Here is a 116,016-nt window from a genome sequence, read left to right as displayed (position 1 = left end):
CATATTAGGCCTATGGTAAATCGCGACGTTCATATCTTTGGTGGCGCTTTTACTCCAGGTGATACAATGAGGTGATAATATGAGCGCTGAATTGTTTACACTAACTTATCAGTGACAAGAGATTTGGCTGAATTCTTAATTAGTGTTGGATGGGGGGGGGGGTGCGCCTTTATCTTTTTATTAAATAAAAGAAAAAACGAAAGGGGGAGGGCTTGCGCCCCCCTTTAATATATTGCACAATAAAAATTGCGCTTAAAGGGATGGTAGAGTATTGGTGGAGATGAGAATTGGGCATTTAACTTTTTGCTAGATACCAAGAAAACACTTATAATATAGTACAGAGCATACCATTTTAAGAGGAATTCAAAGTTTATTTGATGAAAATCGGGTTTGGAATGACTGGAACATCCAAAAACAAAGTAAAACAAAGAGATCGTAATAAAGTGTGGGTCCCACACTTATTAGAATCGCTCTGTTTTGGATATCTCAGCCATTTCAAAACCAAGTTTCATCGAATAAACGTTGAATTCGTCATGGAATTTATTACATGATCTTTCATATTTCATAAAAGCTTTCTCATTATCTCACCAAGAATGTTAGAAAACTAAAATTAGGTCTCAACCAAAGCTAAACGATCCCTTTAAAACCCTTTTTTCCTTTTGCTTGTCAGCCGATGAGACAAGGAAGCAGCGAAAACGGGAGCCTTTTGTACGTGTCAGCTGATTAAACCCGAAAGTGGCACCAGAAAAAAAAAATAGAGCTCCCCCCCCCCCTTTACGTAAACCTGGATCCGCCACAGAAAACACTAACGTACACTTATGTCCAGAAGTCTCCGCTTTAGAAATTGAGTTTAATACTCCTTACCTTCATCACGTTTTGATATTTCTATACAGACACAATCCATCACGAAAATTCCATCATAAATGAAAAGTCTGCTTGATTTTTATTGAATTATTAAAATAACATAAGAAGTAACCCATTAAGTGGCAGGATCCGAGTAACCAAGTAAGCGACTGGATACACGCACTCGCACGCGAGAACACGCACACACACACTTTTTTTTATCATCAATGATTTTCATTTCTTATTTGATTGTATAGCACACTTGAAATTAAAATGTGTTAAATAATAAAAAACACAATTATCTGCAGATTTTTTCTTCAAAGCACACACCATTTACAATAAAATCGTAAAAGAATGATGTTTCGTATTTTCAATACGAAATAACCATGATCTGCTGTAATGGCGTCTGATCAAACAAAGTGAACGCGTTACTTTGATGAATCTTTAATATAAGAACAAAGGGAAAAAAAACCCTCCCTGCTCACCTGTACCAAAAACTATACCTGTATACCTATTATTACATTCACATATTATTACAGGCGCCTGCTATCTCTGAAATCTCCTATTCTCTATTTATACTATATTTATTCTATATTTCCCTTGAAAAAAAAGAAGAAGATATCATTAATGAAATATCTGTGACTGCGTATTACCGATTCCCCTCCTTATCTAAACAGTAACTCTCATACTTCTGGTACAAAGTGTTTACAATACAAGGATAATTTAAGCCTACATCTGAAACAGAACAATTCAAAATGGCTGATCAAACTCAAACGATGGAACGCATAATCCAGCATGCAGAGCCGGCCGGGAGCCGGTCACACACAACCAGCAATCCGCATGGGTATTGCCTTGTGCGGGTAAAAACGATCATACGCGCGATTACAAAGTGTATTTGGTATGATGCAGGAAGTGTTTAACAAATTTGATATAATGAACATCATAACATTTACTTAAATATTACAAAATATTGCAAATAAAGCATGCTATAGAATTTAAAGTATAATACCTTAGTCACTGATAATGACCATTATAATTATGCATGAGATGATAGCTCTAAATAAGTTTTGGAATTGGGAAACATGAGTTTTACCAAATGTTCATGCAGCCCAGAAATAAACGCCTAAACAGAACCTAGACGCCTGAACGTACTATAGAAGGCTTAGTACCGCATCAGTTAACACAATGCCGTATAGGCCTAAACACCCCAGCGGCATGATTAACACATGACCACTGGATTGCCGAACACATGACGTAGGCTTACTAGTATTTTTTTACAATGATGTCACTGGAATGTTTAGGTTTCCACCCAATCCAGGGGTTTCAGAGGCCACGCGCTGTTCTGACGTCACAATGATACTTATTGATATTCTAAGTCACTTACAGAAATGTACTCTGATAATATGTTTCAACTTTTCAAAGACGCCATTGTGAACCCAATTCTACAATCACTAATGAAATCATTGTCATAAATATGATATGATATGATATGATATGATATGATATGATATGAAATGATATGATATAATATGATATGATAATTATGATATATTATGAGATGTGATGTGATAGTGATGTGATGTGATGTGATGTGATGTGATGTGATGTGATATGAAATGATATATGATATGATATGATATGATATGATATGATATGATATGATATGATATGGTATGATATGATATGATATGAAATGCCTATAGAAAAATCGCTCAGTTATCAATTCGTCACTCGCTCACTTCAAAAATGTATAGGCCCTACATACCAATACTACTACTCGATACGAATGCGTGTCTGCCTAGCGTACGCATGTCATCTAGTGAAACTAACAGCCAGCCATTTCGATGGAAAGGGTGGATGCATCTAACGCTCCTGGTCCCCGTTGCTAACTCGAAACATCAAACGCAAGTTCCCCCAAATCATAGGCGAACTTTGCGTTTAACGCAATCTTTGGTGTAAGGACTTGCGTTTGATTTCGAACGCAAATAGCAAAAGCAACATTTTGTTTGATTCAGATCAAATGCAACGTTGCTTTAATTGAATTGAATTGAGTTGAATTGAATTGAATTGAATTGAAATAAATTTAATGGAATTAAACTGAATTGAAATGAATAGAATAGAATTGAATTGAAATGAATTGAAGAGGTATTTATTGAAGAACATCCATGGCAAAATTGCGGACATTTTTACATAAAACCAATTTGAATACATTGAAATATGTCTAAAACAGCAAAAGATATACATATAGAGTCAAAAATATATGAAATGTTTATCTTGAATATTGCACAATAAACATGATAAAATTGGACTTTACGACTGAACAAAAGCAAATATTGGGGTTGGGATCTCGACTTTTGTATTATTATTCATTGTATAACAAGGAAAAACCTATCATAACAAGTGTTATACTATGGATTACACTTGAAAATTAAAAACACAAATATATATAATACTTTCTTCAACGCAACTGTTCTCATTATGATCTAAATTATATAATCATTATTCATACTTATGCATAAAAATTCACCTGTAAATTTGACTTCTTTCTCATCTTCTGCTTCTTTACTCTCTTTTCCCCTCCTCAGCCTTTACCCTCTTCTTCCACTTCTCCTCCTTCCACCTCATTTTATTCCATACAACAATATTTAGATTAGCATTATCTTTAATAATACATATTTTGCCATTATTATGATAAAGATTACCATTTACACTATAACAATATTCGATATGAACCACTAACAATCAATGTTGCCTGCGATACTTGGGTTTGATGTAAATCTTTAATTGCGAGACGATTTTTTAGCCACGGAGTCCATCACGGAAGCCAGCATAAGCTGACAATTTACCATCCACATTAAACAGGGTAATTTCAGCTGAACGTGAGCCGACAGGCATCATGCGGGTGTACGTTAAGTGTAGAGCGAATCTCGAACGGGTACATTTCTTCAATAATTGCATTACTTAACGACAAAGCTGCTGCATCTTAGTGATATAGGAGAAAAGCTGAAACATGTTAAAACATGATTCTGTAGCAAAAAGATATTATATATATCAATTATAGAGTAATCTTGAAGTCAAACTTAGTATGAGTGGACCCTAAACCCCTGGATTGCCACGTGTTCTGTCATTTTATACTAAACAGTAAAGCAAAATATTGTCCCTGATAAATGTCTCGGAGACGCAATGTAACTGAGAAGGTAGTATCCACTATCCATAATAATTCTTTTCTTGAAGGATCAGAACAAATAATCATTACAATTTGGGGGCAAGACATGCTCACACAAATATTTTTTTAAAAAGTAGCTTTCAAAGGAGATAAGTTTAATAGACTTACCATTTTTTATGCTACCTGGCCGTTTGATACTGGACTCTACTTCCTCATGGCAGTAGTCATGTCACAGTAAGTACTCTTAGAAGGCTTGTGTTCACAAAGAGCAATGTACTGGTGTCATATAAGTCTTGGGGAAAGTGTGTATACTATTGTCCTTTTCAGGCTACAGTGCAGATTAAGATATAATGGCGCAAACATTCTTCGCCAGACTGATCAATGGAATATGATAAGTAACTCTATGGCAAAATGAGCTGCATTGTAAGAGTATACACCTTATGCAGCGAACCAAGGTTAGATCAGGGAGGTGACACTAAAAAAGGAACCTTTACATTTTACTACGCATAAGAACACGTCAAAAGGCACCAAGTCGATCGATCCAGGGTCCCAATTCATAAAAGATGATAGGATAACAACTCTTGCTAAAATAGCAACTTCTCAAAATAACAGTCTATCAGGAAGCTGTATTCCTGATGTTACCATGACAAATGCTATTCCAGCAAGAGATGCTATTATTGCACTCTTTTTTTTTTTCTTGAAACGGGGCCCAGGTTTATGTGTTCTCATTTTTGTAATTGCAAATTCAGTCTACTTTCTTTTTATGCGAAAGTTTGCTTTTATTCTCTATAAATTCCGAAATTATTTTTACCATTCATTCATTTCATTCCATTCATTTATTTTTCATTTGCAACAAACACATATAAATATATTACAAAAATTGAATACAGTACATAAATTTCATTATACAAAGTAAAGGATAAGTTTACAGAAAACTTGTAAGTATACGAAAATGTTGGAAATGGGGAGGAATGCTAAAAGCTGAGCTTGTAGGGTGCATTCCCCCCACACGTAATACAAGAAATTATGATCGATTGACTGATAAACATTGAAAATGGATGAAACAAAGAAACTAAGACAAAAAGACCTACAACCTAACTTATCCGAAACAAAAACTCTGCACAAATCCCTACACCAAGTCGCTGTCATGCCGGAAGAGAGAGGAAAGAAAGAGAGACAGAGAGGGAGGGAGAAATAGAGAGAGAGAGAGAGTGTGTGTGTGTGTGTGTGTGTGTGTATGAGAGAGAGAGAGAGAGAGAGGGAAAGAAAGCAACTTATTGCGTGGAGTGAAGATAAAATACCAAAAAAAAAAATAAAAGGACACGAGAGGTAGTGGATGGATGGAACCGCTTAGCTGTGATTTCAACAGAATATAAGGTTGGATTTTACACTTCTTTGCAACCAATAAAGAATCAACACAATTTTTCAATTTCATAAAATCATGTCAACCATCTTTCTCTATAGTTGACAAGTTATTTTCGGCCCTGAATTAAAAAAAGTATATTTCATCAAAATCATTAAACTATAACTTATCAAAATTATTATAATTATCAAATAATAAAAATTACCCTTAATACCCAAAGAGATTTTGTGCCAATTCACAATTTTCAATTTAAAGATATCAAAATATTCAATCACAAATTCCCATACCTCTTTAACCCTATCACAATGTAAAAATGAATACAAAAAAAAACCAAACAACGTCCCTGGTTTCTGCCTTCAACTCCCCCCCCCCCCCAAAAAAAAAAAACAAAACAAAACAAAACAAAACAAAACAAAACAAAACACACCAGGTCTAAGTCTTGCTGCAAAACTTTATTTCATAGTGCTCCTTGATATCCATGTAATAACATAAACTGAAATTTTCTGCATTCTGAAAGCAGGATTTTCCTTCTCGATATGATAAAAATCATCTCGTCAATTCCTGCCGTGATATCAAAGTTTTCATGACACACAAAGACACACACACAAGTTTCTCATCATAACGCTGTGTAACTGGCGTTTGTAGAATGTGACCGAAATTCCCCACCTCTTTTCCTTGAAAATTTCGGGATTGAAGTGAGACAAAATGCTTTATTTAGAAACCAAACACGTATCCGTTCATTTTTTATTCAGCCTTCTCTCTCTGTCTTTTTCATTTTTAGACACAATAGTGAAATGTCCACGTGTGAACTTTACCAAGGAGTTCAAGAGCTGACGTTCCAACTCGCTGTTATTTAAACAGCTGTCAGTTGTTGAAAGATGGGGAAAAAAATCCACAGGTCTGTTTGTACCTTTGCTGATTAGGTTTTGATGCCACCTAACAGTCTGAGCAACCATCTAAAAAGATTTATTTCAATTGAACTCTTTACATACAGATTTTTTTTTTCTAGTTTACTCATTGAATGAAATGAAATGTCGGCTTTTGGTTAAGCATACAAACCAAAGTCAATCCGGTCCAGAGATATGTGCAAAGAAAGTGTAATGTTCCAACTGCATATTTTATTGGATATATAGGATTGAATCAATTTCCTGATCAATTCCGAGGAATGAAACTGATAATAACATAATTATGGTATAATCTTCAAGTACAAAAGTATAGTTCTTTTTAAATCAATAAGTCAGATTAAGTGTCGAGTCGTGCCCTGTCAGTGATCTTAATCAATCATTAAAAAAAAAAATGCATTTACATGGAATACAGAAATTCGATGAAAACATGCCTCGAGAAGTTACACTAACAGGTAACTTGTGTTGGGATGCCCTGCTACAATATAACAGTTTGAATACAATGATACAAGAATTATGCACATACACATACACACACACCCACAGACAAACAAACAAACACACACACAAATACACAAAAGAATATTGCCGCATTCATAAAAAAAAAATCGCTTTGTTTTTCTTTGAGTTCGCTATATAGTAACATTTGTCTTCATCTATGTTGGAGAATACGTACATTCACTGCCGTTTATTTCATCGTTAGTATACAACGCCCATACGAAGAACGCCCTTTTCAAATGCATATTGATTTGTGTTGAATTATGATACCCTCAACATCACTTTTTAAGTTTCAAATTTCAAGTTTATTCAAAGTTTCCACAATACAATAATTACATAAGAACAATGTTGTCAATATGTGTTTATGAATGTGTGACAAAATCAAATTTCCATGCCATGTTTTTATACATAATTTGGACAATAAAGAAATGAAATGAAATGAAATGAAATGTAACAAGGAATACATTGTTGAATATATGCGATTAAAACAATTTGCAGAATATTTGAATATAAATTGACAATGCATGTAGATGCATTATAGATGTAAAGTGGAGGGGTCTTAGAAAAGCAAGCTTGTATAATAAGACCCCTGAAAAGGCAAGTTAAGACATGTAATATAACAACTCACTAATATATATACAAACATATTAAAGCCATAGAATAATTCTAGTGGAATCCCTCAAGAAGCGCAGCAACCACACCCCAGAGACCAAAAAAATTGACACCAAATTTATTGCCCCCCCCCCCGAGTCAATTTAAAATTTATTATATCGGCTAGTGATATATGACCACAAGAGGGAGCAGCAATCTTTTTTTTTTTTTTTTTAACTTTGTGGTATCTAGAAACATTCCATATATTTTCAACTACTGTAATTTTTCTTCTATTTTCCTCAGATTACTTGGATACACCCACAAAACATTCTTCCAAACCAATATTCTGTTGTGACCTCATCTAACTGGCTAAAGTACTGATATGTTTACCAAAATACATTGGAATGCACCTTCCCCTCGACTCAGCATAACTTGCATGTTTCTGTGATATCAATGTGACTAACAAAAGACATGGCGAGGGAACATGCAAGTTATGCTGAGTACAGGGGAACGAGCATTTCAATGTCTTTTGTTAAAGGAGACCTCCGGATGATTTTCAGATTTTTACATTTGAACAACTAAAAATTAGTTATACAGAGGACATAGTTTCAGAATTTGTGATAATTGGGATGAAGAATAAGAATATTTTCAAAATTTAGAACAAATTGCAATGAGCAAGGATGATGACATGGCAGAGTCACCGTAAGAATGCATGATTTGGGGCTCAAGGAAACAGAACAAAAGAAGGCATGCATAGATTATACACAGGTGAACTTGCAAGCAAGCGGTATTGTAATGGAATTACACTGCTACATTTCTAATATGTGAACCTCCTATGTCATCATCCTTGTTCGGTGTAATTTCTTTAAGGTTTTTCAAAGTATTGTTTCTGTGATCAAGAACCACAATACATTCCACAAATCTATACATGGAGTTGTCGATTTATGTACTACATGATGTGAAATTATGAAAATCGTCTGGAATGTCCCCTTAAACATTTTAGTACTTTAGCAATGATGACAGATGAGGTCACAACAGGAATATTAGCATGGTTTGGATTTTTTTTTTTTTTGTGGGTGTATCCAAGTAATCTGAAGAAAAATAGAAGAAAAAAATCGTTAAAAATATATGGAATATTTCTTTAGATATTCATTTCACCGTGAAGTTGAAACTCAATATGCATTTGTCAGGGAACATTTACACGGTCTTTAGATAAGAAAAATCACTTAATTCAAAGTGCATCCAAAAGACACGTATGTAATAATGGAGGTGTAATCATGAATAAATAAATACTAACATACACATACTCAATTTTCACAAATTGAACGTGTTTATATACTCTCATCTTAGGCTTGAGTCCCGTGAGTATCGTAAACGTATTCGAGCTGTAGGTCAATAACGTGGCTTAGCCACTCGTGATTCCACTTCTATCTACTGGTTTGTCTATAATGTGAGACTCTTGGTCAGCTTACACTTGTCATTCATCTCCGTCAGTTTACACTCAGAGACCGTTTCAGGGGCGGATCCAGGAATTCTGTAGGGGGGGGGGGGGCGCAACTGATATTTCTGGTGCCACTTCCGGGTTTCATTTAATTTTCCTTTTTATTTCTTTTGTTTTTAAGGAAAAATAAAGGGGGAGGCTTGCGCCGGTTGCGCCCCCCTTTGGATCCGCCTTTAGAGTCTCTTCGTCTGGCGTGAACACAGCACAACCTCTAAAGGTTGTGCTAGACTACTGCTAGGCTGTCTAGTCAAGGGCCTCGTTCCCCAACTGGTCGCTTCTATAACCCACGACTGCACGGTGTATAAAAATCCATCACTATCAGACCCCGTTTACAGCGCAAGGCTGGGCCGAGCACTGCCTCAATTGCGGTACTCGGCCCCGCAATTCTGTGCGTTCACAGTGGAGGGCTCGGCCCGGGCTTATAATTTAAAACTCTCAATATTTTGTCGTAGTGGCGCTCTGCTTGTAAACAAACGATTTATTGGGAGCGCACCAGTCGCAATTTGGTACCGCATTTGGCCCAGTGTGCGTTTACAGTGAGAAAAAGCCAGGCCGAGCCCGGGCTAAGCCCGGGCCCCGAGACTACCTCCAGAGTTTGGCCAAATGCGCGGCCGTTTTGGGTACTATACCGCATTTGGCCTTTTGAGCGTTTACAGTGAAAGGAAGGCCGGTCTCAGCCCGCCCTTTTCACTCACTGTAAACGGGGTACATTTATTTGGCCCACAAACAGGGCGTTTTGTGCATTCCAATCCTGTACCGATGTCTGAGGTGCACAGCACACGCTCTCTACTCAGAAGTGCATGTATGTAGTTAGTTGTATGTAGTTGTGAAATATGGTTATGAAATCAAGTATTATTACAATACATTTCAGCGTAACAAAGAGAAACCGAGAACGATACAAAGAGCACTTTAATCGACATCCGTTTTCTTACCGACATCTCAATTTATTGCACTTCATAACGGAATGGGATAGTTAGAATATTAAGAATATTTTTTAAAAATATATATTCTTAAATACTGATGTAACGCATTATTCTATAAATCATCTGCTCACGTCATACTTGATATAGAACACTGTTTTCTCAACAACCTTACAAAAAGAAAGATACCTTACCTTAATTTGACATCGCTTGAATGCCGTGTGAAATACTATACATAGTGAGGAAAAAACGACAATTATCATCAAGAAACAAGAGCTTGCTGGCACCCTCTGTCCCGAACCAGCTTTTTATGTGGCTCCTGTGGATTTTCGACGACGTAAAATTTCTTTACGTCGATTCCACTAGTGGGTCACCAAAATCGAACGAAGAAACACAAACTTATACGAACGCGGCTGATCGTTAAAAGGGAAAAAACACAAACAAAAACGTGATCACGACAGGTGTTTCCAATATCACATGGTGTTAAATGATTCAACGCCGGTCATACTGTAGAAATCCCCTTACCGCCTGACCGATACACCTGAAACTTTGGCTAAAACATCGCCGTCCGCTTTCAAAATGTTTTAAATAGAAAACGGTGTCCCTATGGAGCCGTGCCTTGATACACCTACATTGTACTTACGTCTCACTTCATTTTATTTATATCTGCGAAAAAGAAAGCTCAGGAAACCGAGAGCAATCAATATCTTACGACGTCAATGTCAATCAATGTTACCATGTAACAAAATTATGATTACCAAAAGACATTTCAAGGAAACATGCAAGTTATGCTCAGTCTAGGGGAAGGTGCATTCCAATGTTTTTTATTAATCATATTAAAGGCCTGCTTGGTTTTAAGGTTGGGTTTTTTTTTTTGTGGGCGTATCCAAGTAATCTGAAGAAAAATAGTTATAGACACATTGGTGTGTATTTAGATATACATTTGGCCATATACGATATGGCCATGCTATTATGAATCGATACAAGTCAACGAGCATTTGCAATGCATAAGTCCTTTTTTTTTTTTTTTTTTTTTTTTTTTTTTTTTACATTACCATACAGGGATGGATTCGGCAATATCAACTCTTGCCTAATCCTCTGTGTGGTTTGAGTGTCGACCGGAACAGACATCCACCAAGCCTTGTACTCACTGTCTAAATTCCCTGGCACAGAGAGGATTAATGATAGTTAAACTGAATAATGAATAATTGATTGTCAACACAATTACACAAGCATCTAAACTCAATTTTGATGGAATCAGAAAGTAAGTTATCAAGCCTCTTTGAAAGTTAAGTTCTAGAAGGTTAGGAGGTATCCTGACATGCAGTTGAATACTACAGAAGTATACATACAAATAAGAGTAGAGTAATATACTGTGTGGTAAATGAAATTAGAAGAATCCTACAGTACCTAGGTCACACTCGTTCATCGAAACTTAATCGTTCATGATAAAAATGATAAATAAAGTATAGATTATGATACACCAGTACATTGCATATCAAATACAACTAGTATATCAAATACAGCGACTGAGGTAATCTAATTTTAGGTTTTTGATCGTCTACACAGCACCCTAAATATCAAGTCCCGAGTTGCGTCACTTGACTGCTTAACGTAATTTTCATAAATACAGTATACCCACAACCTTCGTCATTCTATAAAAACTTCTTAGAATGAAAAAGTACCACTTCAAGGGAAACAAGAAGACAGCGCATTCACACGTGCAGCACCAAAAGTGGGGAATTGCCACTACAAATACATGTAAGGAAAAACCCTTTAAAAATCATTGTACAAAGGATACTTGTCATTTATAGAGAGGCACTGTCAAAGAGGGCGTCAAGAGGGCTGAAGTTGCGAGGCACATACAGCAGACCGACAAGAGAGCCAGGAGGAAGGCAAGGGCAGCCTCATTCTCAGCCTCAGTCTCAGCCCCAACGGACTTCATCTGCTGCATGTGCTTCAAAGATTGTCACTCAAGAGTGGGACTATACAGCCACTCAAGGCGGTGCACACTTCTTGCTTAGTGATACGCCAACATCTCTCGAAACGAATGGATGCCGACAAAGGATATTCTTAGGAATATCCATATTTTATAATAAAAAAGTGCTTTATGAGCTCTTGCAGAGAAGAATATATCTCTTTACTTTCTGCACCGCCGATATTGTGTAATAATTTTAATCATCATAATCACTATCATTGTTATGATTATCAAATCATAAAATCAGTTCTATTACTATTACAACAACAACAACAACAACAACAACAACAACAACAACAACAACAACAACAACAACAAGAACAACAACTACTACTACTACTACTACTACTACTACAATGCATGTACTGCTACTACTACTACTACTACTACTACTACTACTACAATTACTAATAATAATAATTATAGAATTATATGCTACACACTCATGGCGGATCAATGATAACCAATAAATAAGAGTCAGAGTAGAGACTGAATAAAATTCAAGGAAGCAGCGTTGGAATGTGATGGAATTATCCTTTAGCTTCATATCATATGTTTAGAGAAATTTTTTCAAATCAAAGTAGTACAAAATCACAAATTACGAGTCTGAAGAAGTACGTGTGATGCGAGACGGGATATGTCAAGTTTAACGGAGATGTTTACAATCAACTCAAGGCAAATTCTGATGCCCATTTAAACTGAATTGGGTTTCACTATTTATAAATAATTTCCAGCATGCATTGTAGGTAAGATTGCTTGTAAAAACATCTCAGAACATTGAAAAAAATGCGAGTATAAATGTGGATGTTGGACAGTTCGACAGCAGATGGTGAAAAATAAAAACAATCTAATTTGGTACTAGCAAAATCAATGACACACCAAAATTTCTATTTTTGAAGACTGGTCCTCATCAAGCAGAATCGTCACAAATATAGGATGCATGCACAAATGATATTTTTCGTCAACTTTTTTGTTCACCTCAGCAAAATAATCTGTAATCTCCGTCATATGGACGCTTACATGTACATGTATTTGAATTACTTTGGTATCAGCAAAACAACACAATATAACCCCATAGCACACTGTACGTACAAGATATCAGTCATGAGATTGTCAACTGGTGTGGTCGCACCTTCAGTGCGGCAAATCAATTACAAAAGGGTGGAAGTAGTTCGCGAGTGAACCATAATGTAAAGATATGTTACATCGACACTTGTTCGCAATAAACGCACTACAATGTGATGTGGTTGCGGTTACCTGAAACTTTACTGTGCAAAGTGAATTGCCATACCGAAAACTATCTACGAGTGTGAAAGGCAAATGATAACTCAAAGACATTGAATAAGCCCATATTCTCGCTTGAGATATTATGCTTGATGTTTTTGTCATGTCCGCTTTGACTGAAACTGCATATGGCACAATTTTACCGAAAGCTGCGGAGTGTCATTGAGATAAGCATGCAATACATGACCAACGCAGATGGCGTTTTAACCCAGCTGACAGGTAGTTTGTTTCGAGTATTAGATTAATAATAATCATAATCTCCACGACATCCAAAATTCCCAAAGATGTTTTCTTTGAATAAATATTCTTTGGCGCACTTACGACATGGTATATGTCATCACCCCAGTAATAATAATAATAATAATAATAATAATAATAATAATAATAATAATAATAACAACAATAATATTATTATTAAATTTTATATATATATATATATATATATATGAAAGTAAACCCCCCAAAACCCAGAAAAATAATGTAGATCATATCAAGTTATATCTATACCTTTGATGTCAAAATATTGATGTCAAAATATATTCTTTGGCGCACTTACGACATGGTATATGTCATCACCCCAGTAATAATAATAATAATAATAATAATGATAAATTATATGTATATATATATATATATATATATATGAAAGTAAACCCCCCAAAACCCCAGAAAAATAATGTAGATCATATCAAGTTATATCTATACCTTTGATGTCAAATATTGGTCACATTTAGATTTGTAAAATCACTGTTTTACTATTCTAACTTCATCTCTATCATTGTTTTACTTCAATTGATTGAAAACATCAGGCCTACTCTGAGCTGTAAACTGGACCTCTTTTTCCATATTTATAACTTCATTATACTGTTCATAAGTGCGTTAATGACTGTTTACTATAATTGGCTCTTGATAAATGACCACTGTCCTACCAAGCAAGTGCAGATCATGATACCAAAAACATCTGTATGACAACGGTCACAAATGGACGTACAACCTCTTCAAACAAATATATCTGAACAAAGGATGTTATGCTATAACGAAAGAGCAAGTAAAATGCCTCTTTCGCCATGTATATTGTAACATTAAAACTGGAACGTTTGATGAACATTGAAATGTGAGACTGTTACGGTAAAGAGCTCTGCATTACAGTTTTCTTCTGACAAAAATAGTACAAGCATTAAACTAATGAAGTCAACCTAGATCAAAAGCAGATTCCTGGAAGATCTTGCTATTGACAGCCAAGTAGCACACTGTCAAGATTTGCGAGTACAATCGTAAGATTCGCAGAGACATGCGTTTGCGAATGCGACCTGCAATCAATCGAACTGCAACCCACAGGGTCATAGACGGCCTCGCAAGTTATGCCTACGGTTTCTTTTTGGGACGTCTTACCACGCGCCTAACCACCACACGTAACCGTTTGCCGTCTCTGATGATATAGCGTGGTCCTTGTAGCTCCTTAAGATTTCCATTGACGAGCGCCTCCCTGTACTTTCGAAGGAATTCAGTGTCAAGTTGCTCCGTCATGTTCTGTATAGTGGCCGTCCATGATGGATAGTGGAACTTGATGTCGTACACCATTGACCATCTAGCGAACATCGCGCGTTCCGTTGAGAACTTGTGGCCCTCGGAAAAACGCATCTCATGCGATCGTTGAAACTCGCACTCTGTCTTACCATGGGGCTCGTAATAGTGGTAAGGTATAGTAGAATTCTGGTGTAATCTGGAGAAAAGAAACGAGACATAAACTATGAAAAAGGAACTTTTTTTCCTCTTTTTTTTGTATGCTTCTTCGGATCGTCACTCCCTGCATGAAGCGATTTGCACACACACTATTCTTGACATGGCATCTTAACATATTGTATTAGAGACATATTTACTTCATTCCATTTCATTTCAATTACTAGATTTTCTACAAATTAAAATCATAACTGCATCTACACATCAAAGTCAAACAATAGAAACAAAAACTCTCACAGAGAATGAAATTTACGGAATAATTCAATTTACAGAATACACTTAACCCTAAAAAGGCTGGGCTATTTTGGTAGCTCGAAAGACTGGGGGGGGGGCCTAAAGGGCCCCCCCCCCCCCCCTTAAGATCTCGGCCGTGGATCGCGTGATTGCCGCGGAAATTTGCACAATAGTAGTGTGCGATGTAATCTACAAGATCGTATATTTAAATTTTCCAAAATAGTCTTCTTTTATTTTATCTTGATTAATTATGCTAATTTATGCAAGAAATCAGACTCTCTGATCTAAATCAGTAAATAAAGCTCCAAAAGTGCTCATTTTTGGTCTAATTATTCTTTGTGGCATTTTTAGCAAATGTACTTGAAAAAATTGGGTATCAAAATCAATTTCTTATTTATTTTATTGTTTTATGAATTTCTTATGTATTTCTTTGTTTTTTCGACCATTTTTTGGTTTTTTATTTACAAAATTTGTGGCAGACACTTTTTGAAGCATAATACTCCTGAAACAAATTAATTTTAGCCATTGAGAGTAAAAATAAGCATATTTATATAAACCATGTGAAAAAAATCAATTTGCATTGACTTTGTACACAAAATCACATTTTTTAGCCATTTTCGGCCTCACGTGCATGTACAAAAAGTTATGTAACTTCAGAACCGTACCCCCGGGCGTCACAAATTTGGTGTCAAAATGTGCGGGAAAATCGAAAGAAAAAAGTCATGGAGCATCGCGGCGAGAGCATTGCATGTTGCAGAGTAATCGCGCGAAATGTCCAGTCTTTTTAGGGTTAAAGGATTGTATAGAGTACGGCATGAATTGAAAATTAAGATAATGTGAGGGATAACCTACAGAAAGGCATCATGCTTCCGGGAGTTTTTTTTTTTTTGTGTGTGGATAATTCTTTATTTGAATTTCATTCAATTTCATATCACAGAAATAAAAACGTTCACAGAAACAAAAACAAAACATCACACAAAGACATACTGCATTATACACAAACATTGTACAAAATAACGTCAATCTTACACTATATAAGGACAAAATGCAGTAACACCAACATTGTGCAAACTAATGTCAAACTTACATTGTAACTCTTTTAACCAAGGAAAACGAATTTTAACACACATATACTCCTCAGAAAAGAAAGTCACATACACACACACACACACACACTATATGCTAATCATGTCGACTGTGATTTTATCTCCGCCTTTCAAGATAACGGCTGAGTTGAGCTGATTAAAGTTTTGTAATTTATGCACGGTAATATTTTCATGTTTTCTCTTGGCGGTGATGTAGACAGAACTTTTAGCCGAAACAGAATGACACCCCGCTCGCAGATTACGTGTATGGATTGTAACCACACCCCACGCGGTCCAGATTACATAAAAAACAAAAATTATAAAAAAAAAAAATTAGAGCTGAAAGTGACGGATGTCTATATTTCTTTCCAAATAACAAGGGCCCACATACCTTATCACACAATTTCACGAAAAACGATTGTAGAAAAACTGGAGACATTTCCAGTTCGTTTTATGATCCCAAACTTCAGAATTATGTACACAGCTGTAGAAGAAAAATTGCTCTTTCAGAAAATGTAAAAAGCTAAAGATTGAGTAGGTTGACCCTTCACACCTATTTTGACTCCTGACAAAAGTCAGGCGGTGCGGCTTTTTGTTGGTTTTGTGATGCATGATCACATCCTGTTTTGTGATGCATGGTCACATCCTATCGGCCTAGCACAACATGAACAGAGCTGTTACATTGTGTGTATGTCTGCTTCAGAAACGGATTCTAAAGTTGAAAATCAATATCAGGTCGCTGATGAAGGATGCGATGATTAACCTGTTTGCTGCTTGAAGCGTTTTTATGCATTTTTTTTTATTACCAGAGAGGTGGACCAGCGACACGGATGGCGGCTGCTCCGCTTGGATTGCAGGCTGATAATGTCCGTGGTGTTTGTTCGTTTACAACTGAGTGTTTGTTTTTGTGATGGTGGACATTGAATGTGATGTTTTTTACTGTTATTTGAGGGAGTGTGGGTGTGTTGTGGGATGTGTGGAAGAGTTACTGAAATGCGACTGATATTAATTAAGTTTTGGGATCTTATGATATTTTTTTTCCATTATCACTATTGTGTCATTCATTTTCATATGCATATTTGCGTAAGGATTTTTGTATTTCATAAGTTATTTCTTCTACTGCGCCTTGAGCACGTTAGCTATCTGGAATTGGCGCATTATAAGTACCCTGCATTATTATTATTATTATTATTATTATTATCATTATTATTATTATTATTATTATTATTATTATTATTATTATCATCATCATTATTATTAAAATTTTATGTAGGCCTTCTCGGTTGCTAGTGTTTTTATTTTGTTTTCCTTTGGTTGGATTGATGCACCCTAATCAAATCTAAGTAAGAATTTTTAGAGTTAAATTTGTATTTATTGTATACATGTTTGAATGTGATGATTTTTGTACCTATGGTTTAAGATGAAATTATTCCTTTTATGTCAATGTATAACGTTGTATGTACATCTGCGCAATTCGACTGTTGGTGGCAAAATCAGACGTTTTAATAAAGACCTTTCAATCAAAATTTTAGGTTTTATCACACACACATGTATATATATATATATATATATATATATATATATATATATATATACATAATGAATGAAGATTTCAATAATCAAATAATAATCAAATAAATATCCCCCCAAAAAGAAAAAAAAAAAATAATGATACTCACTTGCAGAAGTCGATGTTTGGTAGCCCGTAAACGTGTACGCTGTCACACACATCAAGAGCGAAAACCATCGAAACGAACCCAGTGCTGAACCACGAGTTGAGATCCGCCCTGTCACGATGGTTGGAATGGAATCAAAGAGAAAGATGATGATAAAGCCTGCCATTCAGGTCACACCCTCGCGCTACGTTGACAGTAATTTCATTGCATGGAAAATATAACTTGAATTCTGTTGTGCGTTAGTTCCATCTAGCGCTAATTTGGTATACATTAAGAGCTACGATTTGTCTGTTAGCTTGTTTGCTTGTACGGTTTTAGCTTTGTTTGTTGGTTTGTTTATTTTTTACTTTTCTCAGCAGCAGTGAACCATTTGATTGGCCTAATTTAAAACTCTCCTACACATAATATGCATATGTAGACACCTGAATAAGCTCAATCTGTTTACTTTTGCAAAATGTATACAACAAAAAGTACGCTATATGGGGCGAATTATATTTGAAGGGAAGTTAAACATCAGGAACTTCAAGTTGTTGTGAGATGAAGAAATCATTCCAGTTGAATTGAAAGGCAGGGTATGATCTATGGGGGGAAATCATTTGGTATCGTAGATTCCTTCTTGTTATTGTGTCATAATTCTCCTGGAAACTACGTGGACTCATTTCTTCATGACAAACTTGGAGCGTTAAATGGAAGGGAATGTTGCAAGTGGCAATTAAAGATTTTAAGAAGTGATTGACTCTTCACTTTTACAGTTGCATTTCGATTTCTCCAATCGAGAATAATTTTTATGCTTGAGTTATCCTTGGGGGAAAACTCACAGGAACAAAATGACAATCTGTCAGGGAGTGGGTAAAAGGAAATCAAATCTCACCTGCGAAATCCAGTATCCAGTCGGAATCTTGTCTCCGACTCGCTGTGCTTCTCTGGTGTTAAAAAGACAAAATTGTCGTAGGAAAAATTTTGCTTTAATTGTCTGGCAACATTGATTATAAAGTCAGTAGTCATGTTGATCTTCTCCTCAAACAACCAAGGCACTACAATGTACTTAGCGCGGGTTGCCTGGTCTGTCAGAATTTCCTTCTGCAATTCGGCTTCGCGAAGGAGACCGCGCGGAAGATTACGGTGGCCGATGATCCGGATGTCGGTTCGGGAGCCAACGTCCTCGGTCCAGCCGGTGACGGGGGCGGTGTTCATCCGGAGCACGCAGTCGGCACTGTCGATGTCGGCCCCAGCGCCCGATTGATAGAGATGGCCCGAGCTCGATACCAGAGCGCATCGTCCACATCGGCGTGTGAAAGGCTGGAAAAATGTCAAGGTGTACATTGAATTGAATTGCATTGAATTGAATTGAATTGAATTGAATGTTTTATTGTTCACAAATAAGAATAAGAAAATGTATCTTCCACCAGTGTTACACTTGTACGTACAAGGAATATACAATTTAAATAATAATTCTTCATGAACAGTATACAGTTGTATTCAAAACCCATTGAAAAACACGTCTTGTACTATGATTGTTACAGAAAATTAATGATCATTTGTTCATAATACATTTACATATATCTTACTTGATTAGTTTACATAAACTATATAAACTATATATATCATCAAAGACTACACGTTCCGAAAAAAAAAAACTCTTGAAAATAACATCTTCCGCATCAATTCCTCCTTCATCTTCATTTTCTCTGTACATCTAAATCAAAACATTATAACATTCTAAAGAGTACATGATAACGACGTTACAATACAACAAACAAACAAACAAACAAACAAACAAACCATCATTATTTATTCGTGAAAATGGAATTCCCCAATGGCGTTGCGCGTGAACAAACTGGCTTTATAGTCGTCCTTGCTTTACAATGATTCCGAAGACTGCTATCGACCTCTATAATCTGTATAACTGACGCCGTCGGGGCGCTGTTTATTTTGTGACGGCAACTGCAGGTCCTCATTTCCTTTCAGCCCCCCTCCCCCCCCCCCTCACTTTTTTTGTTGTTGAGGGCATCCCTTTTTTTGATGATAATGAAAGGAAAAAATAGCAAGCTGAATAAAGTAAGAAGGTTAGGTACAATCAATCTCTGCAAATAATTCAGAGTATCAAAACTTTAAAAAATCATGAAAATGAAAGTAAAATACAAACTGATGACTATCAAATTTACTGACATTGATTTCCTCCCAGTGGTCATAATAAGCAACATAGGTATCAGCACTGGTTAATCTAATACTGTATGATGGGTGGAGAGTACAAATATCATCTTCAAACGAATTTCAAAAGAGTTCCCGGTAGTTACTGACTTTGTACTACGTATTCTGCATTATGATGTATTCAGGATTTTTCAGTCATTGAAATCAACAGGAAAACTACCAAGATCAGCGATCGTCGGTTCATGATCTCGATGTACACGCCTCAAAAGACGGCATGCTATAATCTATATAATGGTAATGAAAAGACCAACGTATAAATGTATTTGTGTTTTGTTAATCTTGTTCTTGAAAATCAGCAAGCTCAAGACTTCCCCCAAGAAAGCAACAACTCATTCATGCAAACTGGGTTCCAAGGATTGAAATGCAAAAAGTACCAGTATGTACAGGTCGATAGAATAGCTTGTACATTATGTATATGCCTCCCCAGTGAAAATTATCAATAGATCTGTATTATGTTAGGAAATCAAAGACTTTCAGAAAGAATTTCAGACGTTTACATTTGACCAGCTATATTGGTTATACTGGGTACACAGTTACAGAACAGAATCTATAATAATTAAAGGATGAAGAATGATTTTTGATTTTTCAGAGAATTGGCTTATCCGCTCTAGGACCACAGTGGATTCCACAGATCAATACATGTACTTCATGATGTGATATGCAAATTGTCTGGACTTCCCCTTTAAAATACTCTGTCATCACGACACATGTTAGATGTACGCCCTTCGAATGTCACCCCATGCATCTCCTGCCTATACATCTTGTTGACACTCCTTATGGTTGGAAGTCGATTGCCATCTGGAGCGATTATGTCAACTTGTTTGATAAAGCAGGCTGTACTTTGACTTTTACTATAACATCTGTTTCAAACTAATCGATAGTCGTTTGCCCAGAATGAATTAAGGTGGGGGGAGGGGAATATATTTCTTACTCGTGAGGTGATTTAAGCAGCAGCAACAGGCGACTTAAGTCTTGATCATAATAATTAGGAAAAAAAAAAACATTCTAATCCGCTCTCTCCCCTCTTTCTCTTCTTTTTTCTCTTTTTTGATTGCAGCAAGAACTCTATTCTTTCAGGTCGGGATATTCATTTTCAAGTTAAGTGAATAAAGTATCCAATACTTCCACCGTTGAATAAGGTAATAGATGAGAAAGCCCCTTTTTTTCAATAAACGTACATAGATAATATCAAAATCAAACAGGTAAATAGAACAAAATTTCTTGATGTGACAATCATTGATAATGCCCTGATTTGGAAGTAGTCTACTAGTGATACTTGTATTAAAATAAGTAGAATTGTAAGTGTCATTAATTATTTGAAGCATTAAAATTCATTTTGAAATTCCTTTGACAATGTACCACACTATGATTTACAAACATTTGGGCAGTAATATGGGGCCAGACAATAGCTTATCATATACTCATTGAATTGTATGTTACTATTTCAAAAATGTGTCATACAATGTAAGAATACTAATATTACTATGTAATGTGCACAGTTTTGCACACACTGTATTTAATTGATTAAATGGTGCAATCGTAAGTGATGGTTAAATTTACGTTCTCGTACTTGAAAGATACCTTACCTTTGGCAAACCATGATCTATTTACTTCAATGCCAAATAGTGCAGTCCATTCTTATAACTCTAGGTGCGTCAATATGTTTACCTTTGTACATATAAAAGTTTTCAAAGACTACGATTAGATACAATGGAGCCAAATGTTGGAATAAGTCACCATCGGTATCAAAGAATGTCAAATTACACTCTCATTATCTAAACGTAAGTTTAAAAACATTTGAATCATAGTGCAACTGAATAATCTTTTTAAGAATTTACCGTTTTTGTTCTTACTTAACTGTTGTTTAGTATCTATTTTTTTTTAATCTATAGTAGTATACAACGTTGTACTACAATGTATGTAATCATGTATCTTTGATTAGATTGCAATCTGCATCCTTTTAATTTTTTAATTGATTCGGCCTCGATTGGTTCTCATTCATTATGACATTTGCTGATTCCATTACGTGTTGAATAATTTTTCTCTTTTACCTGTCTTCCCTTTAATTGTGATGTGTAATATGCGAACGTGAATCCATATGAATAACATCCATTGCTACGTGAAACATTGTAAGAAAATTTTGTGTGAAAAAGAACATGTGATGATCGTGAGTCAATGCAGATATAGTAATAGCAATGGATGGTATAAGGCACATTACTCTGTCTATTGTTCAGGTCAAGTGTTACAGAAGGATGATATCACAGTTGGAATATTATGAATAAACATGGTCTGGAGGATTTTTAAGGCGGAGCTTCACAGGATGCGGGGAAAAATTACAAAAAAAAAAAAAGTTTATAGGTATATGATGCATATTTTCAAGAGGCATTTAGTGGTTTGGTTATGTATCTAGACCAAAGGGCACTGTCAACATACATTTTGTATGGCAGGGGCCCTTTAAAGACTGTGTGTAATGGCAGCGTAAGAGTAACCAGGAAATCAGTGCAGAGCACTATTTCTATTTCCGGATTGTTGTTCAGTTTGAAACCATACACCAGGGAGGTGGCCACCTCCCTGCATACACTGAACATAGCCATGCGTGACCCAGAACCTATATTAAAAACGCTGGATTAACAACCAGACAATACCCAGTACACGTTCAACATAATGTATTGACGTCATGAATGCAAGAGCAATATATGGTATATTTGAAAAATAGGTCTGAAAAAATTTGCTAACATTGTAAATAAGTGTCCATGGATAAATCCATTTCTTCCTTTATAGCGAGCATGTTATTCACGTTTTATAATCTAGATGAAATAATCTAGATGAAATGCAGAATGATCTCAGTTTGGTAAAATTCTGTGTTTGTGCAGCTTTGTGAAGCTTTATCAAGTGAAGATAATATTGAACGATCAGGGAACGATGAAAAGGTAAATACACAAAATATAATATTACTAATTATGACAACGGCTATTTTAATAATAATGATAATATTAATAATAAGAATCATTAAATAGCAACAGCAACAGCAATAATAATAAACAATAAACGATAAGAAATGTTCTAGAGATGCGTGAAAATGCTGTCTCCATGACAATGACAGAAGACGTTCTTCCTTGTTGGAAATGGCCCAATTTTTCTTGGCTAAAATACTCAAAATACCGACGTATGAAAAAAAAAGCTCCGTCTTCTTGGTTTCCTTCTCATTTTTTTTTCCTGCCTCCCCCTGTGTAGGCCCTATACTGCAGGAGAGGTTAAAACGCTTTTCCAGCCAAGAGGAAACGCACAACATTCTGCCCATATTATTGCAGCTGTTACATCCCTTAAAGATTTGTAATATTATCATCTTCATTCTGCGAATTATACCCTCAAAACTTCCGTACTATTTCCCACTTGAAGTCACATACAATGTAGTGCAGAAGAAGACTGGTGACACAATATGGAAAGAATCAATGTTAATACATGGTGCTGGGAACAACCATTGTGCGTCATTCTTCTACTACATTATCGCTATATAGGCCTACTGCGAGCTTGGGAAAATATTGAAGTTACAGAAAACTCCATTGAGACTACTAATAACATCAATTATGTTCGGTGCTGGATGAGGTTGCTATGGTTACATACAGTCGATGACAATAGGAAGACAGAGCCGTTGTAGCAGTGGATAGTGCCCGCCAGAGCTGAGAGCCCACCCCTGCCCGTGAAGGGTGCCCTCTCTCGGAGAAAACTGTCTCCCTGCAGAACACTAACGACTTTTAATGTTGTGTAATGATACACAAAGTTATCACTACCCCCTCCCATTCTACATTGATGACTGGACATACACCACCAGTTCACCTCCACCAGTCAATGACCCCTACCAATACTCTCCACCTCATCCAGTGAGTCATCGACCTTCATCATCCCTTGAGTACTTCTAGCCCCATCTAATTTACGACCAGGCTAAGCCAAACCTAAACATCCTGCCCTTCCTCCATTGATTACTTAGAATTGTTGTTAAATCCAAATCCAAGAATACTACCTCCTCTTTAAAACTAGTCCCGCCTTTGTTCCTATACCAACCAAAGTTTTGCCCAATTAAAACCCCTCTTTAACACAAAGACTCCACCCCCATTCACCCATTAATAGTGTGTCACAACAGTGTAACCATAACCACCAGTGTAATCCTCGTGACTGAATGTATGATCAGAGAATTGGATCATGTCTTGAAGAAGACTTAAGGAGTTCGGATTCATCATCCACCATGGGAACATGCCACCTTCGGATTGCTCTCTGATATTATTGTAAAGGCGACTTGCACTTGTAAACTTTTGGAGTCTTGAGTTATAAACTTAAACTCAAGAAATAAATATACTCTGAAAGACAAATCCAGTCTCCGGAGCCTATGTTTCTCTTGCGTCTTCTTATGCATATCTGGACTTGGTACCTCTATATTAATCAATGAACATACCGATCCCGAGTAGCTAAACACCGCTACACAACATTAATACAGAAAGTACGTAAGAAATCTACCCTGTATACAGAAAGAACAGTCGTTGTTGGGTAGAGACCAGTAAATTCTATGTTGAGAAGATAGAAACTGATTATCAATAAAAATGTATACTGCGTACGAGGTTGATAATGACCAGACTAGTGCTCTTTCTATGGCGATCGTCGTTGTGATGAATAGACGCCACCCTGAGAGGATATGATAAAAACAACAACAACAACAACAAAACAAAGACGAGAACGAGGCTGGTGTTAATGGAACTCGCGTCGCATGCATTTTATCTCTGTTCAAAGAGCTTGTGATAAAAATCGCTTTATCTCTGTTACATAGAGTTCATTGTTCGCATAGTGTATATGAATTACTCATGTGGATATGAATAGAGCAACCCGTCGCCTGAATACGTACGATACGAGATATCGCGTGTTGCGAAAGAGTAAGATCGCTCGCAATTTGTACGCTTATTTACTACGACCAAGGAGGTTTTATACATGGATTTTCCAACTGGCTGTAATTATTCAAACAGTTGTCAGATTTCTATTGATGTACAAAAGAATTCCATAGGTGCACTTGTGCCTTTGAAGATCGATGTTCCAAGCCGCCGTCTTGCTGAGCAATCTGAAGATTCATTTTGAACATTATCATAATGTTGGCCATATTTTGCTTATTTATTTATTAAATGAAGTGAAATTTCACTTAATAATAAAGCATGTAAAACAAAAGTCAATTCCGTTCAGAAAATTGCGCAAAAGTGTAAATCAGAGCTGTATTATGTGAAAATGTTTAAAACTGTACCATCCTGGAAAGCTGGTTTTATCACTTTTCGACTGAATTAGCCCAAATGAAACTAATATGTAATAATCTTCAAGTATAATTCTTTATTGATAGATATATCAGATTAGTGCCCGCGTATGCCCAATCGAGTAATTTTCATCTTCATTTCCGCATTTTTCCCTCAATTTCTGTTCGCGCATCCTCGTGTCTGTACTACCTACCTTTTATAAGAAGGGATAGCGAAAAGTAATTACCATCACAAAGACATATCTTCTTTTGAAAGTGACTGGTGATTATGCAATGAGACACGAGTCAATTATCTTCGTATCGGCGCGGCAGATCCTGTTTGGCACATGCTTCAAATATTTTTGAGCGGCGGCTTCGAACATAGATCAAAGGGAATAACTCTGATGTTACTCCATCTCTTCAACCTCCTTGCTACGACGAACACGCCATGTAGAAGAAATACAATGCAAGAGGGGTGCGCAGTCCACACTATTAGGTAAACAGCATTGAAAAGGCGATCACTGGATCTTAGGTAAAGATAGTTGGATGATATCGGCATAGCGACCACTGATCTATATCAAATATAAATGACGCTTCACATTTTTTTCTTTTGGGGGGGGGGGGGAGCGCTCAAGACAAAGGAGGCACTCATTCCTAGCTGACTCGGTCTGATCGAGGGAGCAATTTCCCCTGGAAATTCAAGTGTTGTAGACAGTTAATAGCGCATGGCGATATTTTCGCGTGCATCTACTGTGATTCGTGAAATTAGCGAAAATAAAACCCTCTTGAAAATAACAGCTTATACAGTAGTGGATAGAGCGCACTGTTCTGGTCTATCGCAAACTGAACGTGGGATTGTTATGCGTTGTGTTTGCCCCTTGAAAATAGAGGGCGGTGCTGACGTCACAGCCTACGCTTTGTCTGACCTTTTGAAAGGTCAAAGTAAAGTTCCCTTTCCACCTGCCTCTGTCATTCAAATCAGGCCATTCGCTGGGAGCGCTAGGGCAACAGGTTGGATGAATCGACCCACGTTTCTTGGAGTCAATACAATGTCATGACACAATGGCAAGCATGTCATTGACGACACGCACCATCAACCCATCTTTCAACCCCATTCCAACATCATCTGACGGCTTTAACATCATTTGGTTGGAGTTTCACGTCATATTCCTGAAAAATCTTTAACAAAAGTGTAATAATAATCATGAGATACACATGACTCGTGAAACTGGAATCTCGATCTGTATCTATGTGTGCTGTTTATACAGAAAACAAAAAACCAAAAACAAATAAACAGATGGTGGCGAACCTTCAATACAAGAACCAGAGAGTGCTCCCGTGAATTGCAAACTGAAGCAAAGGTGTTCTGAACTTATCACTTGACAATAATGATAAATCACATTATGTAAACATCAAGGCAGTCAAATGCTTTTTATTTATTTGTTTATTCATTTATTCATGGTAATCACACATTCTTTACTATTTTTAATGATACTACAAGTTGGTAAAACTTTGTTTTATCTGTTTGGACAATACCCAGCGTATCTCTGGTATATGTGTTGTGTAGACAAGGTATGCCACCGTGTGGTATCAATGTACCTGTTATTCTGTAATGCTAGTGTGCCCGCATCCACCAAAAAATCGAGTGTTCAATTTCTCTTGATTCTTCTCCCATCACCTATTCTGTTATTTTTTGTTGTAATCATTTCCATAATTCAAGGCACCTAAGGATAAGCTGCCAAAAACTGATACAATAACAACACCAACTATCAACCAACAAATAAAGAAAAGCAAGAACAGTAAAAACAAACAAAACAAATGAAACACCTACCACCTCTATGATAGTGGACGAAGATATTCTGGGTGATATTCTTTGGTATAAATGCCCTTAGCAGGGACGGATCCAGGAACTTCGTAAAGGGGATCTGCCTGTACAAAATTAAAGGGGGCGCACTCCCATTTTTTCTTTTTATCTATTTTGTTTTCATACAAAATAAAGAGGGGTGGGCGCCCGTGCGCCCCCCGCCCACCGGATCTGCCACTGCTGAGTGATTAAGCACAGCAAAAACGGAAGTATCATTGTCTTTTTTTTTTCTTGAAATCCATGTCAATTGACATTTGTCAGTTCTAATGTCAACATCGTATGTATCAACGCGATTTCATATGAAAGCAGTAACTGATATTCAGTAGATGATGACATCACAATGCAATACTCAATGTAGTCCACTGCCTGGACGCGTGTTTTTTTTAGACGGCACAGATTGGGGACCCTAAAAATCTATTGGGGACCCTATCCCTAAACCTAACCCTAATCCTATAACCCTAACCCTAACCATCAAACCCTAACCCTAACCCTAACCCTAAAACCCCAACCCTAACCCTAACCCTAACCCTAACGATAACCATAACCCTAACCCTACGTTTTTCCCATAGGTTTAACACGCACCATGCCCCAATCTGTGCCGTCTTAAAAAAAAACGCTGCCTGGGTGTTCTCTACGAGCTACCCGTGCGCGCTTCTCGGCTCATACACAGATCAGTTACACCATTGACACAATACATGTACTATAAAGCACTAACTGTACGCACGGACACACAACCTGCTATCGGGCAGACAAATCAGAGGGGATACGCGATCGGTGGGGATCACGCAAAGAGGTTGAACCTCTTTGGGATCACGCGATGAGTGTGGTAGACATGTGATTTACGCTGGCGCACGATCGGAGGGATATAATACGATAAAAAAACGGCCAGTATCTGGTCTATACACAATGGTGTGGAAAAGTCTTTCTTTCGTCGTGGCCCCCTTGGCAATCAAAGTTCGATGAAAATGACAGAATATGATGGAATTCCATCCCTTCAGTCTTGTGAAACGAAACACAAAATGATTAACAACCAGAGGACAATGTGAAACGTTGTTTGATGAAGAACGGTTTGTGTTCACTTAGTGGACTAGTAAACTTGCATAGCGAACTGCCCATGTCTACCGTTTCTATAACAATTATTTCGTTTGAAATTGTTACGTTGTTGCAGATTACTGTATACTTATCATACTTTTTTTTTTCTTCTTCTTCTCAACATGTTATCCTTTTATTCTTCTCTAACAATCGCGAGTTAGGAAATGTTTTATTGTTTACATCGCAATGATTACTGATCCGGTACAGTCACAAGAATCGGAGATTTTCAAGGCCAGAAAATTGAATTTGGACCACAGGAGACCTACCACCACCCCCTCCTCCTCCCCTCCCCCCCCCCCCCCCAAGAGAGGAACCATGTCATGTTACCTTTACAGTGTTTTCTGTTGTTGACACATACCTTTGCATAAAGGAGGTATTCATGGTTTTTACCGGTTCAAAGAGGTGTAACTTAAGGCCTTTGTAACCTTCTAGAGCTATTGAATTCATTGCAATTTTGAGAAAGGGTGTGCCGTGGAAACTCGAGTATTGACTCACCAAGCCAATAGTATATTGACTTTACTAGTAATATCGCACAGCTAGGGCATCCGATATCGTCAGAGTTATTATAGAAGTATAAACTCACAGATGAATGTCTTTATATTTTGTTCCGTATATTATACATCATGAGAGGATGAAATAAAAATCATAGAGAAATGCGATTTTCCCTGATACTACTTTTTTTTTTATTATTAATTCTCTACGGGATTTGGGCTAACTGATTAACCATCGTATCATAACCGACCACGATGCACGAGTATGTACTCAGTATTTCTGTGTATACATATTTTATTTGTGCGCGTGCGTTCTTTTGCTGCTTCTTGCTGTTCTTTGTGAAATACAATGAGAATGAGAGCGGGAGAGTAAATGTCAATTACTTACAAAGTCTCGATAATGCGTTCTGTGAGATTCTCCAATTCAAACTAAGAACGATTTGGAACGTTTCACAGGCACATTTCTTAGTTTTGGCCACTATCAAGTGCACCCCAATAGTAATGGCTGTGATTAACGTTAAATCCGTGTACTTACCTCATTTGAATCAAGTAAAAAGTAGCCTGGTATGACGGGACTAGCCGTGACTTCCTCGTCGTCCTCCTCTTCGACATCGAGCTCCTCCTCCTTTTCGTCCTCGTCATTGTTGTCGGGGTCTTCGTGGACGACAGGACCTGGTCTGGGGTTGCCCTCCACTACTGCTGTCAATGCGTAGGCCTGCACACTAACATCCCGACTTGTCTTGTCCTTGTCGACGCGGACTTCGAACCTATCGTGGAGCAGGAGCAGAGAGACCACCAAGGAGTAGAGACAAATGACCACGAATGCGATCTCCTTCGTCTGTTTGGCATGCAAACGTGAAACGGGAAAACAAAGAAAAGACCAAGGAACAGAAAGAGTACGACAAAGTTAAGAATTCAATATGATTACGTGCTTATCAAATCAATATCCACTTTATCTTCTGGCAAAGCCATCTCGAATAACAACTGGACATCATCATTCATTTATTTTTCTGTTCCATGGATGTAGACAAAACCAAAAACACGGAAATGGAAATGGCATCGAATTTCAGCTTCAATAAATATGAGTTACCATTAAATCTCAGAATGGATGATCGTCAAAAAGTAACATACAAACACACACAAAAACATAATATACGCACAATGATAGCTGATCTATTTTTAGTCCAGCATACATGTCTCTCTGACATTTCATTTCTCACTATCGAAAGTATAAGTATGTCATAGATAAACATACTTGCATAGTTTAATGATTGATAGTATAATCCACGTCAGTATAAAGAGAAACAAAAACAGCAAGAAGAAGAAGAGAACTAAACCAGGATTGCACTCTTCAGTCTTATTTTTGTTTTTCTCGGAAAAAAAAAAAGTTTTCCCGATTGCATTCTAAAACTATGCAGACTTTTTAATACAAAAAAAAAAGAAAAAAATCTTAGTTCTTAGTACTTGGTGATATATATTGAGTAAGTTGTCCACGTGTTGGAGTGATAATACACGTGTATCATCAAAAACAAAACTGAAACCAAGTTCATGCTGTATTCACCAAAAATGTATTTCGGCACACACATTTTCCAGCGATTCGCTCTTTGAAAGAGCAAATCGCTCGAAAATTTGTGTGCCGCAATAAACTGTTGGTGAATACAGCATGAACTTGGTTTCAGTTTTGTTTTTGATGATATATACAGTATGTATATATATACTGTATATATATATATATATTATTTATCTTTTCTCGGTGATTTGGTTTGACTTTCCATCAAGGACGACAATTTAATATATCATTACATTATCCATACACATATGTTTGCCTTACAAGGGGGGGGGGGGTGGCGGGAAGTAATTAGAATGATCAGCGCGTTTTATATGAATAATATATGGACATGATATTATTTGCCTCTAATAAACTGAACGATTGTTATCTCTTTTCTGACCCCGCGGTTTTGTAATCCTTCAAGCATTCGTTGACACCGACTCAATATTGACAAGTAAACCATCTAATAAAAACATAGTATATATGTATCTATCATCTCATCGGCAACAAGTGATTAGTTACACCATGGAGCTACTCTCCATGGTTGCACCATACATTGTTATCCATCCATCTGCATCAAATAATCGACTTGTCTGTCAAACTTGCCATCCAACGAGAAGACATTACTCACAGTGTTCAAAGACAAATATCACTTCAACCCTCCATCTTCCCTTCCCAGCCCGATCCCCTCAGATATCCTTCGTCTTTTTTTTTTTTTTCTGGATGCATATACAGGAGTAGTGACTGGAATAACATACATGTACGTTGATGTCCACATAACGATTATGAGGCCATGATACAGATGGCAGACTATAATATTGGCGTGAATACTAACAGTCTATATAATGCCTGTTATCAAGATCTGTTATAAAGACTGTTTACTGTAAGACGTTGTATTTACAATGACCTTAAAATCAACTAACGAGAGAATGTTTGCATATAGATGACAGGATAACGGCGTTTAGGCTAAACACATACGGCCTTAGTGTTGACTGCTATTGCCTATATAACATGCCTACCTTTATCACACGCGCAGTATTTCCAAGCAAGCGTCATGTACGTTATCCATGAGACGTGCTACAAACATATGTCATTCGAACTCTATATCAACACAGCCCTGGTCCAAACAGATAATTTGACTCTCTGTCTCAATGTTGTTGTTGTTTTTTTTCAATATTTTATTATTGTTCATATTTCAATTTTCTTCATTTGATATTGTGAACTCATGGCGAAACATTCCCTGTGGGGTCAGGTCGAGGTTAATCCGTTCCACATTGAATCCTTAATTCCCTATAGAGTTAAAACATGAACCACCAGACTATGGTACGGGTTAAGTCATTTGGTAGTTTGTTATGCAGAGTCTATCTTCTAAAGACCCGATGTCTATGATGGAAATCGTTTGAATCGACTTGGTTGTGAGAGTGTGTAATACTTGCGGGAAGAGAAAAAGTGGGAAAGAGAAAGAGAGAGAGAGGGGGGGGGGGGGGAGAAGAGAGAGATAAAAGGTCGGGTTTACCTCAGGAAAGGATATAAAACCTACTAGTATACGCCATCAAAACACTCCTCCCCCACCTCCTAGCCTTTTGACAAGGCTTCGTGGCTGAGAAATGAGACTAACTCGCCACACCACACCGAGCATTGCGAGAAATTGGTGAACGCGAGACCGAGTGGTGCAGCACGTCGAGGCTACGCCTTTTCTCGCGTTAGGGTTACGGAAAAAATCGCCACCCGTTCTCCTCAAGTTAGTCTCTTTTTCAGCCACTAGGCCTTGTCAAAAGGCTACAACCTCCTGACCTTCAGCACAGATGATAATGAGCGAAACACCTTGTGGTAAATGTCAGCATGGAGGTAGCTTTTCTACCTCCATGATGTCAGCGTCTTTGTTGTGTTTTGTAACATGTACCCATACACTGTATACTACAAATTAATGGTTACAGTGTACTGTATATGGAACCTATATGTACGGACTCATGGTGAACACGGATGTTAATTCATTCTCAAAGGCAACGGGTTTATGGACATCATTAGTTATGCAAAGTATACGGGGTGCCAGAGAACAGCTGACATGACGTTCTAGGGCATCAGTAATCACTGTATTATTCTGTTAACAAGTTCTTTTCTTCTTTCTTTCTTTATTCCTTTCCTTCTTAATGATAATAATAAATGACATTTATATTGCGCAGCTACTGTAGTAATATACTCTACTGCGCATTACAAATCAATAACATACTGTACATACAAGAAATTCAAACAAAAATACATTACTTCAAGAGATGACATTTTAACCTCACCATAAACTCATTAATTGTAACTGCTTGTCTTATAAACAAAGGGAGATTCTTCTTTCTTTCCTTTCGTTCTATTTAGGTGATCCGAGTATCCTCTCGGATCACCTTCTGTATCTGTACTGATTCTTTGTTAGGTGATCCGAGTATCCTCTCGGATCACCTTCTGTATCTGTACGGATTCTTTGTTAGGTGATCCGAGTATCCTCTCGGATCACCTATTGTATCTGTACGGATTCTTTCTTCTTCTTCTTCTTCTTCTTTATTTCTTTCTCCTCAAATGTTGTGCAGCGGTTAACTCTAAAAGTCATTCACCTATCACTTCTAAACTGATACCATATATGTATCACGTCATAAGGACGACAGATCTAATGTATCACTGTGATCGGTCAACCATGACGTCACTATGACGTCATTATCTGAAAACACGTTCACATTCGTATCTCATTAATGGAATGGATTTTCTCAATGAAATTTACATATCATATAGTTCAAGTCAAGCTCTATTGATATATTTCATAAAATTTAGTCACGTTCATAGTAAACGAGCGCGTACGCGCGCGTTGAAATTTTAACATGCTCCAATCGAGCTCAAAATTGTTTTGCACACGTTTCAGGTCATTTGGAGTATTTCAGAAAAAAATCGACGGACGCGTACGCGCGCGCGCATATACGCACGCACAGCTCATATGCAATAGAAATTTCCCGTCTTTTCACACGTATCGGATTCGGAAATGTCAAAGAATGTTTCTACCAAGTTTCAAGTCAATCCGACTCAATATGACGTCATACGGGCCCGTCAAAGTTGAAATTCCGCGCGCGCGTCAATGGCGATATACAGTGCAACAATGCCAAAAAACCGCCATATTTAAATCCGATTTTACTCGTCAGGATGGACGGTGACCCCCCATTTTCTTTACATATTTTGAAAGCTGATGAGTTGTACATATCATTTCATGGGTTGGCGATACTGAAAAAATGATTAAAAGATATCAAATTTCTTAAAAAAGTAAAAAAAGTAAATTTTCAAAATGACGTCATCAAAATTCAAGTTCACTCGAGCGTATCTCACTTATCCTTTGCCGAGTTTCACCTAACTTTCAGTATGTTGTAGCTTATTTAATGTTCTTTCATATTTATAATTACAAGATTTTGATTGGATGACGTCATCACCTCGTAAGAATGGATTGAAAGTATCCTTGTAAAATTTGACCAGTTTACGTGTTATCTCTATGGGAGAGCAGTTTTTCTGGAAGTGAAAATTGACATGACTATCTTTTTCGAGCACTAGCTCACTTATGCTTCGGTGAATTTTTCCCAGATTTTAATATGTTGTAGCTGAGACTTTGGGCTATCGTAAATGTGCCCTTCGTTTTTTCATACGATGTCGGGATCACGTCAAAAAAGTTACTTGAATTTAAAGTTTATCTTCGATGTATTGAAATATTTCTTTCTTTTTGCAACGTTATGTGCAATAACTCAAGAAAAACATATCCTATCACCACCATATTTTGCACATGTTTAGTTCATGTCACGAACATTATTTCATAAAATAACAACGACTTGATCAGACGCCATCTTGGGTATGTAAATTAGGGTCAAAGGTCATAAATGTTTCATCCTGTATCTTGGTGAATACATGTTCTATCTTTCCCATATTTTGCACACGTAAAGACCATGTTACAGGGATCATTTCATAAAATAACCACTTTTTGCTCAGATGCCATCTTGTCTGTGCAAAGTGGGGTCAAAGGTCATATTTTCTATTTTCGCTATGACGTGTTATCTCTATGGGAGGGAATTTTTTAGATGTGAAAATTGACATGACTCTCTTTATCGAGCACTATCTTACTTAATATGCTTCGGTGAATTTCTCTCAGATTTTAGTATGTTGTAGCTGAGACTTTGCACTATCACGACTCGAATCATTGATTAAAAAAGAAATCGGATCACCTTAATTTGTCAGTGATGACAAATTACAATCTCTAGTTTTTCTTTTTGCAGTAATAAAAATTATGATGATATCGGCAGAAATAAATCTGTAACGATAATAAAAAAAGACATCATGTGGGCTCATACAGAGATATTGCACTGTAGGACTGAAAAAGATTTATGAATATGGGTTTTCATTTCTTCTTTATATCTAATCCTTTATATCTCATTTTTATATAATATATATATTACTTTAATTTTTCACATTCATATTAAATATATCATATATATATATATGAATGAATATAAAGAAATGAATATATATATATATATATATATGAAGGGTTTGTTTGCAAAAACCGATAAGTCCATTTTTGAAGATTCTGAAGTATGATCTCTGTCATAAAGTACAAAATAATACCTTTTAAATGATATATTGGTCACTACATATAAAAGTATATTTTTGAAGTTATGGTAAAAAAAGCAACAATTTTCTTATTATTCTCTTTATTTTTCTTGACCTTTAATCGCAAATATCTCCATTTGGCAAATATGGACTTATCGGTTTTTGCAAACAAACTCTTCATATATATATATATATATGAATATAAAGAAATGAATATATATATATATATATATATATAGAGAGAGAGAGAGAGAGAGAGAGAGAGAGAGAGAGTAAGTTGTCCACGTGTTGGTGTGATAATATCATCAAAAACAAAATTGAAACAAAGTTCACACTGTATGTATTCGGCACACAAATTTTCGAGCGATTCGCTCTATCTCAAGTGGACACTTGAGATTTTGTGTGCCGAAATCACTGTTGATACAGCGTGAACTTGGTTTCAGTTTATATACAATGTATATATATATATATATATATATATATATATATATATATATATAATATAATATACATGTAGCTATTAATTTTGTCTATTTATCCGTTATCTTTCTGGTCAATTAATTCTTTTGAAATGCACAAATTATGTGCCAAATCAGATGCATTTACATATTATTTTGACCTAACTGGAGTCAAAGCATTTTCCTATTGGTAAAGCTTTAAAGTTTATCAAAGCAGCATCATGCACTCGTTTTGTTTATTGCTATGCTCTTTTCAACCTTTAGTAATGTAGCAGCTTGTTTGCGACTGTTGTCTGCAAAACCAAATTTCTGAACACCTCCCGAACAGCCGTCCAAACAAAGAAACTTAAGTATCATTAAAATGGCATTTCATGTATTGTAAGGCAAACTATCTCTTACTCACTTTATCCCTGGTTCTCTTTATCAGCCACAGCAATATGAAACCGTGTCTTTAAAAGCAGATGAAACAATTTTAACACAAATACAATTGGCTCTAGATCATACAAAGGTTTCTAAGGTCATCAATTAAGCAAACAATAGGTCTCCCATGTTGTCAATTCCTACAGGACCACCTGACGTAGTAATGTAAACGTCTTCTATGGTATCACAATGGGTAAGGCACGTCGGTCACGTAAAACCTTTTCATTATGCGGTGTCACACTATATCCTTTGCACAGACATCGCATTGTCTACATCGTATTATCTTAAACAGGAGCTGAAGATTATTGCCGTATACATAATAGTTCTGATAGCCGGCCTTTCAACATCTGAAAGCAAATTTTAACGATGAGCGACGGAAAGTTATGACACGATCGTTCGTGCCAATTGAGGTAAACTGTCATCATGAAACATCTTGATTGCAGTCATATAGATCGAGAGATATCAAAAGACAAGTTGCAAGCAGGCTTCCAATAGATGTCATTAAAACTCTCTTAACCTTTATGCGACAAGTCGTTAACTCCACATTTCCCTATCAGTCACGTATTTAACCCCCATCCCCCCCCCCCGTTTACTCTTGCACATTTTTTGTTTGTTTTATGTTTCTTTTTTTCTGCACCATTTAAAGATGTGGCTGAAATGGAAACTGTTACATCTTTTATTCATCATTGGTACTTCCACGGTCAAGTTGTCTCTTGGGCATGTTGGGATATGTCTTGGATGGTGCTGGTTGTATACAGAACCTCACTGCATGGCACAAGCTCAGCTTCTGTCCAAAGTCATGTCTTGTTGAGGTTCAGGTGTGAGTTTCTTCAATTTGGCTCCCTCTACAAAAGAAACTTGTTAAGATCGCATGTGCTGATCTATAAATTAACAAACGAGACAAACTGAAGAAACTATTGAATTGCACGGAAACTCATGCGCGATGGATACTGCTGAGGCCCGATATACTGCAATCTTTGTAATAGAACATCAGAAAATAAATCCACGACCACGACCGGTTATGCTCCAGGTATGAGATTGTATTACTTCAGGCGAAGCGCATTGGCTAATATTTCGTATTATCGTCATTACTTTACTTACAATGTACAGCTTGGATATCGTGTTATGACAAAGTCATTTAACACATTTCTTACGCATGTTGTGTTTATTTTAGAACAAAAATCGACAGTTCTACATGACAAACGAAATCTATGACTTGGCTTTAATGTAATGGGTTCTAAATTTTCCACAGATACTTGAATCGAGCTGCCCCCCCCCCCCCCACAAACACATGAAGCTTTCAAACCAAGATATGAAGATGACATCATCTGTCAATCACTGCTTAACAAAAAGAAAATGAAATGAACCTTCTCCTAAACTGAGCATAACTAAGATTATCATTTCCATGCAATGTCCTATATGATGAACACACACAGACACAGACACACACAAACGCACACACACACACACACACACACACACATGAAATGTATATTGACCGTGTCGAAATGCATGTCTCATGGGTTGGTGGTGAGGAACGCTGAGTTTTACCGGAACCAAGGAGGTTCTCATACAACCTGCACCGGCCGGAACGCTGACTTTCACTGGAGCGCGTTTGTCTTGTCGCATTCCAAACTCCAGACGTACTGCACACCCGTAGCAATTCCCGGGGACAAGTCATATTTGCTCACCTGCTCCTTTCATTAGAAATCTATATCCATGCATGCCGTTTGGAACCCGTACCGCTGGGTTGCAAATTGCATTGATAGTATATTCCCATGATGTGTGGGAAAAAATTCAACTGTGAGAATGTAAAATTGTCGGTGTCATTCGATTCTAGTGAGAGATTACTGTTTGAATTACATGATTCTCTGATAGATTAAATTTCACTTATCCGCAATCGCTTTTTATTGGACATTTGCCAAGACACTTTTTAAAATCTTTCAAGAAGTGAAGTGTGATGGTACTGCACGCTCGCTTTAAATAGTACTTTCATGTTTTCTGTTCTGTGCGCGCAAGGCCATATATTATCATTTGATGGCCTGCTGAATTCATCTTACTGAGCTTACAGATGAATTGCAGGACAGAGCAGAATTTTCTAAATTATGTCACTTTGCAATAGTGGCATGTAGGCCTACTAAGTTATCACAAAGGTAAGAGACGGTTGAAACATCTCACTTGGTATTCAAAATAGAGTAAAATATGACAGAATTAGCATGGTTAGACTTTCAAAAAGCACAGAGACTTAAAAACAAGCACTGGTTTCCTCAACTTCAATATCAGTTGACGGTTCTACTTGCACGATAATATTGATTTGATTCGGATTTCTAAGAACACAGTCATTGCAATGATCAGAATACGCAATCTGTGACGTCACAGTAAATCAAGATTCAGTAAGAGTTGTAGAAAGGTTTGGTTGAAATAAATCAATGTAACAGGCATTACGATATGTGTCACACACAAGGGGATGTTGACACTTTGTGCTTGAATCTTGCACATGTCTCATTCTCGAAACTTCTCGCCGTCCTCAGAAAGCAAACTATATTATGTGAATTACATCAAATTAGTTTCAATTAAAAAACATATTATCATATTGTGTGAAACAGGTGACGGAATGCAGGCTGTGTTTGATTTTCATTACGATGTCGATATCGCGTACATTTCTCTGAACCCACCATCTGCCTTTTACGATTCAGGTGCCTAGTTTCATTTCCAATTTGCGTTTGTATAATTTCCGTCAAAAGTGGTAATTGAAGTGACAAAACCCCCTACAAATAATATACATTGTAAGTATACGCTCTACGGGAGATGTCTGTGATTCAAATTTACGATACGTATAATTTCAAAATGCTCTTTTCTAATCGTATATTTTGTCTCACGTCATTTTTTAGGTGATCCGAGTATCCTCTCGGATCACCTTCTGTATCTGTACGGATTCTTTGTTGGTTCTTCTTCTTTATTTCTGGACAAAAGTTGTGTATCTACGTACTCAGAAAGTACTCAGAGTATCAACTTCAAACTCATACCATATATGTATCATGTCCCAAAGACGACAAATTCTATAAAATCATAGTGATCAGTCGACCGTGACGTCACTATGACGTCATTATATGAAAACACATTTTCACTCCTATCTCATTAATGGAATGGAATTTTTCAATGAAATTTACGTCACATATAGTTCAAGTCAAGCGCATTCTACTCATATAATCAAAATTCATATTTTCTCTTAAAACGTGCGCGTACGCGCGCGTTGAAATATTTGTATGCTCAAATCGAGCTCAAATTTTTTTTGCACACGTTTCAGACCAATCGGAGCATTTTTTGAAAAATTGAAAAAATTGGACGGACGCGTACGCGCGCGCACATATACGCACGCACAGCTCTTATGCAATAGAAATTTCCCATTTTTTTACATTTATCGGATGCCTATAATGTCAAGGAATATTTCTACCAAGTTTCAAGTCAATCCGACTCAATATGACGTCACACGGGCCCGTCAAAGTTGAAATTCCGCGCGCGCGTCAATGGTGATATACAGTGCAACAATGCAAAAAAACCGCCAATTTTGAATCCGATTTTACTCGTCAGGATGGACGGTGACCCCCCATTTTTTTTACATATTCTGAAAGCTGATGAGTTTTACATGTCATTTCATGGGTTGGCGATGCTGGAAAAATGATGAAAAGATATCAAATTTCTTAATAAAATAAAAAAAGTAAATTTTCAAAATGACGTCATCGAATTTTAAGTTCACTCAAGCATATCTCACTTATTCTTTTGTTGATTTTCATCCAAATTTCAATATGTTGTAGCTTATTAAATGGTCTTTCAGTCATATAATAACAACATTTTGATTGGATGACGGCATCACCTCGTAAAAAGGGATTGAAATTAACATTGTCAAATTTGACCAGTTTACGTGTTATCTCTATGGGAGTGCAGTTTTTCTGGAAATGAAAACTGACATGACTATCTTTATCGAGCACTAGCTCACTTATGCTTTAATGAATTTCTCCCATATTTTAGTATGTTGTAGCTGAGACTTTGGGCTATCGTAAGTGTGCCCTTCGTTGTTTCATACGGAGTCGGCATTACGTCAAAAAACTTGGTTGAAATTAAAGCTTATCTTCGATGTATTGAAATATTTCTTCCTTTCTGCAACTTTCTTTGCAATAACTCAAGAAAAACATACCCTATCACCACCATATTTTGCACATGTTTAGTTCATGTCACGTACATTATTTCACAAAATGACAACTACTTGATCAGACACCATCTTGGGTATGTATATTAGGGTCAAAGGTCATAGATGTTTTATCCTGTATCTTGGTGAATACATGTCCTATCTTTCCCATATTTTGCACACGTAAAGACCATGTTACAAGAATCATTTTACAAAATAACCATTTTTGGCTTAGAGGTCATCTTGTCTGTGCAAAGTGGGGTCAAAGGTCATATGTACTTCTTCCTGTATCTTCGTTATGACGTGTTATCTTTATGGGAGGTAAATTTTTCTAGATGTGAAAATTGACCTGATTGTCTTTATCGACGACTAGCTCACTTACCCTTCGGTGAATTTCTCCCAGATTTTAGTATGTTGTAGCCAATTTAATACTCTTTAAGTTTTGTTCAATCAAAGTTTTAATCGGATGATGTCTTCACCTCGTGAAAATGGCTATAATGTAACCTTGTCAAATTTAACCAGTTTACGTGTTATCTCTATGGGAGGGAATTTTTCTGGAAATGAAAATTGACATGACGGTCTTTATCGAGCACTAGCTCACTTACTCTTCGGTGAATTTCTCCCAGATTTTAGTATGTTGTAGCTGAGACTTTGAGCTGTCGTCGAGGTTTCTCTATTTTTTCATACGACGCCGAGATTACGTCAAAAAACTTGGTTGAAATCAAACTTATCTTCGATGTATTGAGATATTTCTTTCTTTCTGCAACTTTCTCTGCAATAACTCAAGAAAAACACCCCCTATCATCCCCATATTTTGCACATGTTTAGTTCATGTCACGTACATTATTTCATAAAATAACAACTGCTTGATCAGACGTCATCTTGGGTATGTAAATTAGGGTCAAAGGTCATAAATGTATCATCTTGTATCTTGGTGAATACATGATTGTCTTATCTTTTCCATATTTTGCACACGTAAAGACCATGTTACACGGATCATTTCACAAAATAACCACTTTTTGCTCAGATGCCATCTTGGCTGTGCAAAGTGGGGTCAAAGGTCATATGTACTTCATTTTGTATCTTCGTTATAGTGTATACGGAATTTGGTACCAAAGATGGCAGACCTGACTCCCTTTTCTAAATGAGAATCCAAACATCACACGGCCAATGTTCCTAAACACAGATGAAACCTGTATGGTCATGCCTATATTGGGATCAGAACTCAAATCATTGATTTTCGAAAAGATCGGATCACCTAATTTGTCAGTGTTGACAAATTCCAAGTCTAGTTTTTTTCTTGTGCCTGCTATCACACCAAGGCACCAAAACTAATCTTACCAAAACTACTGATACTAAAGCTTTTATACGTGTGTCAAAAGCTGAACTGATGGTTAGAATGGATTTGATTCATGTGGCCGTTAGGCACAACCATAGAGATACAATACAGTTGTTCATTGTCTATTGTGGCTCTATGGAACAACTCACAAACTTCTGAAAAAAAAACTTCCTCGTATAGCACTAAAACCAACTAAAACAGAAAGAGTGAACTTTGGAAGCCCGAGACCTCTTATCTTTCTGTATTCTGCATGCATAAATCTAACGATTGCTGAGGACATCCACTCACTGAAGAATCTCTTTAGGGGTAGAAGACTACATCGACAAGCTAAACCAGACACGGGCGTTGTGTAGATTGCAAACAGATTTCTTCTTTCAGTTGGTCAGTCTTTCCTCCCCTTTGACTTTGTTTGTTTAACAAAAATCAAACTTATTGCAGCTATTTTTAGCTATATAAGGGTTGAGGCTATCACATCGACAATCATAAAAGCACGTAGGTGAGGTGTTCCCATGTCGTTGTCATGACAACGTCAATAAATGACAACTGGAGTACTTAGTAGCTAAAAGTCCATGTCTATTTTGTATGCGCTCCTTTCTCTATTGGCTGCCACTCTCTTCGAGGTTTAGACATACATATAGGCCTCCACTGTGTTCCAGAAGCCACGAAAATGGCCACCAAAAATCTTGAGTATTTAAAAACTCTCGTGGATGCAAGAATTGCGTCAACCAGATTCGGAATCAGCACCCTCGAAATAGGGTAAAATCATCATTTCATTTTCGATTTTGTGGCCATTCATAAGGAAATACTTAAATAGAATTTCAGTTTTGGCGGCCATCTATCTTGAATATCCCCAAATCCTCAAGGACGCAAGAGTTGTCTCATTCAGATTCCGATTCAGGAACCTCGAAATAGATTAAAACTACAATACAATTTTGTTTTCAATTCTTTTACCAAATGTTACTGAAATATACATGTATCACTATAATAGGAATTTTATATATCAGCAGTCATTCTGGAAGCCATTTTGAACGTCTTTAAAACCCTCAAGGATGAAAGAGTTGCATCATCCCTATTCGGATTCAGCACCTTCGAAATGGAGGTAAAACCATCCAAAAAACATTGGGCGGACGGCAAGACAAGGTTAGGACCAAAATCTGACTTTACTTTGGTTCAACCTAACAGTATTTGTCCGCCTGCAAATACACTGTAAATATACACGCACACAAAAGTAGGCCTACAGATTTTCTATACATGCGTGTTTGTGTGTCTATTTTTTGTTTCTTTTCCAAATAGAGCATGGTTGGCTATGTATGGACAAGTGACTAAAAGATAATCCCACTGGTATCAGATCCATGGCTATAGACTCATCTGGCTACGTGTAGAAGTGGATAAATTTGGATACTGTTTAACGTCTATATCTGTAATAATGACATAAAACAACCTTGGGTTGTTGTTTTTTTTCAGCCGCCAGTGGTCCCTTACTGTAGTCGTACAATGTATCAATAGAGGTCCTTCGGGTTAGAAGATACAGCAACGTACAAATGAAGGGGTCGGTGCATTATAGTGCTAACCCACACAATGTTCATTTTGAGATAATCGCTTTTGAAAGTTTGAAAAAATCCATAAATCAGGTTAATGACTCAAGAAGGCAAATTTTTTCGTACATGAACCTTTACATACTCAAGATTGAATAGTGTCTTGGGGAAATTTACTACACTGATATTTTGGTGGATTCAAGAGGATTTTTCAAGTCACATTTTGAATTTGTGGGTTAGCACTTTATTGCAGCCAAATCCGTCGTGTATACAAATACTCTTTATTGTTTGAAAACTCACAAAATATCAATATCTCTTCGCTAAGAATTGAAAATCAATGTAATATTTCAGTTTCCCTCCTTTGTGACGTGAAATTAAAATAAGATATACTTATTTTTAACTGTCTGTATTGCATAACCTGTGTGAATTACGAAGAAAATTTTGCATATATTTTCAGACGCACACACGCGCACAGAATCAATTATTTCATACGCATAAAGACATCTTGAAATGTGGATATTAAACAATTTCAACAATTCAAGTTTTAAAAGACAAAGCATTCAGTGTCATACAAAATAATAATATGATTTTTTTTTTTTTTTTTTGGGGGGGGAGGGGTTATATCTCATTGAGGATTTTACATCTTGCGTGTACCTAATAGGGAAAGAGTCCCTTCTTCAGCATTATGCATATAACGCATTTTAAATTTAGAGTATCTAGATCAGAGAAAATAAAGTAAAATGGTACATATCAACATTATTCCAGAGATTATCATGTCTTTTGTTAAAGGGAATAAAATACCATAAAGTAGACATTAAGGTCTTGTTTAGCTATATTGGTTTTCTTGTTTAGGGTATCAAAATCACCAATAGTACTCTAAAATCGTTCTTTGTATGACAACGAATTTACCAAAAAATAGTGTTGCATGAGAATTATGAATGTACATGCCTCAATTAATCCTCCTCTTCCTCCATGTTCGTTGGTAAATGCAGGTTGTGTGAAATTATGCAGAAAAGTTCTTATCACAAAATGAATGACTAACTCTTAATGGCCAAAAATCCATGAGAAGAACACTTTTAAAAATTTGGAAAAAATCTCTTTGGAAGTCTGAATATAGATTTCGTATATTCGGAAAGACCAAACATGCTGAAATACAATGTGCCGAATAAGACCAAAATAGTCTACGTATTATACCAACTTGGTGTGTTTATACACATGCATTTTACCCTAATTGCACGTTTCCAGACTACATTTGGATCATGAAGATCATTTAGGAACGAGAAAAAAATATTCTCATGTCAAAGCTGTTACGGTGACAAAAACATACACGAAAAAGTGAAAAATCTATATGCTTTCAATAGTTTTATCAATCACAAATCTCCAAATTAATTTGAAGGAAACTTTCTTTTTTTGTGAATTAATCTTCAAAACAACCCTGTGAAAAAAATAATAACTCTGAAATTTGTAACAGAATACAGCAAATACATTTTCTTTCCAACATAGAGACTTCTTTATAAAAATGCATGATAAATACCGAGTTTAAAGGGTAAATTCAGTAGTGGAAAACAGGGAGCTATTGACTCACAATGAAATTACGTTAAAAAACACTATACAATCAGCATTGATGCTTTTAATTCCGCTTTGATTGTTTTCAACGTTTATTGATTTAAATTGAGAAACCGGATAGAGGTATCAACAACGTGGAACTATGAATTCTATACGACAGCGTTAGATTTGAAAAATAATGTTTGCAGTTATATCATAATGTAACATCCTTTCAAAGGATGTTAAACATGTAAGTATCGTGTCTCGGTTATGTAAGAAACTACAGGGAAGCACAGCTGTATTGTCAGCGGCAGAAATTTTTATGAAAATTTGAGGTAAATCAATCGATATTAAAAATGCATTTTGTTTTAATCCATTTTGTACTGTCTATATAGCTCATCCCCCAAATATGGCTGTGAAAGCATAGCAAAATTGCATTTTATTCAAAAGAAGTTACAAATTAATCAATGACAATTTCAAATGTTGTTTCACTAGTGATCTAAGTGTGTAAGAATTACTAACAGACAAGGCACATGTCCAAACATCCAGCTATCCGTACATTTTTTTATACCCATATGAACGTTTTCAGATCACACTTGCATCGGGAAAAAATCATAAATTTAGAGATAATACACTTATTACAATAAGCCATTTCGATGAAAAACTCACATAACAAATGAAGATATATATTTTGAATATATTTCATCAGTTATTTAACTACTGATTCATTTTAAGGAAGCTTTCCTTTTGAAGCGAAATGTCAACATGAATAAAGTGCTAACCCACTAGTGAAACTTTAAGGTGCTGGGACAGACCATGAATGTTGATTAATTTTCTTGTAGGTCATAATGCACAATGCTAAAATACTCCTAAAACCAGTGATTGTGGTATTTTCCTGACAAGTTCAACAAAAATAAAAAACTGGCAAAAAATATCATGATCAGTAGAATTAGCATGAAAATAGTGCTAACCCCAACAGTACAAAAATTAACAAAAAATACTCATTAAATGCTTAAAATTTCATTAATGTTTATCTCATCTCCATTTTCATAACTGGCAGAATATTACAAGTTATGTTATGAATCAGAATCACACATTTTTGTAGATGAAAAAGTTTCCAGACTGTTCAGATTTACATATTTTTATGACACCCTTCTGTCTGCTACCATGGGGGTCGCCATCTTGAAAAGTGTGGCTTAGCATTATATTCCTGCCTATAAGATGTGATTAATTTTCGGGGCAAAAAGATGTTTGCATTAAAAACCTATTTATTGCTTAAATTTCAAGATGACATTTTTAGGGATTATAGAGCAGTGATTCAGGATGGTGTAAATGCATGTAACTCATTTTTCACCAAAGTGTGGGTTAACACTATAATGCACCGAGGTGTGCAAATGTACATCCGATGTATACATGCAGCTCCATGTCAACCTACCGATTATTTCACGAGAAATCTTAACAAAGAATTTCATAATTTGATATACAGGGTGTAAATTTACGTCGATATCCCCGGCTTATCATGGGACTTTATTCTTAATGTACATGTATCTGACGTAAGTTTGCGCCGGGGCTAGACCCAATTGAAAACACTATTCTATATACTGTAATTCTCTCTGAAAATCCCGTCACAATCCGTGAATATAGAGGATTGTCCAATTAACACGATCCTTGCTGGAATCTCTATATAGGTGTATTTGGGATTTACTAACTGTACATGCATATAATTAAAGTCTGCGGGATTTCCACAGACTAAATGTACATTAAATGAGGTAACTTTCAAGTTCTAAAATATCTTTACATTAATTGCGGCAAGATATACCACCACCAGGTTTCCCGGAAGCAGAATATTGAGGCGTCTTACTGCAAACGACTTCTGCACATCGCTCTTGTGTGCAGTGTAACCCGTGTGTAGTGTACATCTGTAAGGTATAAACTACCACCGTTTTCATCTTTTACTTTCATATTTAGGCACTTATAATTGTATGAGTATATGTCGCCTTCCTTCTACAAAGCCATCCTTGTCAAATCACGGTTTGTTTGATTTTCTCTAGATAATAAGATATCAAGTTCATAAAGTAAACTCAGGCATTGAAAGACTATATTTCTATAAGGGATGATGTACCACGTTACCAATTATAGAAACATGCCCTGACTTTCGAATATACAGCTCTGGATATGGATCTGGATCTGGATGAACACGCTAAAAAGACTCTGAATAGAGTATCACTCTGTATTGTACCAGCTAGACCTTCATTTGGTCGAAATTATAAGAAAAATTATAAAATGTACAGGGCCTACAAATTACCCTTGAAGTGATCCAACCTGACATGTAACCTACGATGAGCACCATTAGCTCAGATATCAGTACGAAGACTGACACCACAAAATTATGGAATCACTCATGATCACGATGATTCATCTATAGCGTCATAGAACTTGCGATCGCGTGGTATACTAATACATCCTGTAGTCCTGCACACGTACAACACTCATAGCCAATATGAGGTACTGTAGATGCCAGATGTGAACGAGAGAACGACATATTGTGCTAGATATTTTGACAATTGAGCCGAAAACAAAGCAGAGGAAAATCAATATTTGAAACTGAAACAAAGAGTAAAAACAAAAGAATAAAAATGGAAACAAAACAATAACAAGGAAAAGAAATATCATTACGGGAAAAACCGCTTATTTGTACTAATAGATGTTTAAAAAGAGGTGTACGCAAATTACGCCATCGCCAGAAAGCCTAATCATGCAATAATAATCTGAATATGGCAATGGTAGGAGCATGGGCATGATGAATCTATATCTTGTATACTGCATAATGTCCTCCCATAAGTGATAAAATACTGTAATACCATGAAATAAAGGGTATACGCACTTACAAGAACAGCCACGAAGTGTACTCATACTCTCAAAAGCTATGTAAATGTTTGCCATTTTGGCAATTGTGCACTTTTAGTGCACAATTGCCGTGATTTTATTCTTAGACTAAAAACAAATGGGTCTGCGCAAACAATGAAACGAAAAGTCGACACTATACTCACTATAGATTATAATCATTTCATCGAAAACGATATCGTGTCATGATGTACTTGGGACGGTGTCATAGAGTGACCGTTTATACATCCAATTAGAGCTGCTGCTTTCTAAACCGTGTCATCGTCACGGATGAAAGCTGATGGAACCAGGGCGGCTGTAATCAACCTTCTTGGCTGAACACCTACAAGCAATGAAAACAGCACACATTGAAATATTATTGGGATATTGGATACTATTACTATACCTTTGCCAACCACTTCATGACCCGTCTGCACGTTGTCCACAGCACCATTCTCACACGTCGTAAAACAGTCAAACGTTTGGTTTGAGGTAGTGCCGTTCAGCTTTGCCTTTAGTGGCTTTACAAATAATAAGGCACGTTCAGTGCAGGGAGATGAAAAGACGACGTTGCCATGTTTATTTGTCAACACGGGGATGGCGAGAGATCACGGAGCGTGGTCGCCCCCTTCTGGTTTCCCTCAACAGGGAAGAATGTGCCTCTGGTCAGTCAACGATCAGTTTTCATTGCATTCTACGTACCATGGCCATGGGAGTGAGTTGACACTAACAGTATCTTCTACAATGAGGCGCCTTAACAGCCGTTTGTCCACCAGTCAGCAATCAAGCGTCGTCAGTTACGGTTTACCTTGGTGCGAGCATGAAGCTACTTACGGTGCGAGCATACGGCCTCATGTTCACGCATCACGGGTTGACATTACGCATAGTCGCTGTGGTATATTAAAGCGCGGCTTTCTATAGTTGCAGTGAATGCCATTGTTGCTCAGCACTTCGGTGTAGCGTAGGGGGACAACAGAACTAAAGTGGTTGTTGTTCGTTGCCCCTTTTCTGCTGCACGGTACGTTGGTCACAAGTACCTCACCTGGAAGCATTCATGCGAAAGACCTAGACACCTTTTGTTTTACCAAAGAGGGGGTAACCTAGGGGGTCTCCCTTGGACCCTGTCATTGAGTGCAATGAAAACAAGGGTATATGTTCATTGTGCCTGGAATTTTAAATTCATGGCGAAATGAAAATAAAAGGCTTATCACTGGAAACGTACAACTAATCAAAAACTCACAGGAAGTAATTTACAACATTATGATGTGCTATCTCCGAATATTAGGATGGGGCCGTCCTGATCCCTCAATACGTTTATACATCTCTTTCGAGACATGAAACTCGGATGGTTGTGCGACGTGACAGTGCAAGCAACGGCGTAAATCCGTACTGAGGAGTGGGGGGGGGGGGGATGGTCACCATCACCACGATTACAAGCCCATAACCGGACCGGCGCAGCCTTGGGGGGGGGGGGGGAGGGAGGGAAGCTTGGTGAACCCCTCCTCCCCCCCCCCCCCCCCCAAAGCTGCGCCGGTCCGGTTATGGGCTTGTAATGGGCTAGTGTGTGTGTGTGTGGGGGGGGGGGGTACCAAGCTTCCCTCCCCCCCCCCACACACACACACACTTTACAGGGATCGGATGTCCCACTCTTTTGCATGGAATAAGTTATAGTGGGAGGAAAGTGGCAGCAAAAATGTGAAGACGTTTTGTTCTTGTTGCTTTTTTTTTTTGCTTGTCAGATGACTTTCGGCGGAAAATGAGACCTTAAAAGTATGAAAACATTTTTTCTTTTTGTTTTTGAAATATCTGTGAGAGGGAGCGGAACGACCGAACGGGGGGAGGGTGTGTATCCCTCTCCCACACGAGGAAGATTTTGCATTTTCAGACCTGAAATTCAGCGATCTGGTGCACACTTTTAGTGAAATTTTGTTTTCTTTTCTTTAAAAAACAATAAGAAAATGAAATATTCACAATATATTATTGAATGACTAAATCGTGGTATTTCAGCTCTTGCTCCGCCTGTGCGACATCACTGTGAAGGCCTACTAAATAATGGGGCCTATCACCGGCGTAGACAGGAATTGATCTTAGGAGGAGCGGTTATGTGCCACGGAGGGAGCGAAGCAAGCGAGGGGGGGGGGGGAGGGTATGGTAGGGAGGTTTCCCCCTCCCTCGATGAAATCTTTTTGCATTAATAATTTAGACATTTTACAGTCCCAAAACAGCCGTTTGTAGCTATATTTTTCGCTTTGGAAACGAAGGAGGGCCGCACCGGGCGCAACTGCTGTCAATCACTGGCAGCAACATCAGGAGAATGGCATAGCAATTAAATGCGAGCGAGCGGAGCGAGCGAGCTTGAAATTTTTGACATTTTACAGTCTAAAAACTGCCGTTTGTAGCTATATTTTCGCTTTGGAAATTAAGGGGGGCCGCACCGGGCGCAACTGCTGTCAATCACTGGCAGCAACATCAGGAGAATGACCTAGTGGTTAAATGCGAGCGAGCGGAGCGAGCGAGCTTGAAAATGTTTGACATTTTACAGTCCAAAGACTGCCGTTTGTGGCTGGCTGTATTTTTTCGCTTTGGAAATTAAGGGGGGGGGGGGCACACCGGGCGCAACTCCTGGCAATTACTGGCAGCAACATCAGGAAAATGGCATAACGATTAAATGCGAGCGAGCGAAGCGAGTGAGCTTGAAAATTTTGATATTTTACAGTCTAAAAAACTGTCCTTTGTGGCTGTATTTTTTTGCTTTGGAAATTAAGGGGGGCGCACCGGGCATAAACTGCTGGCAATTACTGGCAGCAACATCATGGGAATGGCATAATGATTAAATGCGAGGGAGCGAAGCGAGTAAGCTTGAAAATTTTGACATTTTACAGTCTAAAAAACTGTCGTTTGTGGCTGTATTTTTTCGTTTTGGAAATTAAGGGGGCGCACCGGGCGAAAACTACTGCCAATTACTGGCAGCTTCAAAATTTTGACATTTTACAGTCCCAAAACAGCCGCTTGTAGTTATATTTTTCGCTTTGGAAATTAAGGGGAGCGCACCGGGCGAAAACTGCTGGCAATTACTGGCAGCAACACAAGGAGAATGGAATAATGATTAGTAATGCGAGCGAGCGAAGCGAGAGAGCTTCAAAATTTTGACATTTTACAGTCCCAAAACTGCCGTTTGTAGCTATATTTTTCGCTTTGGCAATTAAGGGGGGCGCACCGGGCGCAACTGCTGTCAGTCACTGGTAGCAACATCAGGAGAATGGCATAGTGGTTAAATGCGAGCGAGCGGAGCGAGCGAGCTTTAAAATTTTGACATTTTACACTCCAAAAACTGCCGTTTGTAGCTATATTTTTCGCTTTTGTTTGTCCCACTTTTATGGGGGAAAAACCCCTTCCCCATCGACGCCTCTTCATAATATGAGGGTGCTTTTGTTAAAGGACAAGTTCACCTTCATAAACATAAGGATTGAGAGAATGCAGCAATATTAGTAGAACATATCAGTGAAAGTTTGAGGAAAATTGGCAATCGATGCAAAAGTTATGAATTTTTTAAAGTTTTGTGTTGGAACCGCTGGATGAGGAGACTAGTACAGCTTGTGAGTCATATGCGTACAACAGTATAAAGAAAATGTAAAGAAAATTGAACATATTTTCACTTTTTTCGCATAATAAAAGAGCACTTGACTTGCCTCTTTCTAAAGGCAGGGGGAATGATATTACCCCTAACATGTCGGTAACGAGTCAAGGGAATGTGTACTTTTTTCAAAAGATGAAATTTTGTGAAATTCTCTTTGTATTTTCCTTATATTGTTGTACGCATGTGACATCTAAGTTATTCATACAATGCAGTAGTCTTCTCATCCAGTGGTTACAGCATTAAAACTTCAAAAATTCATAACTTTTGAACGGATTGTCCGATTTTCCTCAAACTTTCAATGGTGTGTTCTGCTAATATTGCTACATTCTCTCAATCCTTATGTTTATGAAGGTGAACTTGTCCTTTAAGTGAAAGATCTGCTCCACACTCTTTGATAAATTACGGAAATATACTTCAATATCAAAAGTGTACAAAGTTTATCGAAAGGGATCCTGTATAGCAGAGCATTTGCATGTCTATGATTGCAATGCAACGATCTGGGGGGCGTTTCATCAACGAGTTCGTCGGAGGTTTTCACCGACAAATTTGCTATCAGCCAATCAGACGCAAGGATTTCAGTAGCTTTTAACAGTTGTTGGTGTAAATCACCGACAAAAAGTTTCTTGAAACACCCCCCTGGTGCATAATTCTGGCGATATTTGGACAATATTTTCCATTAAGAAAGTTCGAGATTTGTCCTCATCTCGTGAATTGCTCAGGGGATAAATGATTTGTCTGCCTAAACACATCCGTTTAGGGGCGGGGCAAATGCCCCTTTGCCCCCCCCCCCCCCCAATAGATTCGACACCCCTGATCTTCCCTGGGTATGCCCATAGATGTATCCTGACTGAGTCATCAGTCACTGTCGTTTCTCAATAATGATTCAGGAAATGGAGGGGGTTCGATTATGGCGATATATTTTTTGTTATTGTTTGTTTGTTTGTTTTCGTACATATTTTGCAGATGGTCCCCAGTTACTCTCGTCATAGGATGTTTACATGTAGGCCTATACTATTTGACGTTGTCAACGTCTGAGCCATACCTCGCAGTGTATGTCGATGTTACTCTCTTTGCGAGCGAGCGAAGCGAGCGAGCTCCTTAGAAAATTGTGTATACATTTTCCTACAAGATAGCATATCATTGTTCAGCTCTGTTACCTGTCTGAAGGCCGGCGTACAAACGTCATGCAATATGCCAAAATTGATACATATCACATTTCTGCTTCCTCCATTTTTTCCCTAAAAATTCAGGGGGGATGATTGTACAGGCCATCCCCCCTCCTCCATTTCAGGGGGGGATATATCCCCCCCCCATCCCCCCGGGATTTACGCCCATGAGTGCAAGGGTGGGTTTGTTGGACATACAATGAAATTGTACTGTTATACGCAAAGGTACGGTGAAAATTCATTGGCATTATGAATTACTTGAATTTACTTGCTTTTCAATTCAGTGAAAAAAAAAACAAACAAACAAAGACGAAACAGAATAGGGGGAAAGGTCGACTATACAGAAAGAAGGTTACAATGATAAGCAAGATAACGGTACACTACAAATAGAAGAAGAAGAAGAAGAAGAAGAAGAAGAAGAAGAAGAAGAAGAAGAAGAAACATTATTCCGTGAAGAATAATGATAAAAAAAAAAAGCAGCTAGCTCCCTCGCACATGGCAGTTTGGCATACCGTTTTAGTCATTCCTGCATGCTTTGTTAATAAAAGTTGCTCGTAACAGCCATAAGGCTTGCCCTACCTAGCAACAACTCAGTGAATTCCTGCCTATGGAACTTAATGGGAAGAAGGAGGTGACTGGACTCCTTCGTTACTTTTGTAAGAGTAAGTAATATCCATAAATTGTGAAACATTCCAGAAATGTTCTATATTTTCATTCACGTTTTCAGATTTCATCTTGTGGACGACAGTTGGGAGGAGGTCGAGAAACCATTAGAAAATTCGGTGACACGACATTTGCTCCTGCGGCAATTGCTCTGGTCTAATCTTCTGATCTCCCTGCTTAGAGTTAGCAGGGGCGGATCCAGGAATTCTGTAAAGGGGGCGCAACTAATAATAATTGATTTCTGATGCCACTTCCGGGTTTCATTTTATTTTTTTTATTTTTAGTTCTTTTGTTTTTAACGATAAATAAAGGGGGGGGGGGGCGTGCGCCTCTTGCGCCCCCTCTGGATCCGCCACTGGTTAGGGTTTAGGTTGTGATAGGGTTTTAGGTTTAGTTTGATGTGAGGACTAGGATTAGGGTTAGGGTTAGGTTTGTGTGTATTAGGTGTATGGCTGAGCGTGCAGATTTTTATGGAAGGAATTTTCGCAGGAGCAAGTGCCGTTGTAGTATGCGATTATGTCCCCCCTGGAGAAACACTCCGGGGGACCAAATCTCCGTGTCAGGTTTCAGGATTTAATGTCTTAGGATGTGATATCCTGATTTCAACCGGCGATATGGTCCTAGGTCTTTTCAACACTGACGGAAATAGTGTCCCTACTCCCACACACAGTAACTCTGCCAGCAGCGATAGCGCCAGTGGCCGATGTGTACTGCGACAGTGAGGACACTGGGTCGAAATTTAATCATTTTAAATCTACATTTCAAGTGGTGTCTGTTTGGTACCATGACCGTATCTATTAATAGTTGAGTGGAAGTTCTGATGTGATTTGGATAGCAAAATTGCACTTCATATCCGAATATTAGTGTTTGATTCCAGACTTACGTGGTGACTAAGTCGCTGCGTTCTACATAACACTCAGTCCCACACATTCCTATTTTTGCTGGGCAAGAAAATCGTCCTATTATTGGCATGTACACGTTGTATCACTTGAGTATGTTTCTGTTTTATTTAGTGGTGTTTGCACTGTTTTGGTGGGGGGGGGGGGGTTCAAAGTTAACCCCATCCCCATTACCATGCAACGTTTCACAAGTTCTACGTCTGCATTCTGAATGCCACCATGGGTACGACTTTCGTGAAATTCATTTTGGAAAAAATAATAATGATAATACACCTGCAGTCACTACGTGTATTCTGTATGGCGCACATATTCAATGTTGGTGCCAAAGGCGCTTTGAAAAGGAAGGAAGAAAGAAAAATATACACACATTATCTAGGCCTACAGTACATGTACAAAACATGACAACAGGGAAGTAAATGACAAAAAAAAAAAAAAGGAAACATAATCCCTGACAAGATTTTTTTTTTTTTAAATATATATATCATGGATTGCAGTTATATGTAATCCTCAACACGTAATACGTCCCTAGTTTAGATTTGAATGTTCCTGTAGATGGAAGTTGGCGCAGTGGAATATGTTACAGTTTGCATGATCCTATGACCGAGAGAGAGAGAGAGAGAGAGCGATCCCCATCCATGTTAATTTCTTGGTATTAGAATGGACAGTGCATCTCACATGAAGAACGTGTAGGCTTCGTCTCCGCTTCAATGTGTATTTGGGAATCGTACAGAGACTTGCAAGTATGCGGGGAAAGAGAGTGAACTGAATGATGTACTAATAACAGAATCTTGAAAATGATATTTTTTTTTTCAACGTAAAGAACGGAAGATTGGTGATATGTTATCAAACTTTTTTTGTGACAGGAGGGAGGAATAATTTTGGTATTGTTGAAGTTTTATAACATCTCCCTGTGGAGATTACATAGCAGCAAATTGGAAAAAAAAATCCAAATGAGAAAATATAAAAAGGAAAAAAAGAAATAGCATTCATTTTGCGGATTTAGAGAATATATTTTTTATGAAACTTAAATTATGCAACTGCATGATATCTAATACTCCGCTGAACTTGAATAATATGATTTGGAAAAGACATTTCCTGGACCCCTATAACACCTATAACGGACTGTTTTTGATGGAATTATGTAAAATTGCTAGCAATGTGAACATACTTACTTAGCATGTCATTTGAATCTAATAGTAAATAAGAAAAATTAAGCTTTACTATTAGTCAGCTTAAGGTCATTGGATGCAAACTAGATTTTCAGGTCTGGGAAACATTCTTCAAGACAGTTTTGCATTGGCGGATGACACGGTAAACGTAGTATAGGTTTTAAGACACAAAGAGTTTTATATCATCTGCATAACAATGATAACTACTACAATGTTAGCGAAATACACTTCACTGATTGTCAATTCTGAGAAAACAACAACTTTCAAGCAGTTTACTCAAAAATAATAAAAGTGAGATTAGACGGTAGTCTCAGAGAAACTCCAAACCTATTGTTATTTCTTAAATTTTGATAAATAGCAACTCTTTTACAATCCTGTGGGAATACACCTTATCTCAGGCTGGCATGTTTGTGATTCTTATAATAAAGGGTATAATACCAAAACTGTGCTACAATTCTTAACCAAATCAGTTGTCAGTGGCGTATCTAGGGAAAACGGCGCCCTGGGCAAGCGCGAAAATCTGCGCCCCTAATTTCTGAAAAAGTGTTCAACCTAAACCCCATCCCGATAGAGACTTTATGCTTTTTCATATCATATGCTTTTGAGGTCTTTTGAGGGTGATTTAAATGTAATAAATTTTGGCGATTGAACGCAACGAGCGAGCCGAAAATGTTTGTATTTCAGCTTATAAAACATGGAATTCTTGTCATTTCAGCTTATTTAATCTTACAAGAGACCAGTTCGTAATCACACTCTGCGCATGAGCAGAAAAAGGCCATTTTTACCAACAGGCATTTTGGTTTGTAAATTCATTGAGATAAGCATCCGTGATGCAATAATTATTCATGTGATCCTTATATAAATGAGGCTTGCCAGCACATCCACCTGACAACAAGACTGTTATTTCGCAATCATCGCTATAAGGAAATAGGCTGTTATGGCATTCAAATACAAAACATGAATTCCATAAATTGTTACGTCGGGCACGCTTATGCATTATGCCCCCTTTGAAAACGAGTGAAGTGCCTAACCAGCAGAGAAAAAAGAAAGGTCATTTCTACCAATGTGTAAATGAGGTAATTACGAACTGGCTTATTCTAATCAAGATATAGTGACGGCCTTATAGATAACGATTTATACCAATAAACTGAGGTCTTGAAAAAATACTCCATCTTAGTACGCGCGAGTGAGCTGAAATTTGCATAGGCCCTATTTCCGCGTCATCATCACGTTTTGTTCTTATATTTTTTATGACAGATATTAGGCGAGCGAGCCGAAAATTTTTGTTTTCCAGCTTACAAAACATGGAATTCTTGTCATTTTTGCTTATTAAATCTTACAATTCTAGTCAAAATAATAATAGTGACGGCGTTATAGATAACGATTTATACCAACAAACAGAGGACTTGAAAAAATCCTCCGAATTAGTACGAGCGAGTGAGCCGAAATTTGTATATTTCTGCGTCATCATTACGTTTTGTTCTTATTTTGTTTTGTTTTTTGCCCCTCCCCCCCCCCCATGTTCGAAACAGTTGGCGCCCTCCTTTGATCCAATCGGCGATCTCTTCAGAATAAAAGAAATTGCAGCCGCTGCTACGTGAAACATTTTGCCTGTTAAATATAAAATGACATGTGTGAACACAATATACATTGTCATTTTGTCCGCGTCATCATCATGTTTTGTTTTTATCTTATTTGATTTGGTTTACACTGCCCCCCCCCCCCCCCCCCCCGGGTCGGGTCGAGGTGTTTTTTTTTTCTTCTTCTTCTTCTTCGTTTTTTTTTTTTTTTTTTCGTTTTTTGGCGCCCCGAAGAAGTGGCGCCCGGGGCAAGTGCCCCCCTTGCCCCCCACACCGATACGCCACTGTCTGTTGGGATTGTATTTAGTTCACGTGATTTGTTTGGTGAGTTCTTGATTAATAAGTTAATGTTCTATACCATCTAGATTTATAGTGACATACTGTAACTCACTCAATTCTTACTTGGCCTCACAGACAATGTCATCTGACTGTACGATGGAAGTTTGGAAAGACTGTTGAATTGCCAGGATTCTACCAACAAAATTCTGATTAAAACAATTTTCAAGCTCAGTCTGATCACCATGAGTGAGGTATTTTGGTAAAAGTTAAAGCAATAACAGCTTTATACAGTTTCTTTGTGTCTTTCCCACAATCCGTAATACTTTTGAATGGTAATTTGATGAAGACTTAATGAAGGCATTTACATATTGCTTTTGAGTACAATATCTGCTTGTGAAATTCCCGTTTTATGGACCTTAAATTTCGTTTTATTTGTCAGCGAAGATTTGCTCGAGCTATTTCTTGGGTATGGTACCATAAAGCGTTGGGGTGAATAAACCTTGAGCCGTTTCTTATGTGCTAATATTTATCAACCTTCCGCTGCGCGCCTTGTTACACTTGCCAAGAAACGTGAACACATAATCCTTCAAGATCTGCACTGGCTTCCTATAAGATATTGTATTCAATACAAGATCCTCCTCATTACTTTCAAGGCACTACACGGAACAGCCCCGCACTACATTACAGAACTCATAACCCCATATAAGCCTACTAGATGTCTCCGATCCTCTGCTCGAAACTTGCTTGTTGTACCTACCATTCGAACGAAGTCTTATGGGGACAGGGTTTTTTCTTTTGTTGCACCTACTCTATGGAATTCTCTGCCAGACCCACTTATAGAAGTCAGATGCCAATAGACAATTTCAAACAAAAACTCAAAACTTATCTTTACGAAATAGCCTATGATTGTTAAACTTGAAGTCATTTTTCAGTAGTACTGGCAGCTCTGACCTTTAATGTACGTATATTTAAGAAATAGTGATTGTAGGGTTATATTATATTGTGCTTGGTAAATTGTAATTTTGTTGCTACATTTTCTATTATGGTATAATTTGTCTGTTTGTTTGTAAAGCGCATTGAAATTCTTTTCAAGTCTGAAATGCGCTATATAAGAGCTTGTTGTTATTATTATTATTATTATTATTATTATTATTATTATTATTATTATTATTATTATCATCATCATCATCAAGGGCAGAAGTGAAAAAGATGCATGTTGTAAATTCATGTACTCACTTATTGAATTCTTCATCAACACTATAATAGTTAGGTCAGGGAGGTGAGACACCTCCCTGGTTAAGTTCATATTCTTAGGGTCTTAGGTTAACAATATTTACAAGAACAATGAATTTTCTTAACCAATTCTCAATTTGGGTTTCGTCAGAAACACAGCACCGTTCATGTCCATTTGAAGTTTATTGACCACACACCGCGCATACTATTTATAATCATTCTTATCTTATTGGTATCTTCCTGAACTTCTCCAAGGCCTTCGATACAATTAATCATGATATTTTACTTCACAAAATATTGTCTTATTATTGAATACGGGAGAAGGCCTTGGAGTGATTCAGGAATTACCTACAACATCGAAAACAATACATAACTCTGAACGAGAACAACTCAAGTCTATTATAGGATTCATTGTGGCGTCCCACAGGGTAGCTTGTTAGAGGACCTTTACTTTTTGTTATTTACATGAATGGCTTTTGCAGATCATGTGACATACTCTCATTTATACTCTTTGCTGATGACTCAAATATTTTCTTTTCTCGCCAAAATCCAGATACTCTCGTTCGAATCGTTAATTCCGAATTGAAGAAAAAGTGTTTCAGTGGATAAGAGCTACTGAATTATCACTTAATCTCCAGAAAATCGAGTAATATGCTTTTTAGCAATTCCAGAAGCTTTACGCATAGGTTATTTCTGATGACTCTGCACGTATCACGATGGACGATAAACTTTAGTGGAGGCCGCATAATTTCGACTAATATTGATATCATTGATAGACTCAAGTTTCATATCAAATTACCCTGTTTGTTGCGGTTGTATTTTCTCTAATTTTGATTTATCTTGATTACGGACTCCTAGCATGGGGTAGTGCCCATCAAACTATACTAGATAAACTACTGTTACAAAAGAAAAAAAAAACGAGCACTTCGTATTATTTGTGGCATCCCGCCACGTTCTTATTCAGATCCATTATTCACTAAATGTAAGATTTTGAAAATCAAAGATTTGTACCTTTATTTTTTCATCTTGGCAAGTTTTGTGTTTAATTACAACACAAATGCACTTTCCAATATTTTCAATTCAATGTTCCCACGGAACCAGTTTTTTCATGAATATCCCACTAGGCAATCGATGAGTTTCATTTACCCCTCCTGAGAACTTTATTGGCTCAGAATACATTTTATTTACACCGGTCCCAGATTTTGGAATTCATTAAGCTGTGAAGCAAAAAAAAAAAAAAAAAAAAAAAATATTCATCTTTGTATTATTCTAAGTGCAAGTTGAAATTCTTTCTGTTAAATCCTCTCTGATATCTTTTTTCTTTATTAGCTAGGTCTCATCAACCTCAGGGTTCAATACACCATCAATCAGTCAGTCACTAAATTCATTATTTCGCAATGATTTAGCTATAATGATACTTCCACAGCTGTGAGCTGTGAGCTCTGAAGCACCCCAATTCCCTGTTCCATTTCCCTTGTTCAGCGTGTATAGGCATTCTCTTTTTTCTTTTTTTTTCCTTCCGTTCTTTCCATCTATTCTGTCAAGATGTCTTGTGTTTATCCTGTTTTGTTCCGTCCTGTCGTAAATTATATTTGTGATAAGTATTTGTAAATAAGTAATTCATAAGATTCTTTGAGCGGTTAACAGTATACAAGCTTGTTAGTGGACCTCTCAATTTGTTTTCTTAACTAAAACATAACTTTGCATTTTTGCCAGTATGCATTCTTATGTTAAACTGTATCATTTTATCTCTTGCAGAGGCGAATGTTTATGTTCATGATGTAATTCCTGATTTATTCTGTTTTATGTTTGTTGGAAAAAGAAGAATGAAAATAAATGAATTGAATCAAATTGAATTGAATAATCCTTTGTTCATGATCTGATTCGTCCAGATTATGCGGTAAAAGATATCATACCGTATATATGATCAGGAGCATGCAGAGAAGGGAAACCTATTTGCAAATACTTTACAAATTTCCTACTTCGTTGACTTCTACACCTGATAATCAGTTTGTTCCCTATACGATGAAGTGCAAAAAAAAATAATAAAAATAGTGAAAACATTCATGGACAATATGATATTTATACTGCCCTTAGAAGTAGGTCCCTACATGGCAGCTCCTTCTTTGCATATTTTGCCCATAATTTGTATGTCATTCAAAGTTCATTTCGTCTTTCGACAAAAACATAGTATGTACATTTCAATTTCTCAGGCAACAGAGAATGAGGTAAATATAACATTGTATATAGAATATAAGACAATATGATAACAGGCCTATATTGTGAGATGATTTCGACAAAGGATTGAATAGCATCAACTTCTTTTCTGCGGCCCCTGGTATTACCTTCTTGTTAGTGCAGGATGCTATTAGTGTTATTGGATTTGTCATTTCTGTTGAGAAACAGCTGATAGATTGCATGTATGGAGGAAAGGTGATGATTTCCCTTTTTTATGCCAATAATTGGTCTTGCACTGAGAATCATACTAGTTTGTGGGGGGGGGGGGTGTTGTTATTAAGCGTACCTAACCTTATGCCAAAAGAGCCCAATTCCCAACATTAACTGTAAAGTAGCCTACTGCTAGGAATCACATTTGTCAATAACCCCACCATGAAGGGACTATTATGGAACAGTTATATTATTATTTCTTGAATCCACTAAACAAATCAAATAACAACACCTCAGCGGCAAATCATCCTTCTGACCTGCTGATTTAAGTCCCTTGCACTTTGACGTTAGCGAATACTACAGTATAATAGTAGGCTTGTTCTTCTAAACCCACCGATCAAGTCCTTTCTCGGCGGCGATTTGGTCCCCCCGAATTTGCGTATAAATCCGCCCATTCGACCCCCTCAGCGGCGATTTGGTCCCCCGAATAGGCTTCTTCGTACAAACCCGGCGATTCGATCCCCCTCGGCGGCGATTAGGTCCTTGCGAAACGGATATTTGGTTCTAGGATACTATTTCCTAAATTCGAACCCGGAAATAAGGTCCCCCGGAGTCTTTTTCCGGACGGACATTACTTCCTACCACACCGTTATGGAACAAAAAACTCACACTCGCTGTTGTTTTGAGAATTAAGTAGTTGTTGACCCTTTGCTTGAGCAGTTATGTTGGCTGAGGGAAGAAGGCCACAAAGAACAAGAAAAGTCTGAATTGGGCTCACGAGATAAAGAGAGATAGGCCTAGCTATGATTCAGAGGTCGCTAGTATTGTAGAATGGAGATATGATTTTTGTGAATTCTATTTGAGTGAATCTTGTGGGCTAGTTTAGTATGATTGCCTAAATAAATAAATAAATGAATAAATGAATAAATAGATAAAAAATAGATAAAAAAATAAATAAAAGAATAAATAGAAAATAAATGAATAGAAATATATATACATGTACATACAAACATTAATCTATTCACTCTGTTGTTGTTGGCTATTGTTTCTGCAAGTTTTACGTAGGTTTCTACAAAAGTCAAATACATATCTCATTAGCTTTCCCAAAAATGCGTTAATGCAGATATCAGGGGAGCGTTTTGTTTTTATTTACAAAATCAAATTTCTAGTTTTCCACCATGAAATTTCAATTTCAAGTATTTTGAAACACCAGATTCATTTTTTGAATGATAGTGGCAGATTTCATGTGGATGATCCAATAATCTGGAGTCATCTCTATCGAAATGAGACCGGACAAAACACATAATAATGAAAGATAAATCAGATTATATTTATCATCACATATATGAATTGCTATACTCCTATACTATAATACATTGAATGAAATGGTTGATTTTGAGTTTTAGACGTTTCCACATGGTTAGTCGTATATTAACTTGAGCCTATCCGTCTTTTGATCAGGCACAGAAACTAAAGGTTGTATTGCCGTAGGGGGCGTGGTAGAGGATCGGTTGCAGGTTACAGGTGCGATGGTTGAACTACAAGACGGACGGAGGTGCCTCTTGAGTACCAAGAGTTCGATGGTATGGAGGGGCGTGGTGTAAAGTGGATCGTTTGCTTTGTAGGTAAGTGTAAATATTAAAAAGGAAAATCTGCATTCCATTCGATCAAAGACCAGAGACGAACAAGGGTGATCTATACCAAAACAAAACAAAACAAAACAAAACAAAACAAACAAAAATAGTGAATTCGCGTTTTGTTTTTGTTTTTTTTTTTTGTTTTTGTTTTTTTGTCGGATGGCCAGCGACTATCCTTTAATTCAATTCAATTCAATTTATTCAGAATTTTCTGCATTAAACATATATTTCAAATAAAAGAAAACAGTCCGGGTTTTTTAACATAAAAGATATATACATAACAGTTAGCACATTTGAACATAACTTAAATTTACGTATAAACGAAGCACGTTGATTTGGAGATATTCATGATAATTGAACAACAATGACGCTTCTTAACATGGTACAATGTATCGTGGGATTTGAATGCAGAAGGCTGTCGCCAAATAAGTAAATGGTTTGAAGATACAACAGCTTTGGAAAAATATCATGAATCCAACATTATGTGTACAGTGTACTTAACGAAAAAGAAGCCAGGTTATCCGCTATTCTGTGTCTCATAGAGGTAATAAACAAAGGATTATTTAGGTACAAGAGAGTATAAAAGATGAGTGAGGTGAATGCTGGTGGAAGTGAATGTGCTCACCAAACGAGGTGTTCTTTTCAATAACTCTATTGAATGGTTTATTGTGAAAAGACTCACGGAGAGTGACCAAAAGACATCAAAGGCAAAGAAAATTTCGTGGTTACAATAATCAGAAGTCGACTAATCGTAATAATTTGATATGGCATGCCTTTTCATGTTGGCTTTGAAAGGGAAAAAAAATGGCACATGTATTCATTATTCTATTTTATCGGGCAGGGAATTCTGGTCCGTGGTGTCGGATAGATTATATGGGTGAGGAGTAACTTCTGGTTATTCAGCTTCTCTCTTTTATTTCTTTGTTTTCTGTTATTAATTTTTCAAGCTTTAGGCTTGCTGCTGTGTTTTGGATGTGGAGTGGTGATAGATGACATTTCTTGAGGCTGTCTTCGGTTCTGCTGCATTGACCTGGGTGATAATCAAAATTTTTACGAGATGTTGAGTATATTGAGCACTTTATCGAGGAATCTACGTATAAACTCCATGAGTGCCATAAGATGCTACTCGACACTACAAGGCATCTAACACACATTATGTCTCACATGCCGTCTCGTGTTTACTAATTAATGCCTTGCCCATCTATAGAACCTGTCAAAACCAGTGAGGTTAATTAATATGTATTCTATTAGATCAGAATAGTAGACAATTTAAAACAATGAGCACGATATTTCATGTCAGTAAATCACCTAGTTAGTGCCTATAAACACGAATCATAATCATCAAAGAAAGTCGAAGTTATTTGACCATCAATGTTTTACTTGATTTAATACAATCATCAGCTTACTGGAGTATCTAAAATATCTATTGAATTGGTTTTGCTGTGTGTATGTCAAGCCAATAATTAACGGTTATTGCCTGGGACTTCTGTGTAGGATTCAGGAATTTTGTATTTTCTCACCTCCAGGTTAAATGAAGCCAATGTAAAAGAGCTCTCCTTTACTTTCTGCCCTTGCCCACAATAGTATCCTGGTACACGAAGGAGGTGTGTATGGGTGTGGGCGTGTGTTTTTTATACCAATTACTTATCGTTTCAAGGAGTCCAGAGAATATAAAAGATAACCAGGATATTAAAAGGAAGTGTTTAAATATCCGGAAGTAGTGTGAAGCAAGTCAATATTTGTTCAAAAAGTTTATTGTAAGCTTGATACGTGATAAAGAATTCTGTGGTAAAATATTTGCTGTCAACCATGCGGCCAGCTGAGCCATCTTTCCAGATTTTTGTTTGATTTTATTTATTTGATTTGATTCCTTGTATAGGATATTGCTTTACAATTCAATCAATTTTCACCAGTTTCGTAAAACGTTATTTATACATACGTGTACAAATTACGATATTACAAGTTTTGATTATTTTGTACAATTTCAACAATTTTCCCGATATTCACCATCTGTAATACACCAATATCCATACAGAACGGATGTCAAGAATAAGCAAAAAGTCTTGCTGTCTGGTAACCGATAATACATAACATCAAAACGATAAAACAAGTGTAGATCAATATGATGCTCGTCTTATGAAGAGAGTGATTACATTTATGTCGGTGCTTGAAATTACTTTCATACACGCATACGAGCTTGAGTAAGATAGGTACACGTATGTTTGTATGTTAGTGAGTGTTGCACCTATTGAGGAGAAACTGAGGCTGAAAATCGCTTAAAATCGAGAAAGGAACCTTAGCTGGCACCAATACTGCAAGTGATACCCAAGTAAAGCCTAAATGGAAATTAACAAGTTTAAAAGGAAAAAAAAAAAAACAACAACTTATAGTTAAATACACAGATGAGTCAGTTAGTGAAAATTTTAAGAACTCGCCCATCTTGGCTGTTATTGTTTGTTCAGCAAACAGGATGTTTATAGAATGATGAATAAAAAATTTACTTACGGCGCATAGTCTAGCAAAGAGGGCGCTTCACAAATCATGTGTTACGAGACATTCACTGTGTTAAAGAATAAGCACCAACTTGTTGCATAGGAATTAAAGGATTCCTGTACTACCTTCACTCCCGACCGGTGAGGCTACAATGATTCAAGCAGGAAAGTAATCAAAACCCCAGCTCGATATCCTCAAGCAACGGAAAGAATATTTGGAATATTTAACTGAATTTTTCTAGCCAAGTAAACTTTTCTCCGCTCCCAAAAGGTGACAGAAACAAAGAAACTCGCCTTTCGTGATGTCATCTTCAGTAAAATATACTTTAAGGAAAATAAACATCGAAATGTCCGAAGCTACTGCACGTCCTTCACACAAGCAAGTCGTGCTCACGGAATGAATACCCTTTTATACCTTGTAATAAGAGTGATAACCCCTGCCCGGTACATGCCACGTTATACTCACATTTTGGTTTATGGCATTTGAAACAAGATGCGGAATGATACTGCACTGCCTGTGATGTTATTGTAGGAATGCAATAATGATAATGATGATGATAATGATGATGATGATAACAGTGATAATAGTAATAGTAGTAGTAGTAGTAGTAATAATAATGATAATAATAATAATAATAATAATAATAATAATAATAATAATAATAATACATAATGCTAACAATAGTAACACCAATGACCATTATGAGGAATACTGACACTGATAAAGATAATGGTATCGATAATTACTACTTTAAATTATAATAAATTGCATCATGATTATTGTAATCCATTAATGAATATAAACGTGTATAAAGGATCTGATCAAAGAAAACCCGTAGTTACAAACCAAGCACGCCAAGAGAATGTTTAAGTCGTCTTGTTCTACATTATTCATATAACTATCTCCTCTTTGAGATTCTCACCCTTCATTTGAAAGCATATTCTAGGCCGTTCAAAACCGAAGCTATCTATTTCCTCTTTTTTCAAACGCATGTAAAAAACAAACAAACAACTACAACAACAACAATAACTTTGTACTTATACAGGACTAAGGGTTAGAGTAGGGTTGTGTTAGGGTTTTAGATTTATTTTTATGTGAAGTTTAGCAGTTTAGGGTAGGGTTATGTTGGTGTGTAGAATTTATACTTGGCTTTGCGTGAAGATATTTCACTGGAACAATTCGCAGGAGAAAATGTCGTGGAACAGCAAAAGCAAGCCCGTGGAGTAGATGGCACAAGATGAATGATCAGGACAAGTAGCAAATAAGTTTTATGTCAGACTCTATGGCTGCCTTATTTTTCATGTACCTCTACATTAAAGATGCTCATCACAGGTGCAGGAATCCTATCGTTATGTCACAGTACAGTGGGAAGATGCTTTATTTCCCTTATTCAACCACAGTTACATTATACATTATGAATTATAAAAAGATATTCCAATTGCGTAGACACTGGGACATGTTATGCAAAAAACATTTTCACATTTAGGAACGCTTACAATATTATTGTAAAGACAAATGAATTACTGCCTTTTATGTGTTTTTTTTTTCTGAAATCGACCTGTCTATTGAACCCGTCTTCTCACTATCTTTTTAGTTTCGATTCTTTTAACGTTGTTCTCCAACACTTTCTCCCGCCCATCAGGGCTATGTTTATCCTCAGCTCTACTTGACTTTGCTCCATCGTCTGGTTTTAGATTTGTTGTCCTGTTTTTTGGCGCAACGTGCTTGACTCGCTTCTTTATGATACGCTTGTGCATTATTAAAAATTTACGTCCGTTCTTTATCACAGTTCGCGGTGAGTGGTCCGCGCTTTTGTTTTTCAGCGCCGACTTGTAGTTGCTCAAAAACTCCGTGTTGACGAGCGCTGTGGTATTCTGAATGGTGGCTCTCCAAGATGGATAGTGAAAGGTCAGATTGTACACTAATGACCAACGCGCGAACATGACACGCTCTGTTATGAATCTATGCCCAGATTTCTTCATGTTCTCGTGCTGATTCAACATCGTACATTGTCTTTGCGTGGACGGCCCGTAGTAGTGGTAAAGCACACGTGATTTCGGATGTAATCTGCATGTGAAGTATGAAAACGTTTAACGTGAAGTTAGAAAGGGATCGTCAAGAGGAGAAACAACGTCAAATTGTAAAGAGACCTCATGACCTACTTATCTCAATTCGTCGGAAGTCATCCGAACCGTCACGTAAGAATGATATTTCGAGATAATCGGGTTTGAGGTTCCCCCATTTTTACAATCAAGATTGCTACACTTTTATGTCTGGCATTTCCAATTATTTTTTTGTAATAAGTCACACTTTAATTCTTACTGTAACGTGTGATGTTTTTTGTCGAGTCGTATTGTTAGGAATTATGCGAGAAATTGCAAGAGAGTTACATGTACGTTTGTTTGTTTGTTTGTTTGTTTCAGTTTGCAAAGACTGTTGTCATTTCCCATGTATTGGGTATACACGACGACGGTTTGGCTGACCGCGCGCACCGTGTTTGCGGTCATCCGAACCGTCGTATATAGAGGAGAGGACGGCACATCGTTTTTTGTTTTTGTTTTTGTTTTGTTTAACACGCGCACCTGTGGGGAAATGAACAAAATGAAATGGCAAGACTCATATAAAAGTGATAATCACAGAAAAATTACATCAAATTGCATCAAATTACATCAAATTAGAAACTGAAAATTTCATAATATGTCTATAAACGGAATGTCTACTATCGAAATGACTGAAACTCTCAAAATAAAGAATTGACCAAAAAAATCGGGATATACGACGATTCGGATCACCGCCGATGAATTGTTCAATGTATATTATATTATCATGATCATGGTTATTTGCATTGCAAGTCTAATACATACATATACAACCATTAGATTAACAGAATTGATTTTGGCCAAGACGGCTAACGATAAGGAGCAAAACATTAGATCACAATGTTAGATCAATTTGAATAGTTTCCAGTCTAATATGATATTTCCGTTTGAATTCCGATTGTTATCCTTGTAGATCATACAAATGAATATTTTGATAGCACATCAATTACGACGCTTTATGAGTACGAAAACACGTTATGAAATTTGAACAAGGGTAGGACTTTGCATTCAATAGGAATTACCTCTTCTCCTATTATTATTATTAATAATAATACAGGGTACTTATGCGCCAATTCCACATATCTAGCGTGCTCAAGGTGCAGTAGAAGAAGTGAGTTATGAAATACAAAATTCATATTGAAAGGATGATAAGATTAGAGGTATGAGTTTTCTTCAATCTATCTGCCCTCTGTACAAATGAAATTTGTAAGATCGCAACTGATGATCTATATTTTAACAAACATGTCGGGGGAAAAAAGGAACCAATGGGAATCGAACCTATCATACTGCCTGACGGGCAGCGACACTACCACCAGGCTGTCCCTGGTTGCCAGCAGTGACATGATGAACTTGGAACAAATCCCCTAAGCTCCAAAATTCCGACATTGTTATGTTAAGTAGTCCAAGGCAGACAAGGCACAGTAAATGAAAGCAATAGAGGGGTGAAGATCTGATGTTTAAAGGGGATGGCTGGTAACTGATTGTTAACGGCCCGTTAACGATCGCCCCGTCACTGTACAGGCATGCTAACCTGGAAACATTAAACTCACATTACTCGAATATGAGACTTCTGAAGCAAATAATTTTCACACAACAATAGATATATAATGTATACTCTTAAATGAACCCCACAGGGATTTGAACAATCATCCCCCATCATTCCCACTGAACAGTTACTAGCCATTCCCTTTGTCTTCTTCAATTTGTCAGCCCTCTGTAAAAATGAAATTTGTGAGATCGCAACTGCTGATTTTCCGAGACGTTAAGATTTGAATGTAGATCAGCAGTTGCAATCTTACAATTCCATTTGTACTCTTATCTTCTCTTCACCCCTCTGCTTAATGATCTCTTGCTTTCAGGACAAGGTTCTTGAAAATTATATAGGCCTGGGATGCTCACTTGCAGTAGTCGCTGTTGGACAATCCAAAGACTTCAACTTCGTCACACACATCGAGAGCGAACATCATTGAAACGAATCCTGTGCTGAACCACGTGTTCAGAGAGGCCCTGTAAGTGTTGACGACAGAAAAATGAAGTCTACAATATATATATATATATATATATATATATATATATATATATAATCATATATATGTATGTAGATATATATATACATATATATATATATATATATATTCAATTTCAATTTCGATTCATTTTCATACTTCTGATTTCAATATATATATATGTATATAGATATACATTATATATATATATATATATATATATATATATATATATATATATACATACATATTTGTCAAGTCTTGTCAAGACTCGAAAAGAAGGCTAGGACGCCGAAAATTCGAGTCGAATAAACTCATTCTTTATTGGCCAAAAATGCATTACCATGCAGTTTGTTTCTTCATTTCTACGTGGAGCCAAAACGTGAAATCTCAACATGTTTAAATATGTGTGTGTGTGTGTGTGTATTAGAATTAAAAATTGCTTATTAACGTATAAAACGGGATAATCTGAAACAATGTTCCGATTATAATTATTATAACGCGAAGAAAGAATAAAATAATACGGGAAATCAGTCATTTGGTTAATCTCTAAAAAGATTTCTGAACAGTCATAAGAGAGCGAAAAACGAGATAGTTTATTTTCTTTTCGCTTGTTGTTGTTACTTTACCTTTTAAATCCGGTTTCCATGAGGTATCTATTTTCCGACTCTTTGTGCTTCTCCTTGGTCAAAAAGACGAACTTTGGGTGACGATATCTCCTCTTGAAACTCCGTGCAAGCCGGACGATTTTGTTAGTCTTCATATTCACATTCTCTTCGTAGAGCCATGGTACAACGATGTACTTTGCCCTAGTCTTTTCTTGTGACAATATCTCTGCCCTGAGACTCCCACTCTTCACTAGACCACGCGGCAGGTTGACGTGGCCGATGATGCGTATGTCGGTTCGTGTCCCGACGTCTTCTTCGTAACCTTTGACCGTGGCCGTGTTCATCCGAAGAACACAGTCGGCTCTTTCGATGTCGGCTCCGGCTCCGGAGTTCCGGAGATGACCCGAACTCGAGACTAAAGCGCATTTGTGGCAGCGACCTAAAAATGGCTAAATGGTAAGCATAGGACAAATTGGGTAGAACGATTAACGGGATATACAGATAGGGAGCCGAATCGTGACAGTAATCTTTAGCCGTGTTCATCTTCGAGTCCGAAGGGTGAAAATCATCGATAATCATTATCATGATCATCGTCATCACCATCACAATCATTGTATACACATTGTACAAGCAAATTTATATTTAGTAAGAATTATAGCACGAAGAATGAAGAACTATACAGTGTGATTGTAATCAGTAAGAGAGCAGTTAAGACAAAGGTATGTAACTTATCTGTTCACATCGACCCTTTGCCTTCAGTAGCAGTCCTCAATATTGGGAGAATAGTTTCCTTTTTCTACTGAAATGCATTTTTATGTTTTCTTAAATTGTGGCTCTTGATATGAGAACAACTATATGACTTTATTATGCGTGTATGCGTGACTCAGAGTTGAAAACTTTACAAGAATATGATATTTTACTGTCCATTTCAAAGTAAATGGAATAAATGTTATCCTAAAATAAAGCAAAAATTGATCAGCTCGAAAATGCTCTTTAAGTATATAGAATACCTCATTTCAGCTTCAGACGATAACCTATTTGAACAAAACGAATAATCCTTTATCGTGTACAAACCTCACTTGAATCCAAAAGGAAATAGCCAGGCGCTATGGATGTGTTTATAGGTGGAGAACTAGGCCTGAGAACTGGTGCTGGTGGTGGTGTCTTTTGACGTAGCAGCGAGCTGTTTGACTTGCCGACAATGCGATTGACCGAGGCGACAGTAGGGACGTTTATGGCCGTATCATCGGAAAGGTATTGCTTGGCTATAATATTATGAGCAATAGAGTCGATACCAGCCTGGTTGCCTGATGTGCGTTGAAAAAGCACGTAGCACAGAAGAATAGACATGGCCAGGGAATACACACACGTTATGATGAGGGCAACTTCCTTCATCTGAGAAAATAATTGAAAAAAAAAAAGAATGTTGTACATCATTTAGTACTTTCCCTCACGGACCCTTTTACATTCGTCTGAATGATTTCCTCGAAAATAACACAGCATAAAAAAAGGCAAAAGACGGATGCAGTTATTATATTCATACTGTTTAATTGAAATGAGTATGTCAACAAGTATGTCAAAGGTACAAATAAAATGCAAATTAGTTGAATTCCACATAAAATCTTTATTCTTCTCCATACAGAGTTACCATTTTCCATTTTCCACCATATATGGATTATCGTTACGGAGTGTGTCGCCTGCAATTCCTTACATCCTCATTCTACATATGGCCAAACTCTGAAAGACCACTGAAAGACCGTACAAATTAGAAGATCTCTTAACGATCTTTCAGTGAACTTTCCATGATCTCCGAAGTCTTTCATGAGTCCTAAAGCAAACTTTTTCAGTCTGTGTGTTTGTTTCATTTCCATCTTAGAAGATGGATGGATAGCCCATCGTCAGCTGCAATAGCTGGTCTTCCATGGGGTCCAGGTGTTGGATATTAGGTGGGACCTTCACCGGGTTAAAGACCCTGCTCTTTGCGATGAATAAATGAAGAGGGATCTCTTACATGCATGAGTTGTGACTCTCACACACACGGGACCTCCATTTTATGTCCTATCCGAGGGACAGAGTGTTTGCCTCTTACTGTATAGGGGACGGTATGATTACACACAACGTTGCTCAGTGGGACTTGGGAATAGAACCCGGGTCCTTTGGATCGTCAGGCAGACGCGCTTCCGACTGAGCTAACTCGCCGCCCTTAAACTTGGGAAAAAAGGGAATTCCGTGTTATAGCCATAGTCTAAAAGTTTTAAAAAGTCTTTCGGCGGTCTTTCATTAAAATTTTCTTTCAGCGAGCTCTCAACGAGTACTCAAGGGGTTTTACGAGTCTTAAAATTACTAGTATCTTTCAACGGTCTCTCAAGATGTAGCACGTTTTCTGAGAAGATATCACTGACAAGTTTTTAGAGATTAAAGGACGACTAGTCTCTCAGAGATCTTGATTGATCTCAGGGAGTATGCCAGATTATCTTTCAGTGATCTCTCAATAGTCTTATTGGTCTCTCCGTGAACGTTCGCAATCCTCAAAATCCCACAGAGATCTCTAAGAAATTTGCTGGAATATTGCTTTTTGGCCTTTCAGTGGCTATTCTAAGTTCTTTTTAAAGTCATTCTACGTAGACAGTATCTATATCTGATCTCGAAGACTGTTTAAGGATCTTGCCAATATTGAGTCTCTCAGTGGTCTCTCTGGCGTCTCCGTTATTTCGAATGCGGACTTTCTTTCAGTGAATTTCGTGGTCTCCATGTTCTCAATTTTTTTAATGGGTTGAAATAGTTTTTGGACAGTCCTTCACGAAAATAGTCTTTCAGCGGTCTTCCACCAGACTTAAGCAATCACTCAATAAGTGCTCAAGGGTTTAACTAGACTTTCAATATCTTTCGACATTCTCTCAAGAATTGACACATTTTGACAACCATTTTGCACAGTGGATTATCGTTAGTGTCTGCATCGCCTGTAATTATTATTCCTGCATGAAAAGAACTAAATTCAGAAGCATAGAGCGAAGAAACTAGAACTCGGCATAAAGGCCATCGCTGATGGAACATAAACCTTGTTTCTGTTTTGTTTGAAAGTATTGGCGCTCATCGTGATGTGTGCAATGAAAGGTGTGAAAAGTTTGTGACGTCACTATGTGATTGTCCTGAGAAGGACAGTTTGAATTCTTTTTTGGTCGTCAATCTGCTCCGAAACGTCCACCCACTGAGCAGCTACGAAGTTCTTCGAATTTATTCATGATTTTTTATTCTAACAAGTCTTTGTATCACTCATCTTATATCGTATTACCCAAATGTGTTCAGACGAAAACAATAGATTAAAACATTATGAGAGGGAACGGAGCTAAATAGCGAGCTCTAAAAAAAACTTTATTTTTTCCCCACAACACCGACTGTGACTTTTTTAGTGTCATATACGTTCACCTTTCGTGAAATACAGGAATTCATCATATCAACATTCAAAATCCTCCCATAGCACTGATAAGATATTCAGAGAGAGAGAGAGAGAGAGAGAGAGGAAGAAACAGATTTTCAATTGAATTCAGGAAGAGGCATATAGGGAATCAACTACTATATAATCATTTCATATTTCTGTGATTGCTCTTTTAAGTTGTATATCATTTATACGTAATACGCCATGAAAAGGGGCATGTTTTACATGTGGATTATTTTGGGCAGGCATAAGCTGTGAGTCAAAATGTCCTATTTGTTCACTGCTTATAAATCTTTGTGGAAAGATATGGCACAATTTGTGTCGTCTCCGTGTCCCATTACGGGCGATACATATAACTTAGATATGATTATGTTTGTTTGTTTGTTTGTTTGTTAGAATAATCAGGATAAAAAGTTCAGCAAAAGATGTTTTACAACAATGTCCTGTATTAAAATAGATATAAAAACAGTCTCAAATGCAGTTTCTAATGCAGTGGATTTCATGCATGTCATATATAAATTGAATCGAATTATTCAAACTAAAATATCAAATTAGTAATTATATAGTAGAAGTAATCACTAAAATAGAAATTATCAAATAGACTTATACGGTGATGAGGTGAACAGTAGCAATGACTAAAAAATAGTTTAATTATGCAACGTCCAGGCAGATCAGCGTCACAAGGGTGAGGACCGCTGGTCACGTGCCATCAAACCCCATCCAACGCACCGCGAAACGCGGTTTCATTTCAGCGTACAATACGCTCCCACCCAAGCCCCGCCCCACGGTCCGCACCCGACTCTGACAAAGACCTACCCGGACGCCGCACAAACAAATACATTTAATGAATGCTACGTATTCGCTCAGCGGCACGAGCATTCTCAATCGCCAACAGATCCCCAATGCCCCATCCAACTAGGGTTAAAGCTATGATCACACCGACGCCGAATGTCGCGCTTTAAATCGGTGATCAATTCGGCGTCATTTTTGTTTACTTTTGAAAAAAAAAATCTCACGATCTCCTCAGATATGTTATGCTCTGATAAGCTCTGATACGCTCTGATACGAAGTTCGTTCCCGCTTTGGGCGACAAATTATTTCCCGAATCGCTACGGCTTCTCACGCTTTGATGCCGATTGATCAGGATTTGTTACGCTTTAAATCACGCTTTGATATGTTTTAATACTCTTTGATAAGCTTTGATGCGCTTATCACGCTTTAAATAACGCTCTGATACGATTATCAAACTCTCTTGTGCATTGATAGGCTCTGTTAAGCTCTGTTACGCAATGGAAAATTTCGAGATCCCGATTGCATCCCGCCTCTTATCCAGAGCATGTATAAGATGCAGCAGATACACGAAATCATTGCATCTTTGGCAGAAGAACAAGATATGGAAGTTCAAGATGTACCAGAGTATGAACCATCTTATGAAGTAGACATGACCTTTGTCTCCCTGCTCTATAACTACATCCTAGCCCTCGAGACGGAGGAGAGAGATGAAGAACAGCAAAGACAAGAGGAGGTTGAACAACCAGCAGGAGGGAGAAGACCATTCATCAGGAGCTGCTGGACCAGGCCATGGCTCACTGAAGAAAGAAGACAGCAATACGGCCAGTACACTAGCCTCCTGGACACACAACTGAGATTAGAGGACCCTGTTGCCTTCAGAAACTTCACCAGAGTGACCCCTGAGGTGTTCGATGAGATCCTGGAGAAAGCGGCACCAGTCATCCAGAAGCAAGAGACTAACTACAGGCACCCTTTGTCAGCCGGCCTCAGACTGGCAATCACCTTGAGATATCTGGCTACTGGGGACAACTACAGATCACTGGCATAATGGTTTCAGATGTGATATCTCAACCATATCTGAGATGATTCCAGAAGTGTGCAGGGCCATTGTAGAGGCGTATAAAGATGAGGTCTTCAACATACCTACCACGCCTGAAGCATAGAGCACCCTTGCCCAGCAGTTTGAACAGAGATGGAATATCCCCCTTGCAATTGGTGCCTTGGATGGAAAGCACATAGCCATTAAGAAGCCAGCAAACACAGGCAGTCTCTACCACAACTACAAGGGGTTCTTCTCCATACCACTGCTGGCATTGGTAGATGCAGAGTACAAGTTCATCTGGATTGAGCTGGGAGGTAAAGGACACATGTCTGACTCCCAGATATTCACAGACACTGAGCTCTTCGAATGCCTAGAAGATGGGTCCATAGGACTGCCCCCACCATGCCCTCTCCCTGGAGAAAATCGGTCTGATATTCCCTACTTCATCCTGGGTGACGATGCTTTTGCCCTGAAGAGCTACATGATGAAGCCATACAGTAGAAGAGGGATGACAGATGAACAGAGGATCTGCAACTACAGGATCTCAAGGGGGAGAAGAGTGGTGGAGAATGCCTTTGACATCTTGGCCAACAGGTTCCGGTGCCTGTTGGGAACACTGGAACAGAAGGTAGATAACGTCAGAGATTTTGGTGGAGACTGCTATGTGCTCCACAACCTGCTGAGGAAGAGGGTGGCGCTGGCAGCCAATGAGGTGGACCACGAAGATGAAGAGCACAACTTCGTACCAGGGGCCTGGAGAGATGGACCTCACTGGGAAGATGTTCCGCAACCACCTGCAAGGGGGAACCTCGCCACTGTGGATGCCAGACATCAGAGAGATCAGCTCAGAGAATAATTCGTCTCTCCAGTGGGTGCTGTTGACTGGCAACAAAGAATGGCTGGGGTGGTACTTCCTGATTGAGTTAAGAAAGGAGTGGCTCAGATATCGTCAGAAGCAGATGATGAAGATAAAGACTTGTGTGTCTGGAAATAAGAACAGTGTCCCATATGCACACTTTGTTTATTTTTAATGCTAGTTTGAAATAATTGTTGTATTATATGTACTTGTGAAGATGTTATTATCATTATTATTGATGTTATTGTTGTTGTTATGTATTTCATCTGCTTGTAAATAATATGAATACAGACTTTATTGATTTTATTCCCCATGAAAAATCAGATAATACTACTATTGTAAATCAGGAGTGAAAGTTGTAGAATTTGAAATTTAGATATGTGCGATAAAAGATCTTTAAAATACGCAATTTTTTGTTAAATTGATTACTACAAATTATTATTACAAATTGATTTTCTTACTAATTAAAGGAATTAGTAAGAAAATCAGTTTTATATATGAGATAAATAACCCCTCTTGTAACAAAGAAAATAAAACAAAGGAAATGAAATATAAAACATTATAAAATAGCCAAGATGACCAGCCCACAGGGCTGGAAGATAGTACCGGTACTTCAGAAATTGTTGAGGCAGATGGTCCCTTGGATGCCCCAGTCACTTTGGAAGAAGTGGCACTAATGATTAAGAAACTTAAAAATTCAAAAGCTTGTGGAAAAGATTTCATAAGAAATGAATTCCTTAAGAATTGTCCCGTAGAGATGCTTCATGTGTTGGTAAAGTTCTTTAATGTGGTACTGGACAGTGGTATTGTTCCAACTGAATGGTGCATAGGGATTATCATTCCTATTTTTAAGAATAAGGGTATAGACACAAATCCTGATAATTATAGAGGAATAACCCTTCTCAGTTGTCTAGGAAAACTTTTTACTTCCATTTTGAATCATCGAATCTCAGAGTTTTTCGAAGCAGCTAATATGTTAGGTGAAGAACAGGCTGGCTTTCGTTCTAATTATTCTACGATTGATAATATTTTTGTTTTGAAGACTATAATTGATGTTTATCTGCAAAACAAAAAACGCTCATACTGTGCATTTATTGATTACAAGAAAGCATTTGATCTAATTGATAGATCATCTTTATGGTACAAAATGTTGAAGATTGGACTTAGGGGCAAACTGTTTACTGTCATTAAGAATATTTATGAAAGTGCTAAATCATGTGTGACGGTTAGGGGGGAGGGGAGATGTCAGAGTTTTTTTTACTTGTAACACTGGTGTACGACAGGGTGAAAACCTTTCCCCGCTTTTATTTGCCATTTATCTGAATGATTTTCAAGAATACATCGGAAATTCATATGGTGGACTTAGATATTTGGAAAGTGAGATTTCTTACCACCTGGATTCTGATAATGTCAAAAAAGCTTTATATCTTTCTTGTTTACTTTATGCAGATGACACAATAATTTTAGCAGAAACTCCGGAGGAGTTGCAAAAAGCTCTTGATGCTGTAGATAGTTATTGTCAGACATGGCGCTTGACTGTAAATGCAAGCAAGACTAAAATTGTTATTTTCTCCCGTGGGAAGGTTAGAAGAATTCTTGAATTCGTTTATGCTAGTGATCCACTTGAGGTTGTAGATGACTCTGTGTTCCTTGGAGTTAAATTCAATTATAATGGTAGTTTTAAAAAGGCAATTTCTAAACAAGTCACACAAGCTAGAAAAGCACTTTATAGCATGTTGGTCAAGGCTAAAAAGTTACAGCTCTCTGTGGACTCACAGTGCCACCTATTTGATCATCTTGTTTTACCTGTTTTACTCTATGGTTGTGAAGTCTGGGGTTATGAGTGCATAGACCAAATTGAAATTTTCCATAGGAAATTCTTAAGAAAAATTTTGCTTGTGAACAAATGTACTCCTGATTGTATGGTTTATGGTGAAACTGGACGTGGAGTAATTTTGAACCATATTAAATGTCGAATGATTGGATTTTGGTTGAGGTTAGTCAAGGGAAAAGAAACCAAACACTCATGTACAATTTTCTGCTGCATTTACAAGGAGACATACACTCCCCGTCAAAATCACAATGGTTATTATTTATCGCAAATACTTTTTATTATGCAGGGCTAGGGAATGTGTGGTTAGCACAAGGGGGTGGATTTAATGCTGCATGGATTTCACACACCTGAAAAGTTAGACTTTTTGATATGTTTATTCAAGAGTGGAGAGCAGCAACATGGTCAAATAGAATCTGTACAAGTTATAGAATGTTTAAGGATAACTTGATGTTAGAGAAGTATTTACAGGTCTTGTGTAAGAAAGATTATATTACGTTAAGTAAATTCAGATGTAGATCTAATGGATTACCCGTTAATAAGGGCAGGTTTGATGCAAGCTTGACAGATGAATTGCATTGTACTATCTGTCCATCCGACGATATAGGGGATGAATTTCATTATATTTTTGTTTGTCCCTTTTTCAACAAAGAGAGATTATTGTATTTACCAAGTAGCTTGACGGCCAGTAGACCAAGTGCATTACATATGGCCAAATTATTCAATTCAACTAATGCTTGCCATTTGAAAAAACTAGCCAAATTTGTCAGAATTATTAGGTTTCAGTTCTCTTCAATACCAAAGAAGAAAGACAGTATTTTTGTAGAAAGTAAAGTAGATGTGGATGTTTGTACACGTAGTGGTAGAGTAGTTAAACGTCCTTTACGCCTTGTTTTGTAAACATACTTATTCATATCTGTTATTTTCACATGTCCATGTACATTATCACTTATATTTTTGTATTCATATATTGTAAATATGTTTGTTCTCTCATACCCCGAGAGGGGGTCGATAGAGTCAATAAAATCTTACAAATCTTACAAAATAAAATTAAAAAATGAAATATAATAAAAAATAAATAGAAAAAACTTTGTGAAAAACTAAGAATACTAAGTTTTCCACAGAGTTTTTTTTCTATTTATTTTTTTTTTATTCTATTGCCCTTTCTATTTTATTATGTCTTATACAGGGTGTCCCTGTTAAGCTTTCCTACGCTTTGAGCAAAACTTTGATAAGCTTTGTGACGCTTTGATAAGCTTTAATACGCTCTCCCCGCTTTACGCAATTCGTGACAGATCGCCTCAAAGTTTTAAACAGTTTAAATTTTTTTGGCGCTCTTGCCGAATGTCCCGAATTGCTCAAAGCTTTCTCACGCTCTATTACGGTCTTTACGCTTTAATTAAGCTTTGTTACGCTTTGCCGCCGCTTTGCTCGCCGATTTAATTCGCCATCAATTCGGCGTCGGTGTGAACTAGGTATAAGCCACGTTGAATGGGACATGCAGAATCCGTCAACTCATGAAAACATTCGCACCGCCGAGCCCAAACACTCATTTTAAACCAAAGCAGGCATAAGCACACACTATACAAATTTATGCAAGCATGCGCACAATCAAAGGCATGTACATAATATACAGACACTACCCAATACCATGCAAACAAGCGTCGAAATCAAATACACAAACTCACACACATTACCGAAATATGCTTACAATAATAAATACAGTACAAAACTGCTACACACCAAATCACCGTGTTTGTCCAATGAGCAAATTAGTGGTTAAAAGGAACACAGTAGGGAAATTACAAGAAGTAATTAACCGGGTTATTGTAAAAGAAAATCCACCGCATTAGAAAAAGCTTACAGTGATATTCAACAGATCAACAGTAGCAGATAAAATCAACGACATAAGAATGAATAATACATTACAGGTAAAAGATTAAAAAAAAAAAGTAATGTGCATAGTAAGAGCGAACAAATGGAAAAGGCCGGTACGTTCAGTGATGTTGCTTTATACATGCACTACTGTATTCGCCAAATTTTCGACTTTCTTGGCCTTGTTCGAGTGCTGTACGTGACATTGTCGGTGTTTATCCTGCTGTGTTTGTTGGTCGTGTGTGTGTGTGTGAGTGTGTGTGTGTGTGTGTGTGTGTTTGTGTGCGTGTTCCAGTGTGTGAATTTTATAAGTAAAGAAAATTAATTCCAGGCACAAAAGAGACTAAACAAAATTACTCTTAATCCAGAAATGAGGACCGCTTTGCCTACATGGGAGTCTTTGGTAACATGTGGCCCCACACTTCCTTGCGCCTAGTTTCTGTCACTGCGAGCCTTACGTTACCTGTTATATTTAAGTTAACTTTCAAGAATATTATAGTAAATCTCACAAAATGATCAGTTCCTGCAGTAAAGTCTTACGTAGGCTGTGCTGTATATAGGTGACACAATTATGGGACTGCCCTTTATAGGTCCAGCAGCTAGAGTTCTCATCATGTACTGAAAGTCATCAGACAGTGAAGTGAAATTTACCGGTCTAAAGTTCCCCAAGATTATATATGAACAAGAACGAAATGCAATGCCTGCTTTCGAAGGCTTCCTACGAAAATCAGAGCACTTTGTATGAGATATACTTTGAAATACTCACTAAATATTGACAGTATCCTGGAATCCAGACCTTATGCAAGCCAGGATTCATAAGAGTTATTCATGTTGGACGATAGACCAATAAAAACCTTTTCGGATCTATGTGGAACATGGTGTCTTTCACGAGAAAAAAAGGTTTTTTCAGGGGTTCGTACTTACTTTGATCATCCGCCAAAGCCCTCTCTGCAGCGGTGTTGCCATGGTAATTTCCGTCTTTATTTCGTAACGCAAAGCAGTCATGATAAGTTATTCGTATTCTGCCGAAAATAGATGGAATATAAGACTACAGCATCGAGGAAAGTGCACAGCCATGTCATTTCTTAGTTGTAGCGATCACGTATACTGCAAGGAACAGAGATCTAACACTCTATTGCGAGAGTTAATGTACACTCACTACGGCTGACACTGACATGAAAAAAAAAAACAGAATAGAACTACTCCACCTTGACAAGTCAACCATAGAGGTAACAAAAGATTGGAAGCCGTACTACAAAGGAAAAAAATATTGGTCTCACCTTTTGTGTTTTCGCGATGAAGCAGAGCCATATAACTGAACGATGGTATATTCTACTCTATGTCTTTTTCTGTACTTCTCTCACTATTTATGTATTCATATTCTCTCGATGACGTGGGTGACGTCTTCAAACAATAGAATGAAAGTTGTAGGGGAAACAAGCCTACATGACTTTTGCAGGTCTGGTGTATAGTCCTCACCATGCATAATATGCTTACGAAGCCTTTTTATTTCTTTCAAGCGATGTTGTCAGGAAAGATTCAGAATTTCTTACAAAATCACCGTTTAGAGAATCAGTGTTCCACTTGATCAGACCACCAGCTTATGCTTCGTGACTGCATGGTACATACATACACGCATACCTACATTCATACATACCTAATAGGGCCCACATACATGCATACATTATTATCGTTCTCACTGTATTTAGCAGTGTTTCACGTCATTTTGCCAAAGAACATAAAAATGCACCAGATCAGCTGCAGTACTATTACAGAGTATACACTGTATGTACAAACATGGAACAATGACACATATCAAAATACAGATTGAAAGGATGGGGCAACATGATGAATAGGGACTTACACAACTTAAGTGCATTACCATGGTTACTGCTTTCCCACAAACTATTATATGGCTCTGCTTCATCGCGAAAACACAAAAGGTGAGACCAATATTTTTTTTTCCTTTGTACATATCTACATAAGTGTTTACATTGGTCGAGAGGAACGAAGAAAAAAATGTAATTGTCAGTTTAATGATCAAATGTAGACTCCATATCATCCAGCTGATTTCAATCTTAAATACTGTAGAGACGATCCAAGGTAGTGCGAATATGCCATTTTGAGATCACTTTAGAATAAAACACAAATAATAATGCATGGAAAAGACTATATGGCTACACCCACCTAGATTTACAAATGACACTGCATGAAACTTATATATTATTATAGTGATCACCCACCCATATTTGATAGTCAATTATAATGAATAGTGAGTATATATCTTTGAATATTAACGATTTTGATGTCAGTCTAGGTAAGTACTTTAAGCTACTGTCACAATCCCCCCCCCCAAAAAAAAAAAAAAAAAAAAAATCCGTCTGTTTGCGGTGACGACCGGTTGGTGAATGTTCAGCCAATTCTGGTCGAGCACCGACCGGTGACAGACCGGTTACCTACCGGGCACCGCAATGGTCGGTCACCACGGAAATCTTAACGCGGAGTTCAAATTTCATCGGCGACCAGTCACTTTTCACTCGCTGCCCAAACTGCCAAAATACGTTCGGTGCCCGATCGGAAACCGCCCAGGCACCGACCTAATCGAGCGGTCGCTGTCTAGCGATTTAGGGAGCAAAATACACACAAGATAAAAATGACAAGTTAAAGCACAGAAGAAGACCAAGGGACTAGATGGGGAAGAGAAGCCAGGGCAATCTGGAAGAGGCGATGAAGGGATACAGGCCTCGCCAGTGTGGAACTAGGCGTCTTTTCTTGGAGGCAACACAGCAGTTCAAAATCAGTCTTTCACAAATTATGACTTGGGCTAGAAACTGTTGGATATATATATACACGTGTCCATATAGATCACATGCCCTCATGAATTTGATCGTCGAGAAATTCTTAGCCCAGGCCATACCTAGTAACTTCTGAACTCTGATTGACATCACTGCTTTGAGCGCTAATTCATCCACTGATTTCGCCATCTTCAACTAAAAAAGCCAGTGTTGGAAAATTAGGCGCTCTATTCCTAATGACTGCCACATCAATGTGTCTATATCACTTCATCTCTTTTGACTCTAGCCAATTGTCTCGTTTTGTCGTGCGAGTAGTCGACGGTCATCTCGTTCTTCCTTCAATCTCTAGCGAGCTCATTTCGCTCCGGACCCTTCGCACTCGCGTCATTCGCCCTCGCGTGGTCAGGTTTCTTCACCGACGTCTTCGTCGCAAATCGATGCACTCCATTCAATCCTGACCTTTTGCTGAACTTACTGGACTTAGTACAAACTCGAGTTTTCCTCAGCCGGACAGTACACCTTTTGCTGTTATATTAATGGCAGTGAATTGAATTTCCCATTTGTCTCGGATGTTAACTGTGGACATAGATTGCTGTTGAACAAGTCAAGAGGGGGTAACGGTCATCTGATCATCTTATACCTAAGCATTACTCTGAATGCGATAATAATTCAAGATTCTCCTCTGTCACTACAACGCTATGATTGGTATGCAGGTATGACCCTGGTCTGTTACCTCGCGCATGCAACTTAAACAATAATAGATATCTAATTCACGCAATAATTTCTCTAAAATGTATCCCCTATAATCAATTGGAAAAAGATACGAAAGGGTGAAGAAAAGATCTTGACGGCCGTAACTCATTCCAGCCGTTGTGGACTCATGAATGTGATTAATTCCGCAAGTTGAGTGCCATCACAAACACCAGAGAGACTCTTGACAGAGAACAAGGACAACAGATTCTCTCCTCTGGATGAGAAGATCGTACAGTGGAGAACTTCATGTCGCTCAGCACAGGACGACTACCCAGCGGTTGTCGGCTCGCTCTGCGGGTAGCTGTCCGCTGCGCATCTGAATACAGTGTGATCAAGGAGGTAGGCCTGCTTGGTTCGCCTAGTAGGCCTACTGTGCCTCCTTGGTAGGACCAAGGAGCTTTGAATTTCCTTGGGAGGACTATAAACAGACGAATACCATCAAGGAGCTTCACTCGGGGAGACCGTACTCATTGAACAGAGCCAAAGCTGGCTCTTTGAACTACAATCATGATAAACCCAAGCAGCTGATTAGCAAGGCAAAGGTGACCCAGGTCAAGAGTTCTCCAATTAAACCAAGATATCTTCAAGAGGGCACACTTTGGAGCGTGGTTCACCTCCATGCCTACATACATGTACTGGGATGTGAACCCCTTGCTTAACTTTCTTGTTATTTTTATGACTTTGGAATTGATGAATTGAAGTCGTACCATTTTGTTTAGACCAATCTCACAATTACCAACAGAGGAGTCAATCTGCCAGCGGGATGAGACAGAAGAAGTACACAATGCACAATACAATAATTGATATTTGAAATACATCATGTGCATACACATGCGTGAATAATGTGTTCATGTTTGTATAGATGCAGTATACCATTCCATGTACTGGTATTTTCCCTCGACAAGATAAACATTTTGAAGTAAACAAGATGAATTCACAAAGGTAGTTTAGCTCGAATTCATTGTGTTTAGAATAAAGGTCTAGTCCATTCATGCACGTTGTTATTAACTGGATGTCTGTTGCCGTATACGCTATCGTCGCGCGCATTTACCCAACATTTCCCAATGAAAACGGAATACCGGTGATCCTGGACTAAAGATACAAAGGTAATGTTTACTGCTGGGTACAGTGATTTAAAAATGTTCGAGTTATCACATTTGATGCATAAAATTGTAGGTCAGTTGTATCACAAAACATCCTACCATATACAAATTTCGCAGTAAATCCTAAAATAAAAGGAGATATCACTATTTTTTCTCAATAAACCATAACTGTAACAGTTTATTCTAGAAACAATTTTATTACAACTATTGATTATACTGATGGACATTCTCACATTGGATGTTTCTATCCCTAACACACATTTTAAAGCTATTTTGCTGGGTTTTTGCTTAATCTGCAAATGACAATTAATGCCTTCAAACTGGCTACGTATATGTGAATTCCGGCCGACATGGCAGACGCTTCAAATATCAAACGGTCAACATAAATACTGGTTAGTGATTGATCATATAATGCATCCTCGGGACTAATGTATCAAGGATTGAAATGTAATGACGTCATGTCAGATTATCAAACTTGCAGCTATTTTACCCGTCATGCTGCATGATTACGGCACAGGGTGTGTGCTACAAGCTTTTGTAACGTCTCATAAATTTGTTTGTTTTTTATATTTCACTGTTGAAACGCTGGAATACTGTAAAGATTTCTAAAACTGTAGCCTTTGTTGTCTACCCCGCATTTCATTTTCATCGGTGTGTACTGATATGCAACGATCCATGATTAGAATAAAAAGGTCTCAAAATCTGGGGTTTTTTCTTTGTTTTACACGAGATGTATTATGAAAAGGAAGTGGGATGTGTTAATTGCCAAAATTAAACAAGTCTATATAATACAATGATATTGAAATGGTGGAAATTCTAAATAAACTAGTGGTTTTAGCTTGAAAGAGTTACAAAGAGTGAACAGATGGGAAAAACATCGACATATTCACCTGCAGGGCAGAACCAGACGGGGCAGTCATGTGTCATGTACTCTGATGCTAGAATGATTTTGACACACTCTGCAGCTTAGCAAGCCTTAATACCAAACACTCCCGGAGGTCCTGACTCACTCAAATATTCCTACTTTATTCTGTTTCCTGAAAAGTGTGAAGGGATTTCGTAGTAGGATAGTTAATAGAGCGGTGAGAATTTATCCTTCTACTCACCATTCGTTGTTTTGATACACACAATATCTCCCGCGTTTCCGAGCTGCGCTTGAAGTCGATGCTGTTGCAGGAAATGGTCCTCCAACTGAGAGTTCAGTTATTGCACTTTCCCGTTTGGTATATACACAAGAACATAACGTGACACAAAGTATAATTCCAGTCAATAAGGCGAAGTAGCACAATGTTGAATGCTCCATGAGACGGCGAAGTTAGAGATGGAAAATGGAGATAGATTGAGAGAGAGAGAGAGAGAGAGAAGTTCGCGAATCCGATGTTTGTTGATGAAGTTTGGCGAGTTGACAACTTGACGTTTCCGTGCTTTCACGTCGAAAGCTGGTCAAGAAGTGTTGTGAGTGTGAGAAGTTGATTTTTGTGAATTGAGAGTTGTAACATGCGTGCGAAACTTCTTCGAGACGTGGAGCGAAGGAAGGAGGAGATTGGTTGGAAAGGATGTCCATCTCGCGTTGTCATTGTGACCGTAGGAGTGACCGGAGGTGAAGTTACGTTGTTCGCGAGGAATGTTCGGACAGATGATATATGAGTGCTCGCGATACAGAGGGCCAGAGCAGTCGTAAAAATGTGCTTGTATTACGCCGTAGAGTGACCACTAGCGGATATGGTCAGCGAGCGGACGAAAACAATTCTCAGTAAAATTAGTAAATGAAAGCATGACTCATTGTGCTGCTACAAGTGCTTCTTTTTTGTACATTATCTCATTACAACCTATGTTCCATTAGTCCTTTCTGGCGGAAGAGACACTGATGTAAACACACCAAAGTGTAAGGTGCCTGTTCACACCAGCGTAGTTTCCATTGTGCAACAACCATGACAATGTCCTTTGTTAGATGATTTTCAAACAGACTGTGGACCATTAATCAAGAGCACACTTTTTTATCATTTCTCATTCTTAAACCCGTCTAGCCTCTCCTGACAGCAGCCAGGCTCTTCGCCCTCTTCCAATTAAAAAGACCCAAACAAACAGACAAACCAACGCATATGGAAAACTTCACACAGACACTCGAACAGAAAATCAATTCAATTCACATTATGAAATACATGCAAAACATGACTTTTAGAGCGAATGTGTAGGAGCTAGGCGAGAGTGAATTCCATTAAATCATGTGATTGTTGTAATCTAGTTACAGTATTTCATGATTTCGAATCTATTTCGGAGACATTGCATTAGCAATGGATAGCATTAGCAATCACAATATTTTATGTAGGTCAAAGTTTTATGTGATAGATGAATGTCAAAGTTGTCTGTGTCAAATAAAATATCAAAAAGTTAAGTACATTCCAAATTGATAACAGACAACAATTTTTTTTCGACATTTGTTAAAGGTACGAAGCACTGCTTGCATTGATCAATTCCCGGTATTATAGTATAATTATGCTTAAAACAAAAACATTCTTAATATACAGGCAAGTTAGCTCTGTTTTCATCTTTTAAGCGAATTCTTATATGTCTTGATTTTTCCCTCTTCAAGTCTTACTTGTCTATATACTTATCAATGGAGAAGTGTTGTTTATATCTTTATATGAACATGTACATGAACTAAATTCAAAATACGAACACATATTCAATTCAATAGTTCAATTCAATAGTTTATTTATTTCCATCATCAAATAACACATAATAATACACATATAATAATGTATACTTAATGGATCCGCCATGAAGGAAAGACGTACAATCAGAGAACGTCAAGGCAACATGATATGGACAACGATGTAGATAAATAGTGGGGAAAAGAAAGATAAGGGGGGGGGGTGGGGGAGACGGGAACGAAAGTTCCAGTGCATCGTGTGGAACGGGAAAATAAGTGGAATATATATATATATATATATATATATATATATATATATATATATAAACAGCTACATAGACTCATTTCTGTAATGTTGTAGCTGGGTCTCCCTGTGTGACACCATGAATACCCTGTAGCTTTTGAAGTCTTGGAATCTTCTCATTGCTGATAGCAATATTGGCGTTTATTTCATATACGCGCACTAATCATTCTCCCAATGAATATCACGTAACCTGACGCCAGTAACTATAAGCAAAGATTTCCGATATCATTTTTAGGGGCATGTAAAAAATAATCCAACATTTCAAATAATTTCTTCTGATGATGGTGCACATCCTCCTTGGCAGAGTCACCTAGAAACCGCCGTATTACAGTCTTTCTTGGTTGATGCTGTCCCAGACCCTGAAGATAGAGCGGATCAAACCCTTCCTGGTGGTTAATCGGTCTTCGGTGAGCATTGGTGAGGGCTGTCTTGATGTCATCCCAAAGTTTCTCGTTCGGGTCAGCATCTGGTGATTACACCGGCCACTCCATCCTGTCCCTGTGGATAGCATTTTCGTCATACCACTCGTTCATCTGGACAGCCCCTGTGCGCCGTTGCATTGTCATCTGGGAAATGAAAGGGTGCTGCGCGTCGCAAAGATGTTACCAATGGATGGAAACAGGTGAGAGAAAAATATATCTCCCGATATTTGGCGTTGTTGTCCATGAGAAACAAGATCACCGACTATTGACCATGGCCGGCGCAGCCGTGGGGGCCGTGGGGGCTTGGGCTCCCACACTTTTTGTGCACCATACAAAGGAATACATAAGGTGTCATCACTTTGGGCCCCCACACTTTTTTTTAATAGAAATAGATAGGGATCGTGAAGTGTGTCGGCGGTAGGGTTATGTTTTCTCTGAAGACCTTTTTTTTTTTGTCAGCTGAAGAAACCCGGAAGTGGACGGGTAGAGATGAGCTGAGGACCTTTTTTTTTTTTTTTTTTTTTTTTTTTTGCTTGTTAGCTCATGAAACCCCGAAGTGGGCCCCCACACTTTTGAAAACACTGCGCCGGCCCTGTTGACTACAGCTGCCGACCCACCCCAGATCATGTGCAGATTCGAATCGGGTCATATACGACCTGACGCATGAGATAGCGATCTTCCAATAGCCTGGTCTCGATCTCTACCTCTGCCGCTTCTTGATCGCTTGTCACTTTTGTCTGTTTCCTAATGATGCTCACACACTTTGTACACCGTTTGACATCATAAAGCGCTCAGAACTCTCATCACCGCTACCAGAACGCCCTTCTCCCTGAGGATGCTGCTCAGGGCGACGATTTGCGACTCTCGTTAGATAATCGACCATGCTTGAATGGTGCATTGTGCATAATGGACTCAGTATAGTCTTGAATGAGAAAGTGAACGATGTGCACATTTCTTTAAAGGACAAGTTCACCTTCATAAACATAAGGATTGAGAGAATGCAGCAATATTATAATAGTAGAACACATCAATGAAAGTTTGAGGAAAACTGGACAATCGATGTAAAAGTTATAAATTTTTAAAGTTTTTGTGTTGGAACCGCTGGATGAGGAGACTACTAAGGCTCGTGATGTCATATGAGTACAACAGTATAAAGAAAATGTAAAGAAAATTCAACATATTTTCACTTTTTTCGCATAATAAAAGAGCACTTGACTTGCCTCTTTCTACAGGCAATGGGAATAATGTTACCCATAACATATGTCAGTAACGAGTGAAGGGAATGTGTGCTTTTTTCACAAATGAAATTTTGTGAAATTCTCTTTATATTTTCCTTATATTGTTGTACGCATGTGACATCATACACTGCAGTAGTCTTCTCATCCAGCGGTGACTGCACAAAAACTTCAAAAATTCATAACTTTTGAACGGATTGTCCGATTTTCCTCAAACTTTCAATGATGTGTTCTACTAATATTGCTACATTCTCTCAATCCTTATGTTAATGAAGGTGAACTTGTCCTTTAATACCGAAATGCCGGTCACTTTGTTTGTCTGTTTGTTTGTTTTTTAGTTGTTATTTTTCCATATTCCACGTTTCAACAAGTAAACAATAAACATAAAAAATAAAAAAGAATGCATGGGTGAATCGTCAAATACAGCATTTAAAGGCCCGGTCACACCGCCCGAACTTTGTTGGAGCGTTCCTTGAACGGAAGGGAGAGGGGGCCGAATTTCGACAACGCTCGTCACCGCGCACAAAATGGGGGAAAAAAATCGAAAACACGGGCGTTGCCTTAGCGGTGCACCGCTGAAGCCGGCGTTGCTTTAGCGTTGGTTTAACGGTAGCGAACGGCAAAGTTCTGGCGGTGTGACCGGGTCTTAAGACAATTAAATATGTGAAATGTGAGGAATCTACAATTGTACATAAAAAACATCTCTTGTATGGTGTGTAGATTCCCAGATTCTGATATGAGATAACTCAATGATTCAGAACAAAACAACGCTACAACAACAACAACAACAACAACAACAACAACAACAACAACAACAACAAATCATTTAAAGTTATATGTTTAGTTTCACAGATTGGTATGGATATGTATTATTGTAGGTAACAATGTGAAGGTAAATGATACGGGGTTTGGGTGTTTGGGTGTGGGTAATATTCAATACTTGTATATGTATTGAATATATTCATAGTGCTTCATTTTATTTTCATTGTTTTCAGTTTTTAGTTATGAGGGGGATGAGGTATGTAGCATTAGTGTTTATGTTTGAAGATTACTATTATGTGATAATTTTTAGCATCTATATATATGTGTATTGGACTCCATGGGAGAACAGAATCCTTGTAATAATGAATCTGAAATGGGCAATCCATCCATTTTGTATTTCTTCGATTCATACGTGATCTTAATTTCATCCTTTTTTTTTTTTTGATATGCGTTTAAGATTATACCGACTCTGAACACCTCTTCGATTAGGCTAGTACATGCAAATACATGTAATACTCTTTATATAAGCCTATGCATAATATTCCATGACAAAGGCCTATACGGCTGAGAATTTTTAGAAAATAACACTATTTATCGATTTGTATTTCATTGTTGATATGCCTAATCATAATGTAGATGTAATTTCAAGTTTATTTCATTGAATCGACACGGAACACCTCTTCACTTATTATACACATTGTGTATTATACTCTTTATGTAAATACGTATGTGTGTATGTCCCGGATATATATTACACACATACACACACAAGCACACCCACACACGCAAAGACACACACACAAATATCTCATAACCATATTCTATGCATGCGCACCTAAAAGCTGGGCTAATGCCTATTTGAGTGAAACTAGAAGCAGAAATGGCATGATCATTAATGCCATGGCTAACACTGACGTCATCAGTGAACTGTAAGGAACGTAACTACGGCCTGCAACTACCCCCCCCCCCTCAAAAAAAAGATAGCGATAAAGCACAGACGTGCCTATCTGTAAAATTTGCCAATGATCTTGGATATATTTGCAGGCCATTATCATGTTCTGCTTACACATTGTATATAATTTCTCTGTTTTTGCTCGATGGAAATGAAAATAAATTTGAATCTTGAATCTTGAATATTTGCAGGCTCAGTCGTGAGTATTGCAGCTGTATGCATACATGTACACGTGTATGCTGATACACTTCCACTGTCTTATACCAGCCATGAAAAGACCAAGGTGTTATGATACAAAAACAGGGGAAAAGGGATAACTGACCTGATCTCACCTAAACCCTAACCAGCAACACTCGTGGATCTCAGCTTAAACTTGGCCCTCGCACAGGTTATCGTGCTTTCTCCGTTTGTGCCCCTTTCCCTGGAACAACCTCTCGTGATACTCATGTTCAGTCCTTTTCCTCCATTGGTATTTTCAAAAAGAAACTCAATTTATTTCAAGAACAGGACCGCTGATTATGTATGTGGATTACTTGTAAAAGCGCTCAAAAAAATTTTGCTCATGAGCGCTATACAAATTTACCATAAATCATTATCATTATCATTATTATTATAGTAGACACTACCAGTCGATATTACACTAATAATTGTACGAGTCATATGTTTATAATACATTATTATAATGAACCTTCTGTTTGACTCTTGTTGAAAACGGGACAAAAATTCACAGAACTTTAACTTCATGCAGTCACCCAAAGTTTATCAGGACGGTATTGCGTGTGCGATAAAAAAAAAAAAAAAAAAAAAAAAATGTTAGCAAGAATAATTTCTGGACCATGGACCCGACGTAGGGTCCATGGTTGGACACTCACTGATGCCATGTGAAAATAAGGACATCAAGCAAAAAAAAAAACCTGCTGAATCACCCTTTCACAGCTGCAGTGATGCCTACATTGCTCAAAGTTGATCGCAAAAAAAATCTTATAACTAGGTGCCATACCGTCTACTCATTGGACACACAGAACACACAAAAATATACATGTATACGCACAACACATTATTGCATGCACACACACGCGTATACACAAATGCCAATGAGTATACACGATATATTGTATTTTCACTGCTGACGTACCCAAACAAACGATTTTTCCCCTCTACTGTAAATCAAGCAGTGTCACTGTTGAATCAGCACACACACAGAAACGTACACAGTAAACGACAGCCTGGGGCTATCTACTGACCCGTAAATATGAGACAATATATTATGACTTCCTCTCAATGGGAAGGTTGGAATTCAAGTCGTATGCATGATAAATCACATTTATTGAAACTCGTGTATTTGTACCGTCTTTACCACCTATCGACCAACTGTGGTGGTTTTCCCATGTCACCAAACATACTAAACAAGACCCTCGAGCACATCCCTTTCAACTATTAGAAAGAAATTCTGGATACCATAGGGATTCCACAGTCTATTGATCATTGATACTTTTGATATATTATGGAAGAGTTTGTCTCTGAAACTGAGACTGAAACTGAAACTGAAATATGTAGGGGATATTGACTTCTTAAAAGCAATTAGTATAATTAACATACTCTGCTAGCTTTAAAGTACAGATGATGTCCTGTTTCGCTTACCACAAAATCATAGAACGATCCCTTAACTCACTTTAGCTGTTAGAGCACCTTTACGTTGTAGCAAACAGAAAAAGAATCGCCTTGGTCTTTAAGTAATTTAATCAGATGAAGTGAGATGATATCATTGAAAGAATATACTAGTAGATGCTGTAATTCATGTGGGTAAAGCCATTTTGTTTGAAAGAAGAACTTCATTCTTTAACCAACAGTTGCACCCGATTGGCCAGACTTGATGAATTCCTGAAAATTTTCACCAACTCTAATGACTCTAATGAGGAACTTCTTTCATGTTTACACGTTTGACATTTATAAAGCAGAAAAAAACCCTGCTCCATCAGTTTAGCAAAGTGCGAAAACTCTCTTGTAGCGCACAAAAGGAGGAAAATAAGATAATAACTGGTGGCAAAGTAGCTACACGTTTACTAAAACGAAAAATTGTCTTTGTTTCATTGTGTTAACTGCTCTCCAGAGTACATATGGGGAAAATGTCAGAGTAAACAAGAGCAAGATAGTAAACTGTTTGAAAAAAGCCTTCTGTACGCGCGTGTCTTCCACATTATGCAGAAACAGAAAGTAAAGAAATAGAAAAAGAGTACGAAAAAAAATCAAAGCCAAACGTTCATGGGAACGTGATATGAGGAATGTGGATGACATTGTGTACGATGTCAAGGTGTAGGCACTTCAATGGGGTGCAGTGGCGGTTCAAGGAGAGGGGCGCAAAGGGCGCCAGTACCCCTTTAACAAAAGAAAAAAAATGGGGGACACGTGCCCCCCCCCCCCTTTAATTTTGTAAAGGCGCCTCCCCTTTACAGAATTCCCGGATGCGCCCCTGTAATGTGCATTGGCACATATGGCTCTGGATGTGTGCGTGTGTGTGTGTGGGGGGGGGGGGTGGAATGGGTGTTTGCTATAGGTGTTGGTTGTGCAGAATGGCATGTGTGACTAGTTAAGAGGTGGAGTACGGGTTGTAAAAAGAGGATGACAAGCACTAGTATTTTAATTGTGTGTGTGTGTGTGTGTGTGTGTGCGTGTGTGTGTGTGTGTGTGTGTGAGTGGATGCACACGAGCGAGTTTGCATGGTTAGGGTGATACATTTCGAGTGAGGCACACCAAGAGAAGCAAACAAATTCAACAGATGTCCAGTACTAAACTTTACTCTAAGTGTATTTTGCAAGTAGGTGATGAGCCAACTCGCGTTTTACCATTGGTGTCCCCATGGTTACACCTATCAATCTATCCCAAACTCCAGGCATAACTGCAATAAGGTCAACATATATACTAGTATGTGACCAGTCATAGGAAATCACAAAACCGTCTTTAGGCCACACATGTTACACACGCTCGTACATGTGCTCACACAAACAAAAACAAACTCACTATCTCTTGAAAATGGCCAAAAAAAAAATTGTACGATTATGTTATATTTGATCACATTTGATTCATGGAAACGAGATAATTTTCTTTGGATATCTTCAATACTATTTCATTTGCTGCCAAAGTGAAATGAATGTGTATTATGCACACATTATGCATACATGCATACATACATACAAACATACATACATATAGAAACATTCATATACGCATGTAACCATGCAATCTATTTTCATATTTCTTAACGAAGAAAAATGCATCAAATATAACAAAGTTCTAAAAATACATAATGTCCTGATCGAGTGCACATTATCGCAAACATAATAGAGGTTAATCTATGAAAATTTGGATCTAGGAATATAAAGGCTATAAAGAAATATGATGGAACGTAAAGATCCAGATAAGGAGCACGGATACAACAGCAGGACCAAAATGTAGAAAACAGAATGAAAAGACAAAAATACTCAGGAATAGAGCAGATTCTTCTCTGGTACATAAGGAAAACAAAAACCCCATGCAGCACTTGCGCTGTATTCACAATTGATCCAGTCGATCGCTGCCGTTGTGGTGCTGCCACCTACGACAGGATGTCTTCTAACGATTTCAGCAACTGGTCGTGTCCATCGCTAGTTTGAAGATGAACGCCGAACAGGCAATGAAATGGATGATACCAGTAAGGATGATAATAATATGGCCTTATTTACACAGAGTAGCCTCTTCACTCTTGCCACTGCCCTACCGGAGGGCCCTGTCATTATTATTACCCTAGCGTTGCCAGGTACCCATTTATACACCTGGGGATGTTTCATAAAGCTGTTCGTAAAGTTACGAACGACTTACGAGCGACTGGTGATCAGTGCTTGTGCTGAATTATGAAAATTCTGATAGGTATGGCACATCAGAACTGATTACCAGTCGCTCGTAAGTTGTTCGTAACTTTACGAACAGCTTTATGAAACAGGGCCCTGGGTCGAGAGGGACATAGTGGGTAAAAACATCTTGTCCTAGGACGTCAGCATTGGGCGGGAATCGAACTCGGGTACGATTGGGAATCGGGAGTCTTATTCACTATGTCACAGCGCCCCCACGATGATGACGATACTACTACTGCTACCACTTATCATGATAATAATAATAATAATAATAATAATAATAATAATAATAATAATAATAATAATAATAATAATAATAATAATAATAATAATAATAATAATATTAATAATAACAATAATAATAATAATATTGAAATCATTGCTATTAAAAAAAAACCATCCCTCACACGCAAAAAATGCGGGACTCAAATGAGGAACTACTTTAGAACGTTTCCTCTTGAATAACAAAAGATACGCTAGGTGATCAGAGGACATTCATTTGTGCAACTCCGAAGCTATGGTATTAACTTTCACTTAATAGTTACTGGGTAAATAAAATCAGTGAACATTTTCAAGACTAGTTTAAAGTTTGAAGTTTAAAATTTATATTCCATATAACTTCAAACTTCAAGCTATTATGAAGATGAAGAAGAAGAAGAAGAAGAAGAAGAAGAAGAAGTGAAAAAGAAGAAGAGAAGATGAAAATTCAACATTGTAACAGCTGCTCAAGCCCCATTACAATCATGTTTATTTCTCCCTGTTCAGTGTCAGCGATCTAACTATCCTCATTATCATTAATATGACTGGTATGAATGATATGACTGAAAACTCATGACTGATGAATTATTTTGTTAATTCAATGACTGAAGACGTTGTTCATTAGCTCACCACCTTTTCTTTTCTTGTGAGGCACTCATCTTGAGAAAATGTTGATTGATGATCCTCAGAGATAATGCCATTAAATTCCTGCAGCGTTTTCACATTATTATGAATACTATATGCACAAAGCCTGTACCAAGCTACACCGTTTGATGAATCCATTATCATAATGGCGATGTTTGTTTAGCGTCATTACGTCAAAGAAAGTAGCTAAGAGAGTATTCCAACTTTTGGTACAACTTCTGTTGAAATAGTATTGGAGTGATACAATTCCAGACTTTGTTGTTTGAAAATGGTATCAGGTCCTTTTTCATTCAAATAATCTATATAGGGATGAAGACTGTGTGCTTGTGCATTGCAGATAGCAAGAAAGGGCGAGTATTCTTTTTATTAAATACATGCATTAAAACTTCTTCTGCACGCACTAGGTTTCATTCAGCACACTCCGGTTTTGTACCTCTCTCTTGAAAGAGTGTGAATCAAGCACTCTAACTAAAGGAACAAGTTCATGAAAACAAGGTAAAACCCTAGAATTTGAAATTGGAAAAGAGAAAGTTAAGATTTTGAACAAAATCAAATATCAAATTTCCGCAGCTGAAACACCTGTTTTGCATTTTTGTCTATTAATTGATATTGAGACGAAAGATGATGACAGATTATACTTCATGTGAGTAAAAAGTATAGTGTTTAAAGGGATGGTACAGTATTGGTGGAGATGAAAATTGGACTTTTGAATTTTTGCGAGATACCAAGAAAACACTTATGATATAGTACAGAACATACCATTTTAAGAGGAATTCAAAGGTTTATTTGATGAAAATCGGCATTGGAATGACTGAAACATCCAAAAACAAAGTAAAACAAAGCGATCGTAATAAAGTGTGGGTCCCACACTTTATTAGAATTGCTCTTTTTAGGATATCTCAGCCATTTCAAAACCAATTTTCATCAAATAAACGTTGAATTCCTCATAGAATTACATGCTCTTTCATATTTTATAAGAGGTTTCTCATTATCTCACCAAATGTTAGAAGCCTGAAATTAGGTCTCAACCAAAACTATATGATTCCTTTAAAAATGATAGCAATGCCGATAACAGCGGTCACATAAACTTTACTCGACAAGTTTTCAAATCATTCATCAACGTTATGATCTTTAAGGTCATTTTCATCATTTTAGATGAATAATGAAATATAGATGGGAATCATTCAGTGTAAGTGGGGCATAGTGAAAACAGGTTGAGTGGTACTAGACTACTATCTGATCAATGAAACCAGCGAGGACATCGCCAATCTAGTTCTCAAGCTTCGCCACCACGTGTTTCTATCCATTGTGTGCTAGAAAGGTAAACAGTTCTCCCAGAAATAGCTGTGGATTACCCAGAGACAATAATGGCTTTTAGTTAGCCATCACCCCATCGCCATTGTTATTATCGATCAGACACGAGTGTTTCAATTCCGGCGGAATGTTCGTGGGGGAGCGGTCTGCTTTGTGCCATACACAATGATCTACATTGAATTATTTCATCCTGTATGAAGGCAAATAGGCCACAATGAGGGGAGAGACAACGGATTGTGTTGCAGCTTGAAAGGAGAAAGTTTCTCAGGGCGGTAAGATGGTCTCCAGTTGATGATAGGATTGTGAGAGTTTGATGAAGGGTAAAGGGAGATTGGAAGGAGGGAGGGGGGGAATCGAACTCGGGTCCTACAATTGGGAGTTCGGAGTCTTATCCATTATGTCACAGCCCCTCCCCCCCCCCCCCCCCAACGTGATGCAGAAATTGCAGGAGATTGGTAGACTTACCAAAGAAAACGTTGTAATTACCACTTATCGTTAGAAACACTAACAATTAAAAAAGAAAGATGACTTTGACCTGTTGAATATTGGCAAAGTAGAAATCATATCCTTCTCAAGAGGTAGATCCTAGCTCATGCCACAATGTTTCCTGGAGAAAGGAAAATACGACTGGTCCCATGCACCCCTCCCGCTTTCCCTGGAAAATTGACCCCCCCCCCCCCCACACACACACACACACCACTGCTAGGTCAAATAAAGGGCGAAAAAAAATCAATGCTTTCTGCAGTTGTTGTTGATGTGTTTGTGTCATTAATTGGAGGTTGACCAACCAGCTGTTATTTTCTTAATACCGTCCTTATGTCAGCTATTGTCCATTTCGTGTTGTCTTGTGCCTACTGGAGATATCTCTACAGAGGATTGAATGAAAAGAGAATGAGTGTACACATTGTGTTTTTTTTTTTCCCTCAGAATTTTCCGATGTACGAGGTTGGCCACAGTACAAGCTCCTAGAGTAGCGGTTGATTCAGGTATAGTACATCACATACTTTGCTTTATGCGATATGCAATAACCTTAGTTTATCATCCGTTACTTTACTTTTAAGATAGCGCGTTTGTATTTTCAAATATCTTTTTTTAATCTATCAAATTCAGTGTTAAATATCATCACATCTCCATGTCTCGCTTAGAGTATTTGAAAGTGAAAGTGAAACTGAAAGCATTTTCATCTTATGAACCTTAATACCAAGCTAAAATACATCACTTCGGACAGTAAACATTGTTGTTGTTTTCACACCTTTACACTGCTCTGACAGTTCTTGGTAATTGATGGGAAGCACAAAATGCGATAATTCATGTCATATCATTTTAAAAGATATAAGAGCACAAAATGCGATGATTCGTTACGTATCATATTAAGAGATAGTATCATATTAAGAGATAGAGAGACTGACCCTTAGACTAACTCTTTATCGACTATGAATTGTGTCCACAAATAATTCACGGTCACACACGCGCACACACACATCCACGATCCGGATTAACTAAACAGGTATTCGTAACTTGTGAAAGAAAGCGGAGTGGACTGAGGTCTTACTTGGAATCGTTTTAACGTGGTCATCATCTTACCGTGCTAAGCAAGGTAAGTCCAAGTGTTGCTTACATAATATAGGTGAAGACTACTTTGGGAACAAAATAACAGTAATCATCTCACCCACTACAGATAAAATGTTTCATGTTATTTTTGCTGTTGTAATCTTAAAGCTTTGCATATCTTCAGTCGTTCACTTGTGCCCCGTTGTGTCGGCATAGACGCAGTAAAATGCATCCATGCAGTGTTTACTCCTGGTATAGAGTCGCCTAAGATGTAAGAGATAGAGAGAGATATTCTGGAGCACAATGACGATTAGGACTAGGTATACATCCTCACACTCGTTAACTTTTGCATTCCTTTCTCATAACTATCACTCATTCATAACACTATTCTAATGTTTGCATTAAATTAAATCTTTCTGTGCCTATAGTCAAGCGTGCACTAAATTCTTACATTAACAATTAACATGTGGACAGGTAATTAACGTTGCGCGCAAAAAGTTAATGGGACAGTGTATAGGATTGTCAAACATAAAATACCCAAACCCTTTGATCTGGGTGATCTGGGCTGAAATAAGTAGGTATTAAGCTGATGTTATGTAAAATTTTTTAGATATATATGTATATCGGTTTTTTTTTGGGGGGGGAGGGGTTGAAGAGCATTGAAAATGAGTATGAATGTCTCTTGAATGAAATTCCATTCACTGCATAAAGAATTAATCGAACAGACTTAAATCATCGCAGTTTAATCGGTGCTATCAAAGTCCTTAAAAGCTACAAAGTAGGTAGCTCATCAGGATGAAAGAAGTTTTTGGTACTAGTTTCATCAAGTAACCATCCCATCCAATTCAGTACTGTCCTGTAAGACACCGAGACATGTGACATATTTCGTTAAAGGTACCGTAATGTTTTACTTGATGCGTGTTTGCCCGCTGGAAATTAAACGGGATATCTCGCACATGGTGAAATTCATCGATAAAATTAGAAGACTGTGCACACACTAGCCTATCACACTATGTCTTATATGACGATTACGAAAGCCAGTTGCGCGAGCTGGGTTACGGGGTAATAGTATCAGGGAAAAAGTCTTATCTCCCTGACAGTATAGGGCTCACACGGGTAAATAATTCCCCATAGAGACGTGTGTTAAAATTCAAATTTCAAAAAATTCTGTAATATAGCTGGGAGAAATGAGGTGTTTCATCTTCACTAACCTGAATAAGTGAGATATTACCTTTCATCCATCAGATTTCCAGGGTGGGTTGTTCTGCTCTAATTCTGTCCAGGGGTCCGCAAAGCCAGACTACGAGTTCTTGTCACTCAAAAAATCACCTATTTCCGTACACGTACCCAATGAAATATAGTCCCCTCAAATTCTATCAGAAAAGCTTTCATCTTCCAACCAAAATGCAGTTTGTAGAGGAATTCATACTCAATATCTACAGCTATTCAGTTTTTTGCCAAACTACATCATTGATTTTTAATTAAATTTTTTCTTCATTTATTTTGGTATCTTTGGTACGAATTTGTGAAGGGGTCTGGGACAGTCCATTTTATTTACAGGTGTGAGCCCTATAGTGGAGGTCATATTTCTTATTTGACTTTTAAACATCATAAATGTGTTTTTTATGATATTTGCCCCTACATCATATGAGAAATTACACTTTCAAGGATTATAAAGCTTCTCAAAGGGACACTTTTAGAAAATCATGCCCTTTAGGTCTTTTTGAAATAAATCTTGCAGTTTTGATCAGTTCTTCATAAGATGAATACATAGATCCAGGCAGTTATCCTTGATTGTGGGGGTGTCATCATCACCTTATAGCCTACAAAGTACTTGATAAGACTTTGTTTTGTCAAACAGACTAACTTCATGTATTTTGAGCTGTTTCAGTGGTAGCCAAAACAAAGAAATACATTAAAATAACACAGTCATTCAAAGTTGTGTGATACTGCATGATGACTGACTGCTACATACTAAGATCTAGTGACAAGAGCATAATATTAAGAAAAGAAATAGTAGCAAGGCAGAGTTGGGGAGGGGGGGGAGTAGAGGAGAGAGGTAGTGAGAGAGGGTAGGGAGGGGAAGGGGAGGGAGGAAGAGATCTGACACAATACAAGATACACAATACATGAATAACACAGTCATTCAAAGTTGTGTGATACTGATGACTGCTATAGTAATTTACTAAGATCTAGTACCACAAGAACACAATATTAAGAAAAGAAATTGTAGCAAGGGAGAGTGGGGGGGGGGGGAGTAGAGGAGAGAGGTAGAGAGAGGGGGTAGGGAGAGGAAGGGGAGGGAGGAAGAGATCTGACACAATTACAAGATACGCAATACAAGAAGTCATTCAAAGTTGTGTGATACTGATGACTGCTATTTACTAAGATCTAGTACCACAAGAACATAATATTAAGAAAAGAAATTGTAGCAAGATAGAGTTGGGGGGGGGGAGTAGAGGAGAGAGGTAGGGGGGGGGGGAGTAGGGAGGAGAAGGGGGAGGGAGGGAGGAAGAGAGATCTGACACAATACAAGATCAACATAAACCAGCAGAGCTTGTATGGGATGAATACTTCCCATAGACTTGCATGTATTGCGTGCATTCTCTATAGGGCTCACACGGGTAAATAATTCCCATAGAGACGTGTGTTAAAATTCAAATTTCAAAAAATTCTGTAAAATAGCTGTGAGAAATGAGGTGTTTCATCTTCACTAACCTGAATAAGTGAGATATTACCTTTCATCCATCAGATTTCCAGGGTGGGTTGTTCTGCTCTAATTTCTGTCCCAGGGGTCCGCAAAGCCAGACTACGAGTTCTTGTCACTCAAAAAAATCACCTATTTTCCGTACACGTACCCAATGAAATATAGTCCCCTCAAATTCTATCAGAAAAGCTTTCATCTTCCAACCAAAATGCAGTTTGTAGAGGAATTCATACTCAATATCTACAGCTATTCAGTTTTTTTGCCAAATTACATCATTGATTTTTAATTAATTTTTTTCTTCATTTATTTTGGTATCTTTGGTACGAATTTGTGAAGGGTCTGGGACAGTCCATTTTATTTACAGGTGTGAGCCCTAAAGGGAGAATGTAGTTGAGACGGAGCTATCGGAATACCGGAGCGTTTGCCAGTGGCCGTAGGTCCCCCACATTTGGTGGAAATTACTTTTAGAAACTAATGATGAAAATCCTATTTCTTCTTTAGACTAATATTGATTTGTCATTGAGCCTCAGTAAGTTAGCGTGGCTTTTTCCACAGACTCCAGCGACATGAGCTATCTACTCGAAAACAAACGAAACGATCAGATATAGCCACGTAACTTGAGGCAGGTGATTTGGAGATATCATGCTCTCAGTTCCGAAGAACTGGAGGCACATACTCAAGTAATCCATGTCCTCTTCTAACTTCAAAGCAATTGCAGCACTTCATTCGTTTGAAGAAAAAACACACAAAACACAAACACAAACGAGAGCAAATTGGAGAGAGAGAGCGAGTGAAGACACAGAGTCAAGATTAAGATATAGCTCGAAGAAATAGAGCGATAGGAAGAGAGTGTCGGTTGGGGGTAGATGGAGAATTGGTTTCCTTGATGACGAGACACCGAGTCATGTTTTGAGCAATGTTGACCAGCTTGAAGGTGGAGGTGAAAAGAATATTTCGACGCCATTTTGGGAAGAGAACTGCGCATGCTCTGTCTGTTCCAACGACATGAAGCTCCATCTCCTGTACTCCAATAAATCAGATTAGGATAGATGATGCACCTTTCTGTTTAAGTTGGGACACTCAGATGAAGTAGATAGGACTCTCGAATTTTCAACGACGATACTGAATTCTTATCCAAATATTCTAAAAGCAGACCAATAAATCATTTGTACCTGCTGATGCACCAAAGAGGCTAGAATGGATGCATGTGACCATACCCATAATCGTTGTTGTTGTATTATTAATGTAATAATAGTAATAGTAATGATTATGATGATGATAATACTAATAATAACAGTAATTTATTATTATTATTATTATCATTATTATTATCATATTATTATTATTATTATTATTATTATTATTATTATTATCATTATTATTATTACTATTATTATTATTACTACTACTACTACTACTACTACTACTACTACTACTACTTCTACTACTATTACTACCTACTACTACTACTACTACTACTACTACACCTACTATATACTACTACTACTACTACTATACATGTACTACTATACTACTACTATTATTGTTAGTAAAAGCAGTGATGATATTAATGATAATGATGATGATGATGATAATAATGATAATGATATTGTAATACTATCATTATTATTAATAGTAGCAGCAGTAGTATCACCTTTATCATCATTTTTATTATCAATATCCTTACTTTTGTTATCATAAATATAATTACAACATATATACAACTGCTACTACTTGCATTGTTCTTCTCCTCCTCCTCCTCCTCCTCTACTTCTCCTTTTTATCTATATCATAAATATGTTATCATAATGTTGATCAAAGGTTCCAGAGGCACGAGCTTCTTTTCACTCCATTTTATGTAAATCCACTTTCGCAAGTCATAAGAGGCATTAATACGCAGAGATGAAAACCATGCCGACTAACGTGACATAGAAGTACATGTACTTAAAGTCTAGCTGAGAAGAATGAAAATGCACGTCAAGTCATTCATATTTTCAGCACTTTAATTTTCAGCATGGAATTTTTCCCCTTTACCAGTTTTCTCTGCCGGAAGTCGTAAAACGCTCATGTAAATATCACTTCAATGACATGCAGATTTTGTATTTTCATAATAACTTTTTAGTTTACATTTCAAACTAGTCAAAGAGTTGTGTAAAAAAAATGCGTGTGTACATCTTTTACTATTTTCCATCATTTAACCAAGGCCTCCTTGCTTATTGCAGGTAGGCAAAGGTTTACCTTATTTCCATGGTCATGATCGTAACAGTTTGTATTCCTTGTTATTGTCCCGCAGTAGATGCAGTAAGATTATTGATGATATTTGCATTGAGATCTTTCCTATAGTACTCATAGTACGCAAACAGTTTCGCTTTCATATCACTAATTTTGAAGTTTGCATTTGCATCTCACGTGTTTTGTTAAAATTATCATTTTCGAAAATACTGCGAAGATTTAAGGTCAGTCAGGGCTAAAGATATTGCCATCATTATCATCAACTATATCTCCTCCTCCATGTCAAGGATACTAGTAGCTCTCTGATCGTCACCTTAAGCTTTTCGATCAGGGCTTAGCGGTCACCAGAGCACATCTGCTCGGGGCCTTACACCACCGATTACCCCCTCAGAGATAATCCAATCTCAATGACTCTTCGAAGCTCTACCAATGCACTCAGGGAGGGCTCGATCTACTCCACCACTCTTTTATCTTCTTCATGTCCATGACCGATACAGGTAGGTCCGATCGATAATTCGTATTGAGTCTCACCATCAGGAGAACTGGGAAGGAAATAAAAGGTGGAGGAAAAAGCTGACTCTTAACTGCAGGTTCCCTTCAGTCAGGTACAGACCTTTCACATTGATCACGAATTGTAATATGCCATGGAGTTAGCACAATAAAGAATGATATGTAGCTTGGATGGCAAGTTTGTCTCGTTTTTCTCTATATATTGTGTGGAAGAAGATAACAGAGAAAGTGAGAGATAGAGAGAGAGAGACAGGCAGACAGACAGGCAGACAGATAGACACAGGAAGGGATAGAGGGGAAGGGGGAAGGGCAAGAGATTAAAGAATGTGAAGCATTTACATTTAGTGGCCAAGACGCTTAACCGTTTTTGACACTAGAATGCCCGGTTCAAAATCGAGTTATCATTGAATGGGTGAATTAGTGAGGCGCGCTGATGTATATAGGCCAAATCCATACCATGACACGGGTAAACATACTTTACAGCCTACGTTTAACTCAAAGAAATAATCATAGTTGATGGTTTTGTAAATGATAGTCACATTCTAATGAAATGATGATTACTCACTCTTACACTTACAAGTAAAGAAAGTAACATATTTATATAACCAACGAATAACGAACGAATAGCTAAAACGGTTATGCCGAAAGGAAAGGAAAGAAAAGGCCGAGTATAAAGTGTAAAATTAATTGTAGAGAAAATGAGCAAGGTATGGATAACAGATCGAGAAGTCAGAAAAGATTATGTATTTATTCTCTGTGATACTGCTGCTCCTTGTGATATAGGTAATAATAATAATAATAATAATAATAATATAATAATAATAATAATAATAATAATAATAATAATAATAATAATAATAATAATAAATAAACATTATTCATAAAGCGCTTATTACAATGTTTCTAAGCGCTGAGCGTCTCGAAGAAAAAACAAGTAATAACAATTATTCTTGAATTATCATACAACGCTTCTCTTTACAGCTGTCCAACGTGTCATGAAGTAATGAAAAATATTCCGTTTTCATCCTCTATGTGCACGTTGAAAGCTTTTCATCTGGAGGTATGTGTACTCCGAAACCTTTCGCGAAGAATATCACACTAACTACAAAAGTTGAAAATCAAATAACGACTTTAGAGCCATCCTTCTCTTCATTAAAAACAACAAATGAAAAACAAACAAACAAGCAAACAAAAACACCGCTGCCTTCTTCATCGATATCAATAATTATAGTTTTCAGTGAGTTTCTGTACGTCATTACTGTGAAGACACGGTAAAGGTGGATAAGACTGTATGTGCTTATGTGTGTAACATAAGGGATGACATTAGGCGTAAATGTCATCGGGACTCAGGTTGACTGAGGGGAGAAAGTGGCGCCAGGGACTAGAGGAGATGGGAGGGGGGGGGGGGGGGGTCAAGGGGCGAAATGAGACGCCTCCGTCTGTCCGTGTCGAGCTGTGCATCTTTATTAGATGTATACTGAGGGCGTGTGGCGATGGGCCACTTCAGTTCATAGAAATAATCATCGTCGTCCACGTTAGTGTAGGGTGCCTACCGTAGGCATGATGCACTTCTCTTTGAATATTTTCTTAGTCTTTTCCAGTCTTCTTGTCACAATTCATTTCTCTTCTCCTTGTCATTATCATCTCCGCACTCTTTCACCATCATTCAAAATCAATATACATATGTATATTCCGTTCTCTTTCTTACAAATTTAGTTTAAATAGAAACTGTCAATATCTATTGTTAATTTCAGGTTATTTACTCTTATTATTTGATAGAAATATGAACGTTCCTTGTGTGGGTTTGCCGTTATTGCTCATGTTTGTACAATCGACAGTCTGACAAAGTCTTTAATGGTTGTTTTTAAGTTGTCTTTGTTTTCGCCAAGGAGGGGGGGGGGGGGAGGGGGAGGAGGAGGTCGATTCTGGGAGAAAGATTCTGAGATTAGCTGTCACTCAAACAGCTTGATGAATTTTTCATCCGGGATGGAGAGAGAAGGTGAAGTGACAATGGGGAGGTTATTGAACCGAGTGAGTTCGCGCCAGCAGCGTCACGAGTCATAACGGCTCACATCTTGTCAAGAGCGGATAGACAGGGCACTCTTGTGTACATTTTATTACAAACATGAAATTGCCTCTTGGGACAGAAAGAAGTGATGTTCGTATGAGAGAATGATGATAACCTGACCAAGAACGATGATTAACATGAAAGGGAAGATGTGCAGGAGAGTTGTGATCAGAAAGTATGACACTGATTAATAGTTAAGTTATTAATGACTTGTCTAAAAAGAAGTCATGGTATACTGGCAGTCAAATCAAATGACTGACTTGAGCCACACGAATTCATGACCTCCTTTCATGATTTCGTAATACCACAAAATTACAGAAAGTTACAGAACAAAAGAAGAATCCTTGCAATTTGTCCAGTAAATAAGGCTGGAAAGAACAGATTTCTTTTCTTCTGTCTAAATTTGTATCAATACCATTTAAAAAATCAGTTTTCGATTTAATAGATTTTATTTTTCAAAGAGTAATTCCAAATTGAATTTTGCATGACCAGAAGCTTTGTCAGACCTCGGACAGGCAATAAGTGAAAAAAAAAAGAAGAATAAAATCTCCTGTTGGTTTTCGTAGCTTTAATTCCAAAAGAAGAGACGTAGACGTGTAAAGTAATGCAAACATTTACATCAGATAGTTTACAGACCAAAGGGTACAAAGTCACATACTTATACAGACGGCTCTGTCTTGATTCCAGTGATCTGAGCACTGTTAGAGTAACGGTGTTGAAGAAAGCAATTTTTTTTACGTAAATAAACATCATTACCACCCATATCACTCCAGTTTAAGACCATCCATGCTCCGATTTAGAAATTAGATGTTAATGTTCGTTATATTTTGCTTTGTGTGAATATTTGTTTGGACCCCAGATTTGTAACACGACAATCTTGCCAGTATTTTTGTACATTTCATATATCAATGCATAAAGCAATAATCTTTTAGTGAAGTACAATTCCACAGTGATCTGTTTTGTTTTTCTAACTTATTTTACTTGTTTACTGGTTTGGTCCTCTATCTTTTCCATTTCTCTACACATCACAACCATGCTAACAGCTTTAGACATCCTCCTCCTTCTGGTCGATTGCTGTGAAAATTCATCTAAAGTGACATCCGGGACTCTAATGACCACTAAGTAAAGTTTTAGCCGCGAGACAAAATCATCGGCGCTGAGCAGTTGCTGAGCATCGGGGATCGTTCTTAACTGTTGAAAATATGATTGGTAACAGTTATTGGTTATATTATATCAGAATAAAAATAACAAACAAACAGATGACAGCATGGACATATTGACAGAAATGGATATTGATAAGAAAGAAAGATGAGTTAACATACAGGACGCTTGAATCCATACGCAGATAGATGGAACATGGATAAATGACCAGATATTTCTTAATACAGATTGATGAGTAGGAAAATATATTAACAAATGAATGCGTCGGTAGAAAGAAGGTCTGTATACATGGACAGCCAACGACACAATAATGAAAGCACGCTGAAGACACTGACAGAGATAGAGATAGATAACATATAGATAGATAGATAGATAGATAGATAGATAGATAGATAGATAGATAGATAGGTATATAGATAAACAAACAAATAATAGGTAAATAGAAATATAGATGGATAGATAGATGGAAATATAGACAGATAGAGAGATAGTTATAGATACATACATAGAAAGAGACAGAAACAGAGAAAATATATAAAGATATATACGTAGAAAAAAGAGAGGTAGAGATGAAATACGCAGAGGGTATAAATAGAAACAAATACATTATGTAAAAGGAATTAGGTAGAGAAAAAAAGAGAGATAGACATAACTACATATATGTGAAGAGAGAGAGAGAGAGAGATAGAAAGAGATAGAGGAAAGGGGGAGAGAGGAACATTATCAAAGATGAAGAGAAAGTTGAAGACAGAGTAGGGGCAAACAAATTATCAATCAATTTTCTTGCTTTCATCTCACAAGCATGGTCGGGAATAATAATAATAAAAAAAAAAACACAGTGAACCTTGATGATAATTTGCTGGCAGGGTCGTCTCAAACTGCTCAAAATCGAACTCCCACGGGGTATTGTTCCATTTTTTTTTTTCTCTATTCATTTTCCGTCCCGTACATATCAGGGCTACAAGCATCCATCGCCTTGTTTGCGGCTTTCCTGAATGTGTGGGATTCCTGAAGCTAAAGCTTTCCCTGTATGTCTGTAAGAAGGCGACATTGCTTCGAGTCACATTATTCTACATCGATCAAGTCTTGTCAATCGTTCTGCCTGCCATCAGTGGCTAGTGAATTAAATCAGGGGAACACCGCTCTCTCTCTGGTTTTTTTTTCTATGCTCTGCACACTTGGTTTTCCTTTCTCTCCTTCATTTCTCTCTGTATTTTTATCTCTTTCTCCTCTCTCCTCATCTCTCTTGTCTCATCTCTTCTTCCTATCTCGCCTTTGTACACCATCGTCTTTCTCAACATCCATTGCCATCAAAACACAGATGTTTGTTGACAAGGCCTGTTCAAGGAGTCATAGAGAGATTTTATTATCTCAACATTCTCATCTTTCAAGCCTTTGTTTTTGTAAATCACTTGTCTTAAGATTTCAATCTTCATAGTTTAATCATTATGTTTATCTATCTATAAACATGATGCTAAAGATGAGGACAGTGATCATGGCAATAATGTTGACAGCATGTTTATTACATTTTCTGTCAAGTGTTTTTCATTCCTTTGCACTGACGATTTCTGTTTCTGTATGAACGGGACAGGTGCCAAGAGAGTACGTGAATATCCCAGGCCGTCCAAAACATTGCCTTTGCATAGAGAACGAATGTTAGCAATATTGTAGATTATAAAAGCGTAATGCACTCAAAAGAGACGGGGGGGGGTGAGATGGGGATATGGGAACTGGCAGGAGGTTTGTACCCCTCTGATCTTCCATGATGTGCCACGCATATTGAGAGTTTCATCCATTATAGAAAACGTCTGCCTTAAATGAGATAAGATCTCACACTTGAGAAAGAGGTGAGCCACTTCCGCGCACCCGCATCCTTCTAAAATGTTCAGAAAATAATATCTTCGTGTTTTTTCTCTCTCTGGGTGAAAGAGTCCTCTCATTGTCTGTTATAAATGATCTTCCCACAAAAAGAGAAATCTGATGATCATCATCAGGATGGGAATGAGAATGATTGTAATTGCAAAGATCGTTTGTACTATTTCACTATACCAAAAAGTGTTATCGCAATTGCTGCAAAATTGTGTCATTTTGACATTAATTTTACTGTCATCATTAATATTACCATTATCATCGCCATAATTATTTATCTATCACGTACTCTACATAGTAAAGCTGGAATAGCGTTAACAAAATATGGCTATTACTTGAGCGCAAAAAGTATTACTGTCATTATGAATGTGGAAAGAGATACATTTTGGCAAATTCTTTGAAATGGCCTGGAAAAGTAGCAGATTTCTGACGGGGGAAATTTATCAATTTCATTACTTGCTACACAAGCACTAATTTACTTCAAGTTTTAGAACAAAACAATCGATGTAGATCTACACTAGAGAGAATATTCAATCTTAAAAATGTCCCGATGATGATAAAAATGTCTTTACCTCATGGCCTCGAAACATAACAACGCCTGCAATCTTATCAAAGGAAGGCGTTTTGTTTTTTTTCGCCTTTCACACTTCAGTAAGAGATGGGCATATTGATCCATGAATATTTGGTTTGTTTTCTTTATGCATATTAAACACAGGAAGTGCTGCATAAAGGAAGTGGTATTTGAAGCTGCTTGGCAAGGACATTTTCGTTGATTTGAGTGATGCAATGGAAAACACGTGATATTTAAAGGTAAGGTTGAAGCTTTGATTACTCTCATGCAACACTGCATATATTCTACATAATACAAGATACATGCGAATGTTTTATGTGTGTGTGTGTGTGTTTTATGTGTGCTCGTATGTGCACCCTGAACACCTGATTACGTTGTTCTTGAATCTTGAAAGTGCAAGCATCGCAAGAGTAATTTACGACCGTATTAAGGTTCCCTAATAAAAAATCCTGTTCTTCTTGTTTGTATTTTTCTCTCTCTTAAATGAGCCATTATGCCAGTATGAATTATGATAAAAATGATTGTGAACACAACATTCATGGGATCAGATTTTTAGGGTCGAAAGACTAACAGTCGCTAGCAAGAGAATTGGCTGCGATGCACGGGACTATGTTCAATAACTTATTCAACCTCAAATCTTGGAGACCCTCACTTCTCATCACCGAAAGCAGTTGCTGGCAACTTGGACTGGAAATATATGGGTTGGAGGAAATGGGGCTCAAATTGGAAGCGATTGGCGGTGAAAAATTGCATGAGGTGATGAAAATAACCTTTATGCTTGTGTTTTTCAAAAAATCACAGGATTTTCTTGATCAAAACGTTCCAGTTACTCAAGTATATTCAGCTGTAGGAATAATGAGACGTAAAAAAAAAAAACCCCAAACAAACAAGCAAATAAACAAACAAAAACGTCATGTAATAATTGTCATCTTTACGCTAAATTTGACAGGCATTTAGGAGGAGCTACAGACCTTCTTTTCGGAAAGTGGGAATAAAATTGATTTCTAAGTTGAACTGCTTTTATCTATCTCATTAATTTCTCGACTTCATGCTCCTTGGCGTTATCCTTTATTATTCACATGAATGCTTTTGTTGTGTTTTGGCGCTTTGGGTATGTCTCCCTTCTTTTCTTTTTTTTTTCATCTATTATATCGGCTTTCGGCAAGGCTCTCCATTCGCTTGCTAGACACGTTCCGGCAGGGTTCCAGCAGGGCGACAGTAGTCTATCATTGATATCACTAAAGCTACTTATTCTGATACTGATACGCTCTCCGAAAGCACTTGTCCAGTTTCGTTCACACCACGAACTCTTGGAACGTTTTGATTGAGCCGAGCCAAATCGTAATGACACAACATGAGGTTTATCAAATTTAGAACAGTAATGAACATCACACACATAAACATACACACTGCCGCCAGATGTCATTTTCAATCCAGATCGGTTGAATGTTAACGCAACCCATAGTTGTCAAGCCTTGCTAGTAAAAGCTAAATCAGTTAGCATTAATGTATTTTTCTCCTCTGTATTACTATCCATGTTTTCTAACCCTATTTAGGGTGGCGAAATATCAGTGTGCAATGATTGTTTAACTCATCTGCCATTGGGAGGAGAAAAAAGACCCATATGAAATTATTCTTCCTCTCTGTTCTTTTCCTCTCTTTCCATGCTTTCTAATCTTGTCTTTTCATTTATTCATCATTCAATCCTAGTTTGTACCATTTCTCACTTCCCTTCGTCCCTTCTTTCTTCCCCCTCTTTCTGCTGCTGCTCCAGCCTCTCAGCAAAGTAGTTGTCTCTATTTCTTTTCTATCCTGCATCATATGATTGGCTTTCCATGTTTCTTTCTCATCCTCTTCTCCTTTCCCCACTCTCGGATCCCCTCCCTCGTTTTTTCCATCCTTCCGTAACATTCTATCTTTCTGCCCTTTCTAGACCAGAATATTGTTGTGAAGGAGTATGCTCAATAAATCACCTCGGAACTGCGAGAATCGCAATTTTTAAAGACATTTAGAACCACATTATGGTTTTCTAATAAAAATCCTGTTTTTGTTTTGTTTTTTTCATTCTCTCCCTCTCTCTTCTAAACTGATATGTGATAAACAGCTGCAAAAATGTAGGCGTCCAAAATATTCATACAATCAGAAGTTTAGAACCGAGAGACAAGGAGTCTCTAGAATAGATCCACAAAAAAAAAGAAGAAAAAAGGCAGACTCCCATGAGTGTTTCCTATTCGAGTGCTGACGACTTCTCGCGAGAATCATTTGCAATGTTCTTCGTGAGCGACATTCCTTAGCAGCTGAGATATTGACTGTTGCTTTCATTTTCAGACTTTTTATCTGTTTTAAATTATAACATTCCCTCCCAATATTTTCCCTTTAGTTAGAAGATTAAAGTTGTTATAAGTGATCGCGTATGAGTGCTGATGCAAAGTTCCCTCAATCGTCAGGTATTGAGATACTTTAACTCGACTTAGGTCCCTTTCTCTCCATCAATCCCCCTCTTAATGTTTATTAGTGAAAAGATGTTTGATTGAGGTTCGGTGTTTGCTGTACACATAATACAACTCTATAAAGAGTTCATGAATGATCTTCTCCTGACAATAGTTAGTCGGTATGACCTTTTTGATCATGTGACTGGGATGGCCTTCAAGGTGATACATATGACAGCCCCTGCATGTTCCTCATGATAAATTGGAAAAAGTACAAGGTTACAGGTAGATGTTTTATGCTGGGAGCAACAAAATCCGCTTGTTTCCCGGTTATTCCGTGATACGTTGATTACGGAACCCCGGGAGCCTAAATGACAAGATGAACGTGTATCAATTAACAAGTATAAGCAGACAAAACTTATACATTATTAGACAAGACGATTAATTCTCAACATAAAGATATAAAGAGATCGTCGGTAAACGAGTTTTTTTTTTTTCGGAAGAAAAAATACATAAGCTAACATTGCCATCAGCAGTAGATAACGAAATACGATGGCTTGTACACCAGAGCTCGTTACGTGTGCTGTAGAAGCACGCGTGTAACCTGGCGCTCCCCTCCACGAGTCGACGGAAATCGCAATGTACGATGTACCGAGCATATTGGCGGCTGACTCCCTGAAGACAGTGGCATTTTTTGCCGCATTCCGTCTGTCACGTGCTGTGAAATGCGGTTCCTCCGGATGCATGTAAACCCTTACCTCCATTCTGAGGCTTGTGTTTGTACAGAGCTGACGCAGGAGAGTGAAGGATCTGAAAGCCGTCTTAAAAGAGGTGGAGACATTTACCCTGCTTTGTGGAACTGAGAGATTTTGTCTACTGAAGGTTTATCAACCAGCTATTGTTATCATCTTTGTCGTGAGTGAGCTCCTTCGTGCGTTTTGGAACATTAATCTCAATTCAGCAAGCTGGAAGATACTGTTCTAAAAGTAAAAAGTGTTGACCGTCGAAACAAAGAAAGAGGGGATCCTCAGAAATACATCTGTGGTGAGAATAATCCACTATATATATGGCTTATTGAATTGTTTCATTATCTGTTCAATTAACAAGGGCAAGTGAAAGCTTCCAAGCTCCATGCCTATTTCTCATTTCATTGGTTGTGTTTGTTATTTGTGTGTGCGCGGGGGGGGGGGGGGGAGACACATAATGAGAGGAAGCACGACTGCCAGTGTTTCATTACTGTTTGGTAATGATTCGATGCGATATTTAATGTGTATCTGTTGCTGTTGTTGTTTGTTGATGAATGTTATATCAAGTGAGCTGACGCGTCTCTTCTACTTTATGATGCAATCAGCAACTCTGTTTCTATTCATCGCAGTCATTGCTCACACACACACACTGAAAAAAACCAACAACAACAAAAGCAAAACACACACACACACATTTGAATTTAGTCTTTCTTGGGATTTTCTTCCTTATTTTTTTTTTTATTTGACATCAAATTATTTATAACAGAAATAAAGAAAAGAGCTGTATGATTGCAACAATTTATATTCAGTTTATATCCAAGAGCTAATTTTGTACATTCAAATATTTGCTCACAGACAGGTCTATCATTTCATTTGACCCCCCCCCCCCCGTCTCGTTAAACACTCGTCCACCATTTTGAAACCTCTTAATCTGCTTGCATTGTGATATAATGATTGTCCATTTTTCACATCTTTGTATATTTCTGTATAATTCTTTTCCTCAGTTCTCATTTTGATTTCTTTTGTTCATTGTATATACTTTTCATGTTACACGTTTCTGATTACATTTTATTCATTGTAAACCTGTTTGTAAACACACGCTTTGTACTAATGTTCACGGCCTTGCTGAAAACCAGCTTACAGTAACATGAAGCAGGCTTTAATCCGTGATGAAATAAAGTCGATCAATCAATCAATCAATCAATCAATCATTCAATCAATCAATCAATCAATAAATCAATCAATCAATCAATCAATCAATCAATCAATCAATCAATCAATCAATTTCTAATTGTTACTCCCACTCTAATCTACAAAATATATATTCTTCTTTTTAAATCTATTTTCGAGGTCATTAACTCAAATTAGCTGCCTTTCGTCTCTTGATCATTTGATGATTCTGCTGTGATGGAGAGTTCCAATTTCTTATCTAAATATTAGAAATATTCTTACTACTTCACGAAGACGCTACTGTTTGCTGGTTCGATGACTTCATGAAAGTCATAGAAAAACATTCTCTTCGTCTTTCTCCCTCTTGCCACAAGGTGTTACATTTATCGTCTAAATCCAAGTCGTATCGCTATGTCGCAGGGTTCACTCGCTTTTAGATCGTAAGGTGAGCCGTTCGAGCTGGTAATTATTTCTACCCAACCAGAGATACAGCCCTTCGCTGGAGATATATTCTCTGTATTGTGTATCCAATCCATGTGAATTGTAGCCATCTAATACTATTACAAGCTATATCAACTATTGGTAACAAGCGAATGGATAAGTGAGGTCCTCTTTGAGATACTTCGTCAGAGGTATTGAGATTTCATGTATTCTTTCCCTGAAATGTAGGTCATTATTTCATTATGTGATGCGATCAAATTATTCATATACATTTCTCTTTCCAGTTGCAGGTTAAGTAGTGTACCATTACCGGATCAAAGTGTTTGTTCAGTATACAGACATAAAGATGATACATCGAAGTCAGCCAATTGGAATCGAAAACCCTTAACAAAACATCCACAATAGGTGAAAATGAAAAGTTTTTAAGAATAAAAATTAAATTTTTAGCTGACTATGTCGATAAGTTTCCATTGCATGAGTTCAGCCTAGTTGTCATTCCTATGTTTGGTGTGGTGTAAAACACCTAACTATACAGGCAGTTAGAGGTACCACTGGGGGAAAATGTTAAGAATTTCCTCAAAACAAATTGGAAATCACCAAAATAAGAACATTATGACGACAAGAGATAGCTTAATTCATTTTTTTCATATTATGATTATAAACAAGGCGTTAAGAATGGCATCCATATAGATGATGTGAGGATTTTGCGAAACACAGATTAGTTCATTACAACATACAATATAAGGTAATGAAATTATGACCATTGTCTCTTCGCCACTTTAAACGGTCAGTTTAGCTAGGTGTAAACGAATTTATTTTCTTCGCATCATATCCATTTTTTTTTTTTAGAAGGCACGATGCGCACAAGGTCACGACAATATGTTTATAATCAGAAAACACTTGGTAGTTCATAGTTAGAAGCATGTATGGCGGGATTCGGTATAACCCCTTGGGAGGAAAGTAATTTTCTCTGCCTCCGAGAATATAACGATGGGACTTGAAATGGCTTTAGGCGATATAAACTCATGTAAACTGAGAGGGAGGAGGGGGGGGGAGAGGAGGAGCCTGCTAAGTTGAGAGATTTCCCATGGCAGAGGGAGATTGCAACACAACATTCTCATTTTGTTTTGTGCATACTTTAAATTGCTCGATTTTGCTTCCATGCAATACCACATGGACTCGCATCTCAAGGTATTCTTGAGAGCTATATCACTTTCCGGCACCTGGATCTTATTGTGAGCATGTTTGTCGTTCTGACTTGTTTGGCGATGATGTAAATCGCAATTTCCAGTAGATGAAGTTCGTATTTGTATCGAGCTCCCTCCAGCGATATCCTCGAAAAACAACTTTTGGAAAGCGACGATGTTTGATATGAAACAAATTGTTGTTTGTGCTTGGGATACGCCCGAATGAAATCAAGGCTACGCAGGCTGAAAGTGTACTCATCGCAACATATTGGGAAGAGTTTTTTGTTTTGTTTTTAATTTCTTCCAGGGGTAGGCATGAAATAAAACGAGTATAGACTCATACCCACGGCTCGACGCTAACGGTGGCCCGGTGGCCCGGGCCACCAAAAATGAAAGTCGGGCCACCAAATTTCAAAAAAGGCAAATTTTTTTGAAAAGTGTCATTTATCTATGTTAAGATGTTGCAACCCATGTGCTTGTTTAGTCTTGCCATTCAGCAGTTAAATTTGTTTAAAGGATAGATGAAAAGGACTGAATGAGTGCCTGAGAGTGAGTGTTGCGAGTTTGTTGAGGTTTATTTATGAGTAAATATGTCCAGCTTCCAATTCTTACTATGATAAAACTTAAATATTCGATTCATCAAAAAAAAAAAAAAAAAAAAAAAACCAGGAATTTCATTTTTTTTTTATTGTTTTTAAGGGGCCACCAATTTTAGTGTGGAGCACTGTCATGCCATTCCTATTCTTCTATAAAATCTGCCTTACCTTTGGAATGATATGATTGTTTGAGATCTTAGATTTACTGAGATATTTACCGGGCAGAAGTTTCCGATGGTTGGTTTCTCTAACCACTTAAAAGGGAAGCTAAAAGACGTCATAAACTCAAAGTCAAATTTGCGACATCGTTGACCTATGTTCCTATTGGTTGTAGCAATAACCAACATACGAGATTTATTAATATTATTATTCTTATTATTATTATTATTATTATTATTATTATTATTATTATTATTATTATTATCATTATCATTATTATTATTATCATTATTAGTATTAATATTAGTATTAGCACTATTAATATCATCATTACTACAACTACAACTACTACTGCAACTACTACTTCTAGTATGTATAATACTATATGCGTCCACTTTCAGCACTTCTGGGGTAGATGTGAAATGACCGCATACATCTAAACAAATAGTAACTGAAATTCTCAACCCCTCGGCAATGCTAGAACAATCAAAGAACGTTCACGACTACGAAGCTGAAACCTTTACTCTGCATGGCGAGAAAACACATGCCATGTAGGACCTACCACTAGATATGCCATAACATGATGGACAGCTCTGAGTACGGC

General features: G+C 37.5%; 2 protein-coding genes across 2 annotated transcripts; both read right to left on the bottom strand.

Annotated features, from left to right (window-relative positions):
• Window positions 1-14,411: 14,411 nt before the first annotated feature.
• On the bottom strand, window positions 14,412-47,732 carry LOC140237010 (alpha-N-acetylgalactosaminide alpha-2,6-sialyltransferase 3-like). Its single transcript, XM_072316956.1, has 5 exons — window positions 47,650-47,732; window positions 29,241-29,543; window positions 18,653-19,080; window positions 17,785-17,892; window positions 14,412-14,769 (listed from the first exon to the last, which is right to left on the bottom strand). The coding sequence occupies exons 1-5, from the start codon at window positions 47,695-47,697 to the stop codon at window positions 14,412-14,414; spliced, it is 1,245 nt and encodes a 414-aa protein (XP_072173057.1). The 5' UTR covers window positions 47,698-47,732.
• A 15,111-nt stretch (window positions 47,733-62,843) lies between these two features.
• Window positions 62,844-70,450, bottom strand: LOC140237009 (alpha-N-acetylgalactosaminide alpha-2,6-sialyltransferase 3-like). Its single transcript, XM_072316955.1, has 5 exons — window positions 70,175-70,450; window positions 69,122-69,549; window positions 68,386-68,493; window positions 65,971-66,454; window positions 62,844-62,924 (listed from the first exon to the last, which is right to left on the bottom strand). Exons 1-5 carry the CDS (start codon window positions 70,448-70,450, stop codon window positions 62,844-62,846), a joined length of 1,377 nt encoding a protein of 458 aa, XP_072173056.1.
• Between the last annotated feature and the right edge of the window lie 45,566 nt (window positions 70,451-116,016).

The sequence above is a fragment of the Diadema setosum genome, chromosome 13, assembly GCF_964275005.1.
Source record: "Diadema setosum chromosome 13, eeDiaSeto1, whole genome shotgun sequence".
Lineage (NCBI taxonomy): Eukaryota > Metazoa > Echinodermata > Echinoidea > Diadematoida > Diadematidae > Diadema > Diadema setosum.
This window is presented reverse-complemented; position numbering and strand designations above follow the sequence as displayed.

Excerpts from the sequence above, each read along its gene's own strand:
- LOC140237010 (XM_072316956.1), bottom strand. The coding sequence starts at position 47,697 with ATGGTGCTGTGGACAACGTGCAGACGGGTCATGAAGTGGTTGGCAAAG. Across the intron at positions 19,081-29,240 it reads TTTTACTTGATTCAAATGAG|CCTTTCACACGCCGATGTGG; the intron begins GTAAGTACACGG and ends ACATTTTTCCAG. Across the intron at positions 17,893-18,652 it reads CTGGATACTGGATTTCGCAG|GGCGGATCTCAACTCGTGGT; the intron begins GTGAGATTTGAT and ends CCATCGTGACAG.
- LOC140237009 (XM_072316955.1), bottom strand. The coding sequence starts at position 70,450 with ATGTCTATTCTTCTGTGCTACGTGCTTTTTCAACGCACATCAGGCAAC. Across the intron at positions 69,550-70,174 it reads TCCTTTTGGATTCAAGTGAG|CCATTTTTAGGTCGCTGCCA; the intron begins GTTTGTACACGA and ends CTTACCATTTAG. Across the intron at positions 68,494-69,121 it reads ATGGAAACCGGATTTAAAAG|GGCCTCTCTGAACACGTGGT; the intron begins GTAAAGTAACAA and ends CAACACTTACAG.